At 37.4% G+C, this 144,179-nt stretch overlaps 3 protein-coding genes across 15 annotated transcripts; 1 reads left to right on the forward strand and 2 right to left on the reverse strand.

The window, feature by feature from the left end:
- Nucleotides 1-2,032: 2,032 nt before the first annotated feature.
- Nucleotides 2,033-34,357, reverse strand: LOC128868866 (8-oxo-dGDP phosphatase NUDT18). 5 transcript variants are annotated; one of them, XM_054111427.1, is made up of 6 exons: nucleotides 34,301-34,357; nucleotides 34,075-34,211; nucleotides 33,879-34,001; nucleotides 32,507-33,821; nucleotides 31,678-32,398; nucleotides 30,134-31,601 (listed from the first exon to the last, which is right to left on the reverse strand). In XM_054111427.1, the coding sequence occupies exons 4-6, from the start codon at nucleotides 33,809-33,811 to the stop codon at nucleotides 31,570-31,572; spliced, it is 2,058 nt and encodes a 685-aa protein (XP_053967402.1). In that variant the 5' UTR covers nucleotides 33,812-33,821; nucleotides 33,879-34,001; nucleotides 34,075-34,211; nucleotides 34,301-34,357; the 3' UTR covers nucleotides 30,134-31,569. The 5 variants fall into 5 exon arrangements, with proteins under 5 accessions (XP_053967407.1, XP_053967414.1, XP_053967423.1 ...); XM_054111417.1 differs by lacking the exon at nucleotides 33,879-34,001; XM_054111432.1 differs by lacking the exons at nucleotides 30,134-31,601; nucleotides 31,678-32,398; nucleotides 32,507-33,821; nucleotides 33,879-34,001 and adding exons at nucleotides 2,033-3,165; nucleotides 3,244-3,579 and having other exon boundaries at nucleotides 34,301-34,354.
- Nucleotides 34,358-34,544: 187 nt separating this feature from the next.
- LOC128868886 (metallo-beta-lactamase domain-containing protein 1) lies at nucleotides 34,545-35,432 on the forward strand. Its single transcript, XM_054111460.1, has one exon. The coding sequence runs from the start codon at nucleotides 34,668-34,670 to the stop codon at nucleotides 35,370-35,372; it is 705 nt and encodes a 234-aa protein (XP_053967435.1). The 5' UTR covers nucleotides 34,545-34,667; the 3' UTR covers nucleotides 35,373-35,432.
- A 3,519-nt stretch (nucleotides 35,433-38,951) lies between these two features.
- On the reverse strand, nucleotides 38,952-86,620 carry LOC128868896 (uncharacterized). 9 transcript variants are annotated; one of them, XM_054111472.1, is made up of 3 exons: nucleotides 85,066-86,620; nucleotides 65,831-65,881; nucleotides 38,952-43,647 (listed from the first exon to the last, which is right to left on the reverse strand). In XM_054111472.1, the coding sequence occupies exons 1-3, from the start codon at nucleotides 85,075-85,077 to the stop codon at nucleotides 40,831-40,833; spliced, it is 2,880 nt and encodes a 959-aa protein (XP_053967447.1). In that variant the 5' UTR covers nucleotides 85,078-86,620; the 3' UTR covers nucleotides 38,952-40,830. The 9 variants fall into 9 exon arrangements, with proteins under 9 accessions (XP_053967447.1, XP_053967484.1, XP_053967466.1 ...); XM_054111509.1 differs by lacking the exons at nucleotides 65,831-65,881; nucleotides 85,066-86,620 and adding exons at nucleotides 61,166-61,363; nucleotides 61,524-61,612; XM_054111491.1 differs by lacking the exon at nucleotides 65,831-65,881.
- Nucleotides 86,621-144,179: the final 57,559 nt, after the last annotated feature.

A 144,179-nucleotide genomic window follows, 5' to 3' on the forward strand; every position in this document is an offset into this window, starting at 1 on the left:
TGCTTGATATAGTAAATATTACAATCATTCTACTGGCAACTACCTGTGTACAGAAGGTTATGAAAGTGAAGCAAAATGCATCCCACGCTTTTAACTCTAATTTGAATTATTCTATTTGTATCTTAATTTTTGTTATAATTCTGTTCTGAGGCAGTTGACTATGACTGATCGTTCAAGTGCTATTACTTCATTATAGGTCTCTTTGTCATTAAAATTTATTTTATACTTTTTAGTTCGATTGGCAATAAAAGCGTGTTTTTTAGTTTTTTTAAACTATTTTTTTATTTTCTACTTTTTAGTTCGATTAGCAAAAAAGCGTGTTTTTTAGTTTTTTTTTTAAACTATTTTTTATTATGAATGAAAATTATTGTTATCATTGCAGTCAGTGAATTAATGATTCGATATATTCGTGTTATATAATATTTAATTCCTTTCTTATCGAGTGTGAGTCTAAAGCTATGCAGTTATCGGCCGTGATAAAGAAGTAATCGGGATGAAGAACTTATTTCGTGGAGGGAGCCTGAGAAACGGCTACCCCACTCCATTGGCCAGTTTTTTTTCGATTTTCGTGGTGTGGTGCACTATGAATTCCTTCCACCTGGCCAAACTGTTAATAAAGAATATTATTTGAGCGTTATACGTCGTTTACGTGAAGCAATTCATCTAAAAAGACCAGAATTATGGGTCAACAACTCTTGGTTTTTGCATCACGATAATGCACCGTCTCACACTGCACTCGTTCTTCGTGACCATTTCGCCAAAAATTCCACGCATATCGTTCCGCAACCACCGTATTCGCCTGATTTGGCTCCGTGTGACTTCTGGCTATTCCCAAAACTCAAGAGGCCACTCCTGGGAACGCATTTCGAGTCGATTGAGGAGATAGAAGCTGAATCTAAGAAGGTGCTGATGGCTATACCGGAAATGGACTATTTGGCATGTTTCGGGGATTGGAAAAATCGTTGGCATAGGTGTATTTTATCGAGAGGGGATTATTTTGAAGGGGATAAAATTGGTTTACAAGAATAAATAAAGATTTTTCATTTTACAACCAAATTTACCTTACTTTTTGGCCACAGATAAAAAAAGAAAATATTAATCCTAGCAATCCTAATAAGGATAATGGAAAACTTTTATCAAATTATTGCATTGTCATCGGTCCTTGATAGGTGTGCAAAATTTCAAGTCGATCAGATTTTTAGAAGCCAGTGAAAATTAAGCTCAAAGATTCCGTTACATGCATACATACATACATACATACATACAACCCGACCTAATAAAAGTGTGTCAAAAAGGAGTATTACTTTGAAGTTATGCGTCATTTGCGTGAAGCAATACAAAAATATTGTGGAAAAAATGCATTGCTTTTGTATCATGATAATGCAGCTGCTCACTCATCTTTGCTTCTGAGAGATTATTTGGCCAAAAACAACGCTGTTATCATGCCTCAGCCACCGTATTCACCAGATTTGGCCCCCAGTGACTTTTTCCTGTTCCCAAGATTGAAGATACCCATGAAAGAACGGCGTTTTGCGACGATTGAGAAGATAAAAACCGAATTGCTGAGAGAGCTCTAGGACATACCAAAACGTGCATATCAGAACTGCTTCGAGGATTGGAAAAAACGCTGACACAAGTGTATTATATCTGAGGATTACTTTGAAGGAGGTAAAGGGCTACTTTGAAGGAGGTAAAATAGAAATTGATTGATGAATAAATAAATATTTTTTGAGAATTCAAAGGAGACCATAGACAGCCTTGCCGTACGCCACCCCTGGTCGGAATGCTTTCCGACAGATTGCCATTGTGAAAAATCCTGCATTTTAAGTTGTTGTAATGCCAGCGTACGAGAGATATTATCTAGTTTCGCCGGATCCTTCGAGCATGTAACGCGTCGAATATGTTGACTGTCACTCAAGATCTATAAAAATGATTTTAAAGTTCATCACCCCAACCGATGGAATACCCTCTACAATATTTATGATATTTCAAATCTCGCAAGAAAATCAACAGCGATGCATTACGTAGTAGTTAACATGAAATTTTTATTTATAACATAAAAATTTTTATAACAGCAACTTAATAAACAATGATTGGTGTATATAAAATCAAAATATTTAAAAAATAAATATTACTGTATATGTGTAATCGCGCACCCCCCGCTACCATAGAAATGCGCTCTTTTGATTTCTCGCCACTTGTTGATTTATGAGTTTGTTCGCCTTAATAAATACATGCGTACAAATGTATGTATGCATGTACACACGTAATAAACATCTGTTTAAATAGTTTTACAAACTATTGCTTTTATTCACTACATATTGCGTCAAATAACTTTCACTTCCCTAAATGCCACTGACCACCAGACTAAGCTAACGCAGCCTCTGCGCATCTACCGTATAACATTCAACGGTATTGTGGAATATTTATTCGAGAGTATACGTGCCAGTTTCTCTTCAAGCGCACGTCCCAACTCATGCCATGTGCACTTGCCGATGAGTGCCACCTCTTCCAACGGCGGTCGGAAGACTACCAACACATTCAGACAAATACCATCGGTGGTGTGTGGCATCGGTGAGGGACAGTGTTCTACGCTGAGTATGCCATGCGGTCGATGCTGTGGCAACTCCGCGCCGAATAGTTCGATCATAAATTTGCGTAGCGTCGAGTGAAGGCTACGCTGAGGATGCACCTCGACTGTGGGGAAGTGATGCACATTCTTTTCACTAACAAGCACATTTAAAGAATTGGTAGCGCGTTTGCGTATTACTGCCACAACGCGCAAGTAGTTTTTGTGGTGTGAGTATCTGGTTGGCAAAACATCTGGATGATAAATTAGCGCTTGTGGTGTAGAGGCCCGCTCATTATACGAGCGACCAATATCAATTAGATTTAGAATGTCATTGGCGCGCAATGGCAATTCGGAGAGCCTAGATATCCATTTTGCTTGTAATGATTCGTTATCTGCTTGTGCGGGTGTTTTCAGTGTGCCACCAGTTACACGGCCAGTGAGCACAAAGCGGAACCAAGAGCCGCCCGCCACTTCGATGGCCAGAAGTGTAGTGATGTTCACGTTTAGACCGGTCTCTTCATATACCTCACGCACTGCGGCCTCGCAGATGGTTTCACCGTTCTCCATGCGTCCAGCTGGGAGATACCACTTGCCTAGAACAAAAAGTAGGGAAAAGAAAACATTTCAAAATATGCCAACTGCTCTGATTTATTGGTATACTTTTAACTTACCAGCACACGATTGCTTAGCCTCTTGCATCATTAGAACCTCGTCCCTCTCATTGAACAATACACAGGCTACAATGTATGTCACAGATTTACCCAGCACAGGTACATAGTCGGCTGCAGCGCTTGGTTGTATGCCTTGAGCCTCGGCGGTTGCATTTTGCTCCTCGAGTGAGAAATCGCATAGCTCCTGTGTTATATCACCAAGATCTTGTGCAGCGAGTATGCCAAGCAGCTTTTGCTCTATAGCATCTGCGGCATTTTGGGAGTTGGTCTGAGGCATTTCGAAGCGCAGGCGGAAGCACCCTCACACTCAGTTGAATGACAGGCTTAGTGGTTTCGCTGGATGAAATAAATCGTAAGAAGAAAATATTATATTTATTTAAACATAAATTTATATGTACATATGTCAATGTGCGAAGAACGGACATGACTTCAAGCGTACCAAAAAACACTACTATTAATCCGATTTGTAGTGTACCATTTGGATTCTCATGAACCAAACGAGTTCTATAATAGCTGTGTATTTAAAAAAAATACAATTGCAACAAATCTAACTCCATTCGATACTCAAAGGAATATAAATAAGTTTTAAAATTATGCCAAAGACATTCCAAATAATAATGATAACCTATTGTATGATCAAAAGAAAAATAAGTTTTAAGCTCCTAGATAAATACAAATGTATGTTAGGATAATGCTAAATAATCTAATTTTATCATAACTTTGTAAACTCCTATGTTAAAATGATTTTGGGCAATAAATGAAATGAAAGGTTCGAAAGCGAAAGCAACAGCGCGTGCTTGGTATGAAAAACTGGGACAACTTCGTTGAGGGAGGTAATAGACACTAATTCTCCACTTCATCATAAACCGAAAAACGTTTGTAAGGCTATATAAGAATAAGTAGACTATTGGAGTACCTCACCAAGGTCGATACATTACAAGATTGTGAGAGTAACTTCGGTTGACACGTAATAGAGGCTTCGGCAGCAGAATTTTGCCCGTTTACTTCATCCGTATTCGCACGCTCGTGAAATCAGCCGTTGTTCAGACGGCAACGGAGTAACATGGAAGGGGACTGTGTTGATGCATCATAATACAATATCACTTATAAAATATCACCTCTTTCCTAAACAAACCGCTGTCATAATCCCGGTGACGTCAGTAAACCAGCTGATTGCTTCAAAATCGCTGAGAGCCGTTTAACGGCCAGATGTTGGCCGCAACAATGTACACTGAACGTCGTGGTACCTGATATAAAAAGTGTGTCACATCTCGAAATCAACAATCACAAAAAGCAATGAGTGTGGCATGCGAACTGTTGACCGACACTTAAATTACGAAAGGAAAATATTTTTAATCAGCTAAATAAAGACAACAGCAAATTCTATAGAGAAGATTGAGTAACTGAGCCACGAGTCAAGAGCGCAGTGAACAAAAATAGCGCAAAGCAGCTTTAGATAAAGCGACTTCCAAATTCGTGACGTCTTCGTAAATTTGCAATTGAGCATTTACTGTTTCTACGAATCCTTTACATTATATCCATTTGCACTCTATTTTCTATTGGTTGGGCTGTATAGAATTATTTGTTTGCGATCTGAGGTATTTAAAAGAAATCGTGGACCAAGCTGATTCAATTGCTTGAACTAATAAAATTTTATCTTCAAATTATTTTTAATTCTTCCAAGTTATAATGGTTACTAGAATAGTTAATAAATTATATATTGGGTTGGAGAATAAGTTCATAGCGTTTCTATATTTTTTTATTTAACAACGATTTGTTTGCTGTTTGGCAAAGGGTAAGTTTTCAGTCGATAGAACTCTTTCTATTCTACAAAATTAAGCTGATTGTATTTTTAAGTTATTTAACTTTTGACGTGATAACGTCTTATAATTCGATTTAACAGGCTGCACGCACGAAAAAATGTGTCGTTACCTTGCTCATTAGTGTTACCTTGCTCATTGCCGTTACCTTGCTCATTTGTCGTTACCTTGCTTATTGTCGTTACCTTAAATGAACTGCAAGCGAAAGCGCGGAACGAACGACAAAGCAAACAAAGCAAACGAAAGGCAACGTTCGACATCTTGCTCTCTCCTACTTAAGTGAGCGTATATACAGTGCACTCGGGAAAACGTCAACACTAGTTTACGTCAACATCCCAAAACGTCAACCCTCAATTTTTTACATTGTCTACTCTAAAACGTCAACCAAACCACAAAGCTCTAAAACGTCAACTTTAAATAAATCAAAATTTTGAATTAAGCAACAGTTAAAATACACAGTTTTGATCACACACACACATTTATTTCATGAAATTAGTTCAGAATTCGGGTATTCCCCTTATATTTAAGTACATACATATTTATGTATATAGAATAGAAAAAAAATTCCATCTCAATGTGTTGTCTTTTTATATTCAGTTGATTTTTCGTTCTCGTAAGTGCCACATTACCAAAATGTGTTCAAAACAACCGAAAGTGCTTAAATTACAAGAAAAGGTAAATATTTTGGATTTATTAGAAAAGGGTGCAAGTGCGGTAGCTTTGGCAAAACAATATGGTATCTCAAAATCAACAATTAGCAAGATAAAAATGAAAAAAAATAAAATTTTTGACTGCGTCAATAATACGCTTTCCGGCCAGAGAAAAAGAAAGACATTAAGAGCATCAGAGTTGCCGAAAATGGAAAAGCGCCTGTATCAATGGTTTGTAAAGCAGAGAGAAAAGCATTGTCCGGTTAATGCATTAGCGCTCAAACAAAAGGCTAAAGAGATTCATCTAAAAATAAAAGAAAAGGAATGTTCTTTTAACGCAAGTGATGGATGGTTGCAAGGTTTTAAAAAAAGATATGGAGTTCGCCTGCTTAAAATAACTGGAGAAAAACTATCTTCACAGCCTTTGCTGGTCGAACCATTTAAAATCAAACTTAAACAAAAAATTGAAGAAATGGGTCTTTGCCATGATCAATTGTACAATGCTGATGAGTCTGGCTTATTTTGGAAAATTTTGCCAGAAAAGTCTGAAAAGAAAAAACTGCTCCGGGCGTAAAGACAGAAAAACAACGCGTTACTTTTTTATGTTGTGCTAATGCTTCCGGAAATCATAAGCTTAGATTGTTGGTGATTGGGAAGGCAAAAAATCCACGCATTTTCAAAAATTTTAACTGCCCAACTGAGTACAAGAGTTCCAAGTCCTCATCGATGACATCAGCTATTTTCTACGATTGGTTTCACAAATCCTTTGTGCCACAGGTTAATATTTGTTCTGCTACAGAAAAATATCGCTTTTAATAGCTAAGATTTTCTAATTTTAGGTAACAGATTTTCTTTTAAAAAAGACAATAAAACCAAACGAAGATGTCGAAATATTTAACCGGGCTTTGGATTGGGCTCAATGCGAGAATGTTGAGCAAAATGACCTAAATGTATTAAGACGTTTACGAGAGAAAGCTCTCTTCCAAGTATTGGAAAGGAAAAAACAACAGAAAAAAATAACCGATTTTTTTTAGATGCATAAGTATGTATGTGAAATGTGATCTCTTTTGAAATGCGTTCCTTTAGTTTTAGTTAGGCTGAAAGCCTTTTTTGTTCTTTTTTTGTATTTGTTTATGTTTAGTTTAAGGTTATAGTCAATAAAAACGTTTAAAGCACACTATCAATATGTTTTTTATTCCAAGTTTCTACATTCATAAACGTCAACAATTTATTAAACGTCAACACTCGTGGTTTTAATTAGTTGACGTTTTCCCGAGCGCACTGTATGTATGTATATGCGCAAATGTACATATATAAACTCACGTATTTGTATTTGCATATGCCTTCTTACTGATTATTATTAATTTGATTTACTTGAAGAATTTAAAATAAAACCAAGTTTGTTAATAATACCTGTTGTTTTAATGTTATTATTATTAATTTTTTATTATATATGAAGGAAAAAATGTATGGTAATATTTACCATATACCTTATAAGATATGTTGTATACTAATATATGTATATAAACATGCATATACATATACAATTTCGCGCAATTTTCAAAAAGAATAAATCTATATGTAAAGATGCATACAAATCATATGGACATATCAAATATACGAATCTATTCCGTACGCAAGCAAATGTAAGCTAATGTGCTTGAACTGCAAGCGAGAGCGCGGAACGAACGACAAAGAGTACAATCGGTCCTCGCGTTCGGCAACGTTCGACATCTGGCTCTGTCCTACTTGAGTGAGCATATATATGTATGTATATGTATGTATATGCGCATTTGTATATAAATTCACATACTTGTATTTGCATATGCCTTCTTCCTGTGTGCATGGTAATGAACCAATTCTCTGTTGAGAATAAACGATGATAGGAAAAATAGGAAATGAAAGGGAGTGTTTCAAGTGTAATGTGTCTTGAGAAAGTCAAATCGCTGATGTTGCCTCTTCGTGTTGTTGACTTATTAACGTCTGATGCACAATCGAAATTGAAGATATCTTTCATGAATTTGATAAATGTTTCGTCATTCCATTGCAATTCCATTTACCTCCTCCTCTATTTCCAAACAAAATATCTATCAAACAAATAAAATTAAAATTTTGTTTTGAAAATTGCAACCATTCCATCAATATTTTCTTATGACGTTGTCACGATAAACTATCGTCAGTAAACCGACTTTACAGACAACCTCTTTTTATTAGTTTTGAGGCTCAGAAATGGAATACCCAGGAAGAAAAAATTAACATCTCAACAGGTCAAAAAGCTCCCGAAGTAAGAAATTTGCGACGTGTAGGCAGCAGCACGAAAATGATTTGCAAAGTTCAAAAATGGCGACTTTGACGTTGATGACACGTCCCGTCTCGGAAGGTCTTCTGAATACGTCTCAAATCTTTTTTGAAGGAGAACGGTCGCCAAACCAGTCGTGAATTGGCGGAAAAAATTAACTGCGATTATAAAACGATTCTCAATCACCTTTATTCAATGGGATTTACCGAAAAATTAGAAGCCTGGGTGTCTCATGAGCTCAACGAAAAAAACTAAGAAAAACATCTTCAAATCGCTTCTTGCGGTCATAAACAACGTCTTTTATACCGAAAAGGAAAAATGGTGCCTATACATCAATATGAAGCAAAGAAATGAGTGGGTGACTCCAGAAGATACGCCAGAGCCGAGAGTCAAGCCGGATCTTCATACAAAGTAGATTATGATATGTGTTTGGTGGGACTGAGAGGGAATGGTGCACTGGAAAATGCTCGAAAAGAATGCCATGGTCAACGAGGAGCTCTACATTTCCCAGCTACACCGCGTAAATGAGGCCATTCGACTGAAAAGATCTCATCGCCAAATCACACTCCTTCACGACAACGCCAGGCTCCATGTTGCACAAGTCGTTAAAGTCGCACTCCAAAAACTCGAATGGGAGGTCCTTCAGCAACCGTCGTATTCTCTGAACCTTGTACCGACCGATTATTATCTTTTCTGCTCTCTGTCAAACCATATGAAAGGCGTCACCTTCGATAACAAAGAGGTCCTTAAAAACTGGTTCAACAACTTCTTTGACAGCAGACCAAGCGATTTTTGGCGGAACGGCACCAACAAATCGGTCGAGAGGTGGGAAAAGGTTGTAAACAGCAACGGCGGATTTATAATTGATTAACTTATTCATATAACTATTGTTTTTTGTTTAAATAAAAGTCTTCGGCAAAAACACTACGAACTTATTCCTCAATATGTACAACAAATCTCTAGCGAGAGTACCAATACTAATCTTCATAGCCGCGCACGCACGGGGGAAGTTTGTACAGCTCACGCGTCGTGTTCCAAGAAACGAAGATATTAAAAAATTAGATTTCAACTTACTACTCTACCCTAAGGAAAAAGTAAAAATACATTTTCTAACACGCCTTTATAGACATATAGGCATAAATGACACGGCAAAGGAAACCAATTAGAAACCCCAACCCCAGTATTTTTTCTCTTGGACGAACTAAATATGCCAATGTATTCGTAAAGTTCTACAGCTCATCGTTCCATATCTTGCAGTATTCATCGCGTACAGTAAATTTTGCTCCTTTGAATGGCGGTTTCACTCCATGTTTTCTTTCATTCTTGGTTTTACAATCAAATAGGCTGAGGAACTTGTAAATAATGGTTTTTGTGCATTCAAGGAGGTCCAAAGTAGCACTTGTTGGTGAGACAAATTCTTTATTCATTTCGGAGACTGACTAGACCAAATGCTCTACCTCATCAAAATTATAACTTTCCAATAGTGCCATGGGTAACAGGAAATACCTCCCATTCTTGGCCAGACGCGTGTGCTTTGCTTCTTTATCCAGTTTATAGACATCTAAGCTAGTAAAGAGGTGATAAACTGGCACTATTTTGTAGCCTTAGTTGGTCCACGTCTAGAATGCTATCAAATGTGTAACATACATCCAAAACGGGGTATAGAGTGGAGTACATTGTAGAGCCCCCGAAAATCAAAGTTTTTACTACCATATCTGGACGAGGAATGCTGCTGGAGTGACAGTCCTTGGCCGGATATAAATCCAGTTGATTCCGGTAACGTAGAACCGACTGTCATGGGAACGATATACACTGAATGGATCCATTTACTGTGACAGAATGTCGGCTATGTGTATTTTCAAATCTATCCAGCTCACGTAAATCTTAGTATTTTTCCGAAATATTTTGAAAGAAGCATTAAAGTATAATAAATTTTATAATTACGGCAGAAAAACTGCATCTTTTTTGTTAAAGCACTCTATTTTACATATATATATATATTATTATACATATATATATACATATATATATAAATTATATATATATATATACATATTATATATTAAAGTTTCAAAAACATTGAATAACTTTGTGTGTCTGCTAACCGTCTAAAAACTAGTCTCGATCGAATTTGGATAAAATTAAAAAAAAAAATGTATATATTTACATAATACTAATATAATATTGAGTCTCATAATTTTAAGTTCTGCAGATGACATTCACACACTGAATTGGGTTTTAAGTCTCATATTTAAAAACTCTAATTATTGATGTTTATCGCAAGCTTAGAAATACCAATTCGTAATACAGAGTGGGCGATGGCAACGAAGATGACATACTTCGCCAAATTTTGAGCGCAACACACACTCCATACGAAAATTAATAAACGAGTATAACACGAACCGGTAAAGAAAGAACAGGTAAAGCAATATAAGAGGGCCAATTAAGGAAGCTAAGACTCTTGAATGTTATGTAGATGGATGAACAAAAAGAAAACTGGAAAACTGAAATAGAAATATTCCATTAATTACAAGGTACCATGCGCGCCCATAAGTATCTACATAAATAAAGGGTTGGCCACAGATTGATTTCTTTATTAGAGAAAATAAAACTTCCGATAAATTGTGAACTGTATTTTCATTGATTTCCTATGGCTTCGACTCTTATTTCAACAATACGAATAGCAAACATAATTGCTATTAACTCGAAATTCGGCACGTGGGGTGTATTAAGCCACAACGCACAAATCTTGCCACACAAAAAAACTTTTTTTTTCAATTTGATGCTCACTTGACCAATCGAACTATAGTCAGAAGGGGTTTAACCTACTGCTCTAACAAGGGTTAGTTTACTAGGCTGGTAGCCCTTAATTGAGAAAAATTCAACGAATCATTCCGGTGCATAGAACCGGCTGTCAAGGGAATGTATGACACAACTACCTCTTCACATGCTCCCTTAAACCTTCTCACCGCACACCCCTTTCCCTCTGGTCACAGCCTTTTCAAATAGACTGCCGTTTTCTTCTACCCCCTTTGATGGTTCTCCTATCCTATGATGAGATAGACGATGACTATTGATGACCGCACTGTGCTTGGCAGGGTTTTTTGAGCGGCTCCAACAACAACAACGGTAGTCACTCATAAACTCACTGGGCTATAGCGACCCTCTTTAACTTAATGGAGGGGTATAATTCTTCGGCTTGTAACGAGTTTTAATTGCCTTTCTGAAATAGAAATTACTTTTGAAAACAAGTTCATGAGAATCAAAGAGGTAAAGAAGTAAGATTATTTTTACAAAGGTATGCGACACCACCGATGTCATGTTAAGTGTTTGAAACGTTTCTGGATTGTCAGCCTAACATCAGTCTTTAGCGGTAACCCCGAAAATAAAAAAGGACTCCGCTATCAAATTGCAGCTTTCATGCGAGTACGACATTGCACGTCAGCCTGCTGAAACCAAAGACCAACCAAGTTCACACCTCAAATTTCAAGTCTTAAAAAGGCGGTTATTAGGGCTCTGTAACTGTTATTTGCAGGCCGCTCTATTATCTTACCAACTTTTAAGATCTTCTTTCAGGTTAGAAGCAATCAGAAAATGAAAAAACAGTTAATTTGCAACAGAAGCGATGCGTCCTTTTTCTTGCCACTACAAAATCCAGTCTAAATTATCCATCTACAAATGTATTGGTTTATCGTGTTTTTTTGATCCCACATATGCCAATTTTTTTAGTTAAAATCGGCGGCTCCGAGCTGAAAATACGCCTCAACTCAAACTTGCTTTTTTTCTATAGACGCACAATGTTGGCAACATTTGAAATTAATTTTAAAGTAATCAATATTTGCAAACGTTTTTCAAGCGTAAAACAAACCATTTCGTACCACAAAGTTATGGTACTGAATATCTGCCTTTTTTCAGCGCGAAATAGCTAACAGTGGAAAAACAACATTTGAATTAAAAATAAACCAGCTGATGGATTACCCTTTCTACGGCAAAGCAGATAGGAGTGATGACCACAATAAAGCAGTAAAGATCAACATCAAGAGCAACAACAAACGCGTAAGGCAGGTTTAATTCGGCTCTGACCGTAATTTATATACCCGCGCATATTTTAGTAAAATTTAATTTGAGCTCTCATGGACAATGAGAGTTATAGCTTGTAACTTCAGACAGATGGACCGAAATTTAAAGTTAACTTATAAATAGTGAGCGTGGTTTTTAGGGGTAATTGTGGTGCATTTGACTTTGGGACATATTTGACTGCGATCAGTTTGAAGTCAAATCGGTACAAGTAATAAAAATGAAATGAAATTCTTGACTTCATGCAGTGTTATGTAATTTTACAATTGATGCGTAAATTTTGGCAAAGCTGCACCGTCTTTTCTCCTTTTGCGGCAGTTTCTGTTATTTTGTCACAGTGGTACGTAAAGAATTTGTGAAGATAAGAAAATTGAATTGCGTAAATACGATCCGTTATTATTATATGTATATCTTCTTTTTATTCTGATCCTCAATCTCTCTTGGGACATAGATTAACGACCACACCTACGCGCCATCTTTTGCGCTTCTTGGCAATGCACTTTAATTCGTTCCAGCTCTTTCCGCTGCTTCTAGCTTCCCTTTCGACTGGTCGCCTTACTTGCGAACAGCATTCGCAAGAGGATTCCACTTCAGTGCCTTTCAGAAAATGCATTTTTCGTCTTTGCGTGGAGTATGGCCACTCCATCTCCATTTGGCGTTTTATGAGCACTTTGACTGACTCCATTTGCGACTTTTTAGCAAATCAGAATTCGCTATCGTGTCTAGCCAGAAATGTTCTTCAGGCAGTGATTTGAGAAAATTTGGAGGCTCGAATTTGATGGATTTGGTCACTTTCCATGTGCAGCATCCGTAAAGAAAAACCGATACCACGTTGGATTTGAAAGACCTTAATTTTTATGAGAGTTAAGGTTCTTTTCGGCCGCCGTAGCCGAATGGGTTGGTGCGTGATTACCATTCGGAATTCACAGAGAGGTCGTTGGTTCGAATCTCGGTGAAAGCAAAATTAATAAAAACATTTTTCTAATAGCGGTCGCCCCTCGGCAGGCAATGGCAAACCTCCGAGTGTATTTCTGCCATGAAAAAGCTCCTCATAAAAATATCTGCCGTTCGGAGTCGGCTTGAAACTGTAGGTCCCTCCATTTTGTGGAACAACATCAAGACGCACACCACAAATAAGAGGAGGAGCTCGGCCAAACACCTAACAGAAGTGTACACGCCAATTATTTATTTTTTTAAGGTTCTTTTTGTGCCAAACAGAAGAGATCATTTCAAATGCGGTTCTTGCCTTGCCAATGCGAGATTTGGTATCTTTATCCGTACCACCTTGTTCCCAAGGTATGTTAGTTGTTAACACGTTCCACTGGAGCACCCGTTACAGTTACTTTTGAATTGCTAGACATATATTGTAATAGGACTATGAATAAGTTCGTTTCGGTTTTACAACAGATGGCGTAACTTGATTATTATTCCATCGATCCACATTTCCAAACATTCATTGGAGAGCTACTGTCGTAAGGTACAAACGTCAGTATAAGTTTTTTATTTGAAGCGTAAACAACAATATTTTTACCACACTTGAAAATGTCGAATTTCGTGCCAAATAATGTGTTTTTGCGGGGAATTCTTCTTCATTATTTTAATATGAAGAAAAAAGCAGCCGAAAGTCATCGTATCTTGGTGGAAGTTTATGGTGAGCATGCTCTATCTGAGCGAACGTGCCAGAAGTGGTTTGCACGCTTTAAAAGTGGTGATTTTGGCTTGGAAGACGAAGAACGCGAGGGTGCGCCGCCAAAGTTCATGGATACCGAATTGGAGGAATTGCTCGATCAAGATCCGGCTCAAACGCAAGAAGAGGTTGCAAAAACTTTGGGAGTTGATCAATCAACCATTTCCAAACGTTTAAAAGCCATGGGAATGATCCGAAAGGTAGGCCATTGGGTGCCGTATGAATTGAAGCCAAGAGACGTTGAACGCCGTTTTATGGCATGCGAACAACTGCTTCAACGGCACAAAAGAAAGGGTTTTTTGCATCGAATTGTGACTGGCGATGAAAAGTGGGTCCATTACGACAATCCAAAACGTCAGGCAACGTATGGATACCCTGGCCATGCTTCAACATCGACGTCGGCGCAGAATATTCATGGCCTGAAGGTTATGCTGTGTATCTGGTGGGACCAGCTGGGTGTTGTGTATTATGAGCTACTGAAACCGAATGAAACGATTACGGGGGATGTCTACCGACGACAATTGATGCGTTTGAGCCGAGCACTGCGAGAAAAACGGCCGCAATACGCCGATAGACACGACAAAGTTATTTTGCAACATGACAATGCTCGGCCACATGTTGCACAAGTGGTCAAAACATACTTAGAAACGCTCAAATGGGATGTCCTACCCCACCCGCCGTATAGTCCAGACCTTGCGCCATCCGATTACTATCTCTTCCGATCGATGCAACATGGCCTGGCTGACCAGCACTTCCGTAATTACGATGAAGTCAAAAAATGGATCGATTCGTGGATTGCGGCAAAACCGACCGAATTTTTCACAAAGGGAATCCGTGAATTGCCAGAAAGATGGGAAAAAGTAGTAGTAAGCGATGGACAATATTTTGAATATTAAATTTGTAACCATTTTACGTCAATAAAGTTTCAAATTTCGAAAAAAAACCGCACGAACTTATTAATAGTCCTATTATATGGTGTTAAAAAGAGTGTAAAATATTGAAGGAGGAATAGTAAGGGACGGTTCAACTCAAACAATTTCAGAAAACACCAGCTCACAGTTATATTGTATTGCAGTCGAGACAGCTGATTTGGAGATTCATAAATTAGCAGGTTATGAAAAGTTTGCTGTGTGAGACTATGTTCTAGTCAAATTCGAAGCGTACTAAAGGAACACCGTTTTTGATGCAGGTGAAATAGCAACTGAACTTTTAGCATAAGATTTTTTCGAAAAACATCTCCATCGAGTTGGGTATTTGTTCAACCAAAAATAGACTATGTGTAACTATGTGTAGCGAAATAGAGTACATTTAATCAGAAAGGAATACAACCCCTATTTACAGCTGTAGAAGTCGAGTGTTTGTCTCCTAAAGCCTGGAGTGCTCTTCGATAGAGGTGTATTTCATTTCATTTCTTTGTTATTAAGTCTATGATTAAAATGTCATTAATTGGCGCGTACACCCTTTTTGGGTGCTTTGCCGAGCTCTTTCTGCTATTTGTGGCGTGCGTCTTGATGATGTTCCACAAATGGAGGGACCTACAGTTTCAAGCCGACTCCCAACGGCAGATATTTTCATGAGCGGATTTTTATGGCACAAATACACTCGGAGGCTTGCCATTGCCTGCCGAGGGGCGACCGCTATTAGAAAAATGTTTTTCTTAATTTTGGTGTTTCACCGAGATTCGAACCTACGTTCTCATATATCGAAAGTTCTAATATTAGACACAAGCAGAGATCTCGGTATAACAAAATCGAATCAAGGGCACTATAGATTTTATTAAGTTTATTAATATTATTATTAATAAGTGTTCTAGTAATTGGTGAAAAATTAAAGTAATTAGATGATTGTATGACAACATGAAGAGGATAATACAAAATGGCGCAAAATTATTCACCGTATGCCAACCATTTTTGATACTTTCGAACTTGACAGCTGCGGTAGACAAACAGACAAGGGGGTGGTTATCGATCGATTTCGTTAATTTTCAATAACAAACTACCTTGGATAAAGGGTAATATGTGTATAAAAAGTTTCACTGCAAGATATTATTAATTTCTCTTCGAGTTACAGTGTGCACGGACGGGCGGACAGACGGACAGACATATCTATCTTGATTTCTCTCATCATTCTGAGCAGTGACGCCCAGATATCAGCAGGGAATAATTCTCAGATGGTATCTGTTTTTATGTCATCTGTGACATTTGCCAAGTAGATAAATGAAGAGAGAGAATGCAACATCAAATTACTTAGCAGAATACAAAGATTAGCCTGTGCAATAACAGTCGGTGCAATCAGACCATGTCCTAGGGAGGCCCTGAAAGCTCTGACACACGTTATTCCGGTAGATCTACATATCAAGAAGATGGCAACAATGAGTGTCATTTAACCATTAGGTTAAATGAAGCGGGTCGCTGGAAGGAAAAAGCTCATGGCAATGCCAGTCTATTACTGCGACAAACACAGTATACCTCGAAGAGGACTGACTACATCGTCCCGTCGGTAACATTCAGTAGAAATTTTGTCACTCTCTTTCCATCTCGGAAAGAATGCAATAAGGGATTCTCACTAAACAAGTTCGACACTACAGTCTATACAGAAGGCAGTAAAATGGATTGTGGTGTTGGAGCTGGTATATATTCTCATAGACTTAAAATTGAAAGATCTGTGCGTCTTCCTAATGCTTACAATGCCTTTCAGCCGGAAGTGCTGACAATTGGGGAAGCTTGTAGGCTACTAATCCAGATCCCTCTTTTAAGGGCAATATCACTATTCTTTCGGATAGCCAAGCTGCAATCCAGGCACTGGGTTCGGCTACAACAACCTCTAAAGTGGTGGAACAAAGCAGGACTAGCTTTACCACCTTGAGCGAAAAACATAAAGCTACCTTAAGCTCCCGGGGCATAGGAGCATCGAAGGTAATGAAAAAAGAGGATGAACTGGCAAGAAGGGGACCTGCCATGAATAACGCTCATGCAGAATCGGTATTCACACCACTAGGTGCTGACAAGAGTGAAATTTCCCTAAAATAAAAAACATGAAACATTGATAAACATGAAGACTAACGGCAGTCATAACTGGCTTTTGGTCTGTGGGAGAACAAGCAGCCAAAATGGGCATCCCTCACAACACATACTGTCACAGTTGTAAACAACCGGAGAAAAAGGAAATAATCTTCCATTTCCTCTGCGATTGTCTTGCCCTATAGAAGGACGGAATGTTAACCCTGGGTAAACCGCTGTTCGAGCGTCTGGAACAGCTGTCTGGCTTAGATGTCAACAACCTGATAAGGTTCCTGAACCGCACAGACTGGATATAGTCACGCTGTAAATAACTAGTAAACAAGTTGGTAACGAGCATGTGGCAAAAAATGGTGCGGAAGCGCTAGTTGGATTCTGGAAGAATCACCATTTAAACCAACCAACCAGATAAATGCACAATTTTTCCCAGTAGAACAACCCGTAAAATTATTGAAACTTATTATGAAAATAGTCGATCTTTATGAACAAAATATCGCAAAATTCGTGAGTTTTTGGTGGAAATAATTGTACGAAGCTTGAAGTGGTTAGGGCATATGTAAATCGCCACTGTTGGTCGTCATCCTCTAATCCAAGCCCTGGATTCGTTCTGGTTCCTCTCCCTCTCCTGTCCCCCTCCCCTCCCCCCTGTATGGTATTGCAACGGACAAATTTTTAAATTTTTGTCCAAGTAGGCCCCGCGCAAGGGCAACCATTTAAGGGGGGAGCCTGGTTTATAAGGTCAAAAAAATCAATTTTTTTTTTTCGTTTTAAGCGATTCCTAATATATTTCAGAATATTCACACAAAGTTACAGAGCCTAATTCTCAATATTTCCGTAGATACAAAGCCAAAGGTAGGCGAGCGTTAGGTAGTTACGCTGTGACCGGACAGCTATAGTACAAACTTTATCTTCTTTTCTCGACTTTTCATTTTTATGATTTCTTTGAATTGGCGTACATGAATGAAAAAAAAAACTAATGAACCTTTTGAAATGAATCATAGTTTGTTCCCTTCAGTATTAAATTCTCTTCTATTTGAACTAACAAAATAGATAAAAAAAATTTTTCAAGATTTTTATACCAAGTTGAAGTGATTTTTTTTTTATAGAAAGGCATTTTTTTCTTTAAAACCTCCAAAAAGTTGAAATTTTGGAATTTCTCTCAGTTTTCTTAGTTCATCTAGAATAAAAAATCATGATAATTAGAAATTCATTTGAATTTATGCTTTAGATAATAATTACGAGCTGTATCTCGAACGCCAGTTGGAAACTCCAACGTTGCAGCGCTCTACTAATTTCTATGTTGAACATTTTTTTCAACTTATTTTAACCAGTACAAAAATTTTTTATACTTTTTAAATGTTCATTAAAAGATAGGAAAAACTTTGCAGTGCTAAATTAATTTTTTCCTTAAAAAAAAATCGCAAAGAGATGCAATTTTTAGACCTCATAAACCAGGCTCCCCCCTTAACCTAATCTATGGTACGAATGAGTCGGCAATTCAAAGGTAGGTGAAAAATTTTCAAGAAACTGGTTCCGTCAAGGATAAAAAGAGGACTGACAGACCAAAAACTGGACGTTCTGTTGAGAAAATTGCTGCTGTAGCGCAAAATGTTGTTGAACAACCTTGAACATTGATATCTTGACGTTTGTTCATGAATCGATTGTTTGGTGAATTTTGAACATTTAGGTGATATAATTTTTCACATACTTTTAATATAATACCGTATTTTATTAAATAAAAATAGTGAATCCTGAGAGAATATACATTTTTAATTTTTTTTTAACATCTAGGCCAAAGATCCTTTATATGCCTATGTCTATCTCGATTCCTTAATGCTGTTACATACAACCGTTATGTGAACGTAACGTAAACCCCTTGGGCACAAGTGCACGGGTATAAAAATAAAGGCATTAACAGCGAGCAAACGAACAGAGTGACAGCGAAAACAGATGACAACAGCGTCAGTGGTACTTAAATCAAAGCTTAACAAAACACAAATGCATTAGGTGGTGCGTTAAGGTGTGTGGGGTGTGTGAGGTGTTTGCGTGCTAAAGCGAATTCAACAAAGTATGACAGTTGGAGGAGAGTTGCAATTGCAGCTGTAGCTGTAACTGGAAGCTGCGTATGCTGCAATGAGGTAAGTGATCGCACCAACGAGTCGTCATCGTATTAAATGTTTTTATTGCTGGCTTTAACATTAATTACGGTTTTAGTGATTTAGCCAATGCGGCAAGCGGATGTAATACATTGCGACAGCTAGTAGTAAAACTCTATGCGACAAGGAGACACGAGAGTGAAGCTTTTGCAACCACATGACGCGCCGCCAACAGCGACGATTGACGTTGCACGTTGCACGTTTGTAGTTGAGTAAAAAACAAGCACGTCTCGCATACGTACGTGCGCGCGCCTGACTAGTGAAAGAAGAAAGTCTGTGGACGGCAATAGCGTCTGTAACGGCGCTAGAACGTGATTGAGACAATTTTCAGCAAATACATTTAAGTGCCACTAATTTCTCTGTAGCGTAAAATATTAAAATAAGAGCAACAGTTTTTTTCGAATAGCGATAGCTCCTCGGCAGGCAATGCCAAGTCTTCGCATGTAACATAATTTTACAAAGAAGAAAGATCCTTCTATATAAATCACCTGCCCTTTTGCGGCGGCATAACACTGTAAAGAACGTCACCTACAGAACAATGTCATGACGCATGACAACAAAGGGAGCAGATGCCATGCACTTAAGCACCTGTCACGGATGTGTTGCTCCACTAATTGTCTTTATTTATATTATTTTATTTTTATGTTTTTAATATTAAAGCGGCAGGTTGAGTTTAACACATTTTACAAATATTGCACACGTATATGTATGGAACACCCACAAATTAGCCAATCCATCGATATGCAGAAAAGCAGAAATACAAGAATGAAGAATGTTCTACACACAATTTGTTGAAGAATGTTTGGTATTTCATATGCAAATTACAGGAAAACACAAAACCAAAACAATAACTCAAACTCGTTGGTATGTACAGGTATGCCTCGCGTTCGTAGCTTACATCTTTTGTTTTCTACTTGTAGTATTTTTTCACATGCAGCACATACACACACATATGCACGCATATATGTATACACACCGTTCTTGTTTTTGTTGTAGCACAATTTCTTTTTTTTTTTGTTTTTTTTTAACGAATTCTTGGTAGTTTTTGTATTGACTTTTAAATAATTCCTTCTAGCTTTCCGTCTTCGAAGTTTCGCTGTTTGGTGTGGTGCGCGCTATGCGCGAGACACGGTACAATGTTGAATCGTGACTGTTTTCCAATTGTTTGAGCGGTTTATTTGCTTCTCCATCAAGCGCTACTGGCGTAGGGTAGAAACGCTAAATACCGGTTGGAATTTGTTATGAAAAGGTCTTGTGTGTGATGAGTAAGAGTTTCTGTTTGCTTGTGCTATCAAGCTTGATACTACTTACATAGTAATAATAAGTTTAGCTCTCGGTAGTCTCATTGGGTAGTGAAATCTTCTACTAATTTCTCAAGAGAAATGCATCATACTCAGATCTACAGTTGCATCTGCAATGCGAGTAAGGCCCATTTTCTCAACTAACCTCTAACATTACAGCACACACCATCATACAGATGAATATTTTTTTTTTCGGTTTCCAAAAGCTTGTTAAACACTCGTGCCGATATGTTTAAAGGTCAATTGATGTGCTCTATAAAATTTGAAGTTAGGTTCAAAGTGAACTTAAGCGGAGTGAAGTTAATTAAGACCATGTAAGTAAAGAACAGGGAATTGCCAGCTTTAAAAAATAAAAAAAGTAGTAAGTTTCTACTTTTCTGGCGTAGTTTCAGCACCAGCAAATGTATTTTTACCTGGCAGTTGAATAAGCGAAAATAGTTAAAGGAAACTTTAAAGCTATATATATATATAGGTATATAATTGACGCGTACACCCTTTTTGGGTGTTTGGCCGAGCTCCTCCTCTTATTTGTGGTGTGCGCCTTGATGTTGTTACACAAATAGAGGGACCTACAGTTTCAAGCCGACTCCGAACGGCAGATATTTTTATGAGGAGCTTTTTCATGGCAGAAATACACTCGGAGGTTCGTCATTGCCTGCCAAGGGGCGACCGCTATTAGAAAAATGTTTTTCTTAATTTTGGTGTTTTCACTGAGATTCGAACCGACGTTCTCTCTGTGAATTCCGAATGGTAGTCGCGCACCAACTCATTCGGCCGCGGCGGCCGCCTTTAAAGTTAGGAATATTTCATTTGGCGCGATTACTACATAAAGTTCACTTTATCGGTTAGATCAGAAAACGGTATTAATATAATCTTTTACATGAGAGCGATTCCAACTCAAGTGCTCCAAGTATGTCGTTGATTCATCTTGTTAATTATCTTCTTATTCTTGATTGGCTTACGCGATTTTGGCCGAGTTTTACAAAGTGCGCCAGTCCTTTCTTTCTCGTGCTAACGGGCGACAGCTGGACACACCAAGTCCTTCTCCCCCATCCCATCTTTCCAACGCAGAGTTGGAGATACGTAAGCCAAAATAGCCCATTAAAAAGCTCACAAGAAAGTTAACTAGATTAAGATTTAAAAACTTACTGTTAAGCTGACGGTTAAGTCATAAGCGATTTAGTAAACAAAAAAAGTATTTAAAAAAAATTTTGGCTTCAGTATATAAGAAAAAAATGTATATTTTTAAATTTATTCAATGTTGAAAATTGTGGTGTATAGTTTTTTATAGCATAGAGTTATTAAAGTCATATCATTTTTAACATTTTATGCAATGTGTTTTTGTTTTTTAGTAAAATAAACTTTTTCGAGAAAACAACACACTTTTTTGGTACAACTTTTTGGTAAAAATTTGTTTCTTGTCGGTTTTGAAAAAGAATTACCATTCTTTAAATTTTGATTTTCTTTATTATTAAAAGCTGATACTGAGACTGAGCAATTCCCATATGTTACATAATGGGATCTTCATAACTTTTCGAGTTATATTCAAATACGTACAGCAAGTCAGCACAAAATACTGTCCCGGCAAAGCACTACCATACGCACTCGTATACTACGCCCGTTTGCAAATTGATCGAAGCGTCGTGTCGTTGCTTGAGCGAAATAGAGACCTTATCAGTGCCCGAAATTGTATGTGTTGCAGCTACGCAGCTATTTCTGTATACTATGATATATGCTTCAATACCGGGGTTACAAAGGAAACCTACGAGCCCATGTTCCTCTGTCGTAACCTCGTTTATCATCAAACGACTAGAGCTGATTTTTGGTAATTTTGTCAAAGGTGATTTCGCTTAAGCTTAGTTTGCAGAGCCACAATAGTTACACGGATATGCAGTATAAATTCTAGGCGTATAAGTGACATATAGTACAAGTATAGTCGACCGCTTTTTGCCAGTTTTAAAGCCACACTGAAGAAAGGTCATCTGAATACGAATCGAACTTTTTTTGTAGTTGTTCTTGAATAGTTTGGTTGTTGGTAGGACAACAAAATAGTGAAGATTTTTGACTATAGGAAGCTCTTTGTCAATCGCTTCCAAATCTGCACACATTGGGCATATTTTATTGAAAATTTCCAGATCTTCTGATGGCTTCTACTATTCACAAAACCTTCAAAGCCAAATTGTTATGGTTCGTAGCCGTTCTCTGATCTGAGTATCGAATTATCTGAATGAGCCTCCTAAATAAATGTCAGTCAAGCTAGCTGCTAGCACAAAAGCAGTCAGTTCTATTTTATCGGAACCACCCGATTTATATTCGGCTAAGGACTGTCACTATAGCAGCACAAGTGTCCAAAACAGCAGTGTTGCTACTTTAGTCGTCCAGCTAAATTTTGCAGGCTGCCGTTATGGGAGAAAAGAGACATAGAAATGAACCGTTTTTTGCGGTTTGCATATTTTATTTTTTGCTTTATTCCCATAATACTAGTTCCTTTGTGTAGTTTTTAGAGACGAAAGTATGCGGGAGACTGCTCTTGTGTAAATGAGTAAACTCGACGGTAGCAGAGACCCATTTTGTTGCCCAGAAAAGTAGGCGAAACGATTTAATTCTCGAAACCGGAAAAATAATATTTCAGCGAATTCATCTAACACTTTTCTTTTTCCTTTGACAGGACCTTATGAAAAAGCACGTTTTCTGGATTAACCATTGGATAACCCCGATGGATGGTATAATACGCCAAATAAGACTGATATAAAAACAACTACTGCATACTATTTTAGCAAGATGAGTCTTTCTTAAGAAATGAGCAGCAGGTTTTGTGGTTTAGCTGAGATAAATCAAAATAAAATAAATAATTGGCGCGTACACTTCTGTTAGGTGTTTGGCCGAGCTCCTCCTCCTATTTGTGGTGTGCGTCTTGATGTTGTTCCACAAATGGAGCGACCTACAGTTTCAAGCCGACTCCGAACGGCAGATATTTTTATGAGGAGCTTTTTCATGGCAGAAATACACTCGGAGGTTTGCCATTGCCTGCCGAGGGGCGACCGCTATTAGAAAAATGTTTTTATTAATTTTGCTTTCACCGAGATTCGAACCAACGACCTCTCAGTGAATTCCGAATGGTAATCACGCACCAACCCATTCGGCTACGGCGGCCGCCGAGATAAGGTCCTAATATTTCGGAGCTTAACAACCAAAGAGCTATATTCTATAAATTACCTATGATTGAAATGATCTGTTTTTAAGAATCTTACGTCGAGGCGTGAGTATATTCCAACCTTAATAATAAAAGAACGAATCTATTCAAATCAGCTGACACCAAAGAAAGGGTTGAACTCAACCCACGAGCACAGCTCGCTTCTTGGGCTGCAGGCGGGAGGAAAAAGATGGGAAGTACGAAATAACTGGAATGTTTGAGACTGACTGGAGAAGCAACAGTGTACAACTTAGCAATTTGTTCGTTAAATTTCTGTCAAAATTAAAATTTTGATCCCAGATAGAGATCGATGGTTAATTCCAGAGAACCTATTAACGGGATGTCAGCGCACTTTCTATACCGACGAATCCAAAACAATGAAGTAATGCTTGCATACTACTAGGCTCTTTGTCTATGTAGGTATCAACTCTACATCGATTCCATTATGGATTGATGACTTCATGAGGTCTACCCAACGAAGACGTTGGTCTGAGCTTATCCTGTCTTAAGAACGAGGACACTGCAGAGCATTTTCTCTGGTTTTTCTTTTTTCTGGAATCAGACTTAGGCTGTTGGGTTGTGATGTATTGAGTATTGATAAAGTTCATACTCTTCCTTTTCCGGATCTCTTAGGATTCAGGAAGAGTGACCTCAACCCAATTTTTTCCGTCTTACCATCCATACTGTATCTATCCTTCCTCTATTCTTTCCACTGTAATCTATCGGAGCGTAGTACAAGGGTCTTCCTGTCTGAGTGTTTGGACTTGTTCAACAGCCCACAAATCTAATCTAGTCTAATCTACGGATGGATATCGCAGGTGAATAGAGACTCCTCTCTAGTTAAACAATCTTATTTTATCAACATATTTTCTAGATACTCCAAATTACCAGAGTTCACCTTATACGCAATCCATTTAAAAGCTTTGCTGCTCCACAATTGCCGTGCCACAACAGTCAATGGTCGTAAGCGTATAAACTACATTGCATCTTGGCATACAACTACATATGTATATGTATGTATGTACATATGTACCTACACATAGAGATTAGCAGACTAGCAGGTTATTTGGTTGGTTAGTAGAGTATTTAGTTGCTGTCGTCTACAAACATAGATACTTGTTTTGCTTCGCCAACAAGTTTACAGTTTGTTTTGATCTGCACACACATATGTACATATGTCTATTTGTATATATGTATAAGGTATTGAGAGTATGACATATGCGGCAAAAACTGACGACTTTTTATAGTTGACTACCCGAATGAACTGAGCTGAAGTAAAGGTGCATTTGGTGTCTTTTTGACTATCTGCTGATGTTTTTGTCTGCCATTAAGTTTCATCTTTTTTATATATCTTTTTGAGTTCTTTTTGATTGTCATCCATACACACATAAACATGCGATCAGTTATGTTTTTAATTATTGTATCCATATGTATGTAGACATAAATATAATTGAATTTAACATTCTTTAAACAAGTGGATTAGTGGTCTGACCATTCACTGTCAATGTTTAGTTACGGCAATCGAGCGTATTGATTGCTCTGAATGAGACTTTCGATATGATTGGGTTTCTGGGTTGCTATTAAAGAGCTGCTAGGAAAGTTCTTGTGGTTTATGTAGAGCATGTTTAAAGGCCTGCATATAGAAATCATATAAAATACTTAAGAGCTAACTTAGATGCAAAATGTATTATAATATAATTTTTATCATCAAAACATTATCCTATGCATTCAGTAATATTAACAAATATAACGAAAACCCAGATATTATCAAACCTCTTTTATGGGTTATCTATCTATGGACACTGTGCGTGCAGCAATATGAAAAGCTTACTACCGCCAGCGGAGAAGCCAGACGATGCCTCCTCACAACAGCAGGACTCCCCATTATGAAAGAAATAACAATATAAAATAAAGAGTTTTCCAATAACAGGTGTTAGGTGTTAAACAGGAGAGATGATCAACGATTTTTTATGGGCGGAATTGGATGGTATTGATCTGGACGCGGCGCTAAGTGCCACAGAAGCAACCAAAACAATGATATTTTACGGGAAAAGTTTCCAGACCGTGTTATCTCTCGAAGAGGTGATCACAATGGACCACCGAGATCTTGTGATTTAACACCTTGTGACTTTTTTCTTTGGGACCACGTCAAAGAGAAGGTCTACGCCAACGGCCCAGGGTTGTTTCAAGACCTCAAATATGGAGTTCGTGAGGCTAGGGCAGCCACTTTGCAATTCAGTTATGGAAAATTTCATGAAAAGGATATTTTCCTGTAAGCGTGGTCGTGGTGGTCATTTGCCTGATGCTATTTTCCACTATTAACGGCGTACCTTCTTCTTTATAATGAAATAAACATCCGATCGTTTATATTAAAAATAGCATTTTCTTTGAATATCAAAATAACACCTCGTATTGGAAAACCCTTTACTTTAAAGTTAATCAATAAAATGAAATTTACTCGTCGGCATCGCTCGGCATCTTAAAAAAAATTAGATGTCCTCACATACGAGGTTCTATATTATCTTGATTCGAGATGTCGCTCCTTAAATGACGACAAGTTTCTTCAATGACACTTTTACTGTAGTTCTTCTTAAAAATATCATGTAAAAGTATATATTATTAAGGAATAAGAAAAGAACGCAATTGTATTCGATACAGTTCACACGGTGGTAAGGAGCAAAACGGTATTGTGTCGCACATCAACTATAACAAGGTGCACAGACGGAGCGAAGAAATTAGGAGTACCTTCTACACTGGAGTATACCTACATTTAAAAGGAAAATCCAGGATTGGGCCCTGCACTGGTACACAGATGACTCAAAGACCTCAGAAAGCATAGGCGCTGGAATTTACGACTCCAGAACCAAGCATTCTGCGGTGATAGTTTTCCAAGCATCTTCTAAGCGGAAATGTATGGCATCTGTCTATGTGTAGAGATCAACTTAGACAGAAATTTCCGGAAAGATCGTCAGGCTGTACTCGTGGCTCTGTTGTCCTGTGAGTTCAAATTCTCACTGGCCCTTGAGTGTATCGAGAAACTTCTACTTCATCTACTAGAAAGTCACAATTACATCCGGCTAATTTGGGTCGCAGGACACACGGATATAACTGGGAACGAAATAGCCGACGCATTGGCGAGAGAGAGACTGCAGCCTCGCCTTTAATAGAACCCGACCTCTTCCTTGCTATGGGACAACACACTCAAGGAGAAGCTTAGGAGAGAAGAGCCAGGGATAAGGGATAAACTGAGAATGCCCACGGGCATTCTCACAGGCCACTGCAGACTGCGAAGTCATCTGAACATGATCGGGATTTGGTCTACGGACTCTTGTGTCCAAACCACTTTCTCTTGGAATGCAACGGAGAAGGTTGAGACATCTTGGCCAATTGCAGCCAGAAGAAAGACACATACGCTCAATACAACCCAGCTCTATCCTCAGTTTAATAAGGGAACTTGGTCTGGTTGAGGTACTGCCATGAGTAGAGGGCAGAAAAGTCGAAGAGGTCGAAGTGGAAACCTCATAGTGTATTTGTCTATCTAAGCCGGTAGTTATTTACCAATTATTTACCGTCTCATCTATTATTTATTGACATCAGCAAAAGTAAAAAGAGCAGTACATCACAACAAATACATACATAATCAAACAGCTTGCAACAAATTTTTAACAGTAAAAGTGAAGAAACGAGGATCTACTCAACTATAGGATCTGCATTGAGGCCGGTGGGCCAATTAGATGTCCTAAATTCAGTAGTTTTCGCGAAGCGTTGTAGGATGAGAAAAAAAAACAATTAGCCAAATGAAGTTTTGGGGATAGTTTAAAATATATTTGAACTAAAAAAAAAATTTGTACAATCTCCAACAATATATTGTAAGCCGAGTTATCAATAGATTCCCAGAGCGCCTTGCCACTGAAGTATCCAACTTCTGTACAAGATACAACTTGCAATTTTCATCTGAAAACAAAAAAAAAAGATTATTAATTTTGATGTAATTATCTTCGATGTGAACTAAGAAAATTGGGAGAAACACGTAAAATTCGAATTTTTGGTGAAGGTAGAAAAAAAAGTGGTTTTTCAAGGAAAAAAAAAATCTTCAACTGGGTAAAAAAGTCGCTTAAAAAAAGTTTTTGGATGTTTTTTTTAGTTCACATAGAAGAGAAATCAATACTGAAGATAACGCATTTTGAATGAAATGGATAGCTCGTTTAGTTTTTTTGCAATCGTGTACATAAATTAGGTAAAATCGTGAAAATGAAAAGCCGAGAAAACGCGCTTCAAACTACAACAATAAGCGCACGGTTGCTCGACGACGCACTACGCTCGGCTCTGTAGCTCTGCAAATACTTGGAATTTAACTCTGAAAATTTGTGTCTCATGTTCTTGAATATCTAAGCTATTGATTTCAGGAAAAAAATCGATTTTTTTGACCTTGTAATTGGCCCGCCGGCCTTGATAACTGCAAACCGCGATACTAGCCTTCTGTTCCCGCCCCATATGGCGCTCGCAACAGGGAAGTAGAAATACCAAACTACGAATATTTGAGTTCACGCTTTCTAAGACATCCTCCTGGTACACTTTTGCCCCGGCCTTAACCCCTTTTTCGCAGAAATCGAGAGTTGTAACGCCTTTACAAGACTCTCCGCATCAAACCATTACGGAGGCTGGATGGTGGCCACGATGAACCCTTGGAGCAAACTTTTTTGCGGCTTTAGAAGCTTTAGCATAGATTTTGTCGTTTTGCTTATTAAAAACTTTTTCAACAGTGAAGATTTACTCATCTGTGAAAATAATAATAGGACTATGAATAAGTTCGTGCGGTTTTTTTTCGAAATTTGAAACTTTATTGACGTAAAATGGTTACAAATTTAATATTCAAAATATTGTCCATCGCTTACTACTACTTTTTCCCATCTTTCTGGCAATTCACGGATTCCCTTTGTGAAAAATTCGGTCGGTTTTGCCGCAATCCACGAATCGATCCATTTTTTGACTTCATCGTAATTACGGAAGTGCTGGTCAGCCAGGCCATGTTGCATCGATCGGAAGAGATAGTAATCGGATGGCGCAAGGTCTGGACTATACGGCGGGTGGGGTAGGACATCCCATTTGAGCGTTTCTAAGTATGTTTTGACCACTTGTGCAACATGTGGCCGAGCATTGTCATGTTGCAAAATAACTTTGTCGTGTCTATCGGCGTATTGCGGCCGTTTTTCTCGCAGTGCTCGGCTCAAACGCATCAATTGTCGTCGGTAGACATCCCCCGTAATCGTTTCATTCGGTTTCAGTAGCTCATAATACACAACACCCAGCTGGTCCCACCAGATACACAGCATAACCTTCAGGCCATGAATATTCTGCGCCGACGTCGATGTTGAAGCATGGCCAGGGTATCCATACGTTGCCCGACGTTTTGGATTGTCGTAATGGACACACTTTTCATCGCCAGTCACAATTCGATGCAAAAAACCCTTTCTTTTGTGCCGTTGAAGCAGTTGTTCGCATGCCATAAAACGGCGTTCAACGTCTCTTGGCTTCAATTCATACGGCACCCAATGGCCTACCTTTCGGATCATTCCCATGGCTTTTAAACGTTTGGAAATGGTTGATTGATCAACTCCCAAAGTTTTTGCAACCTCTTCTTGCGTTTGAGCCGGATCTTGATCGAGCAATTCCTCCAATTCGGTATCCATGAACTTTGGCGGCGCACCCTCGCGTTCTTCGTCTTCCAAGCCAAAATCACCACTTTTAAAGCGTGCAAACCACTTCTGGCACGTTCGCTCAGATAGAGCATGCTCACCATAAACTTCCACCAAGATACGATGACTTTCGGCTGCTTTTTTCTTCATATTAAAATAATGAAGAAGAATTCCCCGCAAAAACACATTATTTGGCACGAAATTCGACATTTTCAAGTGTGGTAAAAATATTGTTGTTTACGCTTCAAATAAAAAACTTATACTGACGTTTGTGCCTTACGACAGTAGCTCTCCAATGAATGTTTGGAAATGTGGATCGATGGAATAATAATCAAGTTACGCCATCTGTTGTAAAACCGCACGAACTTATTCATAGTCCTATTATTTTCCTGGCCGTTGACCGCGTGCCACCGAAGAAGCTGCTTACATTTGTCGAGCCTAATTTTCTTCCAACGCGTTGTGAAAAGGTGGGCTGTTGAGCGACGTAAGGCTTGCATATGGAGATCATCTCTAATTAGTCTTAGCATCGATCTGGTCGATACATTCACTTCCCTGGACATGATTTTGTGCTATCTAAAGGGATTCCTGCGAATTCTTTCTCGAACGACTTTTATGGTTGCACTGGTTCGAACCACGCGAGGACAACCATTTCTTTTTCTGTCTGTCACTTCAGACGTTTGGAGATGTTTGTTTACCGCACTAACATTCTCAAAATATGCTAAGTGGCTATAAACAATGTCACTTGCTCATTGCTAAATTGTTGTTGTATCTCACACAAATTTATGGCTTGGTGAGTAGTGAAATTCTCTAGCTACCCGAGAAGTGATGGGTCGAAGAAGCAATTTTTATTTTGGCAGAAATCATAAGATTCTGGCCCATAGTGTTTATCAACTATTGAAAGACGACCGTGATAAGCAATCGTTTTAATACGAAGCTTGTTTTAATTACATTGATTTACTGATAATTGGAAAGTATAGCCAAGTAAAAAGTGTAATATATGAATAACCGCCAAGTAGTGCGTTGGAACACATAAACACTAGTATTCGCTTGCACGAGCACTACATTCTTTATTTTATTTTTATTTGTTTGCTGTAGTTTATGCCAGTACCTAAAACCGGCTTTTACCATGAAATTGTAACAATTATTTTCTTAGAAATGCATGTGTATATGTATATATGTGAGTGTGTGCTTATTGAACTCAAAGCGATTGAAATGCTGCAAAATTCCATAAGTGAGTCGTAAAAGACAAAAATAAATAACAGAACCAAAAATAAATAACAATATAGGAGCAACAGCAAGCTTGCAACAAGACTAAGAAACACATTTCGCTTTCCATTTTTACAGTTGTTTTTTTACATATTTTTTAATACACATTTTTATGACTGAATAGCGTCATAGTTCTTAAAAATAATATAAATACCATAGAAAAGTTGTGCATATAACAATAAAAAGCAAAATATTTATTGGCGCAGTTTCGCTGGATTTGTCACTTTCTCCGCACTCACACTTGCACATATGTAAGTGCTGGCACTACGTATACCGCATTCTATATTTCGCCTACATTATAACATGTAGTTTTTCTTTTTATAAAATAAAATTGCGCGTGCTTTTATATTCGCCCATTTATTCTTCGCACACTAAAATCACTTGTCACAGATCTTCAGCAGTGCAATAACCTGATCTTAGCTGGCGGTCAAGGTCTGTTAGTTGTTGAATTCAGACAGACCACCCAGCTCATTTGCATTACATTTCATTATCATTTTGATGACAACATCTGTTTGTAATTCTTTTCCATAGCGTGTTGGTTTTTATTTTGTATCTCTTGACTTGTTTGAATAATTTGATGGCATTTCCTTGCATTTGAATTGGTAATTCATTTCTTCATTCAAGCAACGCCAGCAAGTGTGTGGCCAGGTTGCTTTTTTTTGGCTTTTACAGCTCTGATTTGGTATCGCACGGCCTGTATGCATGCGCTTGTTTATAATACCCACAACATTTTTCTTCATTTATGTATGCGCATTTATATTTTACCCTTTTTTAAGTATAAAATAATTGATAACGATTTTGTAGTTATAACACCGTTGCCTGGAAAACGCCACTTTTAAAACTTTCGTATTAAGTCCACGTTGAAGAACTTTGAAATAATTAAATTTCTTATTTGTTCGCTAGATATTTTTTTGAAGAGATTTTTAAAGCAATTTCTTCAGAGATCCAGGCTTTCGGGTACACCCAAAAGATCTCCAGAGCACGACAATTTTTTATTGACTTTTATAGTACACAGGAATGCGGTGGTGGGATGGCTGACATTCACTGGCACGTTTGGAAGAGATTTCACATTTTTTCAAACATGTTTTCCTATATTCTGTGGAAAGAAGTGTAGAAAAAACGATATATACACAATACTATGTAGTTTTCAACCACGCCATGTATTTAGGCATATAGTAGCCGGGATGATCCTGCATCTACATATGTAAAAGTCCATTAATGCCTATCTCAGCACCCAACTTGTAACATGCTTAGACGGTCAAAACTACTTACTGTAGTAGTCTTTTATGCTAGGTTGTAGCAATTTTCTCTTTAATTCCTTATAAGGCAGCATTAGTGTATCCAAACCTTTGGCGAAATCCGAGCAGCTCGCGCTCGTCTCTATTGGCCTTAAGATTTCTAATAGTTCTTGTGTTAAATTAAAGGCCTTGTTTATTAGTTGTATTTGCTTGCGTGCTTCCCCATGTTTTTCTTCATGTATTTTGGCATGTTGCATCGGCATTTCGGTAATCTGGCTATTTTCATCCAAACTAAAACCTTCAGTTTGATGAAATTCAATAACAGCTTCTTCTTCAGACTCGAATCCACTGATTTTTTCATTGTCGGCGTTATCAATATGTACTGGCATTCCGTTGATAATGTGATTCGATTCTTTTGTAACCTTATCCGCAGAAATGTCAGTACCTTCCGATTGCAAATCCTGCTCTGAGCAGAAGCTGATGAGTTCATCATTTTCATTTGAATCTACCGGTTCTGATGGCATGGCTAACGTTTGCGTGCATAATTTCTCAAAGCCACCTGCATCAGTTTCGTTTGACGTCTCATTTCGTTCCTGTTTTTCCGCGCATTCGCTGCCGTCTTCGAGTTTTAAATGTTGCTTTATATCTTCAATGGTCATATCAGCGAAACCTTTTCCTGGTAATTGCCTGCCATTAATAGCAATGTGTGTAACTTCGTCGGTAAGCTGCGAATCGCAGAAAGGTTCACGCACAATCTAAAAATAAAAATGGAATTGAAATGTTTCAACATTCCAAATTTGTTCAACAAGGCTAATGTTCACTTTGCAAAAGGAGTAGTGCACAATAAAAAACTAAACACTCACCTCTGGCCAAAGTCGATGCCAGCCACTCTTCCAGCAATCAACACTGATGTCATCTAAAGACTCTTGTATAATATCAATTGCGTCAGCAATAGAATACTTTTGCCAGGCCTTGTACAAATTCGCTTCAGTCTTCACTTCCAAACGATGTACTAAATGTGCCAGAAAACTTCGTAGGTATTTGCACTGAAATATCGGTAATAAACTTTGCGTAAGTGGCTGTAATAATTGTGATGTATTTGGAGGCAAGAATTCCACACGCAAAAACGAATCGTCGTATGCTGGCAGCACCATTTGCTTCAAATTACTACCTAGTAAAAGCAAACAATGTTCAGGCATTTCCATAACTTGCAAATAATTGCGTACTGTTGGGGTGAAACACTGTGTTAACCAATCGTGAAAATGTGACGGTGTCACTTTGGGCAAACCCTGGGAGTGGCGTCCTCGCGAACGCCAAAATACGGGTAATTCACTAATTTTTGTCGTGCGTAGGCAGTAAGGTGTTCTACTCCTATGAATTAACATTGGTTTGACATAAAAATTACCTTCCGCATTGCTGCAGAAAAGCAAACTTATTCGATCATAGCCAACTTTATCGCGTGATTTATCCGTTATCGCAATGAAAGTTCTGTTGGGCATACGTTTCCATGCAAATGAGAACTCAACGGCAGTAAACACTTGATGTGGCTGATAACCAGCACATTGCACCAGCTCTGCGAATGTTGCTGGGTATGCAATGACCGCTGAGAAGTCAACACTTTCCGATTCGAAGATAGAGCGAAACTCTAAATTATATCGTTTACGAAATTTCATAAACCAGCTTTTGCTGGCTTTGAATTCACGAAATTCAAATTGCAGTTCTTCGCTCGCCTTTATTTTCTGGTGGTTATGCGTTGTTGTTGTGTCATGTTTGTTCTTCTTCAATTCTGTGTAAATTTCCCTTGCTTTGGCACATATGCTGGAAATAGTTTGAGCTCCTCCTTGTTGACGCTGTTCTCCATACCACCCATATAATTGCTGCTCCATTTTTTCTAGTATTTCATCTCGTGGAATATACGCAGCGGAACGATAGGTATTTTTCGTACACTGTTCGGCATATTTGCGCAACTGGACCTCACAATGCAGCAGGGAACGTATAGTACTATCGCTGATTTCACAGTCTCGACTTATATCCATTGGGCGTTCGCCCGCTTTCAAACGATCCAGTAATTTTATTTTATCTTCTATTGTCAGGCAGCGACGCCTACGTTTTGCACTAGTATCTCCAATTGCTTGTGGAGGAGCTTCCCGTCTTTTAAGACCCGACATTGTGCAAACCCTAAAAAAATAAAGGACAAGTTAGGGAAGCCACTAATAAGTGTACTGAAACGCTTACCTATTCGCTGTTTGCAGTACTAAAATATTGTGTACATATTTTTTAAATCTATTATTTTTTAAATAGGCACTATAGGCACTTCCACTAAAGCAGAAAATACTCTTATGAATGCCGAAACATTTCCTTCGACAATAATAGAAATATTTATGCAACTGAAATTAAAACTCAAGCACTAGAGATATTTGTATTTACTTACAATTCAATTTGTTTAATTTTCAGCTCCGTTTAATTTAAAATCAAAGAATATGCAGGAATGTTAGTAGTATGGACAGTAGTATGCCACAGCTGACAATAGCTCGAACATGAATAAATTATCGGCCTGTTATCGATTTACTATCAATTTCGGAAAAGTTAGTAGACTTATTAATCGAAATAAAAGCCGGTTTATTAGTGAGAATATTGTAATCTGGTAATAAACTTACCTCAATGTAATCTATTTTTATAAATTCCATTGACGAAAATTGCATTGTTTCAAAGGGCCCGTTTCACAAACGAAGAAATTTATGCTTATAAAACAAATTTTCGGTTGTCAACTCAAATGTTTTGAGGACATTTTTATTGTCGTATTGCCGACGTGTTTACATCTTGCGTATTGCATAAAAATTAAACGATAATATTTATAAATTTTTGTGTACATTAATTTTGGTAATACTGTAAGGAAATATGTCCGATTATTTGACAATACATTTCATTAATACCAGCACTAATAGTTTCAGCAAAAGCTTCCAAATTTTTTTAAATTTACTTTAAATAAAACTATAGACATTCTTTTAGAATTATTGTAAAAGAATGAGCACAAGGCGGAATGAAGTGCACATTCTATTCGTAGGCTATTCGCGACCAGATAGTAATGATTCCACTGCCATGCGTGCGAATTGCACTTGCACTTTAATAAAAACTCGTAACGGACGCAACATTATCGTCGATACGCTCACCGCCTGGGATGGAGAACGCCTCACGGAGGTACTTCGGAACCTACACGGACTTCAGCCAGAAGATATACATGTGGTTGTTTGTACACATGGACATTCCGATCACACCGGGTGTAACTACCTCTTCCGTGCAGCACAATGGCACATAGTTGGTGCCTGCGTTTCCAATCGTGACAAGTATTTGGATTGTGCATTAACACGTGGAGAATCTGAACCATTTCAATTATGCGGCGATGATGTGACAGTAGTACGAACACCAGGACATACTCTTAGTTGTGTATCAGTGTTGGTGCGTGACACTGCCCATGAAGGCGTAGTGGGCATTTGTGGTGATCTTTTTGAACGTGTCGAAGATATAGCCGACCCTACTATTTGGTTGGAAGCGGGCAGTGAAAATGCTTCTTCACAGAGGCGCCAACGTTTACGTTTGGCAGAGTTGTGTGACTATATAGTACCAGGTCATGGTCAAGGTTTCGCTGTAACATCACAGATGCGAGAAAAGTTGCGCCAACAATTGAATGCGTGCAATTCTGGCGAACATTTGGAAGATGTTTTTATGTAACCTAAGCAATCGACAAATATACTCGGACGTAATGTAGAAAATAAAAAGTCGTTAAAAAGACTTCATATTCTTATCCATATTATATATTACTTTTCCCATTCTATAGCTTCCAATATGCAATAGACGGACAAGAATTTAAATAATATTTAAGGTAAATATTTCCTTATTTTTTATTTGGTATTCTTCAATTGTAATTAGTAACGGCTAATTTTGGTATATAAATTAGAAGTGTTGTAATTCGTTTTAAAAGTGAATGACTAAAAATCAGTTGATGCTTTTGAATTTTTCGTACAGCTCGTCTGAGAGGTGAAAACCACAAGACTACTAAAGTTGCGGCATATGGGTGGCTTTATACTGATTGGGAATAATTTAAATTGAGTTATTGTTTTATACTTAATTATACAGAAAATATCATTATATACAATATAACCCTAACTTAATTAGCACACTGGCTATTAGGGATACAGAAAATAGTTTTAAAGCCAGATTCGCAAAAAAAATTCCAATATTGCTGTGCAAAATTAGGACAATAAGGTCAGCGGCGAAAACTTAAAATGTACTCCAGTCTATATCTCCCAATATGTGGTAGAATTTCAAAAGATATTTTGGTCGTCTAAAAGGTTAATTTTTTTTAAATAATTGATACAAGGTGGTGCAAATTGAATCATCCAATTTCGTTTTAAAAAATGAGTTTGAGAAATGGAAAGCTTTTTTTTTTTGAACAGCCAAGGACTTGTCACCCCAGTACCATTCCCCGTACATGTATGGGGAATGTGTATGCTAGTGCAACACCAAAAACAGCAACAACATGAGGCCATAATGGAGTAATCGTGACATAGATCTGGAGGATAAATCCAGATTTCCAGCCATAATTTTCTGTTTCATCAAGGAATTTCGACGAATTAGCTCTTGAAAAGGTTTTATGGTTCTACTCGTACGAACAGCACGCGAACGCTGGGATTTGTCTCTGTCCTTCACTTGAGATGCTGCTAAGAATCGATTGATGGTACTATACAGAAATTTCAGATATTCCAAGTTTCCTAAGCAATGTGAATCTGGCTCGTGTTATTGCTACATTTTTGTGCGAGATTTAAACTAAACTGAATTGCGTTAGAATAATGTGAGCATTCAATAAAAAATGTTAAAGCCTGCTACTTTGAAATTCTTGTAACAGTACTAAGAAGTTTGCACACATATTCGATTTCTGTGCATATTTTGCTAGTTTCATGGGAGATAATCCAGGAATGTACGTAAACTAGTCAAGTCAGATGAACTATTTGGTATGGCATTTCATAACTAATTCGCAGTCCTCTGTTTGCATCAGACTTCCTTTTTTCACTTTGCTAATTATAAGTTTCATTCAAAAATTCCCACGTTTGGCATAATTTGGCATTCCCAACTTTTGCTAGAAACTCGGTTGTTGTCCAGGGGTCATATTTCAGGAGCTGGAGTGGAGATCAATTCCTAAAAGAAATATATATATTTATGTGTAAAAAATATTCTTCAGTAGTATATCTTTTGTTTTAACTTATCTGTTTTTTGCCTCTTGATAGATTTCATGTAGACAAGATTTGCGTGTACCGTTCTCCCAGAAAAGTATATTTTTCATGATCAGATCATCAGCTCAGTTAGTTTTTTCGGTATATACACCAGCATTTGGACGCTCTTGTCGAATATGGTACCTGAGCGACTTTATGTTTCAGTTACAATTTTCAGGTTGAAATAATCAGGTTGGAACTTTTTTTTGGTTCGGCTGTTGGGTTTGTTTAACAGAAACGACTCGTCATTCCAGCAGCATTTCTCTAATTAAATATAGTCGATCGTTGTTGCAGTCTTATAAAGGTGTTAAACTCAAGCTGAAAAAATGTAGCGATCTCATTTTGATGCTGCCTAAAAAGGGTTTTAATAAATTTTTCACTCTTGCCGATGATTTTTGCGGGTTGCGGTGTATAGTTAATAACCGGTTTAAGGGGTTATACGCAGTTATGACTTTCAAAAAAATCGATTTTTTTTATTGCATTTTTGTAATGTACATATATTCAAAAGTATACGCACGAAATTTGAAGTAGATCTAAGCAATACTTTCGGAGTTATACCTAAATATGTAGAGATGCCTCGGCACGTTTTAAGGTAGGTATTGAAACTTTAAACGTGTTTTTTCAAAACGGCATTTTTCAAGTCGGTGTACACGATATCTCGAAAACGGCTTGTTTGATCGGTCAACCGTTTTAACTCAATCTTTAAAGATACAGATTCTAGTAATTAATCGTTCCTTTTGTAAATCTGATACTTATTTTCCATTTTATAATCAATTTACGGCCAAATTTTAACGTAAACATCGAAATTATTTATTTTAAAAGCTGCCATTTTGTGAAAATTCACTATTTTGATTAGCCGAACGATTAATTACTAGATAATCTAATATATTAACAAAATTTGTTTGGTTTTTTGATTTCAGATAATCCAATCCTGAGTTACGATGTACACCGTAAATCGTCTTTTTTAAAGGAGGTTCCAGAAATCGCCTGCAGCGCGCTCTATAATCAACATTTTCATAAATAAAAAATTTTGTTACGTTCTTGAAGGATGCTTTTATAACCACCAAAAATTTTCAAATTAAAATATTCTAAAGTTTCTTCAGGATAAATCCTTGACAACCCGTCTTTTATTTGCTTCATAACTGCGTATAACCCCTTAAGGCAGATTTACCAAGTCCACAGTTGCATTAATAGCCACTAATAAGGTTCAATTAACTTCGTCGCAAGTTACACAACATTTCAACAGAACTTGATGCGCAGTATTCTAAAACTGAGAGGGAAGCGGAAGCGGATACTATAGCAGGTTAAACTCCTACTTATCCAGAATTGACCCCGACATACCTAATATATGTTCGGCATGTGAAGGTACCCCGCACGACACTAACCACCTCTTCACATGCCCTCTAAAACCAACTCATCTAACACCCATCTCCCTCTGGACCCAAACCGTCGAAACAGCATGTTTACTGGGCCTACCTTTAGATGAAGCAGACGAGGACGACCGGTAATATACCCTACACTGACGGGGCTTCTATTACTGTTAAAATAACAACAACAAGAAGCGGAATTCAGTAGCTTTTCCTTCAGAACTTAAGTACGCTCTGGCGTCAACGCCTAGGCTCACATTCTTATCCTTATATCCAATGGCCACAAATATTTATTATAGTTGTAGCGGCACTCTGTTTCTAATGATCTGCTTACTAATTCTAACCAACTGACTTTAAATTAAAATTCAAGAGAGTATGCGGTCTCTTCGCACGTTCAAAGCGCTCCTGCTGTTAGATGGATTGAGTAGAGAGGAAATAGGTGTGTGGTTTTGTATGCCACTTCCGCATGCTTGGTAGATGTTTGACTTATCGAGGTCTAACCCAGTTCTGTAGAGTGTGTTACGGTAGACTTTGTTTCTCGCGGTAGATCTCCTGGCATGCCCTATGTACCATTTTTTTTGTCGTTCGCTCCTTTTCTCCCTCTGGGAAAGAAGGAAAATATTTTTTCACCTAGAAAAGGTTGACAGTAATCCACTGAAATGAAAGTCGATGGATTAAATTTTAAAAACAAATTTCTTATATATTTGCTTTGCTTTTGTTTTTTCACCACATTTTGTGTTGGCTTTGTTTTTCTATAAAACATTATTTTGTAAACTTTTGTCCATTTATAAATAAAAATACTAATACTTACGCCTAAACTACAAAATACAGTGATAATATTAATAATAATAATAATCATATGCTTCATCAACATGAAGTTTGTTCCAATCCTGTTTGCACACTGCAAAGGACATAAAGAGAATTGTCTTTAAATATACAGATATATGAATTCACTACACTCGCATAACTTTCACATGTTATTTACAATACTACTTGTATACATATATATGTATGCACATATACATAGTATATTTTGTAGTTGAATTTATTTCCTCGTTTCTTAATCAGTAGCTTTAGTTTGACAATTTTTGTTTGTAGTTTAGATTTCTTACGTGTTTAATCTTACATAATTGCAGCTATATATAATATTAAGAGTTATGCAAAACGGATTTACACATACAAAGTATCTTATATATACATATATAATATATATTTTCTCATTCACTACACATTGAATATTATGTACAATTTAGAATTCAGCTAGTTTAACTTTTTAGTATCTTGAGTAGTAATACATTTTAAGATTTATTTATTTTTTTCATTTGAAGAGGAAAATTGGCAAAAAGTTCACAACTGAATATCAAATTGGATAATTGTGTGTGCGTGTATGTGTATGTAAACTAAGATTGCACGGAAGTTGTACTACTTTTCTATTTAAAGTTATAATGTCGTATGTGTGAAGGCAAAGCATAGGCACATACGACAAAATAACTTTAATGCGCTAGAGGGGAAATATAATATAATAATTTTTCGTTTTATGTGATGCAAAACCATCTAAACAAATTTGGTTTAATAAAATACATACATTGAGTGTTTAATACAGCGATTGGGTATGATAAAGAGATTTATTTTCGCAAATATTTGCTGTCCCGAAAATCAGTCAATATTTGTATTTATTCACATTTTTTGTTTGTCTTTAAATCTTTAAAAAATTGAATCTTTTCTTAATAAGAGCTTGAAAGCAATTGCTTTGGGCGCATAACTCGAATGAAAGTTTTTGTAAATAAGTTTGAGCTTTGTTTTTAATTAAAAAATTGAATCAAAATCGTAGTTTAAAAATAAATCAAGTACAAAAACTACTATTGTTGTATCGGAAAAATGCTAACATTCGATGATATTCTCAATATTTGTAAATCTAATATTTGCTGTACATCCAAAACTATTTTCGAAACCATTGCAAATTAGAAATTTTTGAGTTCTACATTTTCGTAAGTCCTTATTTAACCTAAGCTTAAGTAATTTTATTTCTTCAATAAGTACATTTTCTTACAGCCAAAGCAAATGACTTCTAACAATTTCTTTCGAACTATGCGTCCCAGCCGCTTTCTTGCTCTCCATTTGCTGCACACACAATTTCCATACAGTTCCGAAACGAAAAGTTCACAACCTGAGCATTTTACACTTAAGCGAACTTATTTAGTTTTAACTATTGTAAAATTTTTGTAATACAAAGAATCGTAATTTGTTTTTAAACGAATCGTTCAAAGCGATTTCTTTATTCCAAAACGGAACTCATCTCCATATACATAAATATGTATATACAGTTAAACATAGTCGGCTGTTGTGTTTCCGCTGCTTGCAATGTTCCATTGCTCAATGCTGATGTTGCCACCATGTATCCCATGCGCTCCATGCGCACCATGCGCTTGGCGCCATTAGCAGTCATAAACACCAGCAAGGCCACCTATTGGCGTTGCAGTACGTTCCGCCGTCGCAGTAGTACAGCGTACGGCACCACGTCTCCTGCATCGTTCTGCTACCTTACAATTGATACTAACTACCGACCATGATGTGTGCCGGTTGTTCCAGCTCGTTATCGTGCACGGAGGAGTAACGTGACGCCGCCACTACTGGCGTTAGACTGCTCTTGAAGAGTTCGTCAGAGCTTAACTTGCAGCTGGGCACCAATTCGGTGAATTCGGAACCCAAACCGAATTCCATATCGAGAAATCCGTATTCCCATGTTGAGGATGCTGAGGCTGCTGCCGCATTGGCGCTTATGCTACTCACATACGATGAGGTGAGCGAATGCGTCGCCGATGAGATAGTCGAGAGCGTTGTGAAGGTTGCCGTCGAGGAAGAGGTACATGTATTGAATGCTGTGCTGCTGCTACTGCTTGAGGCTAATGCACTTGCGCTAGTACTGGAGGCGGATGTTGATTGCACTGTGGTGAAGGTGCCGCTGATGGCGACAGCAGGCGTTTGCATTGTGCTATCCGTCGCGCTGACGCTTGTTGTTGTGGCGGCTGTGACTGGTACAGGCGTGGCGGTGGCTGGGTTTGTTATCGATAACGCAGGCGGTAATATGGCGAAGAGGTCGTTATTGTTGAGTGGATCTAGCGCGGATTGTGACGATAAACTGAGTACCGAACTCCAGTTGATTGAACGTGTGGAATCTTCGTCCGCGTAACCGGAATCACTGCTGTCGGTGGTACTAATGGATGTTGTGGTGGTCGCAAGAGGTGTTGTTATAACACTGCTAGACGCGTTTGTTGGCACCGCTGTGGTTGTTATGTTGTGCGTTGGCGCCGCGGGTGAACTTGGCGCGCTCATCGTTGTGGTAACTGGGAGCACCTGCGTTTGCGTCGTTGATGGCGTTTGTGTGGGCGATGGCGGTGCGGGCGGCATTACTGATTGGCAGGGAAATGGCGTTGCACGGCCAGACTGTGATTCCCGGAAGGGATAGTGATCATAAGGAAGCAATGACGCGGTTGCAGATGACGCCGCTAACGACGTAGAATCACAATTGTTCATATTAATACTACTGAGACTATTGTTTATTGGGAAGCCGGCGCCGAGCTTTTGCAGTTGTTGTGGTTGTGCGCTCAAGTATGGCGGTGGCGTGTCGAGGCGTTCTGGCTGATTTTGGTAGTGCGGTACATGTTGGGAAAAATGCTGCGGTGGTTGCTGTTGTAGCAGTGTTGACGGCTGATGTTGCACCTGATAATCCATGTTGGACAGACGCGCGCAGTTCATCACTGGTGGTGCATAATCCTGGTGTTGCTGGTGCAACATCGTGTGCGGCTGTTGTGGGACCAACAATTGTTGAGGTGGCTGTTGTGGACCCACCAAATGATGCTGCAAATGATGAGGCGGATGTAGATGCTGATGGTACTGATGCTGTTGAGCGGCAGCAGCCTGTGCCGCTGCTTGATGCATCTCTTTAGCTTCAGTTTCGATTTCGCGATCGATGCGCTTCAATGTATTGCAGATGAGCACCGAACGATAAAGCGATTGCTCAGATACTTGTCGGAAGCGCGACAACTTGAACATGGACAGGTTGCGTATCTTAAGCCGTAGTTCCTTGTAGCAATTCTTATTTGTGTTGCACCATGTGCCGCGGCCGTCGCAGCAGCGTTTTAGTGGATGCCGTGCGTCGAGAGTAGCGGCAGCCACATGCAGATTGCCGAAAGTTGGTGGCGGCACGACGGCGGCGGTATTAATGCTGCTCACATTGGGCGCCGGACTACTGCACCCCAGTTCTAAATACGATTTACCATTCTCAGCGCAGCGTATTGTCTGCTGTTGTTGTGGTGGTTGCGGTGGCTGCTGCTGGGGTAACGGGTACACTGCCTCGGGTGGCACATAAAATTGTTGGCCGCCACTAACAGGGCCGCCGGTGCTTTGCCATTGCGTAAAACCATTGCCGGCAGTCATGCGCATATGCTGCGGGCTGCCAGTGCGCGAACAGTTCTGCTGTGGGTATGGCTCTGAATAGTAGTTGGGGCGCGAGCCGTAACCGTGCGGAGCGGGCGCATAGCTGCCGAGTCGCTGTTGTTGATGTGGCGATGCGGTGGGTGTTGTAGGAGGTGGCGGAAATGAATTATAACGCAAAGGGCAGTAAGTGGGTATTATACTCTCTTCCTCCTCGTAGTCATCCTCGAAATCATCGTCATCATCGTCCAACTCATCTGCACTGAGCAGCGTTGTCGCCAGTGTAGAGCGCGTCGCAATACTGCCCCAAGGATCGCTTGGTACTGCGACAGCTTGCAGTTTGGAAATGCAGTCGACCGGTTCCGTGGCAACGTTAGTCCATGGCTCGCAGCAGGGTACGGCGGCAACCTCCTCCAACTTGGCAATACTGTCTTCTGGGACGGGAGTGGTGGAGGTTGGAGGCAATGGTGTTATGGCGGCCATCTCACTGGCCATAGGCAGCAACGATGCGACCATTAGTGGCAACGCTGTTGTCGTGCCCAATATAGAGGGGGACGCTGAAGGGGTACTTGAGTGAGGTGTGGTGTGTTCGGCATTTTTAGTAACTTCTTTACCATTGCTAATACTATTAAGGAGCCCATTAGTGCTGCTGATACTACTACTATTTATATTGTTGTTATTCACTGTTAGGCCTTTAGTGGCTTCTGTTGAGCCGGGCGTTAACGCCCGCAAATTGGCGGATGCATCTTTAATGTTGTTGCCATTCAATTGCTGTTCCTCAATGGCTTCGATGTAGTTGTTGTTATTAATTGACCATTTGCTTGTCTTGATGGGAGGCGGACTGTTGGTATATGTATTGGCATCCTTGGCATCGAATGTTATCTCGTGTTTCCGCTTGGTAGCGGCTGTAGCTTGAAGACCCATTGCTGAATTAATCTGGAAGCAAAATAAGAAAAACTAACGTTAGCTTTGTGGCTTAGGATGTATTAATACTTATAAGTAAGACATTTTTTATTATAATCCTACGAACATTAAATATAAATCTATTGTAAACTATTGATAATCCTGTAAATCCATTGCAGTAGCGCCATATGAGTTGCAAGTTCAAGTGCAACCGGCGGAAACTTATGAAATATGCTTAAGAACTCAATCTTGAAAATATGAAAAATTTCTAACGGCAAGTGTTGCTAAACAAGTATAGCAACAACTACAACAATGATAAAACCTCTCCCACTAGACAATATTAGATACCTATAACGTGGAGCCCGATGATATACAAAAGTGGTCAGCAAATGAGCCCCTCCACGCTTATGCCGCGCAACAACGCACACCATTCCCTAATAACAGCTATTGTGTCCCCAACATCACCAACCTCGCTCTTCCTCTGTCTATTTGTGCTACGAACGTCATTCACACCATATACTGAATAAGAAAAATGAAAATTCTCTACTAAAGCTTGCCACAGTAGTGAATAAACGAAATAAAAAGAAAAATATCCTCTTAGATGAAAGTCGTAACAAACAACAGCTGCGGCAGCGAAAGCAACCCAAATCACGAAGGCGGCAGTGATGTGCTGGGCATAGCACACATTTTCGAACCTTACACTGGACGAACTTTAGCGCGTACAATATTATATCTCCCCTTCGGGGCGCAACCATTTCAGCCGTAACCTTCTTTACTGCCAGCGTAGGAAAATTCCACATAATATACTCGAAACTGTTTGGCGGTTGTATTAATTGTATGCGGCGTAGGGTCGTATCTTACGCCGTCGTTGTTGTTGAAACGATGACTTAGATTCATGTTTCGGTGCTTTGTGTACTTGTACCACGCACCAATTTTTACTTGTGTTGGAGGAGGGGCTCAAATGCAGTGGGGAGAAATTGGAATGTGGGAGAATATACGAATGGAAGCATAGTAACGGATTTGTAGCGAGCTGACAAGCGTAAGAAATTTAGCCAGAAAACGGCGCTGCGGTTGGTTGGCTGACTAAGCCTGAACTTTAATGTTTGTTAAACTCGTGTTGTTCACTCTATGTTGGCCAAACTGAAGAAGTAGTTTTTCCTTGCGACCCTCTTACAATCCACTTACATACTATAGATATTACTGGTACTGTGATATGGGTATACAAGCCATGTGCTTGGTGGCTGGCGTAAGGCAGAGACAGAAAATGGAAATTGGAGGCGTCTAGTTAGTTTTTGAAATATCGTGCCATATTTAACATTTTTGGCGAAAGCCTTTTAGCGTAAGCAGCTTTAGAATAAATAAGCAAAGAATGGCTAGACGTCATAGTCGATTGTGTGAGTGTAGTAAAAGCTCGAATTGACTCCAGCTACACATGCAAGCGTTTGTGCCAATCAAATAAAAGCAACGAGCGCACAATTGCCCAGTTGATATAGAAAGCGAAAATCGACTGGCACAACTGGCATAAAAGACACTGCAATGCCAGTTAAGATTTGCTATTCCATTAAAAGGAAAGCGAGCGCATTGGCATCGAGGGTGTTGGCGGTGGTGGAAATCCGGAATTGGCAAAATAGCTAGTGGTTACTATCACAAACAGACGACGAACTTAGAGTAGAAAGCTGCCAAATGTCAGCTGGTCACTTGCGGACGTTTCGTCATACATTTGCCGGTACACTATCGTCGCTTGCACATGCTATGAAATGAAGCGCACAAGCACTAACAGTGCACACATCGAACGCATCTCGTCCGAAATGGAATAGCTACATGGACATACGTATGTATATATACCAGGGGTGCGTCCCCGATTTCTGCTTTTAAAATATTTTTGCTGCTTTTGTACTTGCTAAAAACTCTGACTCAGTCGTTTCCAGACAAGAGCTTACCGCAGCGCACATCTGCAAACCAGAAAATATACCCATATGTACGAGGATGTGTGTGTGTGTGTAAGTACGTAAGTCGTTGACGCACACGTGCATTTTTGCAGCGAAAAGTGACGGTGGTGCTGACGAAAGGCATTGCCTTGCACAGCGCGTCAGTGATGTTAATGGTGGTGGAAATGACTGCCATTTCATCCCTTCAATGTGCTGCATTAGGAATGTGCGACAATGCCGTCGGTACTGATGAAATGCCACGTTGGCTCGTTTATTTGGTGGATGCATCCCGCTTCGAAAGAAGACAATGAAAACAACAACAAGAGAAATAATAATAAAACGAAACAACTGCCGTTGCAATGTGCGACCCTTTTGCCGTTCTGTTTACCGGCTCGACTTGTGGTGTATTTTGCTTGCCTTGCTTTGCTTTGTCTGCCTGCAAGCCTGCCAGCCTAATGTTTTTGTCGTTTGTTCCCTGCTTTATTCTGTATTTTTTTTATTTTGCTTTTACTGCTCATATCACTCTGTCTTCTGGCCTTTTTGCCTGCTGGCTGATTGGCTGGCGTGCAGCACTCTCCGTATATTTTTAGAAAATTATTTCAACAGCCGCCGCCGTAGTCGTCGTCGTACTCGCAACCATTTTTCGGTCCGTATATGTATGTATGTATGTATTGAGAGTGCGTCTGGTTGCATTTATACAAAATGCGACGACACATTGGCGGCTGGCATCTGATATGTAATATGCATGAATGTGTTTTTCCTTCGATGCGTTCGTTCGTTCGTTCCCTTTTTGGTGGTGATGTTGCTCGTTGGACGGACGGTTGCGCGCTTCCATGAAAACTGAAATGAATGAAACCTAAAATACGGAAGACTGCCAGACGCATACCAATACCTACATATGAACATGCATCCACATATATATGTATGTAAGTTTGTGTGCACGTACAGTGCGAACGACCCGATCCGTGGTGTGGCAGCAGCATATGCTTAAGCATTTTGGATACTTTGAAGAGGGTACATGCACGAGGTACGTCAGCATTCTTGCCGCCCTCATCTTTGCCGCTGCTGTGGAGGACAGGCGGCTTTACGTTTTTCCACATTTACAAACTCCCTGCCATTGCCTAAGTTGAGGTTATGTATGTATGTCGGAAAAGTATTTTGCAGCTGAAGTGCTGTGCGACTGCTGTTCCATATGCCGACATTGCTTATAAGGTCTGTTACTGTATGTAAGTGTGTACGTGTGAAGGAGTCTTGCAATATGTTGCCAACAGCTGGACTATTCTTGAGCGCTCAGATGCAATGAGGAATAGGGGACGCACATAAGCAGTTGTGTTGTTTCAAAAGTATTCTGAACTATTCACGATCGAAAGAATGTCGAAACCGATTGTTTTTTCTTTTTTATTTTTGCTTCGTAAACGAGAAAGTCTCGTTGAGCATTTTGAGAAATAACTGTGACATAAATATTATGTTTTGAAGAAGTTATCACCGTTTTCTGCGTTAAGAGAAATTCAATTTCAGGAGCTTTATGATGCGAGTGGAAGCTTTACACATATTTCAAAAATGTTGCTTTCGAAATTGGAGAAATTCTTATACACACATACATATGTACATGTTAGGGTGGTCCAGAATGAAAATAAAATAAAAATCGACAAATAAATTGAATTATTTTTATAGGAACTCTGAAAGTCCCCCAAAATTAAAAAAAAATTATAATAAGATAAAGTTAAAATATTTATTTTTTAATAAAGATTAGGTATAATTTTTTTGCGCATTTGTGATCTGTAAATATTTAATAACAAATTTACGGAAAAATATATTTCTTCCATAGGAGTTCAATACGAGTAGTAGTTTTCGTTGACAGCACGGGTAGGCATTAAATAAAAATAATATGTTTTTGGACATAGCTCAAATTTAGGGCGTCAAGAAAAACAATTTTTGCGCATACATATATCTGTATGTAGTCTCAACCAAAGTGTATTAATATTAGCACGCTTTCTCTCAAGTGAGCTTTTCATTGACATACGTATGTATGTTTGAATATAGCAAACCGCTTTTTCAAAAACAAAATATTTTTTTCACTTTATTTTTGTAAAAAAGAGTTTTGCTTCTTTAGGAACCCTGAAACTGTAGAAATCTAAAACTCCACTCTTTACACCGCACTGCCTCTGTGCCTTCGAAGTCAAAAGTCTGCTTTTGTGACTTTTTTTGAGCCATGAGTCCGTAGAACTACGTAAGCTTTCGCGAGCTTTATGTATGTGTATTTTGTTTTTTAACTTTAAATATTTATTCTATTGCCATTCTTTTGTACGACTGTGTGGGAACATCTGATCTGATAATTTCCTCGATCGCTCCAATGCTTCCTCAACAACCGTTCCCAAACGCACATCTGCATATAGTGTACGGGCACTAAGGTAGAATAACAGCGAGCCAAGCCATAAGTGGCACGATGCGATCACACAGCAACAGTATGTTTAAATCAGTATGTATGTATGACTCAAACATTCATATGCATGCATGTATGTATGTATGCACATTTGTACATATCGATTGTTGCTGACACAGAAAAATTTCTCTTGCCATCCGACGACTGTTGGTTTATTTTCAGGTTCAGTTTGCAGCGCCAACGCCACTGCTGCTGATGCTGATGCTATGTTGGTGATGGTGGTGCCCACGCTCTATTTTCGTTTGCTTTTGCTTTGTGGCTATTACTGATTGCTGCTGCCATTTGAATTTTACTCAATTTACTTTTTCTTCTTGTTTTGTTTTTGGTGTGTTATATTCTACATTTTTCATGCGAGTGCTTGTATTTTTTCCTACTCGTTTGCTGCCATTTCTTGTTTACTTAGTAAGTTCTCGGTGTCGGACTCGCCGACGATGATAAAGTTAAAAGTGTGTAGTATTTTTTAGCTTTTGGAACTTTTAGTGTATGTTTGTTTAAGTTCTTTTTTACTTTTCGTTTTGCATTTATTCTTGGATTTCTACACACTTGCTTGCTCTTCGTTTTTTCCTTGCCGCTGTGGCGCGACTGTTACTTTGGCTACAGTGTGTGCTCACTCTGTGCACGCCGTTCTTCGAAATCCGTATAAATTTAAAATAAAACCCAAGTATTGCCAAGGTGTGGTTGCAAACTGTGTGTGTGTGTGTACTTGTGGGTGGGTGCGGCAAAGCGTTCATCAGCGTTTGAATACTACTTACTAACGTTGCTGTTGTTGTTGTCTGTCTTTGGTTTGTTTGATTCAGCTGTGATGTGTTGCCCACTGCCGCCGCCGTTTATTGACTTTTTTCACCGGCGCCTTTTTGGCTTTTAGGTCGAGGTTCGTTTGTATATCGAAATACAGTGTGCCAAAGCTTTTGTTGCGTTTCGCTTTAGTGCTGTTCGGGACTTTTGACAAAACTGTTTAGATCAACTTAGCACTATTTACTTGTGAAGAAGACTAAATTGCTCGCTATTGCATTAAAATATATTTATAAATTTTTCATCATTGATAGGTGTAACTCAAGAGTCCCATTTAGAAAAATTTACAACTAAAATATTGTTTTTTCTTTAAAATATCAGGATTTCTTTATCTAAATTTTATTTTGCCTCAAGTGCATAGATATATTGCATTGGTATTGAGAATACCGGGTGGTCCAAGTGTAGATATCGTAGAATCGTGTTAATTCGACACTGACAGTATTTTTTCACTTGTAAAACAATATTATAATTGTTTGAAACGAAAGAAGTAATTTAATTTTTAAAAACTGTGTTGTGCCCAAATTTCACGCTTATTGAAATTAAGTTTTATATGAAGGCACATTTCTATCTTAGCCGTTACATTATGAAAATGAAAAATAGCACATCTGGGGATCAGAAGATCTGCAGGTTATCGTCGACAAGCCAATGCATTCGTAGAGGAGATGCCAGTCAATTGTGTAAATATGGATATGACGGGATCATTGGACAATTTCTTCTCCAAAGTGTCGCTGAGAACAATATATTGGTTTCCGCAGGATGGAGTATTACATTTGCTCAATTAGTTTTTAAAACCATACATATTTTTGTCGCCCTGCATAAAACCGAGATTGATTTACTTCAATTAAATTTTTTAATATTTGATTGTTTAAAAACGTTTTATGCATAACGGTTTACTGAATTTTGAGTTTTAAATATTCGATTGTATTAAACTTTCTCTACAATTTTTTTTCCAATTTATACTATTTTGTAGCAATCTATCTAATATATTTCTTATTTTTTGCTAACATTTAGCTTTTCGTTCAACTCCTCATCCGTTTTCATATTCTTGAGCACACCTTGACCGCGCGATATCTCGCTTATTTGCTTTGTTTGAAATTGTGTTTATTTTTATTTCTCAATATTTCTTGCTGCCTTTTTTGCGCCAGACATGCGTCATTGCTGACTCAGAGCATTGATTGTGAATCGCTGGCGACTTGCTTGCTTGCCTGCCATATTGTGCCTTAGTCACTTGAGTGAAGCAATGTTAAGAAGGTTTTACCCGTAGCCTATACAGTCATATTTTCGCAATGCAACAACGTCCGATTCAATTTAGTGTAGAATACTGAATTCCAGCTATTTAACTCGTATGTGGTATGAGTAAGCTGTTCCACGAGAAATCAAAATGAAAAAAAAAAACATTGTTGAACATCTTAGTACTGCATGAGGATGCCCTCGCACATATACATTTACACATATGGGAAGCATACGCATAGCCGCATGCAACAAATGTCCTCCACTCTTACATTGCCCCATCGTACCTCCTCCTGATTTATTGCTATGCTGCTAGACAGTACCCACACGACAACAGCTGCTCGAATATGCAGCGGCTCCAGTGAATAACTTAATAGCCTACGAGAGGGCAAACAAGCATCAAAAGTGCCAGGAAGAAAAAGCAGGAAAGCGTAGTAAGAAATGAAAAGCAATTTTCGGCGCACGTGTTCTTTGCGTTTACTACGCCATACTACACACACTACACTCCCATCACCCACTCTTGGCATTGGTGCACAGTATACGCTGCACATAGCAATTCCGTCCCTCCCATTCATGCGCTTATCCATTTATCTTTACAACAATCTCTGCATGCACACTGTATGCTTAATAAATGCAAAAGCAAAAACATAAATCGTGCTATTTTTCAAGGGTAGCTGTTGTGCCGCAGCACTAGCGACGACGACAAAGTTTTCATTCACAGTCACAGATACAGCCCATAGAGTGGAGAGCGACTTGATAGTCACTGAACTGAATTACAATTCCATCCTTTTGTTGTATTAAAAGCAAACAACGATAGGGGTGAATGAATTTCCTTCAAAATCTTACACAACACAACCACCTAAATATCTAAACCTGTACGTAAATGCAAAAGTTGTGCTATAGCCATAGCAAATCTTAGCGAGAGTAAACAATGCAAGCTACAAAAAAAAAAAAAAAGAAAAAAAAAAAAAAAAAACTTGCGCGAAAATAAAAACAATATTGTAAAATATGAAAAAATGAATGCGCAAAAAATGTTGTATGCTTATGAAAATGTTACTGAAAGCGCGAGAGAAAAAATCGCAATCCAAATAAAATCACATAAAAAACCACCAATTTTATGAATGGGTTATAAGTAAGGCAGAGCTAGCTACTTAGTTTGTGGTCGATTAGCGTGAGTAGGGGAAGAAGAAATAAAAAATAAAAACAAACATCATCAAAACATTGACAACCGCTGCACAAATATATACATACATATTTTAACTAATGTTTACTGCGCTTTATTTCCCACATTAAATCAACTTATAAATTCACAATTTTATCACTTATTAATTTTATTACAAAGTTCTAGTAGTAGGGTGCACATATATCTACATACATACATATGTTTGTCAACAAACCCCACATTTATCGCTTTTATTTATGGGTTTTTACCATTGTATTAATATTCCTCAAATCTAGCTACGTAGTATTGTTGTTGTAGGTCCGAGCACACTCTTTATTTTCCTATAGAAGGAAGGTGTAGGAGGCAACATTCGTAGTCGTAGTAGCAGACGCAGCAGCCAAGTCAATAACCCGGAAAGAAAAATGTAATTAAAGGAAGCGAAATCTCGAAGTTCACACACACCAACAAAGGCACTTGAGCGCTCCCCCACTCACAAACATTACACTTAAGCACGTCCCCTCTACACTCACGGTACATACATACGTACATTTTATACAATGCGAGACATAGTAATGAAAGTAAATGCTTGCGGAAACAAAAACAATGAACAATTTAACAGCAGCATGACTAGCTGAAAAAAAAAACAATAACAATGCATAAAAGAAGGAAGTTTTCACACTGAATATTGAACGACTGATGTTACAATGAATGTGGTGATGGTGACGACGTCGACTTGTATAAATGTCAAAAACAGTATAAAAAATATTCTCACACCAACAACGCGAATATATTCGATAGGCAAGTGCAAGTCAATGATATTTATTACCTTGCTCCTTTGATTTTGTATACACAGACAGGCAGCAAAATTTTTGAAGGTCGCTGCATAAATTTGTCACATCGCAACGGCAATAAGAAATATAAAAAAAAAAAAATAAATAAATATAGTAAAAAGGGTTTGGCCATGGCGATGGTGATGGTGCTGCGATGTCGCAAGTACGGAGACGACGACGCGTTCCCTCTCCGCAATAAAAAAATGTAAATAAAAGTAAAACCCATTGAAAAGTAAAGGAGTAATACCGGAATCGTCAAAAGAAATGAGAGCGTGTATACAAGTACAATGTAATACATATTTTATACGTCATTAAATGTGTTTGTGTGTTTGCAATATTTTACAATGTGCCACCCATTGAGAGTAAAATACTGGTTGTGAGTACAAAATTGTATTGTAAATAAGCTCAAAATGCACGTGGGCAAGTAAAGCATACAAAAATGTACATGGAATTGTTGTTGGCATAGTAATGCAAATTAAAAGAAATTAAAAGAAATAAATAAATAAAAATTCAAAAGTATTTGTGACGCGTTAGAGGAAGAGATTTAGAAAGAAACTATCTGCTAAAAAACACACTGATGGCCAGCCAAAAAGTAGTAAGAGAGTTCAGAGAGAGGTCAACGCTGCGCGCGATTTAAATCAAATGAGGAACTAAACAAATACAAAACAAAATTTGCTCAAAAATGTTATATAGAACCGCTAATTGGAAAATACTACTTTTGACTACTTTTTCTTTGTTTTTTAAATTTTATTAATTTTTTTATAAAAATATATTTAATTTTTCAAAAAAATATATAACATAAATCACAGTTTCAAACTTTCTACAAGATTTACAAAATTTCGAAACAATTTTGTAAAACTTAAAAAAAAAACTTTTAATCAGGAATGCGACAATTCTTTGAGAGACGAATTTACAACAAGCGAAGAACAATATTTTTAATAAAACAACTGTTTAAGTTTTTCTTCAGTAAATGCTCAAAGCAAAATTGGAATTTCATAAAGAAAATATGTTCGTTGGCTGCAAATACCTATACCAGCCAAAAACGAGATACAATAATGAGAAAGAACATAAAGACCATAAAAACGCAAAACCAGCAAGCCACGACAAGGTGCATCCAATTAAATTAAAAAAGAAAACAACAGTTGACGCGAACAAGTGATTTTCTTTGGTAAACAAACTAGAAAAAAACGACAGTTGCACGAGACAACCCTTCGAAGCACGTGCATTTAGTTATACGATGCAAGCAGCGACGCTTGCGAATATCGAAGCAAAAAAAAAAAAAAACAATCTGACCGAACGTGCTCTAATGTGTAGGCCACAGTCGCTCACGCTATGCCCGGTATATATGTATGTATGCACGCCTATGCGATTAATCACGCATTAATTATAGTAATGAAAATTATAAATTTATTTAAATGAATTTTTGAGAAATAAACAAATGGGAAGCGCAAGCAACAGATGCCAGAATTAAACGATTAGGCGAAAACGTCATAGTTTGTTGATATTGCCGGTTTGTTGTTGTTATTGCTAATGACATTGGCGCTGCTACACAACACATTATGAACTCAATGATGGCATTAATATGTAAGCATGAAAGCCAACTATGGCAAGCAACGGCAACTTTGACAGCTGATTAAATTTATGAGCCTCGTTGAAAACGAAACTGAGAGCATAGACAAATGGGTAGTGACGAAACAGGTGGTAGCAATTAACAGCACTTGTAGGTACATATTTGTTGCAATGTACATATGTATGTATGTATGTTTATTTTGTAGTTGTTTTGCAACGACAAGTTGATGTGCTGTTGAAACATGCGTGCGGAGTGACGTAGTAAATAAATTTAGCGCCTGGATGTCGTATACATATGTGCATACATAGTACATATGTAATTAAGAATGAAACTTTGTATAAATTGTTATCGGGAATTGCCATTGTCGGTTAATCGATGTTTGGTGATTGCCAGTGGTTTATGCTTAGTTTGTTTACGATTTGGGTAAATGGCAAAATCAAGAAAAACGGTAAACAGCAGTAAACAGTAACTGTGAACGAAAACTTTCATGTGTTACAAACATTTTAATGAATGTAAAAAAGTAGTAGTTAAATCTGCAAAATGTTGAAGAGTCATTAAACTTTAGTTATCAACAATGAGGAGGCACATGAATACATACATATGTAAGTAAATATGCATATGAAAAAAAAAAAAATAATCAAATGAAAGTGAACAAAAGCTAATGAGGCAATCTGCCAATTGATCTTTAGTTAAGTGAAGTGACGCAACGTTATGTGCGTTATTGAGCATTTGCTCATCGATTAACGTCGTTGGCGCTCAGTGCAGTTGAGAAGGAAGCAAGCAACGGATTTCAATGGATTTTTGGTTTTCGTTGAATGAACTATACTTATTTTTTATACAAATTAGTTTTATATTATTTATCGAAACTAATAAATAAATAGTAAAAATAACGATTTTTGATTCGAATAACGAAATATTGCTGCGTAAAAAAGTTCATAAATGTTTGGGGATTCCTGCTGTAGTGATAGTTCTTGGATATAAACGGTAACGTAGAATGTAAAACTGTCGTGGTAACGAGAGAACTATTGCTCTTATTTCTTGATGGCGTTTAATGTCTGGTGCTGTGTTGGTAAACTATGCTTACAAGACTGAAAGATCGCAGCTAAAATACAAAAAGTTGTGGGAAAATAACTAAAAATGTAAACACTACACAATGATAAATTCAGAAAAGTCATCTGACATTCAAAAGCGAACGCAACCTTTGTTTTTCTCAACTGCTTGTTTATAATGATGAAAAAAGCAACAAAAATCGAACATTTGGCAAAAAAAATAACAGTTAAAAATAAAAAATACCAGACAACAAAAAATGCTGGTTAAAGAGTAAACTTCAAATCAGGTGTCACACTGATTTTTTCAAATTAATCTTTTTTTATAGCTTCTCATTTCCGTCCACGCTGTAGCACCGTTGAAATTACATACATACGTACTATCTAGTCAATTGAGCAAACGTGCGGGCTTCGTAAACAATAAAGACAGCGCTAAAAAAGGCATCCAAGCAGGCTGGCAACATTCAGTCAATGCTTTAACGAGCCACCAAATACATACGCACACACAACTAATACAGAGAAAGAATTCCTATAGCCATTAGCGTCTATGCCTCGGGCTGGTAAAGTGGTGCCTGGTGTTGGTGTTGGTGGTGGCGTTAGCGCTCTTGAGGCTGAAACGTTGTTGCGCGCTGGCAACGGCATTGGCAACTTTATAGACCGCCAACAGCATTGAAGCTGGCAATAAAAGTACCAACAAAAAACTCCCAACAAACAGCATTAGCTGCTGCTGCTGGCTCCATGATGTCGCCAAGAATCGTATGCTTGCAGCTGGCGTGCCAAAATTTCCAGAAAATAAACACTAAAAAGTGAACGAAAAAGCTCAAGCAGCCAAACACAATCGGTTGGCTTCAACTAACCGATCAGTTGAGAAATCCGTAGCTGCTACCACACGGGCGTATGCAGCCTGAACATAACTGGACGACAGTGCAGTGAATTTACGCTTGGCCTGCCTACAACGCAGCGACCAGTTGACTAGTCGGTCCACAACGACAGTAAACATGTCGAATCAACGAAGCAACCGACCCGCTGTGTACGCGCAATAAGCCGCGCGCAATAAAATATTTCTACATACGCAGCAATGGTGTCTGTTGCTGTTGACTTTACCTTCAAATTCCAATGCGCGCTTAAAAAAGCTAAAAAAGAAAAAATAAATAAAAGGGAACAAACTGAAGCAACATTAAAAAGACAGGCCACCATATAAAAACAGCAGCAATATACAGCTTTAAAAGCTGGCATTCCAAGCAACAATCCAAGACCGAGCCACAAAGTGGCGTAGAGACAGCTCAACAGTTATACATAGCATAGCATGAAGCACTTGAAAGCCACGCAAGCCGCTGTTCGAGCTGAAGGCAGAGTCAGAGCCGAAGCCGAAGCCGGTGCTGTCGTCGCTTTTATAATTTTTTATTTAAGTATTTTGCTTTTCTTCTTCTCGATGCTCGCCGCTCGAGTTGCTGTGCCATTATTATTGCTTTATACTTTTACAGCTTTTTAGTCTTTGTGCCGTTGGCTAGAGCACCGCGCGCTGTTGATTTTCGAACGAATACAACAAATAAATTTCAGCCAAGCAGTGATGAGCGCCTCAGCCAAGCAACATTAGTTCGTTCAGCAGTCACTTGATAATTTGAAAGACAAAAACAAAAAGAAACAAAAAACAAGTTAGCAACAAAAACATAGTCAACATCGGAGCAAACCTGCTTGGCCAGTCGTCATTTCGTGTTTTGCTTTCGTGCGATTTGAACGCATTCGAAGCGATGCCAAGTCAAGTCAAGCGCTGTTTTTTGTTGCTGTCAACTAACTTTACTGTTGACTGATGCACTGACTGACTGGCAATAAAGACTAACTGCTTGGCTGCTTGTTTCACTATTTTAGCTTTTAGCGGCTGATCCGTTGCTTTGCTGGTTTGTTTGGCTTTGTGCAGATCTTTTCAAATGTCGTTCCAACACGCGCGCATTTTCATTGGTGTCGATCGTCCGGCCATGAAGGCCCATCACACTTCACTCTCTTCACAAATGAAAAGCAACAAAAAAACAAAAATTAAAGAAAGAAACTACAGCTCAATGAAAACAATGTGAGGAATATCGGTGGCGAAAGCTACTATAATAATAATAATAATAATAATAGTTATATAGGCAATGTGCGCAACAGCAAATGGTCCAGTTGGTTGGCTGCACACTTGTGGCAGCTGCAAATGTCAAATCGGCAGTAACGATGAAATCACTTGGCAGCAATGTTCCAGCTCTAAAAGTGTATATTTTGAGGCTGAAGAAACCCTTACGAACTTTTGGGCACTAGCGACACTGCTGGCGGGAAATCTTTTTTTATAAATAAACAGACAGTTTAGGGTACTACTTCGGAAAGCGACTACTCTGCTAAGATGAATTCAAATGAGTTCGTATATTTACTTTGCCCAAATTATAGTAAATACCTGAGGTGGTATCAATTTTGTGCAAACTGGAATTTCCGAAATAACATGAACAGCTCTGTGTACCACTGCCCATTATGCACAAAATTCGAGTTGTATACCTAAGATATCAAAACCCGCGGACAGCAAGGTCATTAGCCAACTCTGGTCTCTTGTAGCTTGATTAGGATTTCTTTTATGGCAGTTTTCTCTCAGCAAGTTTTATAGTAGAAATGCTCAAAAATAATAAAGCTAATTACAAACTTGCTATGAAAGGGCGGACGTGTCCCACTGAGTTATTCGTAGACGGACTGCAGCATATGAGTGACTGGCTGATGAATGAATGGGTGTCGTGGACGGGCGCATGAAGTGTGTAAGTTATGTATTTATATGTGCATATATATGCAGGAATGGAACAGCGCACGACTATTGTGCAAGTCTTGAGCCAAACGTCAGGAAGAGACGGCAATTGCAGCAGCTCTGTATATGAACTCCCAACAATTGGGAAGTATTAAAAATTGAAAACACAACATAACGTTAAATGTCAGTTTTATTCGGTCAGCTTGTTGATGCATCTGCGAAGTGGAGCAAGGCATACACCCGTTGACAGCTAATTAGAAACACAACATTGTGAGGCGTTTTAATTTTCCTTTTTTTTTTAATTTTCATTATTTTTTTATAAAAATATTGTACATTCCACAACAAATATCATATCAACCAAAGTTTTAAACTTTATACGCGATTTATAAAATTTCGACACACCTTCACCGAAATTTTTAACTTTTTAATCAGAATTTTAACAAATTATTTGTTTACGCAGTTTTATAGCTAAAATGCAAGTTTGAAGTGGCTCAAAATTCTTTTTGATTTTTGATAATTTTTTTCGCTGTCGGTGTTGCGCATATAACGAACCAAAACTGGTAAAAATATCGCATTTCCATTTAGCTGCCGGCAGGTGTAACTCAGCTCAACACATAGCCGCTTTTAGACTGGGTGCGACGATCACAGCGCCAATCATACTGCCACCAATGTCATGTTGTTTTACTTATGTTTTGATTTTCTTCAACGTTTCAACCACGGCTACTGGAAGCAAGCAACTGCTAAAAAACAATGCATCATCCTCGGTAATTTCGACACACGCATTACCAATAACAATGACTGTTGAGAGCAGTTACCAGTGCTGTGACAAATACGGCGCCTACGCCGGCTGACCGCAGCAAAGTACCCAAAGTATGCATGTATGTATGTATGTATGTATGTGTGCCAGACGTTGGTGAACATAGAAGTTGGTCGGTGCGAAACAAAAGGCGACTAAAGTAGACGAGCCGAACTAATTTCAAATGCCGTTTGGCGCCACGCCGTCGACTTAAAAACCGTATGTTAGCGCCAAACGGCCATTTATGCCGTTTCTTCAATCGCCAAACCAACTTAACCGCATACCACCCCACCTCACGTACATACGCATAAGGCGCCAATTGGTGCAGCACTTTGCTTGGCATGAATGAACGTCCAAATAGTGCGTTCAAATAGTGGATCAAACATAGCAACGCCTAAAATACGCATCTTACACACAATTTTTACCCAACTCGCGAACTTTGTGCAAATTGCTGTCGAACACACAGCTGATTTCTGTGCGAACTAGAGCTAATTGATTGGGCTATCGCTGTTGTTTTGCATACGATTTGCATATGTGCCTGCACTCACAAAGCTCAAGCATGCCGAAAACATTAGCATTTGATACATAATTGTGAGTGTGTGTGTTTCGTACCTACGAGTGTGTGTAAGTGTGTACGTAGCATATCTTTTGTGTTAGCCGTAAGTAGACCGCTCGTTGACTTTTGCGCGCACTGCATACATACGTACATATGCGCACTAGCAAACATTAAAAAGCGTCTCCTCCACGTTGCACTTAATGAGTTGCGCAAATCGAGCAACATCAAAACAAACAAAAGCCAATACTATGAAGAAACGTTACGCATGCAGCTGGTTGACATTGAAATTCTCACAATTCTACTACGAGTATAACAAGTGGAGGTTTTTGTTTTTGTTGTTATTGCACATTGGCAAATTTCTGACTTTTGTTTGCTTATTTGGTGGCTCTGATATGCAACAGCAGGCAATAGCAGCGTGTCGTCGTTTATACTTATACATACATACATGCATACATGCATACAGATATACTACATGTGTGACATTATTACTGCGGCGTTTCGTAGCGCAACCATCAGCCGGTTACTGATGTCGCTTCTATGATTTGCGTTGACAGCGTCCCGCGTTGGTTGGTGATAATTGACGTGAATTTCTTATTATGATTGGTGTATTGTTTTTTGGTGTTCTTGTTGTTGCTGTTGATGTGACTGATATACTATTTGGAGTGGTTGTATGTTTTGTGGTCAGTGAACTGGAAACCGCAAAGTGTGCTGCAAGTGACTTAAATATGGTTGCACAAAAGAATGGGTAGTTGGGTTTGTCTGTAAGCAAAATAATAATGCCTACTCTAATGCCCATACAACAGTTTTTGTTGTGTTTTTGTTATTGACGTCAAGTGCGTGGATGGGTCACAGGAAGTTGGGAATTCCCTTACAATTCCCTTTATAGGTATTAAATGAATGATTATGTAACAGTGAAAAGGTTCTGCAAAATGTTATTGGTATTTGCTGTTAGAGAGAAATGATGTCTCTCTGTACTCTCTCCAGCTCAGCTAGCGGAAAAATCTTGCGTAAAAGTAGTTTTTGTATTATACCAGTGACCTAATTTCTAAAAGAAATTAAAAAAAGGGAAAATTAAATAGGAAGGGAATTTTCTTTTTCTTTTTATCATAAAAAATATTCTTGAGGAGTAATTTAAGAAAATGTTTTAAATAGTAAGAAGCAATAACTTATAGTTAGTTATAAGCATGGCCCAGTGGTACGTATGCATACATATGTATGTACAATATGTATGTTGTTGTTGTGTACAATATGTATGTATATGTGCTTCCAATTAATGAGGTGCCACTTTCTATTTATGGTCTATTTATGGTATTTTACTTAAATTCGAAGAAAATTTATAGAATTTTCTGTGTTTAACAGTCGAGCAAGGACTTCAAGAAGCTGCTTCACTCTTTCTTCGAAATTTTTGTCATAAGCCAGTCTCTTTTCAGGAGAAAGCTTTGACTACTTAATTTTTTAAATCTTAGTAACAAACCACTGTCATTGATTTCCAATTTATCTACTGCTAAATTCATTAACAAATTTTTTACTATAATTTCACTATGAGCAGATGGAAACCGCGAATATACATATACGCAATATTTAGCTATTAAGCATGTTCTTCTATATATCGAATGGCCGAAATTGTTTTAAAATCAACGCAATCTAGCACTTTGTTATTATTTTCTAAATATTCTAATCAAAAAGTTCGGAATTTCAATGAAAATATTTTGAAATTTTAAAAATTTTTACGAAGTTTGAAAGTAGATGCATAAACTAGATATATTAAAAAAAGTTTTAAAAGATTTATAATAATATATATAAATAGTAAAAAAATTGCAAAAAGGTCGCACTGCTACCAAGCGTCGCAAAATTAATCACTAATTTTTTTTTTTTTGAACAACTTTTTTACTAAATTAAAAAACAAGATTTTGAATAATGGAAATCTTTAATTTGACCTTTACGCGCTCCATTACTTGTCTGTTTGTATGCTGCAGCTGATTAGTTCATAAACGTCAAATATGATTGCAAAAATTATAAATCTTTCGGTAGTTAACCCTAATCCCATGACGTTCCATTTGGCACCTTAATCCCATGTCGATGGGTCGGTGCTTATTTCTACTATATAACGCCAACAGAAAATGAGAGAAAATTCATAAGGTATTTTCTAAGCATTAACTAAACATATCCGAAGAGATTTTTTCAAAATTTTTTATTTTAATAATATTTTATCATAAATAAATGGTATGAAACATGCACCGTGCATTAGTTTTATAAAAAACGGGCCGGACACCAACGACCATCGTCATGGGATTAGGGTTAATTTTACGCCACCTGTATTATTACACCACCTGTGTGGTGTATATATATATATATAGTATGTACATATGTAAGCATGTTTGTAAATATTTACTTAACACTTACTGCTCTAATAGAATGAAATATTTTGTACACTCACTTTATTTCTTCTATACTTCGTCACCTTCCCGAAAAAATGCTCGAACCTAGCAACCACTTTAACGCGATTTTCCAATTAAGAAATTATAGCAATAAATATTCCACAACCTGGGCCTAAGCAATTTCTATAATACTGTTCACATTTGTACTACTTTCGAAACTTTCGTATTTTGAGCGGTGTTTACTGCTGCTGCGCTAACTGAAAACGTCATTGAAACGTTATAAAGAATTCGACTCAATGCAAGCATAGCTCAAAAATAGGATGCGCTCAGAGTGCGCAGAGAAAATACCAATAATAAATGACATATTCACGCTTTAACTTTCGACCAAAAAGGCTAACATCTAGCAAGAACTATCACCCATTATCCTTGTTTCCGCTTAAGTGCCGAAAAATCCATTTTAAACTGTTCTCTAGACATTTTTAGGCATAAATACACCACACAAAAAGCAATTCTAGCCACTCACTGCCAACCAACTGTATATCTTATCGAAATTGTTCAAGCGCATGCAGCATCACATAAGGTTGATATTTTTGGAAAATCATTACAAACAGCTAAAAATAAAATCTGCATGGCGAAGTTCTTGCAAAGCAAAGCAGCGCATTAAAATAGTACAGACGTAAAATTCACCAAGGAACATATGTTTGCATATACATATGTATGGACGTGTAAAATAGAAAGAGAGCAAAGCGAAGAGTTTGGAAATTTTCGCTTACAAACTTTACACTGAAGAAAATTTCTTAATGCATTACGGGCCGCCGAAAATCAAAAATAGCATTTGCTGTTAATTTCATTTACGAAATGGCTTCATTGGAAAATAATGTACAATGCAATCAAAGCAGGCATGTCCTTCAGCACCTTTACTTCAAAGCCGATTTTAATACCTGCACCTACAAACAATATCTAAGCATGACGCTGCAACAGGATATGGAATGCAGCGTTACTAATGCGAATGTCGCTTGACCGAGTGAGTGACTGTTATAATGTAAGGCTAGTAAAATTTGCTATGCATGCATGAACATGAGCATGAGCAGAAGGTACATACATACATGCATACAGACATATGTATGTACATACTTAGGTACACCGAAAGTGTACTGAGCACCGAAGAAGGTATTAAGATTGTATTTCCAAAAATGAAAACAAAAAAAAGGGACATGTGTTTTTGTGAAAAGTGAAGAGTATTTATGCACGGCCATGAAGAAAATGAGCAGAAAAGCAGTTCACCATTGCCGGCAAAGGAATTTGGCTAAGTAGGTACGCACAGGGTCCAGTTTCTCAAACGAATACATACTATGTACATATGCATTCTGCCTTGTCTTTGTTTTGCGCTCTGCAAACGTATTTTACTCTACCAAAAGGATTATACGATGCCTTGCATTTCGATACACGCACCAATAGCAACGGAAAGGGCACACAAAATTTTAAAATTTTGCGTTAGCATTTTGCCAGTTTATAGTTTGTGTGAAGAAAATTATAAATCACGTGTTGATGTTGTATATGAAAATTCTAGCGAAAAATATACATATGTATAGGTACATATGCATACATATAAGTAAGTGTGTAACTTAAATCCAGCTAGCAGGGCATAGATAGACATAGCCACAAGGCGACATGTTAGTGATAAGTTAACTGCATGCGAGCGCCGCTGCTGGTTGGGGCGCAAACAGCTGTGAGCAGGCACCTACGCCACGCAAGTGCCGTTATTATAATTTTACTTTGCATTGTAACTTTCTTTTGTATTATTGAACCATTGCCACCGCAATTGCGGCATTTTGCAATATTTAAGTTTTTTCCTTTTTCAGTACCATCAGCAAGCGCTAACGCAGCCACGCAGAAGCGCTTATCAACTTTTGCCTTTCTGTTGTATTGCGAAGCAAGTCGTGATAAGCGGCTGGAAAACAGTCGTACATACATACATAGCGGCATACTTTGGCACTTATGTATGAGTGCATGTACATACATATGTATGTATATAGGTATGTTTGCATGTACTTAAATATGCATGTATGTGTAGCGATACAAGTGTTTGCGTTGCGTTGGATGACGTCAATCGGTACATTTCATTCGGTGTTTTACGTTATTCAACCGCCGACTTGTTGTGCGCAAAAAATTGCTTAATCATTTTTTGAACGTTAAATTTAAAAAAGCAAAAATAATTAGAAGATTCATAAATGTGTGAAGAATTATTTAGAGAATTTTTTCGTGCGCTGAAAGCGTAAATATGTATGCATACTTATATTAGTTATGACATACCGACAGCTTCTTTTGTATTTAGAAAGTCGAAATTTTTGCTTTTTTGAGTTGTATTTGAGAAGTAATATTAAACAATTTTCAGAAGTCAAACATTAATAAATTTTATGAACTCTTATTTATTATTTATTTATATGAAAAAAAGCAGAACTAGTTAAAGCAGTTCAAAAAACTTTGGTTTTGAGCTTCTAAAAGAAAATACTAAATATATAAAAATGTACAATATAATTTTTTTTTTTGTTTTTTTTTTTTGATAGAATACATTTACAAAATTTCGAGGAGTAAATCGATAAAAATTGCATATCGATTAAATAAATTGCATGCGTTAAAGTTATGAATATTACTTTTCCTCCCGTTATGATGTTAGCTTTAGAAAATGTATGCAAGAAAGCTTATTTCTAGCATTACAGTTAGACTAGCATGTCGAAAAATCGATTGACTTCGGCTCATTGCCTGAAAGTTCTCAATTCAAAGTGTGACGCTTTGTTGTAACCAGTTCCACTTCCTTAATGTGTTCAATGTCGGTAAACGCACAAAGTCTAAGTTTTGTTTTTTAACATAGAGCGCTGAGAATAATAGCGCTGGCAGTCTCTCACTCTCTATACCTGCTCATTTTATAAATACTCAACTACTCAATCGTTCAAAAGAAAGGCGATTCGGTCGCGCTTAGCGCAGATAAGAAAAACAAATAAAAAAAAAAAAATTATTTCAAATTTCCACATATTGCCTCTTTTCCACCCAAATTTCTTCGTAGCTGTAAGAAATAACTTTTTCCCGAAAACGTGAAAAGCCAAGTGCATTGAGGCTTCCTTCTTTAGTGTCACATTGCTTTGTTTGTTTGCGAGCTTCATACTAAAGCTCTACCAATGGCCCTGTGCGTATACACTGCGAGAAATGCTTACGCTATTTGTTGTATAACATGCAACAATTGCGAAAACAAAGTTGTATAGTAAAAATAATAATAATAGTCATAATTGAAATTATAAATATTATTGTGGTCACTGTAAATCTATTTTTACTTTGTATAACATTACTTTTTTAAGTGGAAAGCTAAGAATGAACATAATTTCACTTGTTTACCTCTAACAACCCCTGAAGGAGAAAGCTGCTTTTATCCTTTTCAAGTGATTTTCTCTAGCAAAACCAGGCCGATTTTGCCACTTCAGATATCACAGGATGCTAATATCTTATTAATTACCTTTTTTTTTACTGAAACGCAACATAACATGTTAAATTTCTTAGAAAATTCAAAATGTGGCTGTTTGTATGAATTCAGTTTGTCGGTTCGTTCGCTGCTGTTGTGATCGAGCTCGTAATCGAACGTTGTTACTGTTGCTGCTACAATTATTGTGTTTTTTTTTTGTTTTGTTATTCGGTTGCTTTTGTTGCCGCCGTCACGTCAGCTCTATCAAGGCATTCACATCTCACAAGCACCCAAACGAATATACCTACGCTCACATACACACAAATGTACGCTCATATTCACATTCCCATTTCGCCTTGCTTTTGCGCTCCATCCATCATTGCATTCCCTGCTGGCCACCGCTCCTACAGCTATGCCATACATATTATACATACATACACACACCCATACATGTCATACAATATTTGCACTCGTCGTTCGCTTCGCTACATTCATTGCTTGTTCGATCTCACCGTAGCTCTGGCGTGTTTTTGAACCCTCCTCATTCAGTCAGACCCATACATACATACAGAAATTTACACCTACATACTTACATACATATATGTGTATGCTTCGTTGTTCATGCAATATCTATACATACCTATATACATTCCCCAATTCCCTCTATTCGTTTGTCGGTCGGTCGATTCACCATCACTACCACCACGCCAGTCTTCGAAATACCAAAGCGTATGTCTATACTAAACCCACATATACGAATATGTATATATGTATGTATGTATAAATGTTGTTTGCAATGCATATGCCTGACGACTCGGTCTGACTGCTAGGCGGCCGCTTGGTTCGACGGCTGATTCTGCTTTGTCTCATGGCAAACAGAAAATTACTCGTATACAAAAATAACAAAAAAAAAATATATATATATGCGCATACACATTTATAATACAGGGTATACAATTAGAAAGTTTATGTTGGAGAGTTGGATGTGAGGAATATTTGTTTAATTTTGAATCTTTGACATTTGTTTGCTTTAAAATGGAGTAAAAACTAATTTTTCAATGAGACAAGAAATGTTAGAACGGTTTTGCAGAATATCTGACAGGTTTCCTCAGGAAGAATCTACAGTGTGCTCCTTTCTAATCTATTTCTAACATCTTTTCTTACATATGTATGTGTGTGCGTAGAAGAAATTCTCTGATAGCAACACTTTTTCTCTATTTCTCTATGATATGCAATTGGAATACTCTTCAATCAATAATTTTAGACTTACTGGTTTTTGAATTCGAAATTTTCGATTTTCTTCTTGCCGATTTATACATACCTAAAAATAAAAGAAAATATATTAATAACTAAGCGAAAATGTTGGTATATTGAAGAAAACATTTGGAATATATTTTTTTATTAGAAAAATATGCAAGTTTAAAAAACTCAATTTTCTAAACATAGCTTCCCATTTAACAGAAAACATTATCTTAAAAACTCTAAAACATCATTAAACATTATCTTGGAATTTCGAGATTAATGAGACATTTTAAATAAGATTTAGAAAAAATCCGGTTTTAGGTTGATATTTTAGCGTTAAGAAATTTCCTAAGAGTAATACTAATTATGTTTTTGGTAATTATTTGGTTTTAAATATTGCTAAGAAAAATGTTTTGTGTCTAGCAATATCAGTGAGTTTTTGTTTTTAATCTTTAAAATAGCAGGGAAAAGTAAAAAATCTGAATTTGTGAGTTTATTACAATTTCTGAAATTATCAAATTTAGAAAATAAGTTTAGGATCGATTTTTCCATACTAAAAATTCTTTAAGTTTATAAATAAAAATACAAATTCATGAGTTTTAGCTTTTTTTTCAATTTTCTAATTGTTTTTCTTCGATTAAATACAAAGTTATTCTTTGTATTCCTCTCAAAAAAAGTTCCCCAAAGCACTCTGTATGCCAACCAAAAAATATTAAACAACGAAACAGCTTAAATGTACGGAGTATTTCCACATCCAATGTTGCTGACTCGCATTAAAACCAAATGGAAACGGGCAACAGTAATAGCAACAACATTGAGAAACAAAAAGCTGTAGTCAGCAGAACGCATATCGTTGTTGCTGCGTTTTGATGTTTCGATGTACATATACTGTCGGCAGCAGCAGCAAACAAATGGAATGCCATCAAAAGCAACAACAACAATAGCACCAACATTATGATCAACAACGAACGACCCAGCAAGTTGGCGAACAAGCTAACCAAAAAACGAGCACAATGTACCAAGTGAACACTATACCACACCAACAGCCAGCCGTCAGCCAGGCAGCCAACCAACCAACCGACAACAAATACTATACGTTATATGTAGCAATAACAATGAACAGAGAACTGCTTATAGCTGCTGCTGCTACACTACAAAGAACACCAGTGTGCCGAATACATACGAAGTACAGTCGTCGCAGTGGAGATAAAAATAAAGTGCCAAGCAAGCGAGAGCATCAGGGCGGGTTGCGAAGGCAAAGAGGCGAAGTAGTAAAGTATTCAGCCACAACACCGGTGGACTGAAATGATGAGGAAAGAGTGAGTGGTGGTTGTAGGTTATATGCCGATAAGGTGCGGTGCGATGTGAGGTAGTATATGTGTATGCGATGGCAAATACGAGGGTTTAGAGTGCTACGGCTGATTGTATGGCATATCTGTACAACGAATTTATATTTTGCTAGCTGGTTGAGTGACTGTATAGCGGACTAGGTAGTTGCCAGCGTAAGAAAGATTTTGTATGTTGGTTGGAAAAAATATGCAAGTCGATGATGGCGACGACAAAATGACAGTACGATGTGAAGCTGAATAAAACTTTCGTTGTTGGTGTACGAGTAAAGGGAAGTGAAAATATAAAACTCATGCGCAGCCTGTGCTTTGTTGATCAGCAGCACACTAAGTACAGGGTGATATGAATGCTTGCAAATGGATGGAATGGAAACTATACTTGGAAAGATTTATTTGAAAACACTGGAAAGTGGTTATTTTGTTCAAAATAGAAATTATTTATTTATTTATTTAAAAATTGACGCAACTAAATCCAGGTGTTGGTGATATAAAATGCCTTGAAATACTAACATTACTTTACAATAAAATTTTTTTTACTTTTTACGCACACCCTGCATTTTTTTAGCACGTATCAACCGTGCCGGCTCCGCACTCGTTAAATGCGAGACCTTCAAGCTGGCTTATAACAATTTTTCTTACTTCAATATTTGTTGCTACACGGTATGAAAAATGAAAAGTTGTGAATAAACGCAGCTATGAAATGGGGAAAAATGGAGTAAAAATAATAAATCCAACGCAGAAACCAAGCAGCTTCATATTCTGTTGATGTAATGGTAGTGTATTAAGCAGACAGCAGCATTGGTCAAAGCAGCGGTCGGACGGGCGGGCGGTCGTGCAGTCTTGCCAACCAGCAACTAGCGAAATAAGTAACTATTCAACCAACCGACAGTCCAACGTACATTTTTATACGTTCCAACAAATCTGAAGTACGAAATAATGATGGCAACACAATTTTTATGCTGGCCGTCCCCGCGTTCGCCGTTCATTACTTTTGCAGTGCCTGTTGTTGTTATTACCATTGCATTTCACTTCGTTACGATACGAATAAAAAATGGTGAATGTATAGAGCGTTTTTGTAGCGAATCAAGTTTACTGGGTACGAAACAAAAAACTTTCCATAGGTTGTTCCCCCATGTTGTGTGGGAAAATTTAATGTGCATGGTAACCCTTGGGATATTATTTTGAAAACTTGCAGGCCGTTGATTAGAAAAATGAGATTTTACACATACAGTTTTAATCTTTAGGAAAAATTAATATAAAAAACCGCCTAAAAAGTTTGAAGAACTGATGCCCAATTTTCTACCGTAAAATAAGTATGTTAGTCGAGATTAAAACAAATAAACTATCTAATAATATAATAAAAGACATTTGCAGATAATTCAGCAGAAATTATGTAAGTAAATTCAGTAAGTGTTAGCTGAAAATTCATTTCAAAACCTAATTTGGTTCTTGAAAAAGAAATTATTTTTAGTACTAAATTTTAGTACACGCCTGTTAGGAATTTAACAATACTATTAATTGAACTATTTATAAATTTGGGCGACATGTGAAATTATTAGTACTAGAAAATTTTAGTACAAAGTTTTAGTACTGAATAATGAAAAATAAATAATAAATTTAGTTTTTTAGAGTTTTTTAGCTCTAAAAATAAAATAAAATAAAACTTCAAAAACGATAAGATTTTAGCAAAATGCAGAGTGAACAAAAAGAAACGAAATAAATATGTAGTTAGAAAAGAATACGTACTGTTAAGTACATAACGTAAAGAAATTAACTCCCTATTACCTTGTACCCCTTTGTTATCTTCTTTTGTACTAGACGCGTATTGTTAATACTGAGAGCACAAAAAAAAAAACAAATTAGAACGAAGTACTAAAAGTGGAACAAAAAATATATAATATTCAATGTAAAAAGAAAGTAAATTTGCCGTAAAGATTGTTGTTAGCAATGTTTAGTACTAAAAGTTTATAGTTAATTTTTAGTACTAATATGCATACATTTTATATATATATATACAATTGGCGCGTACACCCTTTTTGGGTGTTTGGCCGAGGTCCTCCTCCTATTTGTGGTGTGCGATGTTGTTCCACAAATAGAGGGACCTACAATTTCAAGCCGACTCCGAACGGCAGATATTTTTATGAGGAGTTTTATCATGGCAGAAATACACTCGGAGGTTTGCCATTGCCTGCCGAGAGGCGACCGCTATTAGAAAAATGTTTTTCTTAATTTTGGTGTTTCACCGAGATTTGAACCTACGTTCTCTTTGTGAATTCCGAATGGTAGTTACGCATCAACCCATTCGGCTACTGCGGCCGCCAACATTTTAGTACTGAAAATTTAATACTTTAATACTTCCACATCGATAACTATTCTTGTATTCGCCATCCTGACTGACTATACTTTCTTTGCTCTCTAACCCCTCTATCAGGTTCACGAGCCTAACGTAAGCACAATTTCAACCAATATCCAATAGCGCAATGGTCGCTCGCCAGCACTTACTTCATCACACAACAGCGCGGCAACGACTGCCGTTCGATACAGTGGTTTTTATGCCGACACTCTACATAGTTGCAGTTGCGTGAAAAAGCATTTACCTAAAGCCGAAAAAACCACATTACAAAAGCCGCCCACTTGCGTTGCTGCGCCACATGAAGCGATGTGACATTTTCACCTCACATCTCAGTTCACCTCAGCGCGTGTTTTTGTCTATCAAGCTGTTTGTTTGCATGTAAGTACATATTGTATATATGTCCGTACACCTATGTAAATACATTTGTATGCAGGCACTGTGTATGAGTGCATGTATGTATATTTTTATTACGTTGGCAATTCCATACACGTTGCCGTTTAACCGTTATCCTAGCGCCAGCGCAAGTTGCAGACAATGGAGCCGCCACGAACACTTTACAGACACACATGCACACGTGCGTGTACGTGTTTATGCGTTGCCATGGTGAAAAGTTGTGTTTTTGTGTTTGCTCGCCCACTGATCCACGGACGACTAACCCCAACTAATTCACCACCCACCATCCAACCACTCACTGGCTCTCGACAAACAAGCACATGCCACAGCCCAAGCGCTCAAACCACTGTTATAAATTTTATGAAGCTAGAATTATTATAATATTATAACTTTATACAAAAGTGTATGTGCACGAGTATGTGTAGTATATCCTGCGCTTTGTGAACTATGCCAGTGTGTGCACTTGTGTGTTCGTAATTTATAATAATGGGTTGCCATATAGTCGGTTTTTACTTCAGTGTGTGCGTTTTTGTTATAAAAAGCGCTCAACTTCCCTTACCAAACGAGAAGGCCTGCTACCCTTGCTGCTGGCGCCATATAGAAATGTTGCTGCTGCTACTGCTTTATTTTATTATATTCTACTTCCTCCCATTTGCGTTTTTCGGTGCCTTGCCACGCTTTTGTTATTGCTATTGCCTACGCTGTATTTATGTACTTAGTTATATGCACGTGTATGTGTATGTAGTTGTTGCTGCGTACTTTTTGCCTTCATTTTTGTTGTTGGTTTTGTTATAAAATAGAATCACATTGCCAAAGTTGCGGCATGGCGGCAGATGCGTTATAAAAAGGGTATGGCGTTACAAGTTGGGTTGCCTGTCGAAGTACATAGATACATACATATATTATACATGTATGTGTGTGTATAGTATGTATACAGTACGTTAATTTACCTAGGATAGTGGCTTGCATAAGAATGGCTATGTGTTTGTATTTGTGTGGGCCATGACGGCGTTTGTCGAAAGCCAACGAAGGTTGCTGCCCTCGCCACACTCGCAATCAATTGCACATACATACATATATATGTATTTGTGTTCATCTGTAATCACTTGTTTGTATTGTGCATATGTATGTACGTACGCGTATAATGCAAGGATATACCTATGAATTCAAGCACGAATACACTTGCTGCTCATACGAATCAGGCTCGTTGCGAGCGTTGACTGCGAACGAACTCTTCTCCTCGGTTATGTATTCATAGAATTTGTTATTGCTAATATCGCTGCGTGCAAATGCCACTCGCTTATCGACATTTCGTTGAACTCACTGTTTACTGTTAGTCGTCGTCGTTGTCGTCAGTTTGTCGTTAGTTCTGTAGTTTATTCTCTGCGCGAACCGTTCGTCCTTCTGCTCGCTCTGTCATATACGTAATTTTTTGTATACTGGTGCAATTTTCTGAGTGCTTGTGCTGCAGTACATGCTGGAAGGAATTTTAAAGGTTCCTTTACTCGATGTGTAGAACAAACTTTCCATTTAATCAGTGTCTGAGATACCTTTTATTTATTAGCATTAAAAATATAAAAATATATGTTATTGTAAATATTGATATAAGCGCTAAAGTAATTTTTAGTACAAAATATGAAATTACTATTAAATAGCAAACATCAAAAACAGTTTTAAGAGCCATTATTTCGTACTAAGAAATAATGTAAAACATTTTGTACTAAACATTTTTACTGAAAAATATGTATTAAAAATTATCTACTACCTGCATTGAAGGTGTTCTGAGCACAGCAAAAGAGTGCAATTTAGGACAATATTAAAATTAACTAAGTACTTGAATAAATATATCAAATAAACATTATTAGTACGAAAGGGAAATTAATTTCAGCGAAGAAAATTTCATAGCTCCGAGAAATAATAAAGCAAATTCAAAACTGCATTTCCAAAATATTTATCTTAATAAAGAGTATTAAAAATAAAGCAAATTCAAATGGAAAAAAGGAAATTACTAACGAAATATTAGTAGAATTTCTTTAGTATCTCATACTTGCAACAATAATATTAATTAGCAGCAAATCTAACTTCAGCTGCAGTATCAAAAATTCAGTCCCGTTTTGGCACTTGTGTGACTTTTTTTGATCCTTGTGCACATAATTTCCTACACGCCCTTTAAAAGCCAATTCCAAACACCAAGTCGAATAGTCAAACCGACCGCCAAGTTGGCTAGTCATTCAGGCAGTCGCAAAGCACAAAATCCTCACCAGTCGAATAGGCACTTTGACAACGAGGACGACGGCGGCGCTGCTAGCACAGTTCAGGGATATTGTTAATGGGCATGGCATAAGAGGCGACGGTGTGGCATGTTGCAAAGCGGTGTTGTATTGTGCGGCCTGGCATGGCATGCGAGTGTTATACATACATATGTGTATATGAGACGGGTGTGTGGCAATACCGTTGGCAACTGTATGCTCAAAGTACATATTTTCTACATAGCATATAGTATATACCTACATAAATTTATGTACACATAAAAGTATATAAAATAGCATATACGGTGTCTTATTGTGGGTGTGCGAGTGTGTACCTATGTGCGGCGAAAGTTGCCACAACGTACCAGCAGCGGTGGCAACCAAAAGGAAGAACGTAAACCAAAAATAAAGCAGAGAATAAAATAAAAGAAGCAAATTTATATATGTATTTGTGTGTGCACGCCTTCGTATAATGAAATTGGGTGAAATATGCGGCAATACAAAAAAAAAGCAACGCACACACACAAAACCTGCAACGACAACAGCAATGAATGCTGACATAATAAAAACCCACCAAAGGCGCCCACAATTCGCCGTCATTTAACCAACAGCAGTGCAATATAGTGCGCGGCGGTAGGAGCGGCAGCCATGCCGGCAACCGATAGCAAATGTGAAAAGCAACAACGAAAATTTAACTCAACTCATTTTAACGCCGCCACTCATCAACACCGACGTTATTATTATTATTATTATTATTATAATTTTTTCTTACGCTTATAAATCAAAATAAAACAAAAAGTAGCAGCAGGAATTTTTACGCTTTTTATAAGAAAATATGGGTGGCGTTTTTAGGAGGACGTTAGTCGTCACCAGCAGGGCCAGCCACAATAAAAGACACAAAGAGAAAAAAAACAGCGCTAACGAGTAGTACGCGCCTTTTGGGGTGTACAGTGCGTATGATGAATTTAATTTACTTTAATGTTACGAAATGTATGTTACTCATACGCAGTGGTCGCTGGTATGCTGATGAATTGCTGCCGCCACAGTTGCTACTGGTCGCAATAATGGTCAGCGTGTAAGCACACACGCTAACACTAATTTATCGTAGTATATTTATAGGCATGCGACCGTGTCGTAGGCAGGCACGCAGACAATTTAGCCGCGATACGTGGTTTTGTGTTGGTGGTGGTGGTGATGGTGTCAGGATGACTGCACTCAGGATATGCGTGGTGTGGGTTCTGTTAGACAAAAAGTGTGCTATCAGCTGACTTTTTTTTGCATGCATGTATTTGTTGTGTTTTTTGAGCATTATTTTAATTGTTGATTTTTGCATTTTTTTCGTTCTTTTTTTTTGACTGGCTGTTCAATATGAACCTTTAAAGCTGGAAGGTATTTGTGTCATTCAAAAATACAAAAAAAAAAAACAAAGAAAATAAAGCTTACTGGATTATTAAATTTAAACCTTCTGCATTCGAATGAGGAACTTTACAGCATTTGAAGTATTGCAAATTTAAGTAAAAGATAGGAGGCATACTTTCTATGGAAAAATTTAATATATTTACATATATAATTCAGAGGTAGAAATTAATTTATTTTCCATTCTCATTTCTACCTCAGTCACTTCTTGTTGGTTGTTTCTGCTTCTCACTATACTTAACACTTTGTGATCACTACTTCTGCTCTGCCGAAAATTGAAGCTGACACTTTTACTTGCTCTAAATAGCAACATTGAGTCAGCTTCTCAAGGAAATGTGTTTTTACTTCAAACACACATACATATACATGTGTATTGAAATCTCATTTATTCACACACAAATTTCTTCATAACTTTAGTACGCGAGTGTTCAATTCCGTGTAAAAATTATGATGTGACTCTCCATGAAAATATGAACAATGGTCACCCAACCACAAAAACAAGATGCTGCGAGGCGCTTGAGGTGCATAGTGAACGCATAAATAGTCATTTGTGTATAAAATATTTTTTTTCTAAGTAAAATGAGTAACTCTAGGCTAAATTTATTATTTGAAGGATGAGTTTGAATACATTAGTTTGAGTTTGAGGTAGTAGAAATTGAGATGTGGTTTTCCAAATATACTCATCGGCAACAGAAAATATACTCACCTGCTTCCATTTTTTGCTGCACATTTCTGCTAATTAAAAATTAGAGATAAAAACGACTACAGCGAAAAAGGATCCGTATACCATCACTAAAATTTATGTCATTGGCGAGGCTCTGATTTTCAGAAATAGAAACGCCTTACGTAGTTGTGGAATCCGAGCATGAATGGGTCAACACATTTTCCCAACTATTTGCTTTCCATACCTTAAATGCATATGTACATATGTATGTAGGTCAGAAGTGTTTCCTAGTGCCACATTTCAAAATATTTACGCATACAAGTAAATTCTGTTCTGCGTCTGTGCACAATTACCCCCTCAAAAATTCATATGTGCCACTCATTAAAGCAACAAGTTATAAATTCCAACCGCAATCATAGCGGAAATCACCACCACTAACCACATAATCGACAAGCGAGTCAAAGACGAACAGTGGGAGTCATCAGCCAGCCCACCAGCCAGCTAGCAAGCAAGGAAGGATCCATAAAAGCCACAAATTGAACGAAGCGGCACGCTCGCGTATCGATGAAATGGACGAAAACCATTAATAAGTGGCAAGCAATGGGTGTAAGAGTCAAAAATTGTTTTTTTGTTTTTTATAAGTGAAATGAGCCAAAGGAAAAGGATGAAAACAGAGGCCAAACAGAAATAAAAAAATGTTGTAATAATAACAAAAGGTAAAAGAGTATGAGTAACAACAGGCAAAGAGAGACGGTTCTAATGAAATTTAAAATCAGCTGGTTGCCAAAAGAATAAAAAAAACTACGGCGGTGGCTACCCAAATGAATACAGCTGATTGGAGGGTAATTGAGAACGGAAGAACATGTGCGACTTTTCAAGAGTAAGAACGTTAATAGTGATATTGTGTGTGTGTGTGTGACTTAGTAATAAAAATAATAATAAATGTTACAGAGAAGCTGACTCGTACCATGGCGCTGGTAACGAAGGCGTAAAGTGTGCGTAGTAACGCAGTGGGCGTCGGACGTGGGTAAGTGAGTTTGGGAAAGGAAGCTGTGTGCTGTGACGTCGATGACAGGAAATACAAGGTAGATAAAACGAAATAAAAAGCAACAAACAAACTTAAACACGCAGAATATACTTGTAAGTAGGCATATGAAGAAAATATAAATGCCAACCGGACCACTACAGTCACATATTTCCTACGTAGTGCCCGCCGCAGGTGGTCAAGACATACAAATTTGCAAAACGCAAATGCTTAATGTGCTTCATAAGGGGTGTCATGAAAAGTTATGACAAAAAAATGTAACTCTAGAATTTTGAGCGCAATTTTCCAACAATAGGCAACAACAACACAGCGCAATGTCAAACGTATGCCTGCCTCCTTTTGAGTCGTAGCGCCGCTTTGGGAGCCTACTTGCGAGTTAAACTTTACACTTCTTCGCGCGTATGCATTTGCACGTGTGCATGTCTTGCAGCAGCATGTGCTTCTTGTATTGTTGCGCCAAATTTGGGCAGCCAAACGCGCCCACTTTTAACTCTTGCGATGCATTGTGCCTATCATGCAGCCACTAGACAACGAAATGCCGACGCGTTGGGGCAGCTCGTTATCATAACTACATACCTGCACATGTGTATGTGCATATATGGATATGTGCTTCGTTGCAAGTTACAGCTATTGGTGTATAAATATATCGAAGCACCCACCCAATGTTGCAAGTAGCAGGCACAGCACACTGGTGTATGTTGACTCGCTCGAGTGGTCGGTCCTTCGTTAGCATGCCAACAACAAACAACTTACAACACCACCGATATGCTGCGTGCAACATGCTCGTTTAATACGATTTGTAAGCGCTCATACTCACATTTCGTATTTCATGCTCGTCTCGTTTGGTCGCACACATGGCTATACGTACATAGTAAAAATTTGTTATAATTGCCGCTGTCGTACCGATTGTTGTGTTATGTTGTGTTAACCCATTCAATAGTGCTACGACTTGGGCGGCTGTCGTCGTCGTCTTGTTTGGTCGTTGGTTGGCCAACAACTGAACCGGCGCGCCAACATTTAACGCTATTTATGAATAAATATCGCGCAGCATCCATGGTACAACGAAGGAAACTGCTAGTAACAGCAGTGACTGCCTGACTCTCGCAAGATGTTGCAAAAGTACTCAGTAGAGTAATTGCAATAACAACAACAAAAACATCAGCAACAGCGTACATTAATGGTGATGTTGGTGGTGGTGTATTGGCAGTCAGCGGCAACATTAAATGTGCTTTGAGTCTCTGTTTTCGGTAGTGCGGCGTTGGCAGCATGCAAAATAGCAGCAGCTACAGTATCAGTAGCCTTTAGGCGCACAGAGCACTTAATGTTTTGCATATTTTGTTGTTGTTGCTGCTACAAATGAAAATGAGCATGATTTTTGTGGCACGTAAGGATAGCAGCGCTGCTTGTTTGTTTTTGCTTTTCCTTTTATTGTTTCCTTTCTGTTTTAAGGGGATGCCCGTTTGCACTTTTGTTTGCGTTCAACACATTTTTTGTGATATCAGCGTTGATGCGAGCTACTGTCCGCTACTTTGTCTGCTTCTTCTTTCCAGTTCATTTTTTTATTACACAGTGAATGTTGCGAGACCTGCCTTTACCTGCTGTTGCGGTGCAATTGACCTATTGTCGATTGTCTATGTGCTTCTCTGCATGATTGGTACTATGATTGAGGGTTTCACTTTTTTTCATTTTGCAGAGGTTTTTACAGAATGAAACAGCGCCTCGCAGGTTGCTTGAGTTTGTGCTTAACTTCAGCGCGCACGATTGAAGAACCTAAATTTGAAAAATCCTGAAACCTAAACTAGAAAAAAATACATTGAATTGAGTAGAAGGCATTGCAAGCTAAGTGTTGCAATTGCGAAAGAAACTAATTTCCCGCACTTCTTAATAGTAACTCTAGTATTAAAATTCCTTCCGTCGAAATATAGTATTTTACTTCCTTGCTAACCCAAGCTGATCACCTAAATTCTTTACTGAATTATCCCGAATATTTTAAGGTAGTCGTGGCTATTAATAGCTAGTAATTCTCAGAAGACAGTTTAGCGATTCGAATTTTGGAAAATACGCTATTCCGGCCTTAAATGGTTGTTTGGCTGAGCTGGCGGTTCAAGTGGCGGCTACGTATAGACCAACCGAATGCCTCCATAGTGTTACAAGAACAATTTACGATTGTTGAATGTTTAATTCATTAACTACGAGCCATGTCTAAGAATGTTCTTGTCCGTTTGGCAACCTCTAATAGTCTTTCGCGCCGTTTGTCCATGTGGTTGACTGCAAGCCTTGCAGATACATAGCTGCCCTCCATCAAGTAGCCCGAGTTTACCATTGTGGACTACAAACAGTATGAATGCCTTTCACCAGCTGTTCCTTCTATCGAAAATTGAACTCGAAATTCGTAAAAATTGTTCAATAAGGTGGTGTAAAAGTCATCACACTATCGGAAGTTGCTAAAATATTTGCAAAGGTAATCTCTGCTTTGGCATTCGTTAGCAAGTCACGGATCGCCATACTTTTCAGGGACAGCTCGGACGGTCGTTTCTCGTTGTGGTGATTTGCATTTAAATTTATTCGATTTTTTCAAAGCCATGACGCTTATACATATTTTACAGAACTTTTATATCCCTATGTATATGTATATTTGTATGTAAATGTATGTATGTAAACATTAACAGCAAGCAGCAGTCCTATCCTATCTTCATTCCAATCACATGCCTCCAACTATTTGCTACCTATTTTTCTCGCTCTCTTAGTATGCCATGCTGCTATTTTGGCGAAAATGAAAGCGAAATCTAAACAATTCAATGGTAACAATAACAATGATGACAAACAAAAACATTTATATACAAACACAAATGAATGTTTGGTAAGTCACAATTATATTGTAATTATTATGATGCAGAGCAAACGAAAGAGACCTTACACAACAACAACAACCACATAATACTAAACAATAAATAACCGAACCATATAACCGTACCAACGCTATGAATGAACGGAAGCAGATTTAATGAGTGGGAAGCAACGGCAGAATCGTTTTGAGAAGAGTGTTGGCGAGTGTGAACGAGTGGCCGAGTTTAAACTTAGCGGATGTTAGTCAAGAGGTAGTAATGAGGATGCCGACGTCGTCGCCGCCGAGTCTGTCACTTTACTTTGTTGCGCCGCTGCGGATGAGGCGACAGCGACGTTAACGATTAGTGTCTTTTAAAGGTGCGTGATTAGCGCACACACACATGCACACGCTCACAAGCAGGCACCACTAAGCTCTCATTCACTAAGAGAGTGTAGGTATGTGTATGTTGCCCAGGCAGTAATTAATGTCGCTTGCAATATTTGGTTACTATTTGGTTTGTTTATTGCTTGATTGGTGGAGGAAATTATTAGTTAGGTGTTTACGTTTGCTTGTTTTTATTTATTCTTTGTTTTTTTTTTGCTTTTATGGTGAGCAAAGATAAATGAGAAGCAGCGCATTGAAAATTTGTAGAGCAAAACAAAGAATGCAGAAAAATTCAAAGATAGTAACGTTTGATAAAAACTAGAAACCGGCTGAAACAGAATAAGCGATTGCAATGTGGGAATGCAATTACCAAAAAAGGTAAGAAGAAAACAAAAAGTACCGGCGAACTGTTGCATGCAACACAACAGCGCACATGTATGTACATATGTAAATAATGGAAAATAAAAACAAAAGGGCGATAGATTTGCACAAAGAAAAGCGCATTCTTGAGACATTAAATTGTCAGCAGAGCCGACGCCGACGCCGACGCCGATGAAGTCTCTTTTTGCACTAGCGCTGACGCAGCGCGCTGCTCTGTTATTGCCTTGACGGATGAGTGCGACCGCATGAGCGATTGTATGAATGAATGCAGCCAGGCTGGCATGTAGTCAGACTAAACGGAAAACAACAACTACAACAAAAAGGCAGCCAAGTGCATTATTGAATATCTATTTCACCGGCTTTCGCTGGTTTGACTTCACATGAGGATCTGTTTTGACTTGACTTGACTTATTTGACTTGTGACTGACTGTGCGCTGCTTCCAGAGGGATGCCTCTTACGTACGAGTATGTGTTATTGTTGCTTTGTGCTTGCACATGCCTCAGGCAGACGCTTATTTGCATATGTTTTTACTTAACATATTTGTTTTTACTTTGGCTCCCTTTTCTTTGGCTATCCGCGAAAGGGTGACTTTTGCGTTATGACGTGTTGAAGAAGCAAGCAAAAAATAAAAAAATATGCACTATAGAAAAAAGCAGAAAACTTCGCTTAAAGGAAATAAAAAGTTTTGACAACTTTTGCTACATTGGATGCTGCAACGAACCGTTGTGGCGCACGTCAAGTGCCAACGCTGCCGCTGCCGCCGCCAAGAAAGGAAGGAAGTTTGCCATACAACAATGCGTGTTTTGCCAACTTTTCCGCGTTGTACGCCGTAAACGATGTGTGAGTGTAAGTGTGCATTTTCGTGTGAATGTGTGTTGTTTACGTTTTTTCTGTGCTTGCGTAAGCATAAATTGTTTGTATTGTCACTTTTTTTATTGCGCTGGCAATGTTTGTTTTTTATGCGATTTTTGAGACATTTTGCAGTGGACTTGAAGCTGCCTTGCTGGTTTTTTCTACGCATAATGTAGCTGCATGCCTGTCGGCACAGATGTGTTTGTGCACATACATACACACATGTATTAAAAAAGTGTAACGGCAGAGTCACGTGCTCTTGTACTCTTACAAGGGAGGCGCCGCGTAGCGCTCGGCAAGTGTGTTGGTACTTTGTAGGCCTGTAGGGCGTCGCCGACAAGTGCATTCTCAACTCAATCATCGATCAACTGATTGCAACTCAGCTGCGCGAAGCTTGTATTTAACCATCGGCAGTACGGCGTGCGCCCATGAAATTGTTTGCGGCACGCGTGTCTGTTTTGATCTATCTCACCTATGCCTGTAAGTTAAGCCAAAGCATACCAACTTGCCTCATACGTGCGAGCACAAGAATGCACGCATCCTGACGCTACACACTGACACTCACACCCACTAAAATGCTGTGCACTAATTCGTTGAATTGCCGTGAATTTCGTAAACTGCGGTCGTTACTTTGCTCGTCCGTCTATCCGAATGTGTGCTCGCCCCTTCCTTGCTGCCTTTGGACTTTCGCCACATTTGCTACTATGTAGCGCCACTTTGCACTCTATTGCTTGCTCTCGACTTACTACCGAGGATGCTATTGTTGATGCTAATAACAATAACAACATAGCCAACAACAATTATGTACATATATATGCATGTTACGTTGCGTTGCTTTGGTGATAAGGTTTACAAATTGGCGTAACCACATGTTGGATTTTTAGTTGGTTGGATGTCGTGCTGTTTCGCTGTACCAACTGGCGCATATACACACATATGCAAGTGCAAATATGCATATGTGTGCGAATGTATCAACGTGGCTTTGGTTTTGGTTTTAGTATAACTTGCCTGTATTGTTTTTGCTGTTCTAACATTTTCGGTATGATGTTACCATTGAAATTGGTCAATCACGAGCGCTCAGCAGCGTGAAGGACGTTCAAGGATGTAGAGCACATGTAGATTAATTACTTTTAATTGTGTGGAAGAAAAGTGTTAACCAGAAGTTATAGGCTTCACTGGCATGACCGGCAATATTGTGAGTGCGTGGCGAGTTGGGGACAAAAATATTTTGTGATCTCTTGATGGAGTGATTCGGAAGTGAATTGTTTATGATTTGATTTATTAAATAGAATTAATTTTTTTGCTAGAATTTCGTGTGTGGTGCACTGGTATGATTAATTCTCAACTATGTGTCGTATATAAGTAATACAACTTATTTTATCAAAAACACATTTTTTGTTGATAAGTCCTAAAAAGGTTAAATGTTAAGCCATGATGCTAAATGTTCGTTTAAAGTGCCTTTAAAAATGTGTAATTGAGTGTAAATTGAAGGCGATGTAAATAAAGACCAGCATTACTAGCCTTGAAAAAATAATGGATCTCTACTCCAGCCCTGCTACAGTTTCGGCACTAACTGCCTGACAAAAACAGTTATTGTCAAGTAATTGCGAATAAACAGATTTAAAGCGCACTTTTAAGTTACGAATAGTTTATGGGCTTGTCCAGTGTTATGTGTACAGGACGACATAATTCGCCACAAACCGTTAACGTCTTTTCATCGAAAGCCCTCCAAATGACAGGTGTTTTCAATAGAGTAGCACTGTTTGTCATAAAAAAGTTCATAATGAAAGCCAGAGATGAGAATGAACGGTCATTTTATCTTAAGAATAAGTAGTAATATAATCAATACACTCAGTAACTCTTAAAAAAAATTTTTATTGATTTAGTTGCAAGACATGACGTCTTAATGGCGCGCTCAGCCGTGGGAAGCTTTTACGTAAGAACTCCTTACCAAGCGCTCCAGTCGTTATGGCTTGCAGCGTATTTTGCAACTGACAAATCTTATGCGTCAAATCTAAAGCACTTAAAGCCATAGCGCATGGAATTCTAGCTTAATTGCACATATGTAGCTTCTTCTGAATCATGGCATAACGGTTTTCCTAATCATCATTTGGAGTTTGAATTATTAGACGATAGAAAAAATTATAGTATATTAGAAAGTAACGATTGCGCTTCGCCAATGCATTTTTGCCATGAAAAAGTTGCGGACGAAAAAACCTGTCGCTGGAAGGCAAAATAAAACTGCGAGATCGCGCAGTTATAAGACAAAAACCACAAATTGTAGGTGAAGCGCGTCCAAACTTTTAACCAGTTATAATGTGGCCACAAGTATGAGCTTTTCTTGCATTTTGTGCTAGGTGGGAGTTGTCTTTTTCCTAAGGACCCGTCCGTCAGTTGCCTAGTTGGGACTTTGCATTACACACATATTTATGATTTATGATTATAATTCGGCCGCCGTAGCCAAATGGGCTGGTGCGTGACTACCAGTCGGAATTCACAGAGGAACGAATCTCGGTGAAACCCCAAAATTAAGAAAAACATTGATTACTAGCAAACATATACGTTTCACTTGAATTGTTAAATTACGTAATGCGTATACAAAAAAGTTTCAAAAACAACCTGTATTTAATTTGAAAATATCTTCTTGTCTAATTTTATCTGTAAAATAACAAGAAATCATTCCTCTGCAGTGCATCATATTTGCTCACACATTTCTTCTGAATTAAGCGATCGTGTGAACACCTGGTTAGTTACTCTAATGCGTCATCAGCAGTCCAACCACAAAACACAAAACCGTCATTGACTTTTGTTACCATTCTCTCGTTTGAGTCATTTATCACATATTATATTTATACTGGGTTGAATTCCTTAAAACTCGCATCATAGTTTATCATTACTCATTAAATCCAGAATTTTTTTGTACACATTTTCTATTTTTATGGGCGCAAAAAATATGGGATCTGTGGAAATTTTACGAACCGGGTAGTTTAAGGTAAATCAATTTTCTTGGATATGCAGCTAAGTGGAAATAAAATATATATCATTGTGTACTGATAGCTCATTAGCTCATCATCTGGATTTTTTCTAGTAACTCAATTGCGTATCTAAAAAGCTTCTTTTAGGTTTAAGCGCTTCATATGAAGCTGTCCAACTTTCAGAGCTCGCATTGTTTTCAATATGGCAGGTTTGGACTACTTTACGAGGTAATAGTTTAAATAAAAAGGTGAGTTGTAATATTTGAATAATTAATAAATTAAAAGAAAAAAAAAATTTTTTTAAATTAAAAAAAAATTAAAATAAAATGAAATAAAAAACCGGAATAGAGTAACACTTGTTTACTCAAACAGATATTTTAGAAACTGAATTTTCTTTGGACAATTTTGATAACAAAATTTATTTTTAATTTTTGCTCAGAATCGTTTGAAAGAATTATTTAAATAAATAAATTAAAATTAAATAAAATAAAATTAAATTATAAAATTATAAAATTAAATAAAATTAAATAAAATTAAATAAAATCAAAATAAATGAAATGAAATAAAAAAATACCTCTTCTCCTTTGAAGTTTTAATCTTCAGCACTTGTTTTGAGTACCCTGAATTTCATTTTATAAAAACTAAAAAATATTTTTTATTTCTTATGAATAAAATATTTTCTCAAAAAATGCGTTCCTAAAATATCTTCTAGAATAGTGTGTTTAATAACCAGAAGCTGCCGTAAAAAGCACGAGCATCTTTTTAGTGAGAGAAATGCATTCGGATGCTTGCTATTGCCTGTAGCGGGACGACAGTTATTCGATGGAAAACATTTTTTGTATCAACTGATATTCCCAGTTTACATTGAACTTCGAACTAGGGAACAACTGAATGATAGTCACGCGCAAATCTACTCGATTACGAAGGCTGTAATGATGACTGTGCAGGCTGTTCGAATAAAATATTTTCTACCATTTTCGGTAAATTTTTTATAACGGCTTTGGTGCGTGTAAAATAATTTAGCTTCAATTAATATTGTTATGGATATATTATATATTATGTATGTATGTACTTAGACATTTTTTGTGTACTTAGAAATATGAAGTACTCCTTTTATTTGGAAACAAAAAGAATACTAAAAAAAATCACTAAAAAAAATTGTAACGAAAAATAAGAAGAGTACTAAGAAATATATGTATGTCAATTAGTGGGGTATGTCACCTTACTTTAACTTTCAAAATTTAACTTTACAATTTATAGAAAAAAGTTTTTTTGTACTAAGTCGTATTATACAGCATGTCTGAAAAAATTAACATATCGCTCATTTACTTCAATAGTGGCATAATTAAAAAAAAACATATATTTTTTCTGATAAGTATGCAGAAGTTGCAGCTCTTCTTTTATGCTGTGTAAAGAATTCATAACGCTATATGTATGTTAAAACAATCACATTAGATAAACAATGTATTTGTACTTTTACTCAGGGAGACTTACTAAATTGAAAGCTTTTGAGACGTTTTTATCGGCATTTTGGTTTTTTTAATTATGATACTCTCACAGTAAAATAGCGACATATATAACTCCGTCTAATTATTGTATTATTTTTCCTTTCTAGGTACAACCTTTCTAAAACAATGCCTGATATTAGACGTAAACTTGTTTTAAGTGTGAGAACGTACTAGACTGGTCGCGCAAAGATGGTTTAGAAAGAACTTTCTACCTACCGGACTCACCATTACTCGCCTCAGCGATAAGTTTGAAAAAGGCAGAACTGTTCAAGATGCTCCCAAATAGCGTTCCGGGAGACGTAGCGCAAAGAGGGAAGAACAACTACTGGAAACGTGTAGCGAAACTGTTCTTAAAGTTTGTTCAGCAAGCGGTGTGTGTGGTAGGCATTTTAAAATTAATCAGAATAGGCAGCAATTTGAACATTTGCGCTGCCTACAAAAGAATTTGCAACTGTTTTCTTAAATTCGTACCTTAAATCTGTCAGCCATCTAAATATATACAGTTTTTATAAGCATGTCAAGTGTGCATACCGTCTTTGGGAACACTCTGTTTGAAAATATCTACTTGTGGCTTTCGCAAATTAACTTTACAACTTGAAAATAAATCTTCATTATGTCAACTGTAAGTCCCCAATTTGCGCAATACGCGTTTCAATCTGCGTTAAAAACGTAAGAAACTCAAAACTTGTACACCGTACAAGTATTCTAAAACGCGAAACCCATCCATAGACATCTTATTGCTCAGCATTTTTCCCCCTTTGCCTGCGGCCATTAAGTGCTCGTCTCTTTTCTAATAATATCCTCAAGCTGCTGTCGATACAAATGTTATGCAATATTTTACAATGGTATACTATTTATAGTTGACTTACCTCAGTGCACATTATTGTTACAAAATAATAAAAATCTTTATGCCACTGCTCCTTAGAAATGTTGATGCAATCCTGTTGCTTCTCCAGCTGCTACTGTGGCTTCTTGCTACTTGATGTTGTTGCTTTTCCCCAAGAAATCATAAATTGTTAATTTGCATAAATTTGTGGGAACTGTGGCTTCTTCCTGCAGTCACAAATTCTTTTTGTTTCTTTTGTTTTTGTATAAGTGTTTCTAATAATACTTTTTGCTGCTTTTGTTGTGCTATCTGTCTTAATTGTCCACTAAAGTTGTTGCTATTGGCAATTATCACCGTTTGTGTGTTTGTTCTTGCACTTGCTTACTTTTGTTTGTCAATGCATTTCACATCTGCTGCTGCTTCTTCTTGCTATTCTAGGCGCGAGTTGCATGCCTCTTTCACTATAATGATGTATGCTGCTCCTGCTCTGCTGACAAGTGTGCGTATGCCTACTTATGGCGCGTACTGTTTTATTACACTTGTTTATTGGCGGTGCTGCGGCTTTACTTGCGCCGTTCTAGTTGCGGTTGCTGTTGTTGTTATTGTTGCTGCTGCGCTGCTGCACTTGTGCGTGGTTTTGCGCGCTTATTTACCACAGAAATTACTTGCTGGGTCGTCTATCTGCTTCTTGTTGCCGCTTTGTTTACACCTCTATGCGGAAATCCGATTGTTGTGATTATTGTTGAGATGCTGCAATTGGAATTTCTGCTACACGTATTAGAGTTGCATTGCTGCTGATTTATTGCTTGCTTGTTACACTTGACTTTGGTTTGCTTCTTAATTTATGATTGCTTGGCGAAGAGTGCGCGCGTTTTTTTGTTGCATCTAAGTAAGTGGGAAATCTGTCGATGAACAAATAACAAATTGCACTAGTTTCTTGTGGTAATACTTAAATATTGGTAGTCACACAAAATTCCATACAAAGTTCGTTGCTGTCACTGGTATGCTTGTTTTCACATCACGCATATACTGGTTTCGTTTTTCGAGCGGTAAAATTTGTTCAAATCTTTTCAATGTTTTTGTATTAAAATTCACTTGGTTTTTCCAAAACTCCACTTTCAGTCACACCAGACACAATTTATTTTATTCTCTCCAAAAAGTTAATTTCTTTTACACACGTCTCAACTGTTATTTTCATCAACAATTTTCAACTCACATTTTTTCTCAAATATCTTTTTCCAAATGCTCGATTTTTTGCTTTTCTCATTTTTGTATTTCTTCTCATTTGCTACACTTTACTTGCTTACTTCCTTTGAATAAATATTTTTCGGCAAAATATTTTATTTTTATGTTTTTTGTAGCGTTGCTATTTAATAGAAAGAATCACGTACGCGCGTTTTTTTAAATGAAGAATATACGCGCGTTGTCATACTATACTGACGGCCAGCTAGGCTTATGTGTCGAGCTACTAATAGTGAGTGCTTTACGCAAAAATTTTTGGTTGCTTGCTTCAAAGACGAGACTACGACGAAACAAGCTAGCAAACGAGCGAACGTGCGTGCGAGCGACGTTGTACTTTAGTCTACCATGCTAAAATCACAAATAATCTGGCAAACCGAAAGATACGTTCACAAGAGGCACACAGAAAAACGTTCAAAATGTGCTGGCTGCGTCGACAGCGAAGCGAACAGCAATCGTACGACGTCGTCGTCGTCGTCGTCATCGTCATCAACAAAGTGGATGTGCTATGTGTTGTTGCCAAAGCCACACAGCGTATTCGACAAAGGCACAAACACAAACACACACCAATGCACACGAATGTATAATGCAGCGCTGACTCGTTTCTCCCTTCGCTCTGCTTTGCTTCGTTTCGTTGTGTTAATCTTCATCGTGTGTAGTGCTCGCTATCTACCTCTTCTCGTGTTTGTGTGCACGTACGTACTATACCTAACAATCAAGCAAGTCAGCGCTGCGCTAACGTTTCGTTCAACAGTCCAAATGACGGACAGTCAATGAGCCCAACGTTTTGTGTACGTACCGACCCTGTTGTCGGCATAGTCGTAAACGTCGGAGCGGCACAGTAGGCATTTCGTTTGCCTATGTATTAAAAATGTGACGAAGAAAATTTTTACTTCCATATGGTCAAACAGGAATTTTAAAAATAAACAAGAAATTGGTAGAAACTAAAATCATCACATTGAGAACTCAGTAGGATATACCGAAATCCTCATAATAAAACTGTCTTCGACTACATATTCAATTTATGAAGGTTCTGTGACTCCTCATAAAACTTACACCCTCCTCACATGACTGACTTTGAGTTAATCCAGTAGTAATATATTTAGTTCTGCACGGTGCAGTGCATATTTTCTATCTGACCAACTTTCCTGAAAATTTAAGCTATGCGCATTGCTTCTGCAAAAGGCTGCGATTTCTTTGATTAAGTTCGATTTCAAGATCCATAATCTTGATAAATATCGCGTTTTCACCTCGCACTCTGTACTCTTCCTTATTTAATATGCTCATATCTGTTACGTTTGATCGAAAAATCATGACATAAAATTAAACAAACAACGGCTGCTATTATTTTTAGGTAAACAGCTTAAGCCTTCCTGAACAGCCGTAAGTAATAGCTAAAGGGTTTCTTGTATGCTCTCTCTTTGATATTAATTTTCCAATTCAGTTGAACATCTAACGTGACTGCTTGATACTTTACCTACTCGAAGAGTCAAAATGCTGGGCGTTTTGGTGAGAGAAAACTTCTCGGCCTCCACGGTATTGAAGTGATCGGTGTAGAGTAGTCAAAAGTTTATTAAAATATCGCCAAGATTGGTGGCACCTTGAATAATAATACTGATAGTGTTAGGTCAATTCTTCTCTTAAAATAAAAACCTTAAAATTTTAATGAAATTTGTTCGTGAAAGTACCCTATGAATTCACAATGCCCACTGTGCCGCGTCGCGGTCGTCGCAACTTGTCTGCATTGTAGAGTAGTCGTTGTTGGTGTTTTTGCTGGCTGTTATGGTTGCTTGTTACGAGTTCGTTCGCCAGTACAAACAGCATAGCAGCACCAGCAACAACGACTATATGTGGAGTGTAGCGGCTCAGTTAATCAGGTGCGCACACGGATGGGGGCTCATTTTTAGAAACAACAAGCAAAGTATGGAAACGCACTTATATAAGAAAATATAGAAAATATTAAACCACTGTCATTGGCCATGCGACGAAAAAAAACTCGTATCCAAAGGCCTTATTATAATATAAAAGTAAAATATTGTTTTTAACTATTGACCAAGAATTTAGCTTCAGGAAAGTAAAATATTCAATATTTTAAACGTACCGAAATGAGCCATTCTCATTTTAGAAAGTCATTTAATGTATTTACGTTAGTTTGTACAATTCAAACGAATATTTAAATGCAAATACATACGTACATAAGAATGTACATCCAACGAAAGTAACGGCAGGCTAAAAATTAGTATTTTTGATTGCAAGGCTGAAATTTTTCAGCCTCTGAAAAATAAAAGGACTGTAGTAGAAAATTTGCTATTATTAGAAAAGTCGACTATATACCGTTAAAGCTGTTTCGTTCACGATGGCAAATAATTTATTTAGATGCTATACATTGCCTCTTAAACAGACAGATAAAATGCCTGTTTGATAGGCTTATGGTATAGAAATGGGAACAAAGTCCACTGCCGCTTAGAATACTAAGGAACCACCTTTATCTGACATAACTATAAGGTATCGTTATTTTTAAAGGAATGGCTTCTTTTTTTCCAGACTGAGTGCCCTACTACTCAGCTCTCAGTTTAAACATTCATTTCAGTGAATTTCATCTAAGTACTCATTAAGTCAGGTAGGTATGTAGGTAAATGGATTCATAATATAATTTCTTAACAAAAATTAAATTTTTCCACAAAAATATTATCCCTTTGTAAAGTGTCAATGAGAAATTTGTTGAAAACCCTCTGCCAAAAATTTTCTCACATATACCTCTGGCAACAGTTATGGGTTATACAAAGGCTCGGTGCTGCGACGGAAGAAAATTGAGCACACGAAAGCACGAACAACGCAGCGAAGCAGCAAGCAATTGAACGAACGAAAATTGACAGCAATGGCAGCAGCGAAAGCAAGAAAAAAACAACAGCAAACAGAGCGACTGACTGCCGAAGTGTGTGTATGTGCACATATAAATTTGTAAATCTTTTATGTATGCAACGATGTTTGTTTCTGCTGTGTATGCGTTTATGTGTGTATGCATCGCACATGAAATCGGCTGTCGTATAGTCAGGCAGGCATGGTATTTTTGTAGTTGTTGCTATTGCTATGTTTTGCTGTCATTCTCCATTGCAGCTTATGTGTTAGTGTGTGCATGTGTACGCTTTTCCATTCCTCCATTCACCTCATTCGTGCTCGTACTTCGACTATCAACGCCGTATGCACATACATAGAGGCATGAACATACACACATACAACGCACACACATTTACACATATACAGTTTACAATACAAAGGAAGTATAAGTACAAAAATATAAATTCGAATGCATACAGACACACATATGTATGCGCTTACAAATATATTTTCAGAAATTTGTGCTTCCAAACATACTTGGTATATACATAAAAACATATGTATGTACACATATATTTGTATATTTGTATATGTGATTATTTGTATGGCTGTATCTATCATATACTCATCCTATTCGACTTGACTCTACTCAGCTCAGCTCGCCTCACAACTGCTACATCAAGCGAGAACGAGTACAAATAGTGCGCTTGAGCGAGATAGCACTAAATAAAATATTATTGCCAGTTGGGTTTTTATACTACTATATTTTGTGCTATGGGTATTTTTTCCTCAACGCCATCGACTATGAACTTTGTGTATGCTGAATATTTAGCTGGTGCTGGCTGGCTGGCTGGTTGGCTGACTGGCTGGCCTATCTACTAAATGTGAATTAAACGAGTAAAAAGCAAAAATAATAACAGCTAACAGCAAGTCAACCAGCCATCTAGCTAGAAAGCAAGCAATAATATCGGCGAAATGCCAAGCGCTAGAACCTCAGCAACAATACACATACACGTACATATAGTAAACGTGCTTACGCCGTGATTCTGGAACCCAAGGCACGCACACACATGCCAGTAAAGGCTCTGCGAAACGGATATGCCACACGCATACACATATATGTACATGCATACATAAAGCTTCTACACGGATATGCGCCAAAAAGCCGAGAAAAGCACCGATCGATAAGTTTGGATACGATGCCTGTACGCTCGTGGCAAGCGACAGGATCTGTTGTCAGATGAGTTTCGTTTGTCCGATTGGTAGGTTGGTTGTTGAATAAGCGATTTTGGTAGGTGTCTTTAAAATTTGAATTTTATTACGAAACACAAGTGCATACAGGTATGTATTTTGCCACGAATAGGTACATATACACATGTATACATACATATGTACATATTTTAAATTGATATGAATAATTATTGGCGTTCTAGGACCAATCGTCTTCTTCTTGAAATGCGCGGTAATCGCCTACGTGATTTTGGTATATGTCCCGTTTTATAAAATTAAGTTATTAGCTCCCTTTCGGTGTGAAATGATTTTGTAACTAGGTCAATATCGGCGAAAAAGCATCGTGGAGATAGCGGGGTTTTTTTTTTAACATGAAAAATTACTGTAACACACGCCTTCGCTCTGGAAATACTTTTTTCCCTTAACCCCTTGAACTGCAATTTATATTCTGTCAGCACTGCTCAGGCAGAAATTTAATTTTCTTAGTTTTAAGAGAAGGGATTGATTTATAAACTTTTTTTTGTTACTCAAATAATTTGTTATTATTGAAAATAATATATTATTTGTTTGTTATTAAAAATAATATTTTTTTGGAGAGTGCAGCTCGTCATCGTCAGTTTGCCGAAGAATGTTCCCGACGAGCTCAACTCGTCATTTCAGTCCAAGTGTTAAATAACGATCGGAACCAGATTTTTTTTGTCTAATAAAATTTCCCTTTTACGAGTACTCTCAAAAACCATGATTTAAAAAATTGACTGCTTTGTCAGTAAATCAATTACACTTGGCTCAACTATGCACTTTCGAAAAAAGATTATTTTGACTACACCAATATATACATGAATGCATGTATGTCCATATGTATTTCGTTCCTCTTGATTTGCTTGTCAATTTTATATTTCTCGGCCTTTCGTTCAGGTTGTAACAAAAGTATTTTATAAAACGTTTACGTTCTAGGTGTGCACTTCCCGCCCTTAAGGCTATAACCCTTCCCTTCCCAATACACAAACTTATGTGCATATGTATGTATGCACCAAAGTGTGTAATAATACAGCAAAGTATTGAAGACTCTTGGAAGTCTAGAGAGGGCATAAGGAGAAAAAACCTAAAAATCGTAAAAACCCGATCTCAGTAAAAATATCATCGATTTCCTTTTTCGGAATATATTAGCCCCATTGTTGTCTAGTTGTTCTATTCTTTATAAAAGTAGCGGGTGTTGTTTTTTTTTTTAGCTGCATGAGAACTAGCAATATCGATAATCATGGTTTTGACAGCTGAGAATGTCAAACTCTCGTGACATTTCTGTTCAATAAGGTTTGGCAAGTCCTCCTGAATCGTTTAACGCCAGAACAACGCTTCCAAATTGTTGAAAACAAAATCTGATCGCTCATCGGTCCATATTTGTTTCGAAATGAGAAAGGAGCTGCCGTTATAGTGAATGGGGAGTGCTATCGAGCCATGCTGTTTGAATTTTTGTTTCCAAAAATTAAATAGCTAAACATCGACGACACGTGGACGTGGACGGCGTAACTTGCCATACAGGGCACTTAGCAATCAATCCAGATTTATTGGAAAAAGTAGTCAAAACTTGGACTGATCGAATGAACCATGATCTCGTAGCCGCGGCAAAGATATGCCGGATGTCATATTGAAAAAATAAATGCCATGAATTTATGTACCAGATTATAATAAACACAAATTAATTCCAACAATATTTCTATTTTTGTATTGTATTATCCTTTAAGTTCTTAAGCTCTTAAAAACACCCAATACTTATTATATCACCTCCAATGGAAATTTCCTATAAAAAATATCGACTCTAACAGTCTAACAGCTGGTAGTTTCTGGCGTTTTCTGTAAGAATTTTTCATCTTCCATAATTAATATTCATACATAAATAATTCTATATATTCACAATATGAACCGAATCGGGATAAACATAAGTATAAATATCATGACCCAACTCCACATAGCGAGTGCATAAGCATTGGCAAGGTATGTATGCTCAAAACTACTCGTACATTTCATCGTAATCTGCTGAATGGCACAGGAACATACATACATATGTATATATTAGGGCGGGTCGATTTAAAAATCGCTCATTGCTCTGTGAAAACCGTATTCTAGGGATCAAAATAAGAAACTTTGCCGAAGGAACCATACCTCTAAAACGAATTCTGATGTCCCCCAATTTGGGTCGAACGAAAAATCCCACTTTGACCCATTTAGAGTGCTCCAATCGAGTCCAAATGTATGACCGACCCTCACTAACTTTGGACGGTCGATCCACCCATGCACACCCCCTGGAACTTCTCTGGGGGGGTTCCCCATACAATCATTTCAAAATATCACTATTTTCGGCCTTTACATGAGAAAAGAAACTAAAAAGTTCGACCCAAATTGGGGGACATCAGAATTCGTTTTAGAGGTATGGTTCCTTCGGCAAAGTTTCTTATTTTGATCTCTAGAATATGATTTTCACAGAGCAATGGGCGAATTTTTTTGAATCCCCACAAATCGACCCGGCCTAATATACGATAAAAAACAGGTGGAAACCTTGCCTAATGAATTTCTGAAATTCCGTTTTTTTAATACCTTTCCTTTGGTACTCATATTGTGGTATCTCAATGTGGTTGTATAGAAGAGCACAGATTTTGAGCTTCGCAAGTCATTTGTTTCATACTTAGTTGGAAACATTGTTTGGGCTGGTTCAGTAGTTCAAGAGTGTGTTAAATATATACAGCGAGGGTCACTACTACAAAAAAAAAAAAAAAAAAAAAAAAATCGTTAAATATGCATAGATTAATGAGACTGTAGCATAGACTTCTTTTGCAGCGCCTCGATACAATTTTTAAAAATTGTTTAATCTTTGTCGAACAATGTGAGAATCAACGTAATCACATCCTTTTCAGTACTAAGTCATCGTGCAATATTTAATGTAAGCTAGGTGCAAGTGGAATAATTTTGTTGTTGTAATATTAATCACAAATAATGTCTAAAGTTGTCTCAATGTGGGACTGAAAATGTTTGTTAGGCAGAGCTACTGTTTTTGAATAATCTTCCCGAAATTCTAGAATAAGTAGATAGAGTAATACTTTGAAATTTGAATATGTTTTATCTCAAAACTGTGCTGGCAGATATCTCAAAAACAAATGAACTGATTGCATTAAAATTTTTAAGGCATACAAATGTGAGTCAATAAGCCACTGAAAACTGAAATCAAGAACCGACAAAAAAGGTTTAGTTTTTCAACATAGATTTGCATTGGTTTAACTTAAGCTCAATACCTTTCAACCAATGGTTTTTAATTTTTTTAATTTTTTTTTTTTGCTGAAAATAGGTGGTTGTTCCATTGAATTCGTTTTCATTCGACCAAAATCTTCTACCGCCTAACAACTTCCCAACCAGAATGCTAGAAAGTTGTTGTCTGTTACGCTTTGCGTTCTTTGCATTTCACTGATCCAATTCCATCCTGTAGATAGTAGAAGAACTATTCGTGTTCGATTCGATAAGAAAGTCAATTGCCCCCCCATCGTTACTCGAGAAAGTGAATTTCAATATTCTTCAGCGAAGCTTAAGAAATCAGGATATTTTCTGGTGAGGGGTGTTTAAAACTAATTATGCTTCCAACGCTCTGATCTCTAGAACTATGAGAGAATTTAATTCTCTTTCAAACCATATTGGTCTAGATTTCTGTTCCCCAAAGAATAAGTACTACTTTAAAATGCCACTAAATGAATTTAACAGGATTCTAAGTAATCTCTAATATTCTTTCTCTGTAAACTGTAAAAAATATTACATTTCCTTCATTAAAATGAAATAAGTAAGTTATAAGTTTTATTTATTTTTGAATGCCGAATGCGACGTTGTTCTTCTTCTGTGTCAAATCGATCACAAAGCTCACCACAATAAGTAAGTAGTAATCGATATTTCCTTGCTGACTGACATACCCACCCTGATCTTTTGCGGTTTGGATACGGCAGTGAAAAATTAACCGTCAGTGATTATTCATTACTCTTCGGTGTGTGATAAATCCCTTACTCGTCCGAGGTTACGAAATGGTCAAAAACTGAAGTTGTTGATTTGCGCACCTTCACTCAGATTTTATCGGATTACTGGTATATATTCCAGAAGCAGGCCGTTGACAGATGGACTAACACGGATACCTGTAAAATAACTTAACGTGGCCCAATTTCAATAAATCCAGAACTGACGAATTGTTAAGAAAGCCACGAACAGACATATTCAGAATTACGTCAGGAATCATGTCAGGAAGATAGAGAAGCTGCAATCAAGAAGAATCTAAGGTATCGGTCTTTCACTATCTATCAGAGTGCCTAAGTCTGGGTGATCTACGACATAGAATGCTGGAGGAATTTTCGATGGTCAACTTGGAAAAATTTGCAGAAAAGAAAATAGACGATGTTCAGTGTTCGATGGTCCCAATTTTTAGTGTAGACGGAGCGTTATACTATTAAGATTTTATTCTCTAATGAGGGATGTCTTTTTAGCGCTAAAAATTAAGGTTTCGAAATTTGGTGATTTATTTAAAAGGCTATCACAACAAGTAAAATATTGGCTTTCAGGTGGCAACAGAAATTTTCTGGGATTTATTGTGCTATTCCTGCCATTTGGACGATGATGAGGTGCTATTACATCAGCTATCTCGTCGGCTGTTATACTTTTATCAGGCTAAGATTCGTAAAACATTTTTATATCACGATCGACCATTTTTCATTCGTGTCTAAGCGTGTCTTTTTTCTTGGCCGAGTTGTCTTTTTTCTGGGACTTAATCTCAATTTCACTTAATTGCTGCCATAAAAAAAAATTTGTTTTAATTTTAATTTCAGTCGAAAATAACCTTTGTTTGCCGTTAATCCTCAGTCTGACTATCTAGCATTTTTTATAAACTTTCCACTTGAGCTTTTATTTTGCAATGCTGGACTGATGGAGGGCCTTTTAGAGGAACTAGTCTGTTGCGTAATAATAAATACTGGAGCTTTCGAATATTTTTATTAGAAGGCTGTCGTGACTGTTCATTTGGGCTGAACTGAATTTGCTCAAATCCATAAGAAGAGTGATCGTTAAATCTGCGTCATCGACTGCGAAATTAGTTTTCCCAATATTGTACTTACATATACGTTATTTTGTGTAAAGGACTAAAATCCAGCGTCGCTGATAATTGGACCTCACCAGTGGGGCTCTAAACCTGGTAGTTTGCCACTTATTATATGTTGAAACTAGAACAGTTCCCGAGAGGCAAAAAACCGATTTTAAAGTCAACAAGGAGTTTAGTCAAATGATATGTACGAATTTCGTATCTCCGAAAAACTATCTAGAACAGAATTGGGCAGGACCTCTCTGAGCAGTTCGATTCCAAAGGAGATTAGTTCATAGTGTGAGATTTTTTTAATCTGATGTTGGAAAAGGATTGCTCGAGCTGCAGAAGTACCTCACACAGGCACCATTTTTTAGAATAATAATATTGATATCATCGATCTCAACAACGGCACCATTAGTTCTACCCTTTCTAAGTAACTAGACGAAGTATCTCTTGTTACCAAGAAAAATGAAAAAATAAGGCGCTATGTTGAGGCGAGTTTGAATGCTTCAGAGGTTGGAACCACAAGCAGCAGGGCTTCAGTTCTCATCAAGATTTAGTAACTGCCTATAAAAAAAAGTTTTGTGGAAAATCACACGATCTGATTTCTCACTCATTTCTTGAGAGAATACCAATTTTCGGATTTAGCAAAAGGTAAACAGCGAAATGATATTCATGCTCGGATATATGGATATATAGTTTCGGTTCTTGATTGGTTGAAAGTGTTCAAGGTATTATGTGTTCTGTGGTTTATCGAAGGTTCTTAAGGCTGAATACTTTATTTCCCGAACTTTGTAGTTTTTCCGATCATTTCTTCCAGCCTTCGCTTGGGTTCCAAAAGATATACCCTTAGTGATATTCTTAAACATGTCTGGAATTTCGTCCTTTAGTCTACTGCGAAATTATACACATGAGTCTTGTCATGAAAAGTGTCCACTACCAAAAGTCAATTTTTAAATTAATTTTAAAACCTAAAACGAATAGATGTTCTAAAAAGATCTCTCAAACCATAAAGATTTTCCAATTCGTTTCGTTTTTTATAGTGCTGGAATTTAGTTTATTTATCAATTACCGATGTTCGCCTTAGGAAAGTTTAAGTCAGGTTAGATGGGCTAATACTAAAAAAGGGTTCACTTGGTGGGTTCACAAACACCCATTGTGGTTTCAAGGGAAGATTTTCTTCGCCCGTATATTTTTTCTTCATGGTACAAACGCATTCGCAGTTTGGGGTTGCATCTAGGACCACAGATTTCATACAAACCACATATGCACTTTATATGCCAACGGCGTCCGATCTCAATAAACCTAATTCTAGTCCAAGGCTTTATTTTCGACCCTATGCGGCACACTATCAACATGTCATGCCAACCAATTTTCCATTAGGCCATCATAAAATCAATGGAATCTGGGACAAAGTATTTACCAGCATTTAAAGGGTATGGGTAGCTGGGAAAACACTGATATTTTTTTCCTCAATGCTTGCGTATATGAATGTAAACGAGAGGCTGACGTGTCGAACAGACGAACATTCGAACAGTCGGCCCGTTTCGTTCGTCGGTTAGGCGATTCGTTCTTATGTTGCGTTCAGTCATTGATTTTGTTGGCATTATTTACGCTCGTTCCACTGTGCATCCTGTGCTGTTGGTACGAGTGCTGGGAGTCGTATAAATGAGGGCTAAATGACGTTGGCGTCTGTGTGAGCCTCTCCGACATGCTACACCGCCGAATGGCAGTCGACGAATGGCAACGCTGCGAAGGCTTTTTGCTGCTTGCCGCCTGCTGCAGTCTATGTCAATTGTCGATTGCATCGAGTGGGCAACGGACCTAAAGTATTGTTGGCTACATGCCGCTGTGGCAGGAAAGCAGGAACCCACAAGGCATAACTACGAGGTGTAGTGCAGTAAGCTACCAACAAAATAAAAGCAAAAACAACAACAAATAATGTTCGGAAAAATATTCGTATGGTTTTTGTGTTAGTCGAAACGATGGCAGGATGGCCGAGGGACATCAAATTAACAGAGTTGCCAACTGCATGCGCTGTATTTACCGTTATACCAGCATTTATTCTCATACCGAACGTTGCCAGATCGTACGATCTCATTTACTTTGCTTAAATTGTGTGAATTTACAGCTGCTTGCAGGCAGATAATGGCAGCTACGACTACGAGATACGAGCACCAACAACCAAAGGTGGTCAGCAAAAATGAAGGCAAAAAATAAAAACACATTTCGTATGAAAACAACAACGACTTTAATAACTAAATGTACTTTTACACAAAGTTATGTGCGGGTGTGTGTGTGTGCCCATGTACATACGCAAATGCATGTAGGTGTATGTTTTTGTGTGGGTGACGATGATTGGAATGAAGGCGACGATGGCGTTGGCGAGGGTGCAGAGAGTGCAGAGCTGGGTCCGGTTTGTGTGCGCTAATGTTTTTGTTGCTTTTCGGTACGAACACCACTCGTTGCCACTTCGTTCGTTTATTCGCTCGTTGGTGGTTGTTTCACTGCTGCAACAGCAAAATATACAAACGAAAAGGAAAACTCGAAACTCAAGCCAGCACCGTCGTTGCCAGCACAAATAGCACATAGCTCGGTATTTCGCTCACACACACACACACACTTATATAAAAGTGTACACGCATACACACATTTTTCTTGTGTACGCTGATATGTTTCAAACGAAAGGCAAGTCTATATAGCAGTCCATATGGATGTATGCGTGACTACGTATGTATATGTGTGGGGTTGTTTGCCAATGCATCCAGTTCTATACAACGTAAATTTGCCTGACCTGTTTCAGCGTATTTGTTCATTTTACAGCGTAGTTTGGTAATGCTCGTAAATTCATGCATTTTTAAAATAAATTTCTACTTTTAAGTTTTGCTTTATGTGGCAGCACTGATCCAACATTGACAGTTGAATGCGATTGTCAAAAATTCTGTGTCCTTCAAGCCGATTACCTGTGGGGGTATAAGGTTATTGCTTTGAGTAAGGGGTTTGCTTGGATGGTCGGTTAGTTAGTTCGGGAATATGAGGAAATTTAAAATTAGTTCGTTACTGCTAATGCGGTTCAAAGTTAGCGAACATTTGATGTGAAAATTAAACAACGCACTGCTTACTGTTACCACTAGAAATTTTTAGGATATTTCATGTAAATGCATATGAATGTATGTATGTATGTGTGTGTTTACATGAGAGAAATGAAATTTCTTAACAGTTACGTATTTATATTCAACTTATAAAAAAATTAATATACATTAAAATCTTCTTCACAAATACTTCAGATATGTAGGTTCTTCCGTTACACAACTTTTCTTCTTTAACAATTTTACGGATTAATATTTAAATAGCATAAATATGCATTTAATTCTCGTCAAATTTTTGAGGATTTTAAAAACTCTTATTTATTTAAAATGTTTAGTTACGCGGGTACTCTTACAACATTTATACCAGATAACTTCATGAAAAATGACATATGAATTGCCTCCATACGGCTGTGGTTTATTGGTGCTAAAAACGGGAGGTGTTTTTGCATTGATCCCAGTTTTTCCAACTAAAATTAGTATCTTAAAATAAAGTACAATAAAAAAATTGGGGCTAAATTAACTACAGTTATAAATTAAAAATGGGATAATAATAAATTAAAATAAAATAAAATAGAAAAAAAATAAAAGAATAAAAAAAAATAAAATAAAATAAAAAAAAAAAATTATAATAAAATAAAATAAAATAAGAGAAAATAAAATAAAAATAAAGTACAATAAAATAAAATAAAATAAAAAAATTAAATGAAATAAAATAAAATTATTAAAATAAAATAAAATAAAAAATTAAATGAACTAAATTAAAATGAAAAAAATAAAAATAACGTAGAATAAAATAAAATAAAATGAAAAAAATGAAACGAAATAAAATAAACTAAAATTAAATATATGAAACGAATAAAATAAAATAAGTAAGTTAAAATAAAGTAAAGTAATATTAAAATTAAAATCTATCATTTAGATTATCCGACTACTGTAGTGTATTCCAAGCGGAAGTATGCGCTATCTGGTATGCTGCGAAAACTATCTTAGAAAAGAGAATATCACTAGAGGATATCCGCTTTTTCACTAACAGTCAAGCGGCCGTTCGAGCACTCAGCTCCTCTTATACCCACTCAGATGTGGTTCGATCCTGTCTCTTATCTCTTAACGAGATAAGTGTTCAGAATTCTGTCCAAGTTATCTGGATACCGGGTCACAGTGGATTCGAAGGTAACTGCAAAGCTGATGAGCTCGCAAGAGCTGGAGCTGCGCAATCAAATGTTAGTAACCTACCCACAATTCACATTCCGCTCTCAACATGTAAAATGATCTTTGATCGAGAATTTCACAGAATTGCTGATCGGAGGTGTCGAGTGGAAACTACTTGCGTTACGACCAGACAAATCTGGCCATCCTACAATACAGACTAAGTCTTTCGAAACACGAACTAAGGCTTATAATATCTCTTATCACTGCCTTTTGGGCACTCAAGCATGTCTGCTCGGGGTTCCTCAAAACGACCTGTGCAGATACTGCGAGGACGAAGATGAGGAAGTATCGAGCAGGCATTTGCCGTGCAGTTGTCCCGGTCTAGCCAGAAGTCGACTCGCTCTTCTAGGCTCTCCAACAATTGACAATCTTTCAGTACTCTCGGACCTGAAAATCGAATCTCTCATCAAATTCTCGAAACGAATTAATATCTTTGACCAAAATTTATAATAAAAATCTCGGTTAGGTGGAGAAATCATACAATATAATGAGCTCTTGGGCTACACAACGGACCCAACTTGCGGTCTATGTGGCACTCCGATGCGGGGTCACCCTTAAACCAACCAACCCAATATTAAAATTATAAAATAAAACAAAACAAAAAATTTTAATAAAAAAGGTAAAAATAAATTAAAACAAAATAAGTTAATATGAAGCGAATCAAAGTACAATAAATAACATAAAATACAATGAAATTAAATTAAAATAATAAAATAAATTAGCATAAAACAATAATGGTATGAAAGAATAATAAAAAACTTTAATGAAATAAAATAAAGTAAATTAAAATAAAATAAAAAATTAAAAGAAATAAAGGTATAAGAAAATTAAAGTGATGTAAAATAAAATAAAATAAAATAAAATAAAATAAAATAAAATAAAATAAAATAAAATAAAATAAAATGAAATAAAATAAAATAAAATAAAATAAATTTAAATTAAATTAAAATTAAAATAAAACAAAATAAAATAGAAAAAATTATAGTAATATACAACAATATAAAGAAAATTAAAATAAACCAAAATAAAATAAAATGAAAAAAACATAAATTAAACTTAAAGAAATTAAAATTAAATAAATGAAACAAATAAAATAAAATAAGATAAAATAAAATAAAATAAAATAAAATAAAATAAAATAAAATAAAATGAAATGAAATGAAATGAAATGAAATGAAATGAAATGAAATGAAATGAAATAAAATAAAATAAATTTAAATTAAATTAAAATTAAAATAAAACAAAATAAAATAGAGAAAATTATAGTACAACAATATAAAGAAAATTAAAATAAACCAAAATAAAATAAAATGAAAAAAAAACATAAATTAAACTTAAAGAAATTAAAATTAAATAAATGAAACAAATAAAATAAATTAAGTAAGTTAAAATAAAATTAGGAAACTAAAGTAAAATTACATAAAGTAAAATCAAATGCAATTAAATAATATTAAAATAAATAAAAATTTTATAATAAAACAAAACAGAAAAATTACCGTATTTAAAAATAAATTGAAATAAAATAAGTTAATACGAAGTGAAATAAAGTAAATGAAATAAAATATAATTAAATAAAAGTAAAGTATGATAATAAAACAACAAGAACATGCATAAATATGCACTCATAATTATAGTCGTTATTTGTTGGCGGTGAAACTTGTAATAATTAGATTTTTACTTACGGCCACTCCATACTGTAGTGTCAATCTTTCGAACTGATCGTACACTGGAACGGGATCGGAATGAATCTTGCCCATACGGATGGTATGATGGATCACATTATTTTTTACTTGAACCATGGTGGCTCAGTAAGCAGCCTAATTCCACCCAGTTTATTTGATGAGGAAAAGTATATGATTTATATGTGCTGATAACTATGTATTTCTTAATGCTGGATTAATCAAAATAGATTATCAAAATGCGATCATAGCGTTTGAACAAAAAATTGCAACTTTCAGCTCGAGGAGTTCTAGTAAAAATAAACTCTCTTGGGAAATTTTACATATCAATACTAGGGATGCCAATTTTCGGGGTTTTAAGGATCCGAATCTTGCTACTTCAGGTTTCCGAAATTGTTCCGAAGTTCTTGATTTTTTAAATTTATTGTTAAAAAATACATACATATGCATACATACATTCGCCTTCTAATGCCTACTAAGTTATAACAATGCAATATAATTTTTTGAAAATCATATGTAAATTTATTGATGCATTAAATACTAGGAATGGAAAATCCCGTGGTTTTACTGATCCCAAGCTGTTCGATATCTGATTTTGTAATCCCGAAATCCCGGCACTGTCCCAAAATTAAGAGGTTTTGGTTTTTTTAATTTATGTTAAAAATACTAATTCGACAAAGTATTTTAAATTAAAACATTACAACAAAAATAGTAGGATAATAAATTCATATTTTTTATGAACAATAAAAACCAAAAGAAATAATAGAAAATTAGTTTGAATCATTCAAATTAACGGAAAATTCGGCACAGTTCAAACTTGAGCATAAATGATGAATGGGCTAACTTCGTAACCAATTTTTTTCGATTAAAAAGTATGAAGTTTTGATGAAAATTTGTCGAATTTTTATAAATCTTGTACAAAATTGGTTTGGGCTTTATTTCAAATCTATATTTTTATAAAAAAATTATTGAAATTTACAAATAAATAAATAGTCGAAACTTTTCTATACCAGTGAACTGCTTTTTGAAAGTATATAACTGTTTCGGAATGGGAGACTAAAGCAGAATAAAGAAATTAAAGCCCCCAAGCGTGATCTATATTTATTGCATACAAAGCCAGTAGATGAGAAGAACCGTTCCGCTTCAACACTTGTTGGCTGCTGGATTGTTCACAGAAATTGAAAAGTTTTCTGCCGAAATATCAATTAGAAGAAATCTCAATTTCGCTAATCAAACTGACATATCATAGGACTTTCTATTAAATGAAGTTTGCGAACGGCTAGTTACAGTAGTATAGTGTAGCTTATTCTTTCGGCTCATTGCTGTGCGTGTCGTTTATGTTTTCGTACTCAAAAATACAAAATTCTCTGCCAAATACAAACTCAATTCTTAGAAAAAAAATTTTGCAAACGCTTACAGCTCAAATAATGTTGGAAATAAGGCTTTCCTTTCCTCAAAAAGAGGGTTTTTGTGTTGGAAATTTTACTCCAAGTACTCAATAATTTTGCCCTTTGACATCCTTTGCTGGTCCCGATATATTCGGAATTTAGAAGAGGCCGGGAACCCAGGATTCCGGGCTTGACATCTTTAATCAATACACAGTCTTTTTATTGGATAAACCGTTGTCAGGACCCATTCAACTTGCATGCGCACTTATCTGAGCTCGAGTTCTGGTGTGGCTGGAACTGCTTTAGCGGTTTTGTAATCCTCCTGATTAGTACCCGTAACTCCGTTCGAGCTGAGATCGTACTTTTATGCAGACTCGTGCTCGTATCCCAATATAGTTTCTCCTCCTTATCGTATTGATTTTTTCAATTCCGAATAATTTCGAATCGAAGTAACAGCTTTGAAACTACAAATGTTCTCGGAAAGGAATAACAAACAATATTTACTAAAATTAGAATTTGCCTGATTAACTCAAATACTGTGGCATATCTGTACACAGGAGAGTTAAAATTAATAGCACATTTCCCTTTGCTTTGTACTTTTATTTTTAACCCTTTTAATCGCTTTACTTACCACTCAGTCTAACACTGTGTGATCATAGTTCACCACCATCAATCGATAAACCGCTAACTACTCGTACAAGCATACATATGCACGTGAGTATGTGTGTATGTAAAAGTTTCGCTATAAACATGAGACAAAAATATTTCAAACTAACTGCCATTAATCGATAAAAATTTCAATTGTTTCGACAATTTTTCAAATTTGAATTTCGAATGCACCTGTACGTTGTAACGTTGCCAGATTAGATGGGAATTGAACGAGTGAATAGCGAACGAAGGCTAGCGCATAACAACCATCGGAAATCGCGCGGAGAAGCGAATACTTTATAGCGCTATTGCTGCTTTTCGATCTGCACACCAAACAGCAATGTCCTTGATGGATTTTTAGTGCCACTTTACTGGCAACGTGTAGCCATCGAGCCATCGAGCCAAGCTGCATTGCTGTTGGTGCATTTGCTATTTGCTACTATTGTTTGCTGTCGTTGTGCATAGAAAACCCCGAATGGTTGGCTGCTTGGTTGCATGGTTGATGAGAGAAACGCCAAATTCCAACAACTACGTGCATACGCGGACAAAAGTTTACAATTGCATAGTCGTTGCCATCGTGAGATTAAGCGGTAGCCGCCACTCGAACGATAAGCGAATAACGCTGCAATGGTGCAAAGCGCAAACAACCGTCAAGCAGTGAACGAGCATCGAAATGGTGGGCTGTTTGGCGTTGCTTGGCCGGCTGGCTGGCTGCTTTGCAATGCAGTAAAGTCATAGTCGTTATTGTCGTTGCTATTGCAGTCGCGCGAATCGCGACCAAACTGCAGTGGCGAAACAACGAACCAAGCAAATAAAAAAAAAACACAGTCCGTCAGTTAGCCAGCCAGTCAAACAGTCAGCTTGCCAGTGGAACAGTTGAGTCGCAAACAAAGCCATGAGGACTGTCAGGTTACTGTGTTGGGCTGGGGCGCAAAAAGTCATCCAGCCAGCCAGTCAGTCAGTTAGCTAGAGCATTAAAGGGCGCAACGACAAGGCGAGGCCACGCGAAGCGTTCACTTACTCATAGCCAGCGCGAAAATCTGTTGCTGCTGCCTCAACTGCTGCTATTGTTGCCACTGCTAGCCTGTCAGTTTTGGATTTTTTTGTTGACTGTTGTTGCAATCCTCTATACCATATATCTGCATTTGTATGTAGAAATGCACATGTGTGTATAAAAATATATTAGTGTAAATGTTGCTACGCAAAAAGTATATCCAGAGTGTGTTGGGTTTGTATGCGCAAACTGGCAACACTTAAGCATCTCTGCCATAGTAAAACGTACAGTGGTTTATAATTGAACGATTAATGTACGCACTGAAGGAGATCTTTAGCGAAGTCATTTGACAAAACCGGATTGTCTTCGCAATCAACTGCCATCATAGATAAAGTCCGGTTGCTATCGAAAAACGAGAAATTTCGAAGCAATTCGGTTACCTAGTAGGTTAGATAAGGTATTGTATAACATGAGAAAGGAGGGTCTCTGCGACCTGAAATATTTTTATATACACCATCAGCATCAGAATATCATTGATTCCTAATGAAGTTTAAAAGCCCTAAGTTTCTTCGAAAAAACCCATCTAGATACAGCCATGACCGAATATTTTGTAATTTGTCCACACATAGTCGACATTCTGTCACAGTAGATGGATTCATCCAGTGTATATCGTTCCCATGACAGTTGGTTCTACGTTACCGGAACCACCCGGATTTATATCCGGTCAAGGACTGTCACTCCAGCAGCATGTTTATACCGCTACAACAACAAAATCCAGTGCATATTCGAACGTTATCAATTAAGATTCGATAATCTGCCAGTAACCTTTCTAAGAAGGACCTCTTATCAAAGTAAAAACTTTGACTTTCGGGGGCTCTATAATGTACTCCACTATATACCCCGCTTTGGCTGTACGTTACACATTTGATAGCATTCTAGACGTGGAACAACTAAGGCTACAAAATAGTGCCGGTTAACTACTCTTTACTAGCTTGGATGTGTATAAACTGGATAAAGAAGCAAAGCACATGCGCCTGGCCAAGAATGGGAGCGTGGCGAGGTATTTCCTGTTACACGAGGCACTACTGTGTTACCCATGGCACTATTGGAAAGTTATAATTTTGATGAGATAGAGCATTTAGTCTAGTCATCCTTCGAAATTAATAAAGAATTTGTCTCACCAACAAGTGCTACTTTGGACCTCCTGGAATGCACAAAAACCATTATTTACAAGTTCCTCAGCCTATTTGATTGTAAAACCAAGAATGAATGAAAACATGGAGTGAAATCGCCATTCAAAAGAGGGAAATTTACTGTACGCGATGAATACTGCAAGATATCGAACGATGAGCTGTAGAACTTTACGAATACATTGGCATATTTACTTCGTTCAAGAAAAAAAAAAATCCTGGGCTTGGGGTTTCTAATTGGTTTCCTTTGCCGTGTCATTTATGCCTATATGTCTATAAAGGCGTGTTAGAAAATGTATTTTTACTTCCTCCTTAGGGCAGAGTGTTAAATTGAAATCTAATTTTTTAATAACTTCGTGTTTTGGAACACGACGCGTGATCTGTTCAAACTTCCCCCCTGTGTGCCCGGCTATGAAGATTAGTACTGGTACTCTCGCTAGAGATTTGATTTGCATATTGAGGAACAAGTTCGTAGCGTTTTTACCGAAGACTTTTATTTAAATAAAAAACAATAATTATATGAATAAGCTAATCAATTATAAATCCGCCGTTGCTGTTTACAACCTTTTCCGACCTCTCGCTTGGTCTGGTGTCAAAGAAGTTTTTGAACCAGTTTTTAAGGGCCTCTTTGTTATCGATGGATGGTGACGCCTTTCATATGGTTTGACAGGGAGCACAAGGTTCGGAGAATACGACGGTTGCTGAAGAACTTCCCATTCGAGTTTTTGGAGTACGGCTTTGACGACTTGTGCAACATGCGGCCTGGCGTTGTCGTGAAGGAGTATGGTTTGGCGATGAGATCTTTTCAGTCGAATGGCCTCATTTACGCGGTGTAGCTGGGAAATGTAGAGCTCCTTGTTGACCATGGCATTCTTTTCGAGTATTTCCCAGTTCACCATGCGCTCCCAGTTCCACCAAATACATATTATGAGCTTCTTTGGATGAAGATCCGGTTTGACTCCTGGCTTTGGCGTATCTCCTGGAGCCACCCAATGCTTTTATTTGCTTCATATTGATATTTAGGCACCATTTTTCATCTCCCTTGACGATGCGGTACAAAAAGCGCAGATTATGACCGCTTGATGCTCGAGGGCGGGCGAGATGCTGAGATCCAATTTGAAGGCGCCTTTTTTTTTTTTTTGTTGAGCTCGTGAGTCACCTAGACTCCCAACTTTCGGGTAAATTCCATTGAATGGGCGTGAGTGAGAATCGTTTTATGACCGTAGTTCATTTTTTCCCGCCAATTCATGACTGTTTTGGCGACTGTTCTCCTTCAAAGTGATTCGAGACGTTCTTCATCGACTTCAGAAGGGAAGGAACTTTGCAAACCATTTTCGTTCTATAACTCACCTATTACACCATCTCCATACACGTCATAAATGTCCCGGGCTACTTCAGCAGCTTCTTGACTTCGATGAAAAGCAAAGAATGGCAGGTGTCAAAAATGTTGATTTTTGCCTCCTGGGCATTCCATTTCTAATGCCCAAAACTAGTACTATGATTGACGTGCGACGCCATTTGTAATATATCTATAGGGCGATTAATTTTGCGCCAACTTGTATTTATGACCCCTGCATGGACTTGGATATGGTTTCATGGACGCCTTTTTGGTCAGCTCTCTTAGAAGCTGTTTCACTCTTCTAATTTAGCCACCGTAACATTACATTTGGTTCACCCTACAGCACCAGTTCTGGTTACGAAAAGTGGCCCATTGGGCACATTATATCATAACCTCAACCTTCATATTAAGAAAGGATAGGTTAAAATCGTTTCGACCGTAAGGCCCCGAATACGCTCTTCGGGCGTATATACATTGTATATGGTGAATGGCTCGTGTTCGTAGATCCTGAGTTCGAAACAAACTGGGGACATGAATCATCACATTAGAGAAAATAATAAATATAAATCTGGTAGCGTTCGCCATCAACAGGCAATTCAAAACGATTGGTAACATTTCTGACATGAAATATGATAGTTTCTCATCATCTGTCTTTCGTTGGCGGCGTAAAACTGTATGCCCCTCCATTTATACGACAATATCAATAACTTGGAAATCCTGATCAGTTAAGTATTGAAATTTCTGCTGATTCTAGTCTACGACCCCGAATTTCTTCATTGGAGTGTGTGAAACGCCAAATGATTCTTTGAATCGAACACTGTGCAATTTTCATTCCCTACACAGTGGTATTGGATCACATGAGCGCCACAAAATGTTTCTGTTGTTTTTTCGTTATGCCTCCTCCATGCTCTGCCGCTCCACTCGCCTTCAAACCGTTGGTATGTTCAATAACAGTGAACGAACGAGCCAACCAAACAACCAACCAACCAGCCAACGATCCAACGAATGGAAAACCGAACGACCGACAAAACCGCGTTGTCGTTCCATTTGTGCGACGCTGTTGTTGCTTATTTTCGTATTTTTCTTGTTTAAAAGTTTTATAAGCAACGTTGAACAACGAATACGACAATAATAACAGCAACACCAGCAATTTAGCTACATACATATGCATACGTACAAGTTTTGATATTACGTAGTTCGTTCGCACAATTCGTTTGTTCGTTCGTTCGTTCGATATTTTGCGCCGTACGCTGTTTCGAGCGCGTTGGCATTCGCCGCCACAATCGGTGTCGGCCGTTTTCATTGCTGCTGTATTATTTTCGAATTGTTGTTGCTGCGATTGCAGTGGCTTCATTTGTTGCTGCTGTTATTGTACTCATATGACTGTATAAATTGTTGTTGTATTTCGGTGTGTATGGGTGTTCGTGTGCATTGTATTTATATGTATGCATGTATGTATGCCTATAGCTGTGGCTGTGAACGTTCGTCGGATTGTTTGGCTAAAATAAAATTATTGCCAACTGCTGGTGCCTTTGGCTTTGGTTGACGCTGTTGTTGGTTCACTGGTTGGTGGCGTTTGTTGGTCCGTTGTTCGTTCGTTCAGTGATTGTACCAAATCGTAGCGTTTTTAGCTGGCTAACTCGTACCTGGCGACTTTTAGCAGTCGCGCCAGCCAGACAGCCACTCAGCCCAGCATTGCCCGTTTGGCATTTGGCGTTTGCGTTTTCTGTTTCCCAAGCGCACAAGTGAGCTCTTCTGTGGCCGCTTTGCTGTGTGTGCTGTGTAGCAGTGCTTTCATTTGCCATTCGCTTATTTACTGTTGTTGCTATTTGTTGATATTTTTTTTTTTTGTTTTCGTATTGTTGGCTGTTGTTGATGATGATGACACAGCGCCTCACAGCGCTCATTTCGCCTTGAAACATTTTTTCACTGTGTTTTGTTCGTATGAAGTGAAACAAATAAAATGAACGTACGGGGAAAATTATAAAAAATGAATAAAATGGTACGAAATTTTTTTCTTATTCACACAGTGTGGCCATTCCGACCAACAACACAGGGTTGCTGCGGCGATAGCTATTGCCGTTGTCGTTGGCGGGCACATTTTCAGTTTGAATTTGTTGAATTTGCAGGTCTAACAATGTCTCATCGGTGTATTAAAGATGACGTAAAGCAGAGTTTTGCTAGTTAAATTGTTATTGAATTCAGTACTTGCATAGAAATTCACTTGTATTTGTGAATAGTTTGAGTAAATTGTGTTTTTTAATGCCATCCGAATCAGAATAAGTATTTATATTTGTTTTCATATTCAATTTATTATTTGAAACCCCGATGCGAATAAGTTGCGTAAGTTCTACTAAAATTTATTTATTTACAGGTACTAATGGGCATCAGTACCGGCATACGCCGATGTATTTTTGTATTTGTAAAGGCAGTGTTTTTATATTAAAAATGTACTTTCAATGTTTTGTAGTGATTTTTGCTTTATTAAATAAAGTAAACCTTCGGATTAGCTTTACGTTAGGTGCACCTGATCTAGTTGATGATCTATCGAATCTTAATCCTTATTTGGCATTTGCATAATTCCTCAAGATTTTTTTGAATATATGTTTAATTTCATAACGCTAATACTATTATGTTTAAGTGCCTGAATCGTTTCGCATTTCTTAAACAAATTCCAACGGTGTCCCATTACAGCACCGTTGCGTCCACGTCGTACCATCAAAACGGTTAGTTACATGATTATCGAACTTCTTGAGAAAAATATCGGTTGTTAGACAACTTGCGTGACATATAGCTCACTCTTGCTGAAACCAGAGGTCCCGCTTATCCAATCATTAAACAGTTACGTGCTCACATTGGCCTTTCTACGACTACTCATGGCTATCCCAACCTACTTTGCTTGCTAACACGCAAACCACCTTCATTTTCCAACAGCTCCTAAACCCACATAGTCAAGCCATATCGCTTCGTATGACAATTTGGCTCCTTAATCATATCTTATGAGTGAATAAGCCGAGGTCTTTATGCAGAGTTCTTCAGGCCGCGATACTTTGTTCTCACGATAGTCGGCTCTACGCAACCGGAACAACCCGGAATTATATCCAGCCAAGGACTACTATTTCAGTGTGTATATATGGGGAATGTTTATGCTGTTACAACAACAACAACAACAGACCGCGATACTTCGACTACTGCAACTAAAGTCGAGTTACTTACATATGTCAGCGTTGAGTTGATTTTCTTGGAGTATTCCATCGGCAACTGCAGCAATATTCTGAGACACGAGAATGTCTTGAGTTTACTATATTTGCCAGTTTCTCAAACATTATTCAATGTTTCCAAACGTTGGCTAGGCGTAAACTGGAAATAAGTTTCCTCAATTTGTAACACCTTTTTGATTGTGAAATATTTGTTAATACCAAATTATCAAGTGATTTAAAAAAGTCTGCTGCTTTTTCGTATTTTAGTATAATGTCAATAAAAATCCATAGTTAAGATGTTTTGGTTAGCAAAAATAAAATAACTAAGTAGCGGGTGCCCTCAACTTCGCTTGCGCAAAAATGAATTACCTTAAAAAACACTTACCACCATTCAATTTTTCAAACAGAAATGCACATATGTACGTATAGATATACTATATATAAAGTCATGTATGTACATAAAAAATACTGAAATTTTTTTAAGTAACCGCTTCAAACGATTGCACAGGCAACGGTGTACAAATAAATGCAAGAAAACGATACATGGATTTTGTTCAATGCATTTAAAAACACCATATTTACATACATACATATGCACATATGTATACATATGTGCAGTGACTACGCAGGCGAAGTGATAAAATAAATTTCAAAAATTAGTCAGTTGGTTTTCATCTAACGCAGCTTCAAAAAGGAGAGGCAGATAATTAACACTATAAGACATCTTGAAATCTTTTCGAATAAAAAAATAGGTGGCAACTCCATTAAAAAAATTATTTTCAATAAAAACATTCTAATCCATAACTTCATGGTACCTATATATATATACATATATTAGGTGGGCCATGTAAAATTTGTTTTTTGAATCGGCTAAAAAAAAAAAACTAATTAATATTTTTTCAAAACCTTTTTTTTATTTTGAAGCTTGTCATTTATGAATGAAAAATAATATCGCTCAAATGACTGCCAAGACTGGCTTTACAGTAGGCCATTCGATCAACCCAATTTTTAAGCACATTTTCGATTGTTTGGGCTCCAATTTCATGAATGGCAACTTCGATTTCGTGTTTTAAAGCATCAATCGGCTCTGGATGGTTCCCATAGCATTTGTCCTTAACGGCTCCCCACAAAAAATAGTTCAACGGGCTTAACACACAGCTCCGAGGCGGCCAATTGATATCGGAATTTCGGCTGATTATTCGGTTTTCAAAAACGGTAGCCAAAAGTTCGAGTGTAACTTTGGCAGTGTGACAAGTTGCACCGTCCTGTTGAAACCAAATGTCGACCATGTCATCCTCTTCAATTTTTGGAAACAAAAACTCGTTGTGCATGTCACGGTAGCGCTCGCCATTTACTGTAACCGCGGAAGAAGAAGAATACTCACCACTTTGGAAATAGGTTTTCAATATTTCCCAATTTTGTTCAAGCGTATAGCGTCCCATTTCGTAAATGGTAAACCTTTAAATTATGGTAAAGTAAATTATGAACACATTTGACATGTCATTCTCAAAAAAATAGGTGGTTCAAATATTGGCCCGTACACCCTTTTGGGTGTTTGGCCGAGTTCCTTCTCCTATCTGTGGTGCTCGTCTTGATGTTGTTCCACAAATAGAGGGACCTACAGTTTCAAGCCGACTCCGAACGGCAGATGGTACCTATAACCTAATACTTAATTCAACGATTTACCATTTTGTGATTAGGAGTTAGGTGGCATCGCCATACACAACTAGTTTTAATTAAAGATTCCTCATTATTTTGAACTCTTTTTGTTTGATACTCATAATCTAATCTCTAATTAAAATTTAATTATCGATTTAAAATTTTTCTTTAAAAGCAGATGGCAACGCTTTGAAGAATATTTTTAGGTTAAGGGTAACTTTGGTATATGTTTATGTATTTCTTACAATTAATATATTTTGGTAATCGATTTTTTTAATTTCTCCTTTTTTTATTTTACTCTGTTGAGTGCAGTACACGGCCATATACGACCCATAGGATTTCACATTTTGGAGTTAAAATCGGAGCAGTACTTTTTGAATAATGCGCTTTCGAAGAAATTTTAGTCACGAAATCCTGTTATTAATCTGTAAAATTTGATAATACGAGTACATCCATATGCATTTAACTGTGGACCTTTGACAAAACTACTATCTGACTTTACTAGAAAGATCAAAATTGGTATTTAACTTTTATTAAGAAAAGTTCTTAAGCTCAGTCGATAAATGGCCAATAGTGCACATGTTGCAGTGATTAAAAGGTAAAAAGTGCGAAGTCCTCTTAGGTGGTGTTGCATCGACCAATAATTTGGCGTAAGAAAAGTAGTCCCAAGAAAAGTAGTCCAAAAGAGTAAAATTAACAATATCTTTTCTTGAGATGATTCGGGGGCCAAAGAAACGTGACATAAGAGTGAAAATTCCACGAGTTATATTGCAAGGCGACGTAAAATTTTGATGCATAATTGTGTTTTTGTAGAACTTTTTCCACAAAAAAATTGATTTTGATTGATGGAAATCTTCATTTCGACCTTTACGCGCTTCATTGCCTGTCTGTTGTGTACTGCGGCTGTCTAGTTTACAAGAGTCAATTATGATTGACGTGCGATGCCATTTGCAAAAATTATAAACCTTCCGAAAGCGTATAAGTTAGATGATTGGCATTGATGTGAGGAACCAAAGATATGTAAAAGATTTGCCTGGAGCGCTAATTAGTAACCGTAATTTTTTGAGAAGTAAACAGAAATTATGTCTACGAAACAGTGAATTTTTCGAGATGCGAAAAATGTGGATTCGTTTCGATCTAAAACCTCCCTAAAACCATAACTAAGCCAATGGAGCATCTAATTCCTGAGGGCAATTTGACGGGCGAAGCGCTCGAGGAGCGTTTTTTTTTTACTAGACACTGATTTTGGAAATGAATTTCCACGATTTGAAAGCATTTATCGGATTGTCGGGGTATACTGCACAGAAATGTTAAAAACTTCAGTTACCTTGGCTCGCTCTTTTGGCAAGTCACCCTATCAAATACTCTATATCCGTATGTCATATAATAAAAATGTGATTGCTTTCATGCTACCATAGATAGTTCGACGAAATGACTTTCGATTCCGTGTTCGAAAAATTTAGCTTTTCAATTAAAAATAAATGGAAAGGAAGAATGGATTTTTTTTCTCCACTTTCTCTCGTAAATACTAGCATCTGGAAAATAAAAGAAGAAGCTTAGAAATATAATTACCAGCGCGCTTTTATAAAAATTCTGTGCACTTAAATAAACATCCATTATATACGTATATTCAGTCCCCTTCAGATGCAATACACTTCTTTTAGACTTTCAAGAATTTTGTATTGTGGCTTCAGTAGATTCAAAACGAGCACCAAGAGGGAAGACCACTTCCGTTTAGAAAAAAGAGGAAAAGTCACACGAGACCAGTTTTGGTGAATTTGGTGAATTTATATTTCTTGAAATTCAAATAAATCGTATTTTTTTAAATTTACTTGAAAGTAGGCGAAAAGCCCATTGAGTTGTATTGTAATCGTATTAATTTCTATTATAAAGGGCGGTTAAATTTCAAGGGCCGATGTTGAATGTGAACCACACCTAAACGTCAACGACACCGTTGGACTTCTTTCTTTGGGGTTATTTGAAAGAAAAGGTGTACGTCGATAAGCCAGCAACAATTCAAGAGCTAAAGGATGAGATAATTCGGCACTTTAACGGCATAGAACCTCAATTATGCCTCAGCGTCATGGAAAATTTGGACCATCGGATGGAAGCGTGCCGCCGAGGCCATTTGGCCGATATTTTGTTCCATACCTAATTGAACCATACCAATATTATCATAATAAAGAGAAATGATAAACATTTCCTAAAAAATTTGTACTTTATTCAAAATCAACACCGGCCCTTGAAACTTAACCACCCTTTATAATTTCTTCCACCAACTATCATAAATAGAACATATTCTTTTAGTTATCGAAATATAAAATTTTTGGCAATTTTGGAAGTTCCCGTTATATTCAACGTATACGGGGTTATTTACCAACTTTGCCCACTTCAAATACAAACTTTCTCCATGCAAACCTTCGCGTGCATTTCTGGCATAAAAACCTTCTCATGAAATCTATTTGCCTATTGGAGGCGGCAGAAAATTTTAGGTTATTTCGTTTATAGAATAAAATCAAAAGGCAGACCACCAGAAATTGGAGGAGAAGCTCGGAAAACCATCTAATAAAAAATTTATAAGTCAGTTTGGGATATATCGAGTCCCTCCAATTATTTTGACTTTCTTTTCTATACATATGTACATTAGGGTAAATCACTCTCCATACAAAAAAAAAAAAATCAATACTGCTATTCCGCCGGAATGAAAAAATTTGTTATATTTCTTGTAAAAATATTACGATTCACGTGAACTGGATTTAATTGAAAATACCTGCACGAAAATCATTATTTTGACGCCGTTGATAAAATTTTTAAATTTCTGTTTTTGTTAAATTTTCTTTTTCTGTTTAAACTCATCTATCATCTGAGTTGAGAACTCGATTTTTGAGGTATTTTAAAATCGGCTTGGCTCACTTGAATTTTAATATTTTAGCGGAGGTCTTAAAATAAAATAGATTTTATAACTTCGGGGTAAAACCAAATCTTTTTAGTGAGCCACCCTAATGTACATATGTCATATCTACATATGCATATCGATGCCGCTAGATTGTTGGTAAATTGAACTAAAAGGTTCAGGCATAAAAATGAAATTTGTTTGCAGAGCTTCATGAGTTTGTTTCAAATCTAATTTCTCTTATATCGGTTATCACTGATTGAATTAATTTAAATAAGCATATAAAAACATTGACCATCATGTTTTATGCAACTGTAACAAATGCGAAATTCTAAAACACCTATAATTTTAGGTCTTCAATAAAATTATACTTGTACATCTGAATTCCACGTTTTTGGCGCTTTACGTCTTCGCTTTTCCTTCAATGACACGAAGAAAATGCTGCCAAGCCGGCAGTATCAACATCCTTGTATGCAATCGCAAATGTAAATAAATTTCACCTGTCTGCGTGCACGACTACCAATACTTGTTCGCTAATCATCCATTGAGTCGCCTTTAACCGTTAGTTACCAAAGTCGTTAAGGAAACGCAAAGTATTCGTTAAAGTTATTACTCAAGCTACGCGAACAACTACAATTGCCGAGTGGCCGAGCATAGAATAAGAGAAAGAGAGCAATAGGGGAGGATTGCTCATTCTGGTGGTGCCTGATTCTTCGACGAGCAAATGCCTAGCGTAGCAATTTCCAAAAACAAAAAACATTCTTCATGATGTTGTGAAAACGTCTTTGCTGATTATTTTGAGTACTACTGGTACTGCTATCGCTGTTGATGGCTTTCAACGAAGTGGTTTTGCTACTGTTTACGTGTGTGCATTACAATCATTTTTTGCCATTGCGCCGCAACTTTTGTATTACTTCGTTACCAACGACCACTCAATAGCGACTAAATTCTTTATAATATTTTTGAGCTACGTACGCTTACATCGTCGATGGCTGTGATGTCTTTAACAACTCTCGGCATCATCAGAGCCAACCGACTCGGTCGTTTAGCTGAGTTTTTATTATTTCTGATTGCCTCTGTCCCAATTGTGCTCATGATGTCATTACTTAAATGTGGTTCTTCTTCTCGCATGCATGCTGTTTCGCTGCTTTGTTTGTTTATTAATTTCTTCGCCCACATACCCACACGCTCGCATTTTGTATACTTTCGAGAGTTAATTTAAGTGAATTTTACATATATTTTTAAAAATATTTGAATCTTTGAAACTATTTTTGTACCCTTGCGCACTAGTGCACTGGGGTGTTATAATTTTGCTGATATGACAGTTGTTATAATAGTTAAATGGAAAAAGTGCATTGGACAGTTAAAAGATACCTTTGGTCCGATAATAAGAATTCGGGAAAACAGCGGTTAAACTTATGAAGTAAAGATCGATATTTTTGCGTACTGTTAGGGCTTGAAATGCACTTCTCTGAGGGAATAGATGTTGCTGATCTCGATTCTGATGTCTGTTAAAATTCAAAATAGAGGTTCTAAGTTATCTCCTTTTTAAGCCCTTTTTGGGAGAATATAAATAAGTTTTAAAATTATGCCAAATACATTCCAAATAATAATGATAACCTATTGTATAATCAAAAGAAAAGTAAGTTTTAAACTCCTAGATAAATACAAATGTATGTTAGGATAATGCTAAATAATCTAATTTTATCATAACTTTGTAAACTCCTATGTTAAAATGATTTTGGGCAATAAATGAAATGAAATGAAATGAAGAGGTTCTAATTGGGTGGTCGAATTTTGAAAAAAGAAAAAAAAAATCGAATTCGCTCGAAACTTAGAATCACTTAAAGGAAAAGATATCGATTTGTTTTTTACTCATAATGTTTTTAGCCCCTTTGACAGGGATTTATTTTAAAAAATATTTGCATGTGGAACGGAATTAATTTTTGGTTGCTTGAGTTGTATGTACAGGGTCCGTACCTCGAAGTGTAACCAATTAAAAAGTCCATAAATTTAGTTTGGAAAATTACATTTATTTCATTCAAAGTAAAAAATGTGTGAAAATAATACAAAATTAAGAATCAATTTACTTTTGCTCGATATGATCACCTTTTGCCTTGACTATGGTCTTGAGACGGTCCAGAAACGAATCGGAGCTGCGCGAATGTGCCCTGCAAGTATTTTGGCTCACTCGCGGACAATGACTTTTTTCAGCGCTTCGAGACTGGTGAATCTTTTAGTTCGAACCTTGCTCTCCAAAGAGAATAATCCATCGACCTTGCATCTGGTGACTTTGAGAGGCATTGTGTGGACGTTATGAAGTTGGGAACATTGTTTTTTAGCCATTCTGGGTTCACTCGAGCTTTGTGGGAAGGTGCCGAGTCTTGTTGAAACGTCCATGGTCTGCCACCTCCAAAATACTTTCCCGATAATATTTCGTATTTATCTTGACAGTTACAGCAGCCCAAACCATTACCTGTGGCCTGCCTCCTGGTGACCAATCGATGACTCGTATGAACTGTCGGCCAAATAAATCCTATCGTTTTGGGAGTTTACGAATTATTAAATTTTAAAAATTTTTTCGTCAGAAAATACAATGTTCGGGAATTAACCGCTTTCGGCCAAGCGAAGCAAGTCTGACTTGTCGCTGCTTTGCTGTGAAATCATGCGCTTTTTGGATCTTGTAAGGCTTGACCTTGAGATTATTTTTCAGTATGCAGCGGATGCTACGGTCAGATATTTTCAGTTCTTTCGCCATTTGATTGGCACCTCGTCGGGGATTTCGTTCGAGTCGTTTCTTCGCTTTTTGAACCATTTCACGTGACGTTGCTGACTTGCAAATTTCTGTAAAGCTCTCTACTTGAAATCAAAACATAAAGAAACAAAAAAACATTATGGATAATGCATCCCTTTAACTCTCTAGAGAACAAAAGAAAAAGTGAAATTGTTTTAGGCCTGGAACACAGTGCAACAAAAATGCATTTCTTTTATTCAGGAAACTGTTCATGAAACTGTAGATTTTACGTAGAAATACTGCATACTTAGCTTTTAATTTTCTGATCAATTTAATTTTTTAAAAGACTTTAAAGTTTTAAAGAACTAAATTACGGCTTAAATGATACTAAAACCGGTTTTATATACCTGTATGTACTTACTAGCAACCCGTAGACGAAATACCTCCTGCCATCAAACAAATAGTCGACGTCGACGCGTGTCGGGACGCACGTCACTATTGACAGTTATGATATTGAAGTAGTAAGAGACTTCGTTTGTTTAGCAACCAGCATTTACGCCGATGATAATGTTATCCTTGAAATCCAACGGAGAAATAAAGAGGCAATTGAGTAGACAAGTTCTCTCTCGGCGAACACTTTATACCATAAGTGTCTCATCATGCTCGTCCCATTGTATAGCACAGAAGCTTGTACGATTACAATACAATGTTTGAGAGAAAGACTCTGCTTTGAATTTTTGGACTTTTGTACGTTGGCCCAGTACGTTGTATGGACTTTACGGCGATTTCGACATAGTGTACTCAATAAAGATCCAGCTGCTCCGCTGGCTAGGTCGTGTCACCCGAATGAATACAATCACTCCTACTCTAAAAGTATTCGATGCAAAATACCTCCTTCGCGTTGGAGGAAGACTTGCCCTCACTAGGCATTTCTAACTGGCTGGAAAAAAGCCAGTTTTGTTAAACTCGACAAAATAGAGTTACAAATAATTGGTCAAGTGTAAATCATTAGTTTGTCCTTGAGTTTATTACCACTAAAATATGCCTACAGTTTTATGCTGCCGCTGAATGGGAGATGGTTTTTTATGACCAGTGTTTCCGTGACAAAAATGGACCCGGAAGTTTGTCATTGTCTGCCGAGGGGTGACCATTTATAAAGAAAAAACCTTTTATAGTACAGGCCGTTTCCAACTCAGGCCCTGCCGAATTGTAGTCACACACGAAGCCATTCGCTATACAATCGAATAATTGAGTAAAAACGTCGCATTTCGGCAGAAAGGTTAGGTATATATTACGGGTTGCATTTGAGAATCAGGATTAAAAGAAAAAAACAAATGAATTTTTTAAAGAATTATGGTTTCTAAGAAAAATTCTTCGATTGGCTTTTATAGATCTGATTGATTTTTTCTGCTTAGCCTACATAACAGTTCAGATATAAATAACTCTGCGGATCTTAGACGCATTTTATCTCCAAGCTAAAACGTCTGGTGTGATTTACGTGGGAACCTGGCCACATTGGCTTTATCCCATGGTGCTCAAAAGCAGAGCAGATCAAACGAATGCATTGTTCAGCGCTCCAAAATGCTTTTATGGTACCAATTGGTAGTATGGAATGGGCAGGTAGGATACGAGGCCCATATAAACCTTTGTCAAAGCCCATCCAAACCAACTGTACACCCGGTTACAATGCAACTTCACATTGAACAAAAAACGATGTATCCGCGTTTGGGTATCAAACTACAACCACCCATCTACAATAGGAATTAATTCCTGCTCCGAACTGTCTCGCGCGCGGCAAAACAGTTCATTAGTCACATTTTGGTTCATCGGGGTCATGACGCTGAAACTTTACTTCGTCAAAAATTACCAACACGAGTGCGTTACAGCGGCGTACAACTAAAATATGCCCCTCAACATACCGATTGCCCATTTTTATTACATCTAAATAGCAATCTGTAAATTACAAAGAAGCTGGGATGGATTACGCACTCAGAAAAAAGAATGACAATATTTTTTGTGGCACTCAGTTATTCTATACTTATTGTCATTGACATTTCTCTCTTGCCTCTTTGGACGCTTCAATTTACTCTATTATAATTTTTAATTTTCCTACCAAATTACTTGTTGATTAGTTGGTTGGCTAGAATTAAGCAGCGTGCCGAATAACAAAAACAAAACAAACACTCATTCGAATTCTGTTAATTTGTTCGTCGTTTGTTTGTTGGGCTTTAATGGAGAAAATCGCTGTTTTTGGAGAAACGGTTAGAGAATTTCGCAGCGCGTACAGTTTATGAGCGTCGTAATCGGTTTTTGTCGCCAAATTGCAATCATCGTTGGTATAGTAATGATGGTTGTAGTGGTAACAGTTTAAAGTTGTTCTTGTTGGTGCTGTTTGTAAGTTAGACTGGAATCACTTAATGTTGCTGTTGCTGCTGCTGGTGTTGTTACTGATGCCGATACTCGTGCGCTACTGATAAGGGTGATTCCCCGATTTTTGTTTGCTGGCGTAGCTGTGCGGCTCCGCAACTTGTTGTGCAAACTTGTACGTGTACATACATATGTGTTGCTTCGTCATGCTGTTTTTAAATGTTGCAATAAAGAAACTAACAAATACTGGTGCTCTTGTTGCTGTGCATCGCTAGCAGCTGTTTGCATTTTCACGAATTTCGAATGATTTTCTATTTATTTATGCGTTTACAACACTTCCATTTCCAGTTGGACATTGGCGCTTTAGCAGTTTTTTTTTGTATGTGTTGTTGTGCTCTCTGTTATTAACGTTTCTGTTGCATTTAATACCGGCGACTCATGAATGAAATTTCATTGTCTGTGCTAGTCGGCGCATTTCTTTGCGCATAATAGGCTTGAGTGCAAATATACATGCATATATACATACATATGTGCCTACAAACTTTCAGACCTTACACACACAAACGTACAAATTGCTGGCTACGTAGTGGAATTCTTATTACGAGACAACAGTTTTAAGCGTTTCGCCTTCATGACTGAAGTTGACCAGCAACGCCCAAGTGAACTAGCCTAGTCTGCCATTCATGCTGATACAGCAGACACTTTTGAGTACTTACAGCACACAAATGCACATACATATGTACATACATACCTATGGAAGTGCAATTATCTTCTGATAAGTGACTCAATTGACTTAACGAGCCAATGCTTCGGCGGGTGTCTGATTGAGATGCAGCAATGGCTGAATTACTTATATACATATGTAAGCACACTCCAATGACAAAACATATCTTGTACTGTATGTACATATATACGTACATACGTATAGTGTTACGTGATTCCCTACTCACTCCTAGCACTCGCGTTCGCTGCGAAGAAACAAAACAAAATAAAAAGCAAATGAGACACTGACGACATTCTCCATGGCGCTTACTTATCGACAGCCCTTGAAGGATTTCGATGACTCCCGCACATGTGCTTTTTTCCATTCCGCTGCTATCACTGATAAGCGCACTAACACGCAGATACTTGAGTTATTATCGTTGATAGTGCTCTTATCAGCGCGCCGTGCGTATATGTTTGTATGTACAAACATTTGTATGTTTGTATGGGAAAACGCGCCTTCAAGGTAAATAGCTGCCAGCTGCTTGGTAATTTTGTTTCTTGGTAATTTTGTTTTTTTGCATAAAAGCATTTTCGTTTTGTTTTCAAGGTCCGTAAAAAGTCAATGGGTCTTGGGATTTAATGCTGTTGTATTAAAAATGTGTGAGGTGATTGAACTGATGTGATGCTTGAGTTTAGTCAAATAATTATAAATACACTTTTTAACATTCATGCATACATATGTACATATCTATAACAAAACTAGGTCAAGTTGAAAGTTGGGTTATGTTTTCTCGGCTGAAAGGTATCGACTGTTAAATCACTTTTTATTACGTTCTCAGATGAGTAGTGGCTTACTTGTTTATTCCTTTTGTTCTCAGATTCAGCGTTAAACACCTGCCGCTCAAGTGTCGGTAGGGCGCATTTAAAGAGATGCGGATTACTCCATAGACCGGTGACCCGCATTAATAAAAAATCGGACTGTTCTGCTCCCATGTTCCTATAACAGTCGGTTCTATGCTAACAACACTCTCCAAACTTTTCTGAGGAATATTTATGCTGGTGCAATAACAACAGCTATTCAGCCTCGAACCGCGATCGCGAAAAGAGATGAAAAATATTTAATTTAGAATCTAGAAAATTATTTGTTTAAAATATCTAAATAGTAAGCAACTACAAAAGCAAGAGTCGGTTGGGTGGAAACATTAAAATATTTATTAAAATCCTGGCATAAACTTCAGAGGAGGGTTATTGTGTATATTTTAAAAATAGTTTTACAAGTGCTTTGAATAATAGGTTTTGAATGTCTTCAAGGTCTTGAAAGAATATTGAAATAGATGTTATTAAGTGATAAAGGGGCTATTAGTCATTACCGTTCAATAACTTGACAATAAAACACCAGCCATCTATCTGCGGCTATGAAGCGAAGGCAAATTTATAAGCTTCAATCGATTAGTCTATTTTTTTATTAATGGAGGAATATTTCTTAACGAATCTTACGATAAATTCGTCAACGCAACTAGCATGAAAATTGTCTATGCTGACGCCAGTTGTATCACAGTGCGTTTGGTACCTTGGGCTCGCGCCAATGAGGCGTTTTCCAAAATTCTTTTAACTCTGTAAACAAGTAAAGAGGGGGGTTTAAAGTATGTAAATATATAGATAGGTACATATGTATATAAAACACTGGCGCAAATTTTGTTAGGAAATCGTGCGTGATACTGTAGTAAATCTGTATTTTAAGTTTTTCACCATCACGTCAAGGTTTTTGTTTTTAAAGAACTCCTAAATTTCAGTTAGGACCCAGCATTAAATAAAGTACCCTAATTTTATAAAATTATGTGGTATAGACATATGGGAATTAAATGAAATAAGAATGCGAAGAGAATTCAAAATTATTTGTTTTTTTTTTTGTTTTTTGTATTTCAATCTATGTATGTCGAAACATGTGAAAAATATTTTTTTTTAATTTTCAAAATTGTTCAGCAAAATGTTTTTAATTTTTAATGTGCTTTCTTTAACAAATTCACTTGAATGGCTTATTTCATTTCACTAAAAAGCCTTAAAGGCTTAAGGAGCCGCTTAATGGTCTAAAACTGCCGGCCAGTCTTATAATTTTCACTCTAAAGTATCCCACAAAAGCTCGCAATTGGATTTTTATCGGGTGGGTCGCTGGCCACTTCAAAACCGGTATGAAAGGAAGTTCTTTTTAGTACTCGCAGTATGAATTGGTTGCCCTGTTGGAACATCCAAGAAAATCAGTAAATGTTCCCAGCGAAATCCACTAGTACCTACATCATCCAACAGACTCACGCACATGCCCACATTTTTCTTCGTTGATATGAAGCAAAGCGGAGAATTTCATGCATCTCCAAAATCTGTCCTAATTATTACCGAACGATTTCGTTTATAGCGAATGATTTTCCTCAAATACGACGATAATTCTTTTATCGCTAAAAATCCCCATAGAAAGTTTTAATACTTTGATCCACCTCAGGCGTCGTTAGTTTAGTTGAAGAGAAATATATAATTTTGTTAACGCTTATGGCACACGGGAATTTAATTAAAATTAATTCTTAGCGAAAAAATAAATGCCGAGTCGCAATCTCAATCAATTTTGTGTACAATGGGGTTCACAATAACAGGAGCGCTACGTTTTGCAAAGTTTTTTCTTATTATTTTACAAAAATTTAGTTCATTCTACAACAAAAACCATATAACCTTAAAAGTAAAATTTTGTACTAAATTTTGACACACTTAATAAATTAACATTCAAATTTCAAAATTATTAAACAGAATCTTTAGAAATATTCTGAGCTTGCAGTTTTGTAGCACATTGAATTTTGATACAATAAAGTGCAAGTTTCAAGTGACTCAAAATCGCGTTGAGTTTTGACAATTGTTTTTTTTGCATAATATTTTCTGCATATAAAAAAAGTACGAGCATTCGTAATATGGAAGAGAGCTTTTTGAGCTAGAATCGAAAATATCGTTAAAATTAATTTGAGATTTTTGGCGATCGATGTAAATCCTCTTTTCGATTAGTATATTGTATTAACACCCGTTAACGATCTACTAGCCTTGCTTAAATTTTTTTCTAGCTATATATGTATTTACTTATAACTGTGTTCATACCTATATTTGTATGTGTTGATAAACATACGATAATTATCCCTCCAAAACTCTCCTAGTTTGTATTTCTCCTATTAAAATCGCATAAAATAGCGAAACGCCCATCTCTAAACGCGCCGCAATAAGCGAACTCGCTCAAGGTAAACGCAAAAGTAAACAACACCTTAAGATATTACTTACGTGATTTTCGTATGCATTAACAGAGTTGTTGTTATTCTTACCGCTGCTTATCGGGCTGGCGTAGTACGCACGTAAGATCAACACCGTCAAGCGATCGTAGCCAAGAATGCGAATTATCAAAACATCAACAAAGTCAACATTAGAGAGATAAATAAATATAAAAACCGCAAAAATATTAGAAGTGGGCAAAAAACATTCAGAGCGAAATGAAATACTAAATAGAAGAGCGCACTACTTCGATACGAGTAGAACAACAAGTACATACCACACATATATACAGGGTTTGATTGAAAAGTAATGAGCCCTATTTTTTTTAAGCAGTTTTATTAAACCTTTGGCTTATATAACTAATATTTTTCAAAATAGGACCCTTGAGCGTCAATACACCGCTGGTAGCGGTACTTCCACTGCAGGAAACATTTTTTAAACTCATCCGCCGGAATTGCGTTCAATTCGGCTGTCACAGATTTGGGATCGCCTCGTCTTCAGCTTTCTTTTCAGGCGCGGCAACAAGAAGAAGTCCGGAGGTGACAGGTCTGGGCTGTAGGGAGGGTGGGGAAGCACCGGAACCCCCATCTTGGCCAATGCAGAGGTGCAGAGAAAGGCGGTGTGCGCCGGCGCATTGTCGTGATTAAGGGTCCAATTGTTGACGAGGTCGAGCCGAACCGGGCGACGCGGTTTTTCAGCCGAAGGAGCACTTCTTTGTAAAATGCCGCGTTTACAGTGCTTCTTGTAGGCACAAACTCCTTGTGGACGATGCCTCGAGAGCCGAAAAACATGATCAGCATGGTTTTGACCTTGGATTTCGACATGCGCGCCTTCTTGGGTCGTGGCGACTGGCTCGTGTGCCACTCCGCACTCTCTCTCTTGCCCTCAGGATCGTACTCAAAGCACCAGGCTTCATCTCCTGTGATACAATTGTCTAAAGTATTATCCTGTTCGTCACTTTCCAATACTTCACGACTCTTTTCCACACGTAATTGATTTTGTTCATCAGTCAAAACCTTTGGAACCAATTTTCCGGTCACGATTTCCCGCACATTGTAATGAGTTAAATTTAACTCTTCACTGATCTCACGTAGACTAGCACGACGGTCAATGTTCAAAAATTCATGAACCCGGTTCACATCTTCGTCTGTTTGCGTCGTCGGCCTTCCAGATCGCTGTTCGTCTTCGACGTCTTCCCGGCCTTCCTTGAACGACTTGTGCCACCGTTTTACCTGGGCACTGGACAGAGAATGGTCCCCGTAAGCCTCCTTGAGTAGCCCAATGGTTTCGGTACTCGTTTTTTTAGCTTTACGCAAAATTTGATCGAGTAACGTTGTTCCAACAATCGCTGCATTTTCGCCATTGCAAAATCCTAACAAACTTTTAAAACAGTTGTTGACTGCACCGCTGTTGCCAGCGAACTGGGACCGGTTTCTAGTGCAAGGGGAAGGTCCAACGATCATTTTCCTCCACCAGCCGATTGGGTTGATCGCTTGGCAAACGCTCCGCGCTTGAAGGCTCATTACTTTTCAATCAAACCCTGTATATATATGTGTGTGTGTACGTCGCTATGGCAGAGCGCACAAGTAGAAAACAAAATTGGAAAAACAACAGGCAATTCGACAGTGATCGAGCGGTTGAGCAGGTAGTAAACATATTGTATACTTTATAGAAATTTACAAATGTTGGGTACAAGTAAAAATGAGCATTCGAATTGAATGTTGTTTTATCATAAATGATGAGCGCATGATTCATTATGTGTGTGCCGGTGTCTACCAACAACTACCTACTCGTTCGTATGTATGTATTATATCATTGCGCGTCACTTCTGCTACCTATAATTTTGTTGCTATTCGTTGCGGCATTAAAAATCATTTCTGCGTTGACGTTGCGTTACTTTGTAAACAGGTGTGTGGTTTGAGCGGGTAGCAACATTTCCTTGTTTGCAGAATTCCTAGCATACCAGTTAAAGAAGAGCATTACTCATTCAAAATAAGTGAGAGCAACATTGCCATACGGTACAGGTAGCAAAACAATTGTTGTAAAACACAAAGAATCCCTTCGAAGTGACCATGTCTCATTTTACAGCGTAGCTAAGAGCGTAATGATATTCGGCGAAAACGACAAAGAGTACTTATTATATTTGAATGTATGTATGTATGTAGATTGTGGCTTGGTGGTAGGTTTGATTGGCTCAATATGTTATGATCTTCTGCAGAAAGACGCTGTAGAAATTTACTATCTTATCTCATGTATTCTCATGTTTCTGATAACATAACTGAATTTTGGACAATGAGTATTTTTGAGGTCAGAGAGGACCTATCAAGAAGTATATATGTACATATGTAGGTAACTGTGTTACCACGTGAAACTGTCCTTGAGCTTAATTTTGCGACCTACAGTTTTCCTAAAAAACTAAACCAGCTTTGTATAGCGCTTTTTTTTTATTTTTGTTTCTTATTTTTCTGGCATTTATTCTGCGCTGCGCCAGGCTTGTGAAATGTTTATGTTTTGTTCTCCGAATATACATTAGGTTTCGCGTTCTTACATCAAAATGTTGCAAAATTTTCTTCTTAATTTACATATGTGTATCTGTGTATGCAAGTTCGTTAAAATAGTTGCAGGAAAACTGATATCGTTAAAAAATTTCTAAGTAATTTCTAAATCCGGATTGGTTTCGCGTTGTAGAAAACGCGTTGTATGAGAATTCTCTTCGTGGAGAGGTTGAATTTTTGTTGTTCTTTACTCATATTACATTTTTACAGATTGCCGTATAATGAGCTGACATTTATTCAAGACATTAAATAACTATTGCTCAGATTCTTATTGGCAAGTTTTGATAATTTATTTATTTCTTATTTAATTTAAATAATTTTGTTTATAAAAATTTAAATATGCCTATATAAATCGAAGTTTCAAACTTTATTTAAATAAAATAAAAACTGCACAAAATGTCATCAACATTTTATATTTTTACTCAGCATCTTTAGAAAAAATTCAACTATTCAATTTTATAGTTTGTTGAATTCGGGTACATACAATATAATAAAGTGCACATCTGAATATTGATCAAGTACTTTGGTTTGGCGGGCGGTGTTTTCTCTATATAAAGACACGTTGAGCATTCGTTATATGAAGTAAATGTCCAAGACAGTCAGCAAAAAATTTTTAAATATGGATCTAATTTTTGAGCTACTCAGAACTTGCAATTTATTATCTGGAACTAAATACGCTATAAAACTACAAACTCAAAAATTTTCTAGAAATTATGAATAACATTCTGAAAATTGTTGAATTTTTTTTTTTAATTCCACAAAGTTTGAAACTTGGATTTAAATGGTTTTTGTAGCAGAATGAACTAATTTTATATGATACAAAAAATTATTACAATTAAATTATAAACTGTTTTATTTTAATGAATCGGGGAAATTCAAATCGCTGAGGTAACATTTTCTGCAGACCGTACAGTCACTGGCATATGCCGCCCCAACAACGGCGCCGTAGATCTGGTGAAAAATTCTGCAGGATATTTATGAACCTTTAGAAGCGCGACGCACAATTATAATTATCGTCAATTTTTATATATTTTAAGGAAAAACATGCTTTATTCGATGGCGTCACGAAAAAGGAAAGAGGAAGAAAATTGTACAACAGTGACTGATCAATCGGTTTTTCGCGGTGCTAGTAGACGGTTTAATCAATGGGCAAATATAATTCTTGCTAAGTCTTTGAACGATGGTTCTACCTGATCTGATTTTAGGGCTGTTTGCTTACTAAAACACCACAGATTTTTCTGCATTGAAGGAAGGCAAAAACTGCAGATGATGAAATGCTGAGCTGCATGATATTTACAGTAACACGTGTCCAATGGCGTTGCTTGTATGGATGGCTACAAACCCACCAGTCTTGAAATTATTCGATTTATCTCCCTTGAGGGGATCAAATGAAAATTTTGGCGCATGAAGAAAAAACAGCTAAGGCACTTTATTTTGGCGAAAATTTCTTAGGCGGTTTCTCTACCAATCAAAACGAAAATAAAAATGAAAATAGTTGGGTAACCACTGAACTTTAAGCCGCTAAAAAACCAAAATAGGGAATTGGTGAAAGAAGTGCTGCTGCGAAGTAACTCTACTAACATGAACCCTAAATGAGTGAGTGGTAGAGTAATCTCCCAAAAATTAATGTTAAGATTGTTGGCTGGAACACGGTAGCGTGAAAATTAAACAAAGATGGCTAAATGCCCAGACTAAAAAAGTTGCAGTAAATCAATTCATCCTCGCGCAGACAGGCCATGCAATCCTCTAGCATATTTTTTCTAATTTGGTTTCTTCCAAGCCAAGCCATGCCAATCTAAGCTTAAATCATTGGGGGTAAGCTAAAAACGGCCAGGCTTAGTAGATCTTCGGCCTATGCTCTCGAACTAATTGAAAAACGGGTAAGTTCCAGTCGATTTGCATTTTAAACCAAATTAAACTAGAAGACGAGTTGTTGTGGAATTTTCACCCCCGTCACCGGAGTTGGATTTTTTTGATGCGATACGGAACATGTTTTATGGAAGTGTGTAGTCTACAGCTAATGAACTGGTCAGACCTTATCAGTGTGGATATCGATCTGGCCAACACTTCATTTCCGAAATCTGAGAAGAAATCCGAAAATGAATGAACACGGGGCATCTTGCTGTGAAAATTGAGAGAATGACATCGAATATGTACTTTCAAAATGAGTAAAAAAACAATCAGTTTTTAAAATACTTGAAAGTAAATACTTCCATAAGACGGGTACCGCCCCTGACCAATGAAACATCCATATGAGAGAAAGAGTTTTTCCCGTTGTAGCTCCCGTTGAACACATTCATTATTATTATTAAACTACAGGGACCTCAAATTTTAGAAAATATCTACCCCACAAATATATGCTTGTGTACACGCACATGTAAAGGGTGGTTAAATTTCAAGGGCCGATGTTGAATGTGAACCATACCTAAACGTCAACGACACCGCTGGACTTCTTTCTTTGGGGTTATTTAAAAGAACCGGTGTACGTAGATAAGCCAGCAACAATTCAAGAGCTAAAGGATGAGATAAATAACGGCATAGAACCTCAATTATGCCTCAACGTCATCGAAAATTTGGACCATCGGATGGAGGTGTTCCGCCGAGCCCGCGGCGGCCATTTGGCCGATGTTGTTCCAAAATTATCATAATAAAGAGAAATGCCAATAACTTCGTAAAAAATTGTATTTTATTCAAAATCAACACCGGCCCTTGAAACTTAACCACTCTTTACATACATATTCATATGTAAGTATTTTAAACATAGTTTTCACTAAATGGGATATGGAATAATACATTGGACATTTTCTAATTTTCAAAGCTTTCACTTGTTTACGACTCTCCATGCCAGTGTTAAGCTCCAACTGATTAAATTGTGCAAGCTGTTCAAAGCCCAAGCCTTTCACTCCTGTCGGTGAATTTAACATTCCGCCAGCATCCATAAAAATGTACAGCTACATCCACTTTGCAGTGCTCTGTCGGATTTTTTCGTTCGTCGTTATTAGTTCGAGTATGCGTGTTCTACTTCCGCTTCTGGTAGAAAAACATTTTCACATACACATATGCATGTACGCATGTAGTTGTGGGTACATTAAGCAGTGAAATAATACACACAGATGAAGATGAAGATACTCATTCAATCAGAATCGAGTAATTGCCGAACAGTCGATGAATAAATGAAAAGGTCGCTCGATTGCGATGTTGACTGGGACGACTCACTCACACATATTCGCACACACACGCTCATCAGTTGCACACGCTACGCTGCTGATCGCGCAATAACAATGCTGATCGCCTTGAACAGCGCAAAAAACTGTAGCTATTCATTCTTATGAATATGTAAGTATTGTTGTCGGTAATGTTGTTTTTGCTGCTGTCGGCATTGTGCACAACATTGCACTGGTATTTTATTTGCGCTGTTAATTGCAACTCTGTTTCTATGCATTTAACTTAGCTGATTGACTAAACTCTTGCTGCTGCTGCTATTGCTTCGTTCGACTTTATTTCATTAGTTTTGAATTACAGAAAACAGAAATTCTGTTACTCTCAGCGGCACAATACATCGCAATCCGGAAGATCTACCAAAACATATACAAATCACCATAGAGACAAATAACTAGCAGCTGAATGAGTGCATCGTTCAAGCACTCACATACATACATATGTATGCATGTATGTACATATGAATAAATTGGAAACACAAAAAGTCCAAAAAAAACCGTACAAAACAAAAACCCTCAATCATCTGTCCTATGCGCCTGAACAAAAATGAAATTCCTTTGACTTAATTAGGTTCCTGCTTGGTCCAACATACATACATACATATGTATATATGAATGTGTGTGAATATGTAGAATATTTACATTTTCATGCAAGCAAGTATGCGAGAACAAAAGCATATATCCATACAAATATATATTTGAGGGTATATGACTACGTATATGTAAATCTGTATATACTAACATATGCATACATACATACATATGTATGAGCACGCAGTACGAGCTAGTATACTTGTCGAAAAATGCCCTACTACATCATCGCATACCACATCCATACACACACACTTACATACATATACTTATATGAAATTACATACATACATATGGATATGTATAGCTGACGCTCTGTACGTAAACTCCCAAACACTTTTCGTGCATATAGAGAATATAAACCACCAACAACAACAAACCCTATTAACCAACAACGCTAGCATTTAGCTACGAATAGTTTTACAGTGTTTATACCTACATATATACGTACATATAGGAATGTGTGAGTGCGCGCGTGTATGTGAGGGAAAATATTTTCGAGTTGTAGCTTGATGGGTAGCAACGAAAAACAAAACTACTCTACGATGGCAAAAAGTTAGTTGCCAGCAGCTCCGAACGAATTAACGACACAGAATAGTTAGCAAAATAACAAAAAAAAAATGTATATATACATATATACACATGTATACGTATACGAATAAGTAGGTATGTGTATGACAAAAGCAATAACAAATATCATTGCTGTTGTTGTGTGGTGAAAACTAGTTTTGCTATGCAGTGTGGATTGTGCGCTTCGGCGCTGAAGCAACGAACTTGGTTCAGCTGAGCTCAACTGGATTCGAAGTCGATTTGGATTGCACAGTGCTATAATTCTTACCACTGTAGGATTTTTTTCCGCCAGTTTCGTATGCAGGTAAAAAGGTGGTTCAGCCTATGACAGATTTTAGATGCTCCGAACTGACATTAATGCGTCACAAAATCTGTAAATCAATCAATAACACGTGAGATTTATAAGATATTATCATCGAAGTCCTTGCGAATCAATGTAAGCAACAACACACATTTCGAATTAGATGGAGAAATAGTAGAAGCTATAAACGAATTGGAGTATCTCGGCAACATCTTCACCCTTGAAGGAGGTCCAGCGTCGGACATTCAGCGAAGGATCTTCAAAGTGAAAAACACGTTCGCTGGACTATCACATGTGCCGTCGAATAAAGCGCTTAAAGAATAACGAAATTCATTTGCGTAGAATCGGTTTTAATCTACGGCAGTGAAACCTCGTATTTAAATCAAGATTGGACCAGAAACTAATTTTTTTATTAGATGTTTGCGTCTTATTTTCGATATCTCTAACCAACGGCTATGGCAATTGACTAAGCAAAAGCCAATTGAAAAGGAGATCATGCGCAGAAAATGCAAATAGATTGGACACACACTGAGAAAAAATCCAGACCAAATAGCTCACTCAGCTTTATAGTAGAACCCTCAAGGCGCCAGAAATAGCGGCTGGTCTAAATTGGCCTCTGCCAAGTGTGTTAATAAGGAGACCAGCAAATCATTTATCGAATTAAAATATCTTGCAAAAAACCGTGATAGGTTAAGTTCTTCGTTACGATTTTGATTGTAATTTTGGAATATGTCTAATAATAATTATAATCATCCAAAAGTAGAGCCGTGGGTGTTTCTTAAAATACTTATTTTTGTTTTAAAAAAGCACGTACAATTTCAGAACCGCAAGATGTTGTCAACAAATTTTCCTTTTTAATGGGTGCATACACCAAGCATACGGCTGGTGGAAAGAGTTTAACCTGATCTATGATATGATGAATGACTTGCTTCGTGCATGCCACCATCCAGCCTCCTCTATGACTGATGAAAATTTTGAAAAGGTTATGCCAATTTTACTCGAAAATAATTTAATGATGGGTCAGGTTAGGTTAGGTTAGGTTAGCCTGGTTGGCAACAAGCCACGCATAGACCTTTTGGTCCCTAGCGATACCAGATAGAGACCGACCTCTATGAATACCGAAAGTAGACATCATGTAGGATGTCAGCCCTTTTGCCGCTGGGAAAACCGCTTTTGAGACGTCCTCCAGACCCTCAAACAATGGGGTTCCCAGACATTTTAAACGCGTTTTTAATAATGGCGGACAAACGCACAGAAGGTGTTCTAAAGTTTCCTCAATACCCTCTCTGCATTTCCTGCATTTGTCCGTGTTAGAATGATGGAAATATCAACTAATTTTGGTGCCTCATTACAAAGAGTTATCCACCAATGTTTTTGAGGATGAGACGAGTGGAAGTGGAAATGCTACTTGTGCTAAGAGTACTACCGCATTGTTTTCGCTAATGAAATGCTTTAGTTGGGCCACAATGTTATGCACGGTTTTAACACCGGTAACGAGGCATATGTAGGTTTATGTGTGCGATATCAAGACGTAATAAATCCTGTCAGTGCGATTTAGTTACCGGTCGTCCTCATCTAACTCATATAACGGTTGACCCAGGAAACGTGCTGTCTCGAACGGGTTGGGTCCAGAAGGAGAGGGGTGTTATGTGAGTTGGTTTGATGGGATATGTGAAAAGGTGGTCATGCGCTATACCAATGTGGTCTATTCGTTTGTTATGTTACTAAATGACCGAAAATAATGTTAATACCGGTCAGTAATCTTCTCACCATATGCATCTGAATTATATTAGTTCCAGTTGCCTTCTTCTTGTTCCCACCACTTAAGTTACTACTTCTCGGTAACCGGTTGCAGACAACGAAAGAGTATTCGCAGAAGAAGTTGAAGGCGATTTTCGAGTCAGGCCCGATAAATTGGTTTAAAATAGAGTATTGTTCACCACCAAGCTTACTTCGGAGGAAATAAAATTTAAATAAATATTAATGAATAATTGAAACATTTCGTTTTATTGTAAAATGTGTGGTACTTTTTGAGCAGAGGGTGCAATTTTTAAAATGCAATAAAATATATAACCTTAATAACCTTAAAAATTACTTTATTGAACATATAACTTACTAATGATAAGAATTGAATATGGCTTCGTGGACTGCTCTAACGAAATGTATTCTGTAAGTTTCAATTTGCGCGCCCTTTTCGAGTAGCTGTGGGCGTATACATATAGGGTCCGCCATATTTACGGAATTAAAAATGCTATAAAAAAGAAACTACTCAATATTTTTCCAAACTGTTTTTTTTATTTTGAAGTACAATCCTTCCGGTTAATGATGGAGCACAACTTCATTCATATGGCTGCCTCGGCTAGCCATGCACCATCCCATACGATCGGTCCAATTTTTCAACACATTTTCGATTGTATGCGGCTGTATTTGAGCTATGACATCGCGTATGTTGGTCTTCAGTGCATCAATTGTTGCTGGTTTGTTGGCATAACACTGGTCTTTGACGGCACCCCAAAGATAATAATCCAACGGCGTCAAATCATCTCAAATCATCAAATCGCTTCATTCGGGGCTTTTCTTCTTCCCATTACCGTACGTAATTTTCGTACACATTCTGCAACATTACCATGATTTTCAAAGTAATGTCGCAATATTTCCCAGCGTTCTTTGAGCGTATACACAACCATTTTCGTTCAGCGGAAGAATAAAACTAATTTTCTGTCAAATCAGATGACAGCTAAGTGTTACCATTCTTCAAATAATACATAGTTCAAATCCGTAACGATAGATGACGGGCCCTGTACATATTAAGACAAATGCTCTGCAACTGTTTCTGTTTCTAAGACGCACGATATTACTGGTTGGCGTAGGTGAGAGTGGCTATACCTAAGCTTGATTTGTTTTCCAACCTACGATTGATTGATATTTAACGTAAATTGCAGCTCTAAAAGCCATTGCAGTGTCTGATACGAAGTGTCAGTCCCAAGTAAAAGCTTATATCTCAGTCTGGTGAGAGACTCCTGCTTTAATGAGCAGTAATCAGTTTTGGCTTAACTCTTCTCAATGGGTAGTTAAAGCTCCTCAGATATGTCGTGAGACATGTGTTGCTTCAAGACATTCAGCATATTCTATCACACTCAATGCCCACCTATTAGAAATTGACCCTAACATACTCAGCACTTTTTGTTTTTTTTTATATTTTTTTTATATTTTTTTTAAGGAGGTCGAAATCAAAATGTCAGAAACATCTCAAAGGTGCCGTCACACCAATGGTATGTGGGGCCCGCTCCCACTAATACTATAACAATCCTTCACCTGGGACCTAATTCTACCCTGGGACCACAAAAGTATAACTTCTGGGTAGAGCCGCGTTTATGTCCGAAGACACAACAGGTACCTGCGTCCAGGTTCCTCTCCTGTAGGCGTATGAAGGCTATACACCCATAGTCCCAATTACTCCCATTATGTTTATAGGTGGTTCCAAAGTAAAGGAGACTTCGGAAAACTTGCAGTAGTGTTATCTTAACTCACTACCATCTTGTCTTCTGTACGATACTGTATTGAGTGTTTCACTCAAACATCTGCGCTTGTTGCTTGTTCGTCAGAAACTGTCCGCCTTCTCTGTTGCTGAAACGCTTTGCTCGCACTTTTATTATCGCATGACATCAATCATTTCTCCACTTCGCCCCTCATTGACCCATTTCTTGAAGCTACCTTGAGATGAAATCGACAATGTCGCCCGCAGGTTTTTTTTATGCTGGAACAACAAATAAAGTGCCCCTCTTTCTAATAATTTTAAACATCGCCTTTAGTTATATTAAATTTTTTGATAGTTTGTTTTTTAGTTTTACGATGAGAAGTGGTGCATTTCGTATTAACTAGTCGTACCCCAATTTCTGTGTGCTTAGCTATTTTGCGCCTTCTGACTCGATGTTGTTGCCTGCCGAAATAGCAGCACACACACGTCACAGAACCGACGAATTTCATTATCAGCTCGAAGCGGTTAATGGAAATGTAAGTAGCCACCGTTTGGTCGTTAACCTCCAATCCAAAGTCCCTTCTTCCTTTTCTCCTTGTTTTTTGTCCAAGTGCTCCTCTCGCGTGGGCAGCCATTGAAACTAATCTAACATCATATGTTCTTTGATTAATCTATAGGAACCTCTGTTTTTAGCTTGACATCAAGAGTTGCACCACCAGCAAACGGGAGGAGTAGTCTGGTCAACCACCTGTCAAGGTATGTGCCATCCTAATATAATCTTAACTACTACTGTTAGTGTCTTGGTAGCTCTTAAAAAATTTATATAATTCTTAAAAGTGCGGCCCACTGTGCATCGCACCGAATCGCGACAGTTCGAATCGAATCGAGTTGTGTTGCGTTGCTACTACGATGGCTCCTTGAGTCGAGTTTTGCCTAAATCGACTGCTTTTGTTACTGTCACTACATCGTACGAGTAGACTGCGTTGCCATGCTACGTTTACTGTTTAACTGTTGTTACTGCACTACGTTTTCTCGTTCATTAATACAAAATTTTCATTTGAAACTTTTACATGCCAGCCAGGCAGCCAGGCAGCCAGCAAGCAATGTAACTAAACCGCTCGAGCTGCACGTATCGTGCAATGACTGACGGCAAAATACAACAAAAATAACAACCAAGTATAAAGCAACCGACTGACTGACGTTGGATGATGACTTTGAATGTGGGTACGAACGAGTACGACGAGTACGAATAAACATATTTTTTCTCATTACTCTGTATCATAATAAAAATTTCATTGCATTGTTGGAGTGGCAGTTGATGTTGCTTCTTTTTCTTCTTCTGCTCCTCCTTATTATTTTCTTCATCTTTATCATCAATAGCAGTTGATACTTGCTGCAACTTGCTTTTCTTTCATGCGATTTACTTCGTTTATGTGAATTTTCGCCAGATACGAAATGACGTCAGTGACATCAGCCGAGCGTAGCAGTTTAGTGCAATTTCACTACAGCGCAAAAATTCCACCAGAGCTGCTGTTTGAATTGACAAAACTCTGTTGGGAAAATACTTTGTACAAGTCGAGTTCGTTGAAGGCGAGAACTTGAACTCTGAACTGTTGGGTAGAAAGCGATGAATTTGCAGCGGTGTGGAATGGGTATTTGTTTTGGGATCTTGTTTTTGGTTTGAATGGGATCCATAGTTGTATACGCCGTTTGGGAACTTTGTTGAATAAGTATTTTAAAAAGCAGTTAAAGTAAATGAAGGTGATACCATTTTTGGAGCCAAAAAGAGGAATTTTGAAAAAAAAATTTTTTTTAATTTTTTCTACATTGACCTCGAATAAATACACGCATATATTTTTAGCAAATAAACCGTTTTTTCTTTTAAATAATGTTAGTAGTCAGCTCTTGCATACGACTGTGAATGCTGGGCAATGACTTTTAAAGATGAATCGTGTCTAAGAATGTTCGAGCGAAAATACTGCAAAGGCTGTTTGGTCCGCTACGACTGCAAGATGGTATCTCCCAGATACGCTACAATGAAGAATTGCTGCAGCTTTGTAATGTCGAAGACATCGGGATGTATTAATGATGTATTAAGTCCTAAAGACTGCGATGGCTGGGCCATATAATGCGCATGAGATATGGCCGCCCCAGAAATCACTCGTAATACACAACCTCGTAGCCCCTAAAACACGAGGACGTCCAAGATTATCATGGTTTGAACAAGTTCTAATGGAACTGAGGACACTGGGTGTTACCGAGGATCGAGATGCATGGAAACGAATCGTGAACGAAGCTACAGCTCACTCCGATGATGATGATGACTTTCCGAAACACGGGGACTTTAATCTTAAGAAAGCGTGGCGCATAAAAATCATCCGTTTGCGTTGTGCCCTTCAATGGGGTGAGTTTTAGAAGGTATTATGTACATATGCTTTATTGTATTTATATTTGCAATAAATATTTTCTTTTCTTTTTGTTTAAATTTATTATAAACCGGTTGAGCTATGTTTGCTTAGACCAATTCTTTTTCTTCCTACGAGGGTTCATATTTATATTTTGCGCCTAAAGATGAAAAACTTAACATTGGTGGTTGAAAATGGTTTTATTGCTTTTCAAACTTTTGCATTTGTTTAACTAATTCTCGGAGCAGTTTGTTCAGTCGCGTTTCTAAGGTGCTTATTAAATTGGGTGGGATCCAATGTAAACACACCTTTTTCACCACAAGGTGATCATGCACAATTTTTCTGAGGCTTTTCATACAAATATCCAAAGATATCAGTCCGTCAGCGCACAACATTGATATTTTTTGGCACAACAACTGGTTTGGAACGATCTTCTCGGAATTCATTGGTGAGTGATTAGCAACCACTATAAAATTCTTTGCACCTGTTTTTTATGGTGGTAAAGGATGGACCTGACAACACTAGATGTGCCTAAGTCTGAAATATAAACAACACTCCTCGTAGAATTACTATTAAGATTTTTATAGGAGAGTAAAATTAAAAAGGCTTAAAGTAAAATTAAAACAAAAACAGTAAAATTTTTATTTCGTTTAGAGCTCCGCCGCAGGCGAATGGGTTGGTTCGTGACTATCATTCAGGGGCGCGTAGGTTCGAAACTTTGTGCGTGAACATCAAATAATAGAAACAGTTTTTTCCAATAGCGGTCGCCGCTTGGCAGGCAAAGGCAAACCTCGGAGTGTATTTCTGTCATGAAAAAGCCCTCATAAAAACCTTTTGCCGTTCGGAGTTGGCCAGTTTTAAGCTTCTATGTATTTGTGGAACTAAATCGAGACAAACACCATAAATGGGAAGAGGAGCTCGGCCAAATACCTAACGGATGTGCCTGAGCCAATTATTTACTTATTTATTTCACAGCTCACGACTTACGTAAATTGAGAGCGATTTTATAATTCTTTAAATGTATGTATGAACTATTTTTAAAAGAAATCATTTAAAAGTTTTGTACTTTTAGCATTTTATATTTCACTTGTTCTTTTTTCAGTGAGTTGAAGAATTCATCTCGACAAAAAAATGAAAATAACTTGAGAAAATTTTCATGCGATGATTTATTACGAAGTTCGGCGTGTATAATCGATCAGGAGTGCATTGCTTAACTTTCTTCGACTTTTGACGTTGAAGCACTAGTTAGTCATTGTGAAACTCCGATACAACTCTGATCCAACGTGGTCGCTGATTCTTGCAGGATGAATTTCGTGAACAGTTGTTGGGCCAGAAACAATTGTTGAAGAAACCACGTCATCACTTGGTATATCGAGAGATAGAGGTAATATTGCATGAACATTTGATCGTCAAGAAGATTGGTTCCGCATAATTTTTCAATAGCACAAAGAAGGGCTTATGTCGATTGGTGTAAAGAAATGTTGAAGAAATTCAGCCACGGTGGTTCGAAGCACATCAATGATATCGAAACAGGATCGTTACAAATCTTGGATTTATGCATGTGCGCCGGAAGCAAAACAGTAATCGACATTGTAGACAAGCTGAATCCAACAAAAGCGGTGTGCACCTCAAATCAGATGGTCGCCTGCTTTTTTCCGCAAATCTGGTCATGTCGTATCGGCTTACCCAAGAGAGTTTTTGAGCACTCAAAAGATTGAATTAATGGGCCATCCGTCTTATAGTACTGATTTAGCATCTAATTATTTCTTTTTGTTCTCGAGCATCTTAAATTAAATGCGAGATTAACGTGTTTTTATTTGTATGTAGAAGTTGTTGAAGGCTTTAAATAACTTCTTTTGCAAGTGTTCACTTTTTAGTGGTAAAAGTGTGTTGACTTCCAAGAGAATATTTTGAAAAACAATACAGCTATTTTCATTATTATTTTTCTATGTGTTCATTATTGGGTGTAAAATTTAAAATACAACCCTAGTACTATAGCAGGTGAACTGTCAAGCAGATAAAACAAAACTTTTCGATTTTAAAATTGTGATCCTACTCGTATACGCCAGAAAATAGCTTTAACTCAAATCCTGCCCAAGCTGTAAGTTGGTGAATCGAAGGGCAGATATATGGAGGTACACGAGGTGTGTTCAAAAAGTATCGCAAATTTTGTGTTTTTTCAAAAACTATTTATTTATTCATTAAAATCTATTTTGTTCCCTTCAAAGTAGTCCCCATGAGATATAATGCACTTGTGCTAACGTTTTTGCCAATCTTCGAAGCACTTCAAAGTATCATTGTTTTTTTATCTTGTTCAGCTTCTCCCTCGATGCCGTCTTTATCTCGTCAATCGTAGCGTAGCGTCGTCCTTTCATGGGCCTCTTTAGTTTCGGGAACACGAAAAACTCACAGGGGGCCAGATCTGGGAAATACGGTGGCTGTGGAAACATTAGTGTGTTGTTTTTGGCCGAAAAGTCGCGCACAAGCCACGATGTGTGAGCAGGGGCGTTATCGTGATGCAAGGGCCAATTTTTGTTCTTCCACAAAGCCGGGCGTTTCTGGCGGATTGCTTCGCGCAAATTGCGCATAACTTGCAGGTAATATTCCTTATTGACCGTTTTACCTGTGGCAAGAATTCATGATGCAAAATGCCCCTGCAATCGAAGAAAACGGTAAGCAAAACTTTTACATTCGACCGAACCTGGCGCGCTTTTTTCGTCTTGGTCCGTGCGGCAGCTTCCATTGAGATGCTTGAGCTTTGGTTTTTACGTCATAACCATAAACCCACGATACGGCACCAGTTATGACTCTCTGGAGCAAATTTGGGTCGTCGCGGACAGATTCCAACATCTCATTAGCAATGTTCATGCGATGCTGCTTTTGGTTTAAATTGAGAAGTTTTGGTACGAATTTTTCGGCGACCCGTCTCATGAAATCATTGAAAAAAAAAAATCGAATGGCACGAATGGTCCTGAGTAACTTCTCTAATGGTGATTCGACGATTGGCCAATACCATTTTCTTCACTTCATCAATTTTTTCGTCTGTTGTTGGAGGGCTCGGGGGTCCGGCACGCTTTTCGTCGTTCACATCTTCTCGGCCTTCTGAGAACTTTTTGTACCACTAATAAACGTTGCTTTGGTCCAAAGTAGCTTCTCCGTATGACACAGCCAACATTCGGAATGCATCCGCGTACTTAATTTCGTGTTCCACACAAAATTTGATACAGCTTCTTTGATCCATCTTTTTGAATAGGTAAAAATCGAAGACGAGCCGAAACACGTGCAAGCAAAGCAGCTGTCAACAATTAACTGAACATTCAAAATGGCCGAACTCGTCGGCATGAGTGAGAGCCATGAGTACCAACATATCGCCTCAAAAAAATCGAAATTCGAATATACGTAACTAGCGAAAATTCAAAATTCGCGATAATTTTTGAACACACCTCGTATAGCGTTGGAGGTATAGCATTACAATGGAGTTGATGTGTGAGTAATTGGTGCCAATTTTTTTTTAATGAAGTTCAATTAAGTTTTGTTTAGTTAATTTAAATTACGCTAAGTTAAATTAAATCAAGCTGAACTAAATTAAGTTGAGTTAAATTAAATTAAGTTAAGTCTAAAGTAACTAAGTGTTTACATAAATCTCTCCTATTTACAAAATATTCGTATTTATAAAATATTTCGTGCATTCCTTATATGAAGAAAATGCACAAAACCTTTAAGGGAAAAATTATCAAATATAACGGAAATTTTTAGCGATTTCACACTTGGGCCTTATTATACTAAACATTTATGCGCTATAAAACTGCGTACCTAAGCTTTTTCAATTCTGATTAAAAATTTAAAAATTCTGATAGTAGTTTGTTATAAGAAAAATTAATTGAAATACAAAAATTAATAATTATAAAGTGAAACCTTGTCAATATGTGGTGCCTTTACAATAATTTCGGGGGTGTATGCACATATGTACGTGACTACCATTAAAAATTCAGAGAGAACGTAGGTTCGAATCTCGATGAAAGACCAAAATGAGGAAAACGATTTTTCTAACAGTGGTCGCCCCTCGGCAGGCAATGGCAAACCTCCGAGTGAATTTCTGCAATGAAAAGCTCCTCATAAATTTATCTGCCGTTCGGAGTCGGCTTGAAACTGTAGGTCCCTCCATTTGTGGAACACCACCAAGACGCATGCCAAAAATAGGGGGAGGAGCTCGGCCAAACACCCAAAAAGGGCGTCGTTGCCAATTATATATGAATATATACAGACATATACGTAAATATTTCTTAACCTTTGGCGGACACACTTCGTTGTGAGACACGCCGCAAAAGAAATACTACAATTCTTTTACTTTTTACACCTGTATCGCTTTACGTTTTTTTGATAAGTGTGTCGTTTCACATGAACTTTTGTTTGTGCTAACGTAGTTTTTTTTTATATTTTTGAAGAATTTAAGTTCCAAAACAGTTATTTCATTTCAGAGAAACATTCCTACACAAAAAAAGGTCTGGAGTCTAAAACATGTGAGGTTTTCGATTTGCAATGCACCAAGTAGTTGAAATACAGGTAATTCCAGGGTCAATTAATTTACGATCTTTCACCTGCTCGATGTGAGTTTTGCCAGAGCGAAAGAGACCGAAGACGACCAGGGTCGGCTTGAGCTGTTTGCTACCCACGTATATGCATATGTGTGTATAGGGGATATAGTACCATGCTTCGAAGTAAATGCGCTGAGAGAGATCAGCGAAGAGTCTTTTTTTCTATATTTTGTTCAGCTGAATTACAATATGTTTAACGAATAGTTTCGATGAGTTCTCTTTTTTAGGTTATTTTTTATGAAGTACATATATAAGTATTTTTAAATAAACATACAATAAACGTCAAAAATATATTTTATATAATTTTTTAACAAATAATAAATAAAAGTATAAATTAAATAAAAAAAAAAAAATGACTTTAAAAATTACTTACATTTTAAAAATTACAATAATTAATTATAATAATTAAAAATTTTTCGGTAGGCTTTAGGTAGGTAGGTTTGGCAGCCGCATCGCACATAGAGACAACGATGCCACTTAGACTACGAATGGGTCCGTTGTGAGCCGCGGGGGCTGGGCTATATTTTCCTCTCCATATTGAACCATCCTGAGCTTTTGACAAAACGTAAAAGGTTGTAGATACCTAAAGTGTATAGATTATCTATATTCGTTAAGAAGTAGGATTTTAAAAATCAGTTCCTGCTTCTGGCTAGAGCTGGGCATGTGCAAAAAAGGTGTTGAATTGTTTCCAACTCCTCCTCATTTCTGCAGTTGCGACAGAAATCCTGCGTATAAACGCCTAATCTCCTTGCATGATTTCCTATAAGACAATGTCCTGTGAGGGTCCTTACTAAGGTCCTGATTTGAAGTATACTCTGACGTAAATTTAGCCTTGGCCATGTTTGCCTAGCAATTTCATAGGTGTTAACGCTAATCCATCTTTGATTTGTAGAACTGATTAGTGCGTCCTTAATGAGAAGCTTACAAGTTGCGAGAGGTATCTCCATAAAATTACTTATGTCTGGCATACAGGTACCTTCTCTTGCAAGTTGGTCTGCCCTACAGTTCCCTGGTATATATTTGTGGCCTGGAACCCAGCATAAGATTATACGATATTACTTGGCCATCTTATGTAGAGATTGGCGACAACGTAAGACACTCCTTGACGTTGTTTGAAATGCATCCAGGGCTCGTAGGGCACCTTGGCTGCCTGATAGAATGCAGATATCCGTAGGCTTTAAGAGTATTTTTTTGAAAAAGGCCAAATTGACACAAGTGTTCGTATAAAAAAAAACTAAAAAACCGAAGCATAAAACATAAAATATGACAAACCAAAAGTATCGGGAGTGTTTTTAAGAGCTTAAGAACTTTAAATGGTAATAAAACACAGAAATTTTGTTGCAATGCATTTTTGTTTATTATAATCTGGTAGATATTTTCCTCGCATTTATTTTTTGAATATCAATTCCGTCATATGTCCGTCGCGGGTAAAAGTTATATGGTTCATACGATCAGTCCAATAAATCGATTGTTAAGTGCGCTGTATGACAAGTTGCGTCGTTTTGTTGAAACCAAAGGTCGTCGATCTTTAGCCGACTAATTTTGGGAAACAAAAAATCCGTCAGCATGGCTCGATGACGCTCACCATTCACCGTAACGGCAGCTCTTTCCCATTTCGAAAGAAGTAAGGGCCGATGATGCCGCGAGCGTGTAGAGTAAAATGGACGAAGTGCTTTTTGAATTTTTTTAAGTAAATTTCCACAATTTGGAAGCGTTGTTGTGGCGTTAAACGATTCATGATGACTTGTCAAACCTTACTGAACAGAAATGTCAACACAGTTTGCTATTCTCAGCTGTCAAGACCATAGTTATCGATATTGAGAGTTCTCATGCAGCTAAAACAAAAACTCCCGTTATTATATGATCTTAAAATTTGTTCATATTGCGTTCGGTGAAAAGTTGTACCCCAGATTTAAAAAAAAAATTAAAGTTGGTCTGCAAACTTTAGAAGTGATTTTTTTACAATAGTTTGGACAAGTTTCGTTTAAATCCAAAAAAAATATATGATTATACACACCTTGCGAAAGTTCACACCTAAAAATTAACAAACGTACAACATTCTATGATTAAAGAAATTGTTTTCATATCCCCTTTTAGTATCATTTTTACCACACATCGCAAAGGGGTTGCTATTTGGGCAGAATTAAATGGATTTTGTTTCTTAATTTTTGGTCAGGACATACATTTTTAACAAATGATTAGAAGAAGCATTTTGGAAGCATCTAATATATTAGAAGAAGCAAGAAGATTTTGGAAGCATCTAATAGACTCCGTCCTGGATTTTCTATTGAAATGGAGTAAAATACATTTTTATGAGATTTTCGTGGTTTAAATGATATTCCTGAAAAACCTTCTTATGGCAGAAATGAATCCAAAAGCATATTTTTAAAAACATCTTTTTCGATGACTTTAATGTTTTACATCCTCACTAGATATCCAGCGGGTCACGCGCACATATCGCACCCTAAATACAAAAGAGGCACAACTCAAAATTTTCCACACTCGAGCTTGACTTGTTTACAGTAGCACAGAAAACAAACTATGTGACATATCACGCTGAAATTTGCCATGTAAGCTTATAACAGTCCTACCAAAAAACAAAAAATGTATTTTTGCCATATGTCATCCGCGGACCGTTTCATTGATAA

The sequence above is a fragment of the Anastrepha ludens genome, chromosome 2 (assembly GCF_028408465.1).
Source record: "Anastrepha ludens isolate Willacy chromosome 2, idAnaLude1.1, whole genome shotgun sequence".
Classification (NCBI taxonomy): domain Eukaryota; kingdom Metazoa; phylum Arthropoda; class Insecta; order Diptera; family Tephritidae; genus Anastrepha; species Anastrepha ludens.

Excerpts from the sequence above, each read along its gene's own strand:
- LOC128868866 (XM_054111417.1), bottom strand. The coding sequence starts at position 33,811 with ATGTCGGGTCTTAAAAGACGGGAAGCTCCTCCACAAGCAATTGGAGAT. Across the intron at positions 32,399-32,506 it reads GGCATCGACTTTGGCCAGAG|ATTGTGCGTGAACCTTTCTG; the intron begins GTGAGTGTTTAG and ends TTTTATTTTTAG. Across the intron at positions 31,602-31,677 it reads TAGCATAAAAGACTACTACA|ATGCAGGATCATCCCGGCTA; the intron begins GTAAGTAGTTTT and ends TTACATATGTAG.
- LOC128868886 (XM_054111460.1), top strand. The coding sequence starts at position 34,668 with ATGAGCACAAGGCGGAATGAAGTGCACATTCTATTCGTAGGCTATTCG.
- LOC128868896 (XM_054111472.1), bottom strand. Across the intron at positions 43,648-65,830 it reads AATTTCGAATTCAAAAACCA|ATTAATTCAGCAATGGGTCT; the intron begins GTAAGTCTAAAA and ends TTTTGCTTCCAG.